General features: G+C 41.0%; 5 protein-coding genes across 10 annotated transcripts; 1 reads left to right on the plus strand and 4 right to left on the minus strand.

Moving 5' to 3' along the window:
• Positions 1-3,186: 3,186 nt before the first annotated feature.
• On the minus strand, positions 3,187-47,112 carry exoc6 (exocyst complex component 6). Of its 4 annotated transcripts, none has more exons than XM_069517342.1 (24): positions 46,886-47,097; positions 39,363-39,534; positions 37,813-37,860; positions 37,559-37,649; positions 36,785-36,830; positions 32,687-32,740; positions 31,320-31,470; positions 31,063-31,218; positions 29,980-30,048; positions 29,422-29,505; positions 29,218-29,264; positions 28,569-28,689; positions 25,502-25,573; positions 25,309-25,406; positions 24,598-24,703; positions 24,173-24,282; positions 23,197-23,308; positions 22,975-23,109; positions 22,021-22,200; positions 21,279-21,308; positions 16,499-16,640; positions 15,155-15,228; positions 9,305-9,417; positions 3,187-7,819 (listed from the first exon to the last, which is right to left on the minus strand). In XM_069517342.1, exons 1-24 carry the CDS (start codon positions 47,023-47,025, stop codon positions 7,693-7,695), a joined length of 2,478 nt encoding a protein of 825 aa, XP_069373443.1. In that variant the 5' UTR covers positions 47,026-47,097; the 3' UTR covers positions 3,187-7,692. The 4 variants fall into 4 exon arrangements, with proteins under 4 accessions (XP_069373443.1, XP_019938989.2, XP_019938993.2 ...); XM_020083430.2 differs by lacking the exon at positions 46,886-47,097 and adding an exon at positions 45,789-45,944; XM_020083434.2 differs by lacking the exon at positions 21,279-21,308 and having other exon boundaries at positions 46,886-47,112.
• Positions 47,113-57,000: 9,888 nt separating this feature from the next.
• Positions 57,001-59,624, plus strand: LOC109626679 (lymphocyte antigen 75-like). Its single transcript, XM_069517491.1, has 5 exons — positions 57,001-57,217; positions 57,320-57,700; positions 57,813-58,166; positions 58,406-58,497; positions 59,386-59,624. The coding sequence occupies exons 1-5, from the start codon at positions 57,142-57,144 to the stop codon at positions 59,509-59,511; spliced, it is 1,029 nt and encodes a 342-aa protein (XP_069373592.1). The 5' UTR covers positions 57,001-57,141; the 3' UTR covers positions 59,512-59,624.
• A 4,618-nt stretch (positions 59,625-64,242) lies between these two features.
• dcxr (dicarbonyl/L-xylulose reductase) lies at positions 64,243-73,817 on the minus strand. Its single transcript, XM_069517339.1, has 9 exons — positions 73,678-73,817; positions 73,416-73,503; positions 70,494-70,591; positions 69,710-69,864; positions 69,532-69,574; positions 68,561-68,660; positions 68,379-68,443; positions 65,714-65,831; positions 64,243-64,415 (listed from the first exon to the last, which is right to left on the minus strand). The coding sequence occupies exons 2-9, from the start codon at positions 73,465-73,467 to the stop codon at positions 64,312-64,314; spliced, it is 735 nt and encodes a 244-aa protein (XP_069373440.1). The 5' UTR covers positions 73,468-73,503; positions 73,678-73,817; the 3' UTR covers positions 64,243-64,311.
• An 853-nt stretch (positions 73,818-74,670) lies between these two features.
• Positions 74,671-109,936, minus strand: rfng (RFNG O-fucosylpeptide 3-beta-N-acetylglucosaminyltransferase). Of its 3 annotated transcripts, none has more exons than XM_069517338.1 (9): positions 109,723-109,931; positions 107,762-108,334; positions 103,729-103,777; positions 103,129-103,234; positions 79,998-80,148; positions 79,762-79,847; positions 78,817-78,982; positions 77,905-77,990; positions 74,671-77,501 (listed from the first exon to the last, which is right to left on the minus strand). In XM_069517338.1, the coding sequence occupies exons 2-9, from the start codon at positions 108,266-108,268 to the stop codon at positions 77,426-77,428; spliced, it is 1,227 nt and encodes a 408-aa protein (XP_069373439.1). In that variant the 5' UTR covers positions 108,269-108,334; positions 109,723-109,931; the 3' UTR covers positions 74,671-77,425. The 3 variants fall into 3 exon arrangements, with proteins under 3 accessions (XP_069373439.1, XP_019938936.2, XP_069373438.1); XM_020083377.2 differs by lacking the exons at positions 74,671-77,501; positions 77,905-77,990; positions 78,817-78,982; positions 79,762-79,847; positions 79,998-80,148 and adding exons at positions 96,233-99,070; positions 99,477-99,562; positions 100,389-100,554; positions 101,328-101,413; positions 101,564-101,717 and having other exon boundaries at positions 103,132-103,234; positions 109,723-109,936; XM_069517337.1 differs by lacking the exons at positions 74,671-77,501; positions 77,905-77,990; positions 78,817-78,982; ... (1 more) ...; positions 79,998-80,148; positions 109,723-109,931 and adding exons at positions 96,233-99,070; positions 99,477-99,562; positions 100,389-100,554; ... (1 more) ...; positions 101,564-101,717; positions 109,526-109,664 and having other exon boundaries at positions 103,132-103,234.
• LOC138406023 (L-xylulose reductase-like) lies at positions 82,388-95,887 on the minus strand. Its single transcript, XM_069517340.1, has 9 exons — positions 95,756-95,887; positions 95,501-95,588; positions 88,396-88,493; positions 87,607-87,761; positions 87,429-87,471; positions 86,580-86,679; positions 86,400-86,464; positions 83,226-83,343; positions 82,388-82,560 (listed from the first exon to the last, which is right to left on the minus strand). The coding sequence occupies exons 2-9, from the start codon at positions 95,550-95,552 to the stop codon at positions 82,457-82,459; spliced, it is 735 nt and encodes a 244-aa protein (XP_069373441.1). The 5' UTR covers positions 95,553-95,588; positions 95,756-95,887; the 3' UTR covers positions 82,388-82,456.
• Positions 109,937-110,296: the final 360 nt, after the last annotated feature.

Consider the following 110,296-nt stretch of genomic DNA (forward strand, 5'->3'; position numbering starts at 1 on the left):
ATATACATTTAAGGTACAACATTTCAGGAAGCAGTAAAGTAAAACATACTCCACGACATATCAGAATGAATGTAAAAAGTAATATCAGTGAAAGTAGCTTGAAAGTAAAAGTTCTCATACAAAAATGTCAGTTGTATAATAATTATATCAATATTAGTGAGTCTTGTTTTATTCATTTTATTTTTACAATGAATCTCATAATCAAACCATGTCCATGGTATTTGATCACATACAGTTATATAGAAATGGTATATTTAATAAATAATACATATTCTAAACATGAGCCAATACAGGATCCATTTATATCTGAGAATTTGTATAATTTAGAACTTATGTCCGACTGTGAGGAGCTTTGTCAGTACTAGTCTTGATGTTTTTTCCCCAAGTGTCCAAGTATATAAAATCTCTACCCAGGCACGACCCCTCTCCTGAACCAAAGGGAATACGTCCGGGAGGTGAGAGCATGTGTGAAAGGGCAACTCCAGACAACAATCCAGACAAAAGGGCCGGAGTTCATATGTGAAATCAGCTTAGGTGTGTGATAAGTGATGATCCAGTCACTTTGTAGATGGAGATGAAGGTCATAATGTTGCAGGGTTAAGACAGTAGAGAAAGAGAGTGCACGGTAACCCTGAGGAAAACAAACACATTTCTGTGTGTGTGTGTGTGTGTGTGTGTGTGTTGGCAGGGTGGCTGCTGTCCAGTGATAATAGAGGTTTCTAAATGTCTCTCGCTTCATTACATCTGTGGCGACAGGGATCCTCGCATTCAAATGCTGACCCGGGCCAAAGTTCACTCGCTGTTTGTTAGCGTGTGTGCGGTGGAATACAGCGAGGGTGAAGACACAAGACAGAAAACCTTCACACAACAAGTGACGCCGCTGTCTTTGTCTCTGTGCGAGCGTGTGTGAGTGAGAGAGTGAGACAGAGAGAGAGTGATAGCGAGAGAGACAGCACCCTTATTGCAATCTAAGGCTTTAAAGGGCCACTTCACCTAAATTAACACAAAACTCAACCAAACAAAAAGTATACTGAAGTACTATTATTGGGTTCTCTCTATGCAGATAGCTTTGGTTTTATTTGTCCAGGCTTGTCTCTGAGATTTCTGCCTTCACCTGTGATGTGCTGTCAGGACAAGAAAGAAAGTTAAAAACAGACATCAACTAAAAGAAGACTGAAGCAGGGATTTCTCTGCTTTCTTCTGACCTCAGAACAGCATTCTATACCATACAGGAACTGATGGTGCCCGTTTGCATTCATTTTGTAATTTACTGCCCTCTTGTGGCTGCAGCAGGCAGGTGTCTCTAGAAGCTAGCTCCACTTCCAGCCGATACCCTGTGTTTCTGTCATTGTTGTGATGGTCTTAGTCAATCAACATGGTCATCTGTGTTGACAAGCAGTCAGGGTGAATTGCGGAGCAGCTTTTACTAACTCCATCTACAAGGGAGGGGCCCAGGTGGCCGTAGAGGAAAGTTGTGAAGTGCATCAATACATATGAAACAGCTTCTGTTGTCCCATGTGATTCAGGAACAAAACTATTACTGTCTAGATCGTATTATATTGAGCATTATCCCCAAAACTTTGGCAGCAGTAAAGTTGATATCTGCTATCTAAACTCTAAGCTGGTTGAATTAGCTCCTGGATGTTTAGCTCACATGATCAGAGCTAATTGAATATCAGTGCTGGGCTGGCAGAGCCTGCAACATGAATCAGATCCAGTGTTCAGGAGCACTGGGATTTCCCACTGACCCAAAGCAGCTCTGCACAAAGAGAGGGTTGGACAGAACTTGTGCTCCAATGTCGTTCAGCTGAAGTTGGATGAGCATCATTAAAAAATACACTCTAAATAATAATGGTGGCATTGATAAAAGTGTTATAATAAGCATCCCATTGAAAACCCTTGCAAAAGACCGTGAGGACAGCAGAGCAGGAGCATTTCGCCAGACTATGGGGGTTCCAGGTAAAAGGGACTTAGGGGCCCCTGCATCGAAAACCAATAATACACTAATAGACTATAGTGTGCTTTGTCAAACTTAACACCCGAGACGTCACCTGCCCTCTGCAACGTCTTCCACCAGGTTTTGAGACAGGTGTATACTCATCTCCAAGAAGTAAGATAAACATAAGCATCTCTCAGACATGCACTGAACCCCGGAGAACCTCTGGACATTCTCCAAAGGGGCAGTATGTGAGAAGCCAAATGTCCAAGTGTCCCATGACTTGTGCTGACTATCTCTGGCCAGTCCCCCAGTAAAACCTCTGCAGAATGTTTGAAGGAGCTGATGTGAGGGGATCCACCGCAGGGTTCACCACCACCACCAGGCCTCTGCCTGAAGCATCACCCCACACCGGAACACTCCTGAGATTTCTGTGTGGAACGTGTCCGAGCGGAGAATCTCCTGCCGCACTGTTCTTGTTGTCAATCAATCAAATTTATTTTAAAGGCAAATTTGTGTAAAAGGCAAACTCATCAGAATGTCCGCTCTCAAATCTGCAGACATTCTGCTTGTCTGAAAACAGCTTTAAATACACGGCTCACAACTGGACACTCTTTTTATAGAAGCTGCATCTTCCCAAGTTTGAATTCTTAAACTTAATCTCGATGTATTTAATCTAAATATTTTGATTTTACATTTAAAAAGTTTAGTTTGAATGCTTTTGTCGTCTACTGGTACTCATGAGAAACGTGTTTTAATTCAGCTGCATCCTCAATGCTACATATGTAACTGACAAATAAATCAGATAAATCATTTGAAACAGCATCAATAAAATGAATCTATCATTATAGATATGCAATTACGAGGTTGATAAATATAAAACTTATCTTCATGGACATCTTTGTTGCTACCTATCTGCAAACATTTTCAGAAACTGCTTTAAACATTGAGAAATACTTAAAATTCTGAAAACAAATGACAGAGATGATTCTCTCATTGTTTCTTGTTTTTTCCAGTGACAGAGCTGAACAGTGACCCCAAACATTTGCATGATTACACCTCTCATGTCATATGAAATTACCAAAACCACATCAGAGCCAACTGGTAATCAGCTCGAATTAACCTTAATTATTCATCACAAAGTTCACGACCCCTCCTCATGGCAGCGCTACAGGAGTACTCGCTACAGGGCTCCATGAACAATGATAACAAATGTTATTTCATGCGGCCAAACAGAATGATGTCAGACATTCCTGTTGAATATGATTTTATTACAGCACATAAAATAAAAACGACAAATGTAGGAAAACAACATCTCAGTCAGGGTGTCTCACTGAGAACAACAAAGGTAAAGCTGTTAACATGTACCCTCTCTCCACCCACTCTCCATCTCTGTCAAGGTAAGAACAACTGTCCCACCTTTTCTCTGAATTCTAAGAATCACAATATACAAGCAAATATTTCCTTCAGGTACAGAGAGCAGTGAACCAGTCCAGTTTCAATAGTTACCCAGTACTTTATCATTTTAACAACCATGTCTCCTACTGAAATTTCATTTGTATTCAAATTATTTGCAGCAACAATTTGTGGTAAAACTCTGATGAATGGTTTGGACCATAACTGAAGGGAAATGCGTCAGAACCCACAGTCAAGAGTCCTGGCCTCTGGTAATTAGTAGCACATAGTGTCAATGAGATTTCTTGGAGACAGGGTTGTATTTTATAGGAGGTGTCTCCAGAGTACAGCTATTACACCTGTCCTCAATGTTCTTTAGCTAGCTTGTATTTGTTTAGACTAGTCCTGCTTCCATTTCAGACTTGACTGTTATTTAAGTATTGGCTTTTATAAGATAAGTTATGGGAAACTGGACTTGAATACCTGCAGGAGAAGGAGAACTGAATGACACAGGCCTTTAACAAGGAGAACCAGAGAGGAGGTGTTTGCACAGAACCCCTGCCACTAAAACTGATCTTGGAACCATCCTTAAGTTGTCTGCCTGTGTTGAATGGAGAGAAGGTACCAACATGAGTCACTGAGCTCTTCATACTGCACTCAACTGTGTTCACCAATTAAGCAAACAAAGCAAATTCAGAATTGTATTAATTACATATTTACTGTAGGTGTTGACGGAGGGGCACAGCACAGTGTCAACCTCCAGTTCAGATTGTTGCAGACAACCTGCTGTAATAGTTTCTTTACAAAATATGCAGTATATACAGTGGGATTTACAAGCAACTATTAAAAAGGCAAAAGAAAAATCAAAAAAAAAAAATCAAAATCATCAGCTTCAGTGCAAAAATGCTAAAAGTAGAGCACAGACCCAAAACATAAACAGAATAGAAACAATCTCATTACAAAATGATTTTATCAGGAGTCCTGTGCAAGTTTTAATTAATTACTCAACGTGCCTGTGAGGCTGTAAAGAAACCAATTATTATTGCTGTGCTTTGTAGATGTCTATGGGTTATTTTATTCTAAAGCTTATTTTCACCCTGAGAAACAAAAAGAAATTATTTAGAATGCAAATGGAACTGTTTAATATATAAAGTGTGAATCAAATCATTTGGGTGGACGGCTGTTAACTTCGCATAAATAATGTCCTTCACTGTACAACTGAAGGGATTTACAGAGGGAGGAAGAGTGCATGCACTGTCACCTTCCACAGGAAACCACTCGCACAACTACTGAGTCGCTCTGGCTGCAATCAGTGAGTACAGCCACAGGTCGTCAGATTTGACCAGGATGTGTTTGACTGTCCAGTTGGTCTGTGAACACTGAAGTGTACCACCCCGTACTCACATGTCACCTGACTCTGAAAAACAACCTATGATTACAGGCCTGTGACCTTACACCTTTACACCTGGAAAACGATTTTCTCACCTTAACTCTTTATTCTGAGCCGGACCCTTGAAGACGTGGTTATATTTGAGCTAAAGAATGTAATCGCAGCCAGTAGAGACGCTCCTTAGTATTATTTTCTGGTTTGGCTAATAAGACTGTCACATTGTTCCTCCAGTGTCCTGAAGAAATACTGTGAGGCCTTTCTCTTTCTCAAATGAAATGCATACTAGGGACATTTCAACAGTCTGATGAAATGAATGAAAACATAGGTTAACTAGAATGGCATACTTCCACCGAGAGCCAACAGTTCCCTTAAATTCAATCAAGCTGCAGCAAATTGCACAGTCATAGAAATCAAGGTCCCTAAATATGCCAGTTTTTTTCCCACCAAGATCCACGAACTATTCTCTGGGAAATGCCCTATCACGCCAAGTTATAGAAAGTTCAAAATCCTAGATCCACCCCCTGATCCGGATCGACAACAAAATTGAATGTCTTCTTCCCTGACTCATAACACATCCTTCAAATAAGTTTTGTGGTAATCTATCCTGTAGTTTTTGCGTACAAAGAAAGGGTGAAAACTTCTCGGCAGTGCTGTCTCTGGCAGTGCTGTCAGATTAACTACACAACAGATTACAATGAACAGAGGATGAGATGTCTATTTGTTTACATCTTATACAGTGGGACCAGAGACTGCATTTTAATATCAGGTGTTAGTATCCTGTGGCCGAGGCATACTTCTCATGTGAGGACATCACATGCCTTTGTTAGGATGGCTGCATGCTGTCCACACTTTGACACTTTAACCCCAAACCATTGTAGGCTCCATGGACCCTTTCCTGTATAAACCTAGATGTGTTCATGTGTACAATCTGATATAATCCATTAGAACAATTTGCAATGTTCTGACCTATGTCTGCATGAATTGCATTAGTTAGTTCAAGTGTTATGTTATCCAACTTGTGCACACATATTGGGGCAAATCATTAAACAGCCATATTTTTGACATTCTTCCATGCAGAAAACATATGTCGTCTCAAACTTCAATCTGGGAGTCAAAGACTCACAATCACAAATTCGTCCATGTTCAATCACTGCGAGGCTCTGTCTGCAAAGTTTAAATGTACAATATGAGGAAGAACATGAGACAGACAGAAAACAAAGCTACAAAGGAGTAAAGACAAAACTTCACCCTTTTCATGAACATCAGTCTTTCAAGACGTCATCATCCACTCCTCTATTCTTCCCCAAATCCATGACCTCAGCATCTTCACACACACACACAAACAAACACACAACACACACACACAACACACACACCCACACACAAACACACAGGAACAAGAGTTTGGGTATTGGGACAATGAGCCTAACTTGGTCAGAGCCATCTAAGGCTACAGTCCCATACCCATAATTCTATGGGCATGGACAGAAGGTGAAAACCATGTGGAAGCAGTGAGATTTTTCAGCAGAATCTGCAGCACATGTGGTCACAGCGTGCTTCTTAATGATGTCGATCGTGCAGGGAGTTTATGTGACTATTCAGAATAAAATGATCCATGTAAATGTGTCTGCGCGTTTACAGAGAGAATGGTGTTATGGGTAAGAATACGTCAGGGTGGGGCCGATAAGTCTTAACATCTAGCAAGACGATTGCTTGACCCAATTGTTGTCGAGAGGTGTTTTTGAAATTAAACATTTATATGTTACACTCAAAATCTGTACAGGTCTTAAAGCATCTGAATTTTGTTCAGACATTAAATTAAATAATTTAAGACGAGGGAATGTGTCACAGGACACACATGTGGAGAGACATGTTTGAACAGAACCATATAATCTAGATTACAGCCATCTGTTAAAGTTAAGGAGGATAAGAAAGACCCGATATATTTATCCTGCTAAATTCCTCCCGTAAATGACTTTCTTTGTTTTGTTTACAGAACACTGGGTTACAGTAATTCCTTTTTCTAAATTATTTTAAATGAAGATAAGCAGCATCTTGTATCACCAATAAGAGGGGCCAAGGATTCAAAGTGAAGCTATGGGTAGTAAAGAAAACTGGTTACTGATCTGACGCATGGACACAAAGTCGACAGTAAAAGGTTACGTGGTGGGTTCTTAGCTTTTAACATGAGAGCCATGTTAAACTGGTGCACAACCGGGTTTCAGAAGAGACTTATGCTGAATTGTTTACTGAGATAAAGCTTGTAGTTTCATTACATCTACTTTATAAGACCATCTGGCAAGACTAGTAATAGTGGGTTATTTTAACAGTTTATCAGTCGATTACCAATAACTTGATCTCTCTAGATTAACAATTATGTTATTCATCCAAATAAAAAGCAAAACAATGTGTTCCAGACACCATCCATTTAGAAGAGAGGGACTGTTATTTTGTTTATAACACAAGCGTTGATAAATGTATCTCATCCAATTCACGTGAGGGGCAGAAAGTGTTGTTGACCTTTAACCTCATTGTGCCAGTACTTAAGAGTGTCACTTCCTGTGCTATACTAGTCCCTCTGCAGCTACACTGTACAATCATATTACTCTCACAAATGTACAAACATAGCTTGTCTTATCATCATCATGAAAATACTACAAACATTTTAATGCTCAGTCCAATAAAACTGTTAAGTATGTGTGTGTGTGTGTGTGTGTGTGTGTGTGTTATTTACATTGGATATTAAGTGTAGTTAAACAGTACGGGGAGGACATGACTTCATACACATCGTGTGTCTGCTTAATTTCCCTGCATGCCTTGTACAGTGTGTATTGCTGTGCCGTTGTGTGTGTGTGTGTGTGTGTGTGTGTGTGCGTGTGTGTGTGCCAGGCGTCCGTCTCTTCCTGTTGTGTGTTTGCATGCATGTTTCATTCACTCTATCTCTTTGTGACAACACTCAGTGTGAGTGTGTTCATGAGGACATTCCGTTGACCAGGCTCCTCAGCTGTTTGACCACAGTCTCTATCAGCTTCTGTTTATCTCGGTCGTTCTTCCTGAACTGAGAGAAAATGTTGTTCTTCTTACTGGTGTCCTTCATCCTAGAAACAGAGAGGAAGAGGCTGTCAGATATACATTCTCTCAGCTGTTTGCCTTGTTTATAGTTTATAGTTTAAATTTTGTAATCACAGAAACAATATGTATATAACTTGAGATCACACCGGATATATCCCTCTGTAATGTTAAGCTACAGTTGCATTTTTTTTATCTGTTATTCACTATTTATTATAAACCATATCCAGTTCCCGGTTCTACTCCCAGTTTTGTTTGGAGGTCTTCCTGTGTGGAGTTTAAATGTTTCTCCAGAAACTCTGGCTTCCTCCCACAGTCCAAAGGCATGTATTTGGGGTTAGAACAATTGGGAAACTAAATTGGCCGTAGGTTTGAGTGTGAATGGTTGTTTGTCTGTTGTATTGTATTGGCCCTGTCATGAGCTGGTGACCTGTCCAGGGTGTACCCCACCTCTCAGCCAATGTTAGCTGGAATTGACTCCAGCTCCTCCAGCTCCTCTCAAAGGATAAGCATTATATATAATGGATGGATGAACGCATAGACTAAGACCATATTCTCAATTATCTGCAAACTGGGGTATCAATTGTCAATATGTATATACTGTATACACAAAACCAATCACTACAAACTGATATCCGAGTCAGACGATTTTATAATAGGTTTTAAGTAAAAAAAAATTTAGACATAGAAAACACATTAAAAAAGAGTCGAACACCTGCAGCTAATGTATTCGACCATGAGCCACTAGATCACTTTGTGTAAATGTATGATGGTTAAATAGGGAAGTCAGAACACTTGAAAAGATGAACATTTCACCTCCATATATAAGAATTGATTTTAACAAAATGTATTACCCATAGTCAAACAATAAAGCAGCATTTGTGCTGAGCTAAAGAGCAGGAAGTAGAACCATGCCTATGAGAGTGTGCATGTAGAAGACAAAAGAAAAGCAGTGAGGAAGCTGCACCTACCCCCTGTAGACTCTGAGCAGCAGCAGGAAAAACAGCAGACAAAACAAGATTTAGAGGAGCAGGACGAAAAATAAAACCAGAAAACAGAGGGAGAAGAAACAAGTCAGCCACACACATATCTAAGCTTTTTAAGCTAGCTTTTACCCTTTTAAATTATATGCTATGTCATACAGTTGGGGTTACAGACTCAGATTCCCCCTAAAACAGTGTAGGCAATTGAAAGAACAAGATTGAGACCATATTTTAAGTAAAGCATGCAAACTAGTACATGTGAAGTCACACGTCCACCTTAGGGTTTGCTGGGACCCTCACATGAACCTTAAAGCCCTTTCAAGATCTACAGATACCCAGATTAATCTGAGAGCAACTTTGGAACCAATCACAAACTCTTGACTCATTAGTGTCTCATTGGAATGGTTATTACTGCGCACCTTTGCACTGACATACCCTAGCACTGAAAAGGTTCAAAAGACATTTGAGCTGATTTGTTTCTTGCTTCGCAGATCACGTCCCGAGTAGTGTTACAATATGGAATGCACTCACTTCTCAAGTAGAGCCAGGGCAGTGGCTGGATTCACTCTCAGGTATTTGGAAGTTGGCTGGCCATAATCTGCCAGATAGGTTGACCAGTCCCACACCATGAACAGGTCCAGGAGCTATGAAACACACAGAGAGATAACTCTATTAAAGACAAAAACCTAACAGTGGTAAAAACAAAGTACTACAAGTGAGAGTTTGATGGGGGAGTGTGAACAGAAGAGGTCCACATGATCGTTTGCGTCTCTTTAGCTGTTTTCGCACATGCACTGCAACCCTGAACTTTTGTAGACATTAACCAGAGGAGCTGGGTGTGTGAACGCAACTGTCTGAATCAGTTGAATCAGACATTTAACTGACTCTCAACTGACAGCTCCCGAGTGTAACGTCTATGTAATGTCTGATCCAATTTGACAATAGAACAGGTCATATCTGGAGCTTTCACAGCGAGCGAGTGGGCTATTGATGTCGTTTCGTTTCAAGCATCTACCCAGACACCACCCCTTTCCTAAAACCAATGGAGTATTTCCAGTATTACCAAGTCTCACACACATAGTCTCTGGTTGTGTACTGCATGTATGAAGGGGCAACAATTTCATATATGATCTTTGGATGCTGAAGTAAGGTTATTGGAACTGTAGTGATACCACTAACTTTTCTCAGGTCTGATATACACCTCATCTCTTTGTGATATTCATGTGCCATTCATTTTTACAGGTAATAGTGGTATTTTGTAGTCTGCCACACATTAAAGTCATGAAATTAGCAGTAAATAACATCTGATAAATGAGAAGCACTGATAATCAGATAATTGATTCTGTCCTTGATTCTATGGACATTTGGGAGAGTTTCACCCTCCTGAGATGTTTTATTGTTATTGAGCCAAACCCTGGAAGTACATGGTCAACCCATGTTTGGTGTCATAGATTAACAACTTGTTTGTAAGTGTTCAATCATGAGATAGGACTACAACTACAGCATCAAACACAAAACTTTGCTATAAATTAAACAACAAACTTCAGCGTTTCCCTCAAAATGAATTAAATCTATTATAGTAACTGGGATGCACATGCACGAAGGTCACTCTCAAGCGCAACAGATTCATAGTGACAAAAACAGACTAAAGTGTGAAAGATAAGTTCTCTCTAAGAGAAAGAACTGCATTGCATGTGACCACAACTGCAGCTGGAAACTATGAGGTCTGAATCACTTATGCTCTGTGTATGCTAGTGTAAAATCATTTGGACAAATTAGAAGTGGTGGGCTGCCACAGTCTCGATAATTAAGGAAAAACACTGGACTTCCATCGGATCTTGTTTTTTTCCTAAACAGAGATGTAAACTTTCAGGCTGAAAAGAGAGGTTTGGGGTTACAAATTCAATATGATTATTTGGGACTTTCCAATTTTACCTTGTGGAGGCTGAGGTGACCGGTAACAAGGTCACCTCAGCCTCAGCCACAGTCGCCCCTGTGTGTGTGTTTAGTGTGTGTTGTTGCAAGAGAGAGATAGAGAGAAGGCGAGCTGTGACAGGATGGGCTGTGTGAATCATTGATCTACTCTGACGAAAGATTTTTACTATTTGAAAAGAAAAAAAAATAGAAATCCTTATGTGCAGTATTGATATTGTGGCGGTGCCCACAAACAAATCGACATATGGAAATACACAAGTGGAACAAATTATGTTTGATTCATTGTGAAACTGTCAGCTGAGTAGGTGGACCTTCACATATGGCCCATGATGCATTTTGCACACAGCAAAAAGCATGTGGCCACTTACATCCCTTACCACCTCTGAATGAGTGGATCTCAGGATTGATTGAGTTCGCATTTGGGTGCGTCCAGACCTGAACTTAGTGCTGACCACTTGTGATCCGATCACTTGGGACAGATGCTAATACCAGGTCTGAACTGGGGGGGGGGGGGTCTATATCAGTTTCTGTACGTCCAGACTAAAGCACAATCTGCCAAGTTTTCAAAATAAAACAGGGCCTGCAGCAGTTCCAACATTTTAGGGGCTCAAAAACTTAGAAGTGTGGATGGCTGACAACTGCAGCAGAAGTTAAGTGTTTGAAATGTCTAAATTAGTGTGGATGTAGCCAGAGACAAAGAGACAAGGCAGAAGAGTGAGGGTTGAAGAGAGAAGAAGATAATGGGGGTGCCTCTTCGGCTACATGATTAGTGTTAAGTGTGAACAGGAACATTTAAAATGACCACCCCACGACCCCTGGATAACCTGATGGAGATGACCTCCCTACCCCACCCACACACACAAAGTATGCTAATGTCACAGGGTGAAACAGCTGGGTGTTTGGGTCATGTTGAAAGAGCAGTGAAAGAACAGCTTAGTGATAATAGCATTATTCAGCTGACTGAGAGACTCTGACACACAGAGAGGGGCTTAGCAACAATGCCACGATTCTCACCTGGAGCTAAGTGATGAGCAGGCACGTAGAGGAAGCCACTCACTGAACTCACCACAGTTCACAGGATCCTGTGACTATCATTAATTCCATCAGTTATGGACATATTGTATCCACCAAATGAATTATTGAGACCTGGGAACACAAGCATATCACTTGATGGTTCAGCCTTGGCCTGAAGTTCTTGCCATAGTTGTGTACGCAGTTTTCTTGTGCAATGATTCTATATTCGACAAAAACAGATCCTGCTGGGCAAGCTGAGTCATGTCATCATACAAGTGAAATAGTAAACACCTCTGTGTTTTGTGAGTGGTAGTCAAATGTCACTGTGCAAGGGTTCAGAGGTAAGAATACAGAACAAGATCTACCGGGAGTCATTATGTTCACAGCTTGCTCCAATCTCTCATCATTTACTTTTACAATGAGCTTGAATGCTGCTTGAAAGAATAGAGCTGGGACGTGAGGTGACAGTGAAGAACTTGAGTGGCATAGTGCCACTGCTCTTCTAGAGAATTGGAGTCTCGCCTTTTTCCTCCCTGTGCTGCATGTGGTTCGCAGCAAAATAAAAGGTAAAAAAGATATTTCACCAGTTTCAATGTCACAAAAAATGAATATTTGCAACACTTTCTTTTCACAATATGCACTTGCTGTTGGAATTGGAATAAGAAGAGAAGATGAAACTATTCTTTTTGTCACTAAGGACTTGTCAAGAGTTAGGAAAGGAGTTCCTCTAGTTCTGTCTCAGATTTTAAACCTTAGGAAACCTGTATGATGGATGATGGTTCTGAGTGATTGAGGATGCTGCATACAAGGCCTCTGTCACACATGTTGGCTTCATGTGTGAGACAGCACCAGCCATTTCTCTCATCATCCATCTACCCAGACCTTGGCGACAGTTGTGTAATTATTCACACGTTAGTCAAAGGTGAACAAAAGTAGCACAGAAGCGTGAAAAATACTTGATGTGTATATTATGCCATGTTATTCCTCACAGACCAGCAGTACAATAATCAATGAAAGGTTAAAAATATTTCTTGCACATAAAGAAATCAAAATGGTAATTAAAAAAAAAAAACAACCGATAAATGAGCTAGGGTCGTAGGGTATCTCTGGATGTTATTGTTCTGCCGTCTAAGACGGTCTGTTACCGGTTGGTGGTGAAGTTATAATATGTCCTCTGAGCGTCACTACTTCTTCAGGGTCAGGCTGCAATGATGAGACAGACTGGGGCTAGCTCTTTAGCAGGCTAACATTAGTAGAAGCAATAAAGTAATAGAAGCAATATGAGAATAAACGTTGACGTTACATTCCACCACTTGAGATTCCTCTTGCTGAGTAGAAATTAAGTTTCATGCTGTACTCACATTTCTGATTGGTTGGTAAAGCTAATCTTAACTATACAGTAAAAGCAAAACCTACAGGTTCTTTTAAGACCATGTTTGTTAAATGGCGCATTTAATGACTGAGGTGTAGAATGGTTTTAATTGATACATTAACATCAACTCTACAGCAACAACTACAAAAATCCATTCACAAATCAGCAATTTAAAGGAAATTCCCTCTATCACACACATTTTTTTTTACTTTCAGTCACTAAAGGCTTACAGGATAACAATCTAAAATGCAGTTACAGCTTAGAAATGTAAAGCCATAAGATAAAGGGAGAGTAAAAGGATGACCTGTGTGTAACCTCAGCCTGTGGATGCCTCCAAACCCCTTTACCTAAGGCTGGGATTAATAGGTCAACCAAGCAGCATGTATGAAAGAAGCACGGACACATCTTGTCTAATGAGGTGCATCACAGGAAATTTAAGGTCTCCTCAGAATAATCTGATTTTGTCTGGGAATTTGGGCATTTTAGCAATTTGTACAGATTAAAAAATAAATCTTATTTGGAACAAGACACGTTTTTTAAATCAAAATATATTCAAATATAATACAAAAGACTATGCAAAGTTTAACATTTTATATTAGTCGATAAGTCAGTTTACATAAAACAAATCAACTGTTTAAATTATCAATCAAGTCTGACAATTTTTTTATTTCTTATTTTCTATTCTATTGTATTTTCTTTTAAGAATCTTAATTTTGAATAATGGCTGTTTTTAGGTCACATTTACAGACGCATTATATCTTTGGTCATGTTGAGTTGACTGTTGTCTGGACAAGACAAAGCATCAGAATACCTCAACTTGCAATAAGTTTTTTCCACAGTTTTCTGATATAATCAAGAAAATGATCAACAATTGATAATAAAATAAATAAAGCAGTGGCTGATTTCTCGTAGACTTTCCTGAAAATAACTAAAATATTAATTCTTTATCTATTTATATTTGGAACTTTGGCCTTAAATATATGTTGAATTGCTTGTTGAAAGATTTCGCATGTTGTGACTTGACTGAAACTAAGACATAGTTATCATTTTCATGACATGACAGGGATTTATAAGGAAATGACAGCCCATAAATCTTACTCAGGTCGACTAAATAAATAAATAAAAGACTCAGTGTCTTTTAAACCTGAATTTAACTCACGTCATGTCATGTCAAGATTTTAATTTAATAAATGCAGAAGGGAATGTGATTTATCCAGATTACTTTACAAGTAACAATCTTACTTTTTTCAGTGTGCTTGCAGTGATTTCAACAAACTCCCTCAGTATAGTGCTGTGACCTGGACTGGATGAAGCGCTAAGCCTCCACCTCAGGCTCAGATTAACAGGTCAACGCAGACTCAAGTTAATGAGACGGAGCAGCACTTTACATACCACTGGTGTTTACAACAAAAAAGGGCAGGGGGGCAACGTGCGCGTATGTGTGGTTGGTGGGGGGCTGTGTTCAAGAGCAGGTGAACTACAGTACAGGTGAAAGTTGAAAAGGCCAGTGAAACATAATATTGCTGGTTGTGATACAGAGAGGTGAAACGTGGGACAGCTGAGAAGTACAAAGAAAAGTGTACAAAGGTTGAAAAGATCGAAGCTACAAAGATTATTTAGGCCCTCACTGTGACACTCTGCCATCAGCTTCTAAAACACATAAATACTAATTGGTCCCATGTTTTTTCTTAGCATCCTTTATCATAATTATTCTGTGCTGTAAATGCTCAGCTCTTTGCATCAGATCTTTAGTGTCACGCCTGAACATGCAGTGCTTCAACCAGAGCTTTTCCTCAGACATTCTCTGCGATGTGTGATTGACTGCTAATTAATTAGTTAGCCTTTTGAGCATCATGGCATGCACAACACAGCTGTGTAGCATTTAATAATGGAAGAACCAGTGCAGGAGAAACAGAGAAAAGACATTACACATACCTTTTTGACTGAAAGATGATATGGATTAATCGGGATGAAAATGTGAGCTTTAAATGAAATAACTACCAACTTGTGCTGAATAAATCTGTTTAAACAAGTAACTTCAGCTCAGGCAGAAACTTTACCTGTCGTAGGTCGATGAAGGCCAGCTGGAGTGTGTCTCCTTGGAAACCAGGGACGGGTTCAGAGCTGGCAAACACTGAGAAGAAACAAATATTATAACTTAAAACTTGCAGCATACAGTTCACAAAGCTAGTGTCAAAAATTGTTGCTCCAAATCATCTTTTTACAACTGGGAAAATGTTAAAACTCAGTGTTGATGTACCATAATTCAACTCGAAGCTAAGTCATCAATCTTACAAATGCACTCTGATAACAAAGAGGTACAGGTTCATGCCAATAAACACTTCCTCTTAAGCTGACAACTTCAATCAATCAATTCGAATGAGTTCAGAATGTTTCCAATTTTTAATGATACTGTGATGATGCAAGAAAAATTGTTTGTACAGATGAAAATGAAAATTTTGATGAAAGATGTAAAACTTGTTTGCCTCTGGAGATTAAGTAGTGGAAATTCATAGGCCAGAACCAATATCGATTCATTAGGAATTATAAAACTTGAAAAACATTTTTGATAAGGATCCCTTTAATTTGCTTATTAAAGAATTGTGACCAAATATGTACTGAGCAGAACATTTTACACAAAAATAAACTTCTCAGTACTCTGACAAGCATTTCTTTTGGTTTTCTAAACATATCTGTAGCCGTTTTCCGACATGTCTTGTGGAGAAACTTGCAGAATTGGGTCAGGACTTTATCCTCGTTTTTATCGAATCAATCGAAACAATCTTCAGAGCCAAGTTCACAAATAAAAGCTGTAATTCACCTTGATATTTAAACTTAATCTTGTACGACTTCAGAAAAGAAGTCGTACCAGATTGCATTACAGCAAAAAAACAACAACAAACATTGTGCTTTTACTTTGTAGAGAAATTGCTTTTATTAATGTTGTTGCCATGACAGAGATCAGCATCCACAACCCCTGTGAATGTCTGTTTCAGTCCAATTTGGTTAAATAAAATTGAGGTTATCAAAAGGATATTGTGGGACAGATATTATTACTGATGGGCCGGTTTTTACACTGATTATAAACATAGACTCATGGACAGGGATTGATAGGAAAACAAGTTTTGCCACTCTTCTGTCACTCAGAAGACAAATACAGTACATTTCACAAAAATGTCTTTATTGATTACGCCAATTATATTTCTGTATGCACCTCAATGCAAATTTTAACTTTAGCTTTAACACATTTAAAACATACCTTGGAAAATATGTTTTTCATTTCAGTCAGAGATATAAAAATCAATTAGTAAATCGATTAGTATTAAATATGTCGCCCCTTGTGTCTTTCGAGCTCTGTAGATGCAAAATAAATAAAAATAACTATTCCACATATTTATACTCACATTCACACTGAATTACATCTAGGTTGAATTGCTGAATGGCTCCCATACTGATTTGTTTGAGTTCCGTGTCCAGCAGCATTTGCATCAGTGATGTGGACAGATGCTTACAGGCTGACATACAAGCTGTCTGGGCCACTTTACCCTGCAGAGAGAGAGACAGTGGGAGGGGTGAAGACAGAGGGAAGAGATGGAAACGTGTGGGAAAGATTAGGATGGGGATGAGGAAAGAGAATGAGGAAACAAAGGAAGGAAAAGAGGTGGAATGAGGTCATTGACAGGGGTGAACATTAATAAAAAAAAAGTGAGGGGGCATTGTGCATGGAAATGATTTGGCCAGAAGAAAGGGAAGAGAGTGCAGAGATATAAAAGAGATAGTTTGAAGCAATTGGCAAGGGAGTAAAAGGTTAAATGGCAAAGGACCAGGAGAAAGGTTTGTGAGAAGTATATACAGGAGAAAAAATAGATATAGGGGATAAAGAGCAAGAAGGAAAAAATATAATTCAGCGTTAGGTCTTAGCTTCGTCCTGAATTCTGCATTTAAAGAATCATAGCAATCAGCACTTCATACCATCTACTAATTAGCCCAGGGGTCAGGAAGATATGGGCTGTAAATTGCATCTAAAGAATGGATGAAACCGAGCGTAATGATGACTTTGGTTTAAATGAATCCAAAGATTCTAGCATCAGCATTTCAGGGTGAACACTGCCATGTCACAAATTCTTGTCTTGGATTTGACTGCTGCTTTGAATGCCTGTTTATATAAAGAGAATATTATCTGTAACAATAGAACATTGGGAAAGTGGACAGCCAATTGCCAACAGTCTGTTAACAGGCACACACAAACCAAAAAAATAAACCTCTGCTGCAAACATGCTGAGAGAACTTTCCTCAGCGAGGGAAGCACAAGACTGGAGTCTAGAGAGGCAGCACTCACTGCATGCACAGTCTATCTACTCTACACCATATATGTTGACATCAGAGCAAACACTTTACTGGTGCACTGATTTGTATCAACATCATGCATAATGTTGATATAAATCACAATATGCAAACAATAGACAACATGGCATATGTATGTGTGTGAGGTTTTATTGGTACTGTCAATAGACTGTATCCACTTTCCCCCCACTGTTTAAAAAATGAAGCCAAATATCTTGGACATGGGCGCTGACATTTAGTCCTGGTGACATTTAGAGCCAGAGTCTAGTGATCGGGAAGTGGAGCTACAGTATCGAGGATGCATCAGCCCGACCAATTACCAGTCAGACTGTTAATCATGATGTCTAAGCCCCATTTTTTTAATTATCACATCACTAATGAAAACCAAACGTAAAAGAAAAGGAACACCTAAACATACATCAGTGCAATAAGAACTAAGTAAAATGTAATTTGATGTAATTTAGTCCATGTCCCATCTGCTAACATGGAGGGGGCAGGGTTTATGACCTATGCTGCAGCCAGCCACCAGGAAGTGAGTTTTGGCTTCACTTTTAGAGACATGTCATGCTGTCCATTGTTATATGCAGTCATCACTACAAACACGGCATTTGAATGTCATTGTGAACCAATGCAATGTGCATTTCACAGAGAGGTGATGTAAAGAATTCCATTTGAATTTTTTTGTTTTCATTTTGCTTTGTTAGCCCAAAGCCCAAATATATCCTTTGTCCCTGGTGGTATCTACCCCTACAAAAATGTGATATCCATGGATACATGAGCTGTTCAGTCACACATTTTTTTTCCTTTTTACGTTTCATACTGATGCTGACATTTCCTTCAGTGGTAAACACAACAGGAAATAACATCAATGACAACTGACCATTGATTAATTTAGTTACAAGTCAGATGTCTGAAAGTCATAGAATGTTCACAATTAATGACAAAATACATCTCTGAGTCATTTACATGAATGTATATGTACATATGTTTTGACTTAAAAAAAGAAAAGCTTCAGCGAACAGCTTTGTATAATGTGCTAAGGGCTGGGCGATAAAATGACAAAGATAATTAGCTTTATTGTTATTATCTATTAATAACTTTTCCTTGATAGAAATATAAGACATGGTCGATTCAATGTCAATAGAACTCATTCAAGCCATGTTTTGACAGGCAACACGGAAAGCCAATCATAATAACGAATATCTCTGTCAATCGTTTGGCTGAAATAGAGCAGCAGCACACGTGCTAATGTCTGGGCTACTGCAGTCGTGGACACCAGTAAGTCAGTAGTGGGAGCGAGATAAAAGAGAAAATGACGATAGAAATGTTAAGGAAAACTCGAGCAACAGCGTTACCGAGCCAATACCGAGCCAATGGACACAGTTCAAGGCTCAAAAGACGAGGACGTTGTTGAAAAGTAGGGTCAGAGGAATTTGGTAGTGTGGAGTGATTTTGGCTACTTAGGTGATACCACTAATCTTTTTTACCATCTGAAGCAGAAATGACCCAAACAGCGATTTGATTTATATCATGATAAATATCGATATCAACCAATATGACATATCGCCCAGCCCTAAATCTGCTATTAAGCTACTAAATAGCATTAACTTAATGAAGGACAAGTCATACATTTTAAAAGATGAAAAGGTTCCCAACCCCTTGACTATCCTAATAAAGAGCATGTGCAATGGCAATCCTTGCACGTTAAACAATTCTTATCTATACCGGACATTTTTAAGACCGTGTCATGAATATATGATAAAGCATGCTTTGATTACTGAAATCACAAAACCTCTCAGTGTAAGATATAAAACGGTTTACGGTGCCATTAATTAAACAATTCAAACCAGATTCCAACACATGCAGATGAGGCACAACACAATATCAATCAATAACTATACACATATAATACATCACAAACTTATAACTTCAAATTCAATTGTGTGTTTCCATTATGTGACATTTTCTTGACTTTGCTCCTTTTACGAGCAGTCATGTTTTAACTTGAATGGATGAGTTAAGTGTTTGAGGTGAACAGGGACAGCAGATCAACACAAGTCATTCTCACAGATACTCATGCAGAACGTCTCACAGGGATTATGTCGGACCCCATTGGCAAGGACAATGCAACCACAACGAAAGTCTTATTGAAATAATGCTTCATAAGGAAACATCCATATTAAAATGATAGAGTCATTTGTGTAATCAAAGGGATATGAGTGTGTAACTTCCTTTGTTTCAGCCCTACAACATCTCTGTTAATATCCTTCATGCTGATAATTGACTGGCAGAAAGACAGCAGTGATAAATGATGTGACAGCAGTAAAACCTGCCTCTTCACTCTAACTGAGTAGATATCACATCTCAGTCTTTTGACTAAAAAATATTTAGGTCATACTCATACAGTCTATGGTCATACTAGCATATTGAATTTAGCTTGCCTGTTAGCCAACACAGGGGCTATTAACACAGACATGTGCCAGTAAGAAAAGGGCTTTGGACTCTATGCTTGTCAACAGAAGGAAACGCCTGCTTACACAGTAAGAATACAGAGGTAACGTATTCACTCTGTTACAGAGTTTGTTTAAAGCACACTGACATCGGCCCTCATCACCAAAAACTCTCTTCACATCTTTATCTGTGTCTTCTACTGTATGTGAGTGGCAATGCTTTTGCTTTTTGTGATATTTGTATTCTTTTTTCATTTTTGCATCTGTTGCATGTTCGAAACGTCATCAAAATGCCCATTCGTGAATCCTGCCAAAGAGTTTGTACTAGGAGGCTGGCTAGAGAAATTCCGGGGAAAGTCCATATAGGCTCTCATTCGCTCATATGCATTCTCACATAGAGGCCCTCCGGAGAATGTCTATAAATCAGTGCATGTCTGAAAGCTGCTCAACAGAAAGGTTGAGGAAGACCAGAGAGGACATGCTTTCCTACTATTGTCTTCACTATAATCTAGACAGAAAGTTTTACAAAAACAACCAGCACTTTGTTGGTGTGTTGTTTTGGCCTGTAAACACCTTTTCTAAAAAATAGCTAGTGTTAGTGTGGTGCAGTCCTGGTGACTTGGCAGCAAGATGCAATGAAGACAAATGCAAATTACAGCAACGTTTGCACCTTTTCCAGCTCATTGTTGTACATGTGTCTCCTTCTTCTCTGAAGGAGACACATGAACCACTGAGGGCTGAGCATTTCTCAAAGCATTTCTTTGAAGTATGCTTTGACTTGTACTTAGAGTAACACAAAGTGTACAATGATGTCATATGGGTTAGGGTTAGGGCAAAGGATGCCAGTAGATAAAATATGACCCAAATGCATTAACTCAATCCTTATTTAACACCTTTCATATCTCACCAATATCTAAATAGACAAAAAACACAGGAATTAAGAAAGGATTTTAAAAATGTATGTATAAGTTAAAAAATAAATAGCTGGTATTAGAATGTAAATGCTGAAATTAAAGGATTTATAAAAATAACACAAAATAGTACACCATTTAAAAACATTAATAATATGCTCAATTAATGATGGAATTGTGTTATTCTTTTAAAAATGTACCTTTCAATATAATGGAATTCACTGCTAAGTTTCTTGGGAAGTATTTAGCAGCCATTAGAGAAGCAACTGCTTACCTTCGCTTATTTTTTTTACTTTGCAAAAATGTAGATGTTAACACTTTTCTCCAAGGGTTTTCACTAAGTGTTACAAAAGGAGCCAGGCGAACCAACAAGCCTGGAGTAGTGGAACTTCCACAGTCAAACATGAGCATGCTTTTCATCTCCCCACTGCCTGTCAGATGGCAGCATAGTGTTGTAACAGTCAGGCAGGAATACTCACCGACATCGAGGCATGGTCATTGTTGTTATTCTGAGCAGACAACCCCAAACCAAGCAAAAATGGAAGAGGGGGAGGGAAGGAAGGAAAGGACAGGAAAAGAAAGGTGGCAACAATAAATGGACTGGAGGAGGTAAATTCAACTAGCGATATTTTGCATGCTTAACAAGTCAACATAATAAAGGAGTAAAGCAAATCAGTTCAAGCACAGTTCTACTGCAGAAGGTGTGGATGGGAGCCAAAAGGTATTCTTGAAAATCAAAAAACTGAGTTAAAATCAGACATGATGGAGAGAAAGGCAGGCAGGTGGTCCATAGTGGTCCAACCAACAGGTTGCAGCTGTCAGCCAAAACACACATTTACTGACCAAGTCCTTCAAACTTTACTATCTCCAAATGTGCCTCATCCAGTTGTAGATAATGTCATGGCACCCTATGAGTCAGTAACAGCACAGTTACCATGCATAACCACAGACCACCAATGCAACACACTCAGTTCAACTTACAAATCCACAAAGAAAATCAATTCACTTTCAGATAGTAGACACACTTTAATAGGGATGTGATGTGCATAGCAAGACAGGGATTGATGGAACACGGAAAGAAGGCAGAAAACAAGGAATTATCACATCCCTATTATTCATAGCTTAATGGAATCTCAAAACCAAAACGACAATGTCCCACAGTTCCCAGAGAGAGAAGTGGTGGGTTCAGTGGGTCAAAGTTAGTAGGGGGATTAGACTCACTGGAAGGTGTGTGAAGACCTGGAAGGTGGAACGCAGGAAGTTGATCAGATCCATGAGGTATCCAGATGCACGACCATCTGACTCAGTCATGCCCCATTCATAGTCTGCAAGCTGGATAAACTCGTCAATTTTCTGGTTGAGTTTGGTATAAATCTCTCCCTCTGCAGCATGACGAGCATCCTGAAAAACATTCGCAATTTGTCAGGAAAAATCTTCAGTATTAAATCCAAGTATTCTTTATCTTTGTCATAAAACCAATCCCCAAGCATAAGCAATTTAGGCAGAATTAATTTAGGTATTGTTGCAACACTGATTATTGCAATTATTATTGGAGGAGAAGTTAGTGAAAAAATACATTTTAAGCTGCTAAAAGAACTAATTTTATTTAACTTGATCAAATGAGTCCATTGTAATTTGACCTAGTAGAGCATATCAATAAATGATTGTATCTATTTCATCTGAGTGCACCAACAGGAGGTCCTGCCCAAAGCAGTCTGACCATTGTCCTCCGACCTATCTCATCAACCATGGATCCATTCTGAGTAAAAACACCCAAACCAAAAATGTCACTCACTGAGATCATATGTTTTAATCACGGATGTGCACATTAACTGAAGCTTACTTGAATCTACAAAGGTTTATACACTGCACTTCTAAAACAGATTGGCTGATTACATGAATAGGTAGGTGCATAGATAAATAAATAAATATAAATAAATGAATAAATAAATCACTGATCCATGTATTATTAAAAGTTTATACTCTCTGCTTATGTTGCTCTTATTTAACATACGGTCTCCAACTATACTTGCAGTATACTGTAAACTGTGTTATGGCTAAGATCGTGGTGCTTTCAATATGAATAGGACAGCTTGTCAAGAGTTCACTTCCATGCACCAAAAACAAAAGAAATAATGTTTGGATGAAAACAAAATGAAGACACATTCAATTTACCTTAAATGTGGATAAGCCATAGAGTCTCGTGGTGTGTACTGTTTCAGGGGAGACATTGGTGATGTTTGTTATAAACTCCTCCAAATACCTGCAGGCCTGCTCCAGGTGGGTGGTATTTATGATGATCTGCACCAGCTACGGACAGAATGATTTATTTTAGACGTACTAGTAAAACCTTTGTGGCTGTGTGCAACTGATTAGCAACAGCAGTGTGGTTCCAACCTCAGTCAGCCCTATGTGAGGTTTCTTGATGAGGTTTTGCAGACAGCTGCTGAGTGTCCTTGTCAGCAGCAGGTTGGTTGATTTCCGCAGCATGTCATCAATCTCTGTTGAACTGGATACACAAACTAAATGTCAGATGGAATTCACAATTTCTCAAGCTGCACAACAAAGAACCACAAAATCAGGGAAGACTCAAAGTATATGGAAGTGTTCTAGTTTCTATCATGATTAACTGACAGTTCAATTCAATTCAATTTTATTTGTATAGCACCATATCATAATATACATTATCTCAAGGCACTTTACATAGAAGGTCAAGAGCTTAAAATCGTATTTAATATAGCGAAACCCAACAGTTCCCACAATGATAAAGCAAAAAATAAGGACAAAACCTCATCAACGGACAAGTTTTCTTTTTTTTCAAGAAAACTCGTCTGTTGATGAGGTTTTGTCCTTATTTTCAATAAATGTTAGACAGTAATGTTATGAAAAGAACGCCTCAACCATGATTTTCTCTTAAAGGTCCAGTGTGTAAGATTTAGGTGAAAGGGAACTATTGGCAGAAATTTAATGTAGAATAATCCTCATGATGTTTTCACTAGTTCATTTCATCTAAATTGTATGAATTGTAGTTTTCTTTACCCCAGAAAAGGCTCTTTATATTTAAATACTTTATATTTACATCGAGGGTGTCCTTTTACATTAGTCCAGACTGGACAAACTAAACACCTTTTTGAGTTTTTGAGAATTGAAGGCTACCACAGTTTCTTTTTCATGTTTGGAATGAGAGAGTGAGGTGAGGGGTGTTCAGCTGCAACATGCAATTTCAACACTAGATATCACTAAATTCTACACACTGCAACTTTAAGATGTGCTAAATGTTTCACAAATGACACTATGCGCTGAGTGGGGGGGCGAACTCTCCAGCCTTTGGAGAGTTCGACACTGAGCATAATGTAATTATACACTGACATACCTGCGGTGTAGTGACTCTGAGAATTTGAGGCTGGCGTAAATGAACTCTTTGACCTGTGTGTAGATCTGAGGGACAGACTGGGACATCGGCAGCTTCTTCGGAAAGTCCTGCTGTATACGGACATAGACAAACGTTCACAAAATCATTTTTAACTATGCTTCTAGAAATATTATATTTTTTCATCATTAGGTGGAATAATTAAATGGCAACCCCTGGTTCCATTCTTCAAAATTCTAAAACTCAAATAGTTTTCTGTGAATTATCAAGACTCCCACGATCATAAAGTGAACCAAAATATTTTTTCACTTGAATATTTGATCTGAACTAACCATGCATTTCTCTCTTATGTGTGTGTGTAGAATGAAGTAATAAAAACTTGCATTCCATGTAAAGCTTAGTGAGTCTATGGTACTTGAAGTTGTTACCTTCTCGATCTCGGCATCATGGAAAGGAAAGCGACTGACAACCAGTTTATACTCATCCTCTGTCTCCACTGGGATGGGACTGTAGTTATCCAACTCAAAGATCTCCCTGTGGAAAAGAACACTGTTCAGTGTTTGTGTGCACTCCATTTTTGGTAGTAGAACTTTCATTCTTTCTTCTACACAATATGATGTTCTAAAAGCAGTGTGTTGTATAAATTTCATCCAAAGATGACAACATGATGTGGGTGTATTATATTGTAGTTATCAGTAACAACAATCACTGTCAATATTTAAACAAAGACACAACCATATGAAAGAAACACACCTTTATCTGATAGCTTTTGTTATTAAGGAGGGACCTCAGCTAAGAGGGTTAAGTAACAATCTTGTAAACAAACAGATTAAACTAATTTAATTTATCAAATTAAAGAACAAAGAAAGTATCGAGAGCAAACGTTTTGTGAGACTGACAAGTGTCATTGGTGGCCAGATAAAGCTGTTCTTAATGTGTTGATGGAGATCTGATCTTTTAAGAGGGCTTTCTCTTTTCTATACACTGTGCAAATGACTAAAGTTCTGCTAGACACCACCACTACCAACACTCACTCCTGACAGAGAAACACAAAATTTTAACACAAAATTATGCAAATATCTCTCACATAAAATGATAGATAGAAATAAAATCAGAAACAGTGACATAGCAAAGCCCACCTGAAAACCAGCGCCCACTTCTTCAGCAAAGTTTCATTGTACTGGTCTCTGACCTCGAAAAGCAGGTCAAACAGGCGGTTCACTGGGAATCCATAATCCTGTTCATACACACACAGAAAACAAAGTGTGTTCATGTTTTTCCGAACACTTGAGATTCACAAGCTGTTCAAATAAAGTCTGGCTCTGGACCAACCTGTAGTGTGTCAGCGAAGATTACTATGAGGTTCTTCAGCTCCAGGACCAGGTCTGGGTCATCACAGTAAGACTGGAGATAGGGACCAAATATTCAGTGTGAGAAAAATAATCTGTGACAACGATAGCAACAATAAGATGATTCATTTTTGAAGAAATGTTAATGAGATTTGTAAACAGCTAATTTACAAATAAGTGTCCAGTGAGGTCTCAATGACCATTGAGATATTGTGTTCATAAGAATAAGACAGAGAGACAGGCTTATGCAAGTACTGACAGAGGGACGGACAATCCCTCATGATGCCTCCAGCTCAAGCTTTGTGAAAAACTGGAACATTTTATTTATTCAACATCAGTCATTGTGAATTAAGTCACAAAAAGAAGATGAACATAACTACTCAGATTACCTTACTTTCTTCCAGTTCCCTAAAACAATAATCAAAATTCAATTTACATAACTTTACTAGAATTAATTATAAACTTGTAGTTTGACTACTGTATTTGACAGTCATGGACACACATTTTCATTGAAACACTGAATAATAATATGTGTAACCATCGGAGTAATCAGTAAAGCTGTGCGCAGTTTGTCATCAAGATCGTCAACCACTAGGTGCTTCTTTATTAAAAGTCAATAAATTACCCTTCTTGAAGTCAAAGCTACACTTTTTGCCTTCCATGTTATGCTCTATCAATATAAATGACAAATCTGGGATCGCAAAATCTGCCAGCAATGGTTAAAAGCTCAGCCAACGACGCTCATGGTCACAAAAATTGACTTTGCAATGCACTACATGTAACACCTGCCATTTTATAAGCATACTAATCCTGAGCTCTAGATATTCAACCAAAAGGAACGGAAAATGGCATGGCTAAAATGCAAATTATTTAAATCAAAGTATTTATTATGTAGACAACAGTGTCTGCGTCAAAGTCATGATTTTGAACTCAGCTTCATTGCAATGAAAATTACTATTACTTTAAGTAAGTCAAATCTGCCCCCGTTGTCCTTGTAGGTCACGCTGGTTTAAAACATGGTGAACTCCAGAGAGCCTCCAGACATTCTCCAGAGGGGCTGCATAGCTGTTTTCAGACATGACCAGCAGGTAAAATCTGGAGAATTGGCTACAGAGTTTACCCAGAGTTTCCTTTTCACGTAGTAGGTTCTCTGCACAGACACGTTCAAAACGGAACACACAAATCCTCCACATTATTCAGGCGAGAGGTGGAGCCGTTGGGAGCAGCAACCGGAGGCAGGAAGCGACGTATAAACGCTCACCAGACTGGTGTTGGCTCTTCTCAGCACAAACTCACTTGACATCTTCGTCGGTGTCTTCTACGTGTAAGTCTGCACTCTTTCACCAGGAGATAATTGTTATCTTTTAGATTTTTTCATTTTTGCGTCTGTCACTTGCGAGAAGCATCATCAACCCCCACCCCCACTGGCTCACGGTGATTCCAGCGGGGATCCACTGACTTTATACTAGAAGGCCAGATGGGAGAAAGTCTGTAGAGACTGCAGACTTTCTCTGGCTGTCCCCTGATATAAAGTCCACAGAAAGTCCAGAGGAGCCGATGTGACAACACAGCACAGTTCCCCCACTTGACAGGACCACTGACGAAGATGGGAAGAGAGCTTTTGGTGATAAGGGCCGACACGCGGGTATACGTATACATCCTGCCTCTGCCTGCTGCACCACCCCTCGCCTGAATGCTCTGTAGAGTTGTGTGTTCTTGTGAACTTGTCTGAGCAGAGAAGCTCCTGCTGCATATGTGTGAAAAGACACATCCACAGAAAGTCTGGACCCAATTCTCCGGACAGTCTCTGGAGGTCATGTCTGAAAGCGGCTATAGTAAAAGCCTGACGGACATAACAACAGTCCCAGAGGAAGGAGGGGCTCTATTTTTCAGGAAGACAGAGTGATTTATGACCCCTAAGAGTTGAGTCTCTTTACAGTGACACAAAGATCCTGACAAATGCAAGAGTGTGTAAATCAACAGAGTTAATTAACACAACCTGAGGTCTGATGTAAAGCAGAGGCTGCCAGCCTCTCTGTTTACTCAAACACAAACAATCACGTCAACAATCAGCGGGAGACTCCACTAAACAGCAGCACATCACAGCAGTGGCATGGATGTATCCTCCCTTTATTAGTCCACAGCTTCCATATCCTAATCAATACTGTCGATGAATATGGAATGTTTCAGGCCTGAAGGGTGCAGTATGTAAGTGTATTCTCTTTATTTGATGTTATTACGGATGTTGTACAGAACTGGTTACAGTGCATTCAGAGTTTTTACTGATCAAATCCTCTGAGAACTTTTAACATTAATTATAGGATTCAACACAAAATTCTATATACGTTTACGGTGAATTAGTGGCAGGCTGGCTTACTTTTTCTCTGTGGCCTGACAATGCAGCGGCTCTGAGTGCAGGAACCTGTGTGGCACTGCCTGAACTGTGGCCCAGCAGAGGGGCTGCAGGCCAGGGGGGACATAGGTCCTTTGTTAATCTTCTCATCCCATGCTGTGCAGCCCATTCTGTGACCTGTTAGCATAATCCTCTGAGTCATTTACAACTGACTGGAACCCAGTGGTCAGGAATATGCCTTCTTAATCTGCTGTTATTGTTGCAATCTGTCTCTCATTAAGGCCCCAATGACCTCCTCTTTGGCTGCATGCGTATGTGTGTTTTGACCTCTTCTCTTGAGAGTGACATCAGTGGTGTGTATGTGGGTGCACTGACCTCCAGAGTGTTCTGTGTGTGTGTGTGTGTGTGTGTGTGTGTGTGTGTGTGTGTGTGTGTGTGTGTGTGTGTGTGTGTGTGTGTGTGCGTGCGTGCGTGCGTGCGTGCGTGCGTGCGTGTCAGGCTGTGAATGAAGTCTCTTCCAGGATAAATAGATCCACAGCAGGCTCTATTATCTCTCTTAACTCTCAACAGTCTCCTTCTCATTTAAAATCAACTCCCTGCTGGCGTTGTGTGTGTGTGTGTGTGTGTGTGAGTGTGTGTGAGTGTGTGTGTGTGTGTGTGTGTGTGTGTGTGTGTGTGTGTGTGTGTGAGCACCTACAGAGTGTGTGCGGAGCACAGCGATGATCTTAGACAGGGCCATGTTCCACAGTTCATCAGTGAAAGCTCTAGTCACCAGCCCATGTGTGGCATGGAGGATATGATCCTCCACAACAAAGAACCTGTTGGCACACACACGCACACACACACACACACACACACACACACACACACACACACACACACACACACTTCAATACTTTTTCACAGTCCATTGAAATTGAAACAGACAGAACTGACTGTCTAAAGACTTGATATGACTGCCTAATGACACTGAGCTTTTAAAGGTTCAGTGTGTAGAATTCAGTGACCTCTCGTGGTGAAGTTGCATGTTACAGCTGAATACCTCTCCAAAAAGACAACCCGTGGTAGCTTCAGTTGTCATAAAAACTCAAAAGCTGTTTAGTTTGTTCAGTTTCGGCTCCTGTAAAAAAAGAGAGGACCCGCTCCCTGTAAATATAAAGTATTCAAATTTAAAGGGCCCATTCTAGAGTAAAGTAAAACCACTATTGCGTACAATTTTGATGAAACACGCAAATGAAAACATCACTTTATATTCAATTTCTGCCAATAGATCCCTTCCACCTAAATCTTACACACTGGCTATGTTCAGGGTCAAATTCTGTACAGAAATAGGAAGAACATCTTACCCTACAATCTGATTGAAGTATCTTCTGTAGCCTTCCACTGTCTCATGCTGAATACACAAAGACATGCACAAGATGCCATGTTTACACAGAGTGGATAGATGCACAGAAGTTATAATTGTTGTGGGTTAAGTTAAGCAAATTTGATTTGGCTATTTGAACTTCATAAATATGCATTTTACATGTGTCATGATCTGTGGTACTTACCATGTTAGCCTGTGGCTGCAGGACTAGCCTGGCCTGTTTTTTCCTCTGTTTCCTGTAGTAGTTTTCAAATGTTTCTCGATCACCCTGTGGACACAAAGAAATTAAACACATTTCAATATCCATCCTGAAAATACTGTATTTTGTCACAAGAAACACTAAATTGATTTATAATGGACAAACTGACTGAATCAGTCACCCAAACCATCCACATTTTAAACATAATAATGTAACTTTTTCCATGAAGGATAAATCTACAATAGTTTTAATTTTTTAAATAAAGCTTTACCAAATGATAAGATCTGCCTGTAGCCTCCACTGCATTAGGTCATAGCTCATAGGTGCTGGATATTAGCAGATTTTAGCAGAGATACTGACAGTTTATCAAATTCAACTAACCAGAGAAATGTAGTAATCAGCATACTTAGTATACATATCATTGAACCTTCACAGAACATGTGGTATTGTTATCACTAAAGAGTGTGTGTGTGTGTGTGTGTGTGTGTGTGTGAGTGTGTGTGAGTGTGTGTGTGTGTGTGAGTGTTTGTGAACAACACCTACCAGTACAGTGTATATATGTAAACATCTGTAGACAGGTGAGAAGTCCACAAGGTCCTGAGCTGTAAGAACCTGTCAAACACATAAGGATATGTGATTACTGTCAAACATTTATTCTACCATGATGCAAGAATGTTTCTGGTGTGGCCGTCCCTTCCCTAATCTGAAGGGCTTCCTATGTTAGGGCACTGATGTTCTGTTTGTATGGGGCTCCTGGTAATTTTGCCGCTGAGGCCCCCTTGTGGCTGCATATGGAGGCTAACTTTTTTCAACCGGTCCCTGGCAGCCATGCTGTTCTATTAAAAAAAAGAAAGTAAGGCACCTCAGAAGCCACTTCAGATCTCTAAGAATAATGAATGAGGCTAATCGTCCTTCTACATACATGTCCTACAAATAATACACTGCATCCAATAAAAGATTTGCAATGTTGAAACTGTCCCAGGGAAGCATTTATTTTTCCAGTTTTTGTAACAATGCCACATGACTGGCACGTTTTGAACGGGCAGAAAACATAAACCCCATCCTGAGTGATCCAAAACAGAGCAGGGTTTCCAATCCATACAATTTACATCGGAAAAATAGTACTGTGACATCTTGAGGATCAGGGGAGACGCACATTAGGTCTTGTTGCCTTGTACCGTACCAGAGTATTACTTTCTGTTTGTTTTAGTGGACAACTCGAGACACTTGATGGTGACAAACACCTGAGAGACCGAGGAGCGTAAAGGCAGCTGACAGCAAATGGCAACCCAATTAAATGTTACCTGGTGAACATAATGGAGCTAGAGATGAGAACAGGGCCAGCATTTATCAACAGTGAGCCAGTTTAGTTAGTCTCGCAGCAGTGCTGTAAACAAAAACACGTGAATTTATACATCACGTCCTGCCTCTGCCTGCTGCGCTCCTCTCCTGAACAGCACAGCGTTTGTCTGTTTTTGTGAACACGTCTGATTGGAGAATCTCATGCTGTGTTGTTCATATGCGAGAGGCAAACTCCAGAGAACCGGAACCAATTGTATGGACATTTAGAGGTGGTGTGGGACACGTGGCCACATTCTTTTTACTGTATACACAATTATTCCTTACCTCTTCATCTGCTTCATCCTCATCTCCTGTGTCGTCATCCATCATCAGGCCATTGTGAGTGTGTGTTCGTCCATTGAAGGAGTACACAGGCTTGGTGTAGTGACCCACACTGGCCTGCTTTGTCACGGCTCTGTTAAAGGTCCGGTGGTGCTGTGCCTGGTGGGACAGCACGCACGCATGCACACAGACCAGTTAGGTGATAAACACCTATTAACAGCCAATGAGGAAATGTTAAAAACACTTTAAAAGACTCATACCTGTCTCATGGCAGTCTCTCCAACCTTGTCAGAGTGTTTTCGGATGCTCTCCAGGAAGTCCTTGAGGTCTGACATTGAGATCTCCTTGATCTCCTCTCTCAGTCTGGGGAGGTTTTCAGCCATGATTTGACAGAACCTGTACTGGCTGACCCTGTAGAACCAATTCACTTTTGTCAATGTACAATCAAATTCAACTGGTATTTATTTATGGAATCGAATGAATGCAACTGAACTGGAAATGTATCTAAATGAGACCATTCAGCCATTAAGGCAACATTACAGTAAGCTGGAGTTCCAAACTGATTTGATATTTATTCAATTTGTTTCTGTACTTTCTCTTCAATACTATTTGAATTTTTTTTTTTTAAATGATGCTCTAATACTGAAGATAATTAAAATTTCACATGGAATGTCATTATTTCTTCCTTAAGGAAATATAATTCCTGTTGAAACAAAGTATTAGAACATATCAATATGCTAAGCAGAATAAGTCTTACAGCTGCACTAATAAATATCACTAACTCTACTTTAGCTTCTATAGGCTCATTGGGTATCATGTTCAGAACATTCTTTTTCATTCAGTTTCTCATTTAATTAAGCTTCAGCTTCAGCCTGTTTGTGGTGAAAAAGCTCTGTTAAAGCAAATGTACATGACCTGCACAGCACCAAACAACAGCGTCAGAGACTAAATGTTTAACATTGTAATGAAGGCTGTCATGGTATCAGATTGTCATGGCCAATAGAATTGGTTGATTCTTTGCATCTAAATAGCACTTTTCTAGTTTTAAGAAGCACAAAAAGAACATTAACTTAACCAAATTCACAATAATATAAATATAAAAATATCTGCAGTACGTTTTCAAAAGAATAATAATAATCATATCAGTCAATTTCATGTTTAACTTTATTTAACCAACAGTTGTGACAACAGTATAGTAAATAGTTATTGTGGTGAAGACAGGTTTTGAGAGAGAGAGACGGGGAAATAATTATAACTAATAACTAATACCTATCATGTTGGTGAGTAAACCAAATAGTTACTCTGCATCACGATGGAAAGAAGGCCATGAAGAAGAGATGCTTGATTTTTACACAACACTATCATGTGTGTACTATCAACATATAAATCATTAATTTTTTATATTACAAGTATTGTCAATACCAAGTTATCAAGAAAGCCCCCAATTTAAATAGTAATGTTGCTCTGTGCGTGCTGGATCATGTTTGCCCTCACAACTTTGTGGCCAAACATGCAATTAATGCATCTTTTAGATTAGGTAAATGTAATTAAGATTAAGATTAAGATTCCTATTTTGGAAGGCGCCCGGGGAGCAATTGGGGGGTTTATATAATTTTTACAATCCTACCTGGGGATGAAGACCTTCTCCAGCTGCTCCATGGTTTTCAGTGCAGCATAGTATCTGCAGAGACAAATGTTATAGCATCAGTAATTTGACACAGTAATTTTGTCCTTTAATTATTACAGGACAGTTTTTAAAAGGAGTCCTAAAAGAAAGGTCAGGTTCCAATATTAAGTTTTTGAAGTTTGTATAGGTTTAAGTTTATGATCCTTTTCATATGCTCTTCAATGTAACATCTATAGTCTGTTTTTCAGAGGCTTGAAAATCATGTAACTATCATTCTAAAAGTTCCACTGTAAGATGTAGGTGAGAGGGATCTATTGGCAGAGATGTACCAGAGTCACTAGCAAGTAAGAAAAACAAGATTTATGTCTAATTTATTTAAATAGTAATCAGTGTATTAAAACAAGGTTAACTTGTATTGTCACCAGTAGAAGAAAAACATATTGTATGAAGGGCAAAGCGGCAAACCTCCATCCAAGACAAGACTTTTCCTAACCCAGAGCACGGATTCTTTTCAAGACACATATTCACTTTGCACGGGGACACTCCCCATCACTTATGAACCATAACGATTCAGCAGCATCTAAGCTGGCCAAGCTCAGAGCCTGGTGTGGCCACAGAGAACGCCCAACAGAAGCCTGCTGGTGGAAGACATTGGTAAGTCCGGCTGAAGAGCGCAAGTTCTCCATGACCTCCCCAGTCAGTTTGTACTTTTAATTTCATACAAAACTGAGGTCTTTGTAAATGGCCCTAAACATCTCGGAGAAACACTGTCTGACCTTGGATGGTGTCAGTTAGGCCCCCAGCTCCACTGTGAGGAACCTTGGAGTTATGTTCGACCAGGACATGTCTATCATGTCTATCATTTGACCCGCATATAAAACAAGTCTCCAGGACAGCTTTCTTCCACCTGTGCAATACTGTGAAAATTAGAAACATCCTGTCTCAGAAGGATGCTGAGAAACTAGTCCATGCATTTGTTCCCTCTAGACTAGATTACTGTAATTCTTTATTATCAGGATGTCCCAGGAAGTCTGTAAAAAGTCTCCAGTTGGTCCAAAATGCTGCAGCACGAGTGCTGACAGGAACTAGAAGGAGAGATCACACATTTTTCTCTGCTCACCCCAACCAGTCGAGGCAGATGACGCCCACATTGAGTCTGGTTCTAGAGGTTTCTCTCTGTTAATGAGGGAGTTTTTCCTCCACAGTCGCCAAAGTGCTGCTCATTGTGGGAACTGTTGGGTTTCTCTATATTAATACCATTTTAAGGTCTTGACCTTCTATGTAAAGTGCCTCAAGATAATGTACATTATGATTTGGCGCTATACAAATAAAAATGAATTGAATTGAATTAGTCTGCCTACACAAAGGTAAGTGAGGCAGACAATACAAATAAATGGCGTACACCGCAGAGAATGAATTAAGTGTTACAGGGCGAATGTGAAGGAGCCAGCTCTGAGCGTAGGACTAGCAGGTAATACTAACAATGAGCCAGTTCGCGTCGACTTGTAACACACACACCAAAACCTCTTAGTCTGTTCGCCGGACACTCTAGATGTAGAGCAGTGTGAGATTTAATTCTCAGAATGAAATGTGTGTTTCTTTCTGTGCAAGGGTTCAGCTTTGGGTCAGTGTGCTGGGCTCCCATCGTTAGGCTGACAGGCAGGCTGTGAAGGGATCTAATTGGTCGGTGAGTGTGTGTTAAATGTGTTGCATACACATGAACAGAAGACAGACTCATAAACTGTACAGTGAAAAGGTTTGTCAAAGTGCATGGCACTGGGACAGAGGACACAAAGGCTGCAAGTGGCAGATAATTGAATAGAATGTGACCTGGGCATCAGCACATACAGTTCTAAAAATGTGCATTTGAGCAATACAAACTCACTCCAATACTTGGTAACAGTGTATAAGCCATGTCATTACTGCTTAAAGTACCCTCCATGCACACAGATCCAGGGTGGCCAGCATGGTCTAACTGGCTGTGACAGAGCTGAAGTGAGGGGGCCTTGTTCTAAACAAGGGCACACTGAGGGTCAATTGTCCTGCCAGTGAATGGCCTTTTCCTTTGGTACACACTAATGAACAAGAAAAGGTAATTAATTTCCTGTCTAAAGTGAACTCTCCTTCCCTCTTTATACAGACAGGCATGTAAATGTGGCCAAACATGAAGTTCATGGGGTAAAAATAAAGTTCAATCAAACCCACAGAGCAGCGGATGAGTTAGAAAGCGAGTGTGGAAACCTGCATCATGAATACTGGTTTAATAGGATGTTGGATAAAATTCTATTTAATTATATTCATTTGTTTAGTGCCAAATCATAACATACATTATCTTAAGGCACTTTGAATAGTAGTAATAGAGTAATCCAACAATAATGAGAAAAGATTTTGGTGACTTTTTAAAAAAAAACTTCTAGCAGAAGCTGAACTGGTTGGGTGAATGCTCTTTGTTGGACAGTTGGTAAATTTTATTTATATTATTGTTTTTATATAGAGCTTTTCTAGTCTTGATGAACAGTCACACAAACATTCATACAGTCCATCTATGGCAGCACTTTTTTTCTATGAGGGGTTCATCATCTTGCCCAAGGACACTTAAGCATGAAGATGGGAAAGACTGGGATTGAACCGCAAACCTTCTGGTGAGAGGTCGACACAGCGGGAGGAGAGCTGGGTGCAGCAGACAGAGGCAGGGAGTTACGTGATTTCACGCGATTTTATTGACAGCACACAGACACCAGCATCAGCCCTTATTACCAAAAACTGTCTTGACATCTCAGTCTGTGTCTTCTACATGTATGACGCCGCTTTTTTACCCGGAGATACTGTATTTGTTTTCTTAATTTGTGTTAATTTGCTCGTGGTAAATCCAGCGTCCACACATCAAATTCTCCTGATTTTCTACGGGCTTTATACTAGGAGGCGAGGCGGAGAAAGTCCACAGATAATCTGAAGCTGGATTCAAATTCGACTTGAAACGGCATAATTCAGACCTGAAGGTTATGGTCAGGCTATTCATGATGTAATTGTCTGACTTCATTGTGATTTCTTCATGATGTTGCTTATGAAGTTTAATCATCTGATGTGGAATCACATTCTAACAATAGCTTAAGATTGTCTATCATCATCTCATCCTTTAAATTGAATCATCTGCCAATTCACTCTCACATATTACGCTCACCAAGTTTGGTAAATAATTTTCCCACGAGTTACTGAATTATTTTGTCCACGCATACATACACACACACACACACACCCCTATTGCGCAGCTATGTCGGTCTGCAGGGTACTAAACAAATTGTTATTTTTAACATTCACATCAGCCCAGAATCAATCAATTGTCATTGCACCAGCATATAAGCAGGTCATTGTTTCCACCCGTCAGTGTGTGTGTGTGTGTGTGTGTGTGTGTGTGTGTGTGTGTGTGTGTGCGTGTGTGCGTGCGTGCGTGCGTGCGTGCGTGCGTGCGTGCGTGCGTGCGTGCGTGCGTGCGTGCGTGCGTGCGTGGAAAAATTACTAAACACATGGTAGATTACTTATTTTCAGTAGTTATTTGCTTTATAAGCCAGAGTGGCTCTGTGCTTGCTGACTCTCGTCTCTAGTGAATTCACTGCCAAGTGAATTCACAGCTAATTACTGCCACCTATTGACACAACAAGGACATAACATGACATGAGACAACTTGGGCAACAAATCACGTCGAAGACGTAGATTATGTGCTAGGACGATGGCTCAGGGTTTCAGCGCTTTGCGTTCACCATTGGCATTCACTCTCTTCATTCAGCCTATGGGTCGACCACTTCTTCTTTCTCTTTCCTCATTAAGCTGGGGAAGCAACACCTGATTTTCCAGGGCACAGCAGCACATCACTGCGATATGAACCTTAATGCTGTTTATGATCCGCCAGTAAAACCAAAGAAGAATGGCTCCAAAATGTTTCACTGATATTGCACTGCTGTGCCATGTGAAATCAGCGTTGTACATTTTGCAGCTAGCAGTCTTCGTTGAAGGCTTGACCAAGCAATTATAAAATTAGTTGCCAAATATTCTTATAATTGATGAAATTGATTAGTTGTTGCAGCCCTAATTTGTTGTTACCTTTTGGTTTCCAGCTGCTCCTTCAGTTTGCTGTACATTTCTAGCACTGCAAAAGAAGAAAACATGTGAAAGTGGATCAGTAGAAGGCTTTTTTGGTTTAAGCTTTACTTTACTCAGTTTTGCTCCTGAACAACAAATCTGTAACCAAAGTAAATCCATCAATACTATATATAATAATACTATAATACTATACTATACTACTATCTATACCCTTATCCTGTCATGGTAGCAGGAGAGCCAGAGCCAATCCCAGCTGAGATTGGGCGAGAGGCGGAGTACACCATAGACAGGTTGCCAGCGCATCGCAGAGCCAATATACAGAGACAAACAACCATTCACACTCACATTGCTGCACTATTGCTCCCGTTGTTCCACTATGGTCCATTACATTGTTACTGTCCACAAAGACAGTAAGACCTCATAATTTCCGCTGCAGTTGCGGCATGCATGCGGCTTTTTTCCCTCACGTGAGAACTTATCTTACCCTTCAGTCTGTGTGCCTTTCAACTGGAATCTGTTGCATGCAAGAGTGACCTTCGTGCACATGCACCCTGTTACTGCCATAGACTGAATCAATTCTGTGGGAAATGCTGATGTTTGTTTGTCTCTATATGTCAGCCCGGTGATGGGTAGATAGATTGGATATCGTGGCTCGCATCTAAATTCATGTTGGAATATTTGCTGAGTTGAACAAATCAAATTTGAGGCACCACATTACCACTAGATATATGTGCATTAGTGACCATCATATTGACACACAGGCAGCAGCGGTACCTGGTATACAAAGCTGCAGCTTCTCAACAGTCGTGGCCATGTTCCTCTGCTGGATCCGACAGCAGATCACCTCCTCTGTCTGAGATGTCACCTGAGAGAAGGAACACACAGTGGAAGGAGACAATAGGAAAGAGGCCACCACTGTTAATTACTGGGTCAAAGAAGGTCATGTTTGACGCATGACTGTCTTTTCATTTAACAAGCATGCATGTGTCTTCTGCAGATTCATGCATTCAGGAGGAACACAGACTTACCTCCCTCCCAGCTTCTTGTAGTCTTCGATTAGTGTCTGTCACTTGACCCTTTGAAAACAAAAACAATCATCAGTTCAACAATTTTCCTTTCACTCTTTTTTCTCTATGAATGCCTCCTGTATTTTAAATTTCACACTACTTACTTATTTAAACAGGATTCAAAAAATGCTTGATTGAAAAATGTATATATATGTATATACAGTATACACACAGTATAAGTTTGTTTGAATGTGAATGTTTACTGTAACATATGTGTATTGTGTATTGAAGTGTATCAAAAGTAATTAATTCAAAGACTAATTCTGATACAGAGCTAAAACTAAAATGAAAGTGTGAAAATAGCCTCCAGTGGAGTTGATGCAGATCTTCTCACATTCGTATGGTTGGTAAGTCATGTTTTCTTATGATAGTCAAATCTTTTTTTTAGAATGTATGAATACCTTGGTTTTGCTTTATCCATACATGCTGTCACATGTCTATCTGTTCTTCCTCACTCTGTCTGCCCCCCTTCTCCGTGCCCTCTCTTTTCCCTCTCTACTTCCCTCTGTGCAACTGCTCAGCCTTGTAATCAGCTCATTGTCCATGAAGGGTCAAGAACAAAGGCAGGAAAATTCGGATTAACCAGGCGATGAGGACCTGAACCCATTGCTAGTGCACTGGGCCTTTCATGGGGTTTAATGGCTTGTGACAGGCTCTTTCTCACAGATTCAGTGACAAACTTGTCGATTCTGGACGGGGATTTTTGAACTCTCGGCTCTTGACGCACGGCTGAGAGCCATGACCCAATTGACCAGTCAGCTTTTTGATGACAATTCTTTCAACAGTGAAGCTTTCAAATGAAATGGACTAACTATATAATCACTATGTCTTACTTCCCCCTGCGAGGTTACGGCACCAGAGCAAGAGTGAAGTGACATGGCTAAAAACTTAACTAAGACTTTTACCTAACAAGATAATGCTGGTTAAGACCAAGGACCTTTGGGAAATATGATATGGTTATGGTGCAGTGGACATTAACAGGTTTTTTTTTGGTAGTTTTTCCTCAATATAGTTGAGGGTTGAGGATGTTGCACCTTGTTAAGCCCTATGAAGCCAATTGTGATTCGTGAATATGGGTTATACATCAAAAATTTGATTAAGGTTGAGTTGAAGAGCACTTCTGCAAAAACGTTAGCAACAAATCAGGCCAAGGGCAGCTACAGAGATAGCTTGTGTTTCTGATACCAGTGGAGATAATCAAAAGCAGGTTGAGAAAAGATAGCTCCACTGCAAAATTTCTGCTAACTGTGGCCACTGCTCTGTGTGAATGAATGATCTGATCTGATATGTTGATTTGTTTGCAGCCCAAGAGAAGAGAGAGACTAGTGACATTTGTTTAACTGTCATATTTAAGCTCTGTCATCACATAACCCCTGATATTTTCTTAAATTGATCGAATCTTTCTTCTGCATTTATAAAGATTTAGCAGATAATGTGAGTCACAGATCAAACGGTCCTGTTATCAGCTGTAATGGAGATATTGTAAACGTCACTACAGTAATCTATTTTACCATCAATTTCTCTGCATCAGTGCGGACTTTGAGGAGCTCTGTTATGGCGTCCACAAAGCCTTGGTGGTGGAAGTTACACATTTTCTCAATTTCTCTGTCATGGTTCCTTATCCTGGCATCCAACTTTTCCATGAAGCGCTTATGGGCATTGGGCTGGTCATCGTAAATAGACCTGAAAGACACAAAAGAGGTGAGGAAAAGGGATATAAGAAAAATGTATTATAGACAACTTTCAGAATAACTGTAAGAATGAAAAGGAGTCGCTCCACTTTTTTAAAATCTTATCTTATGTCACTTTGCATGATGGAGGTCCTCACCACAGCTGCAATAAACAGCCTTCATAGGCTTACACATTGTTGCATGAGTTACTGCTCTGGGTTTTTAATTAAAATAAAATAAACTCTAGCTGACAATTATAAAAGCCGCCAAAAAACTGATATATATATTATAATGCAAAGGTTGATAAATGCCCCTTTTTCCAATTGGAGGAGCTCATTTCAACGGTTTACATCATAGCTGCTTTCAGACAGATATGCAGTGAACTCCGGAATCGACATTCTCCAGGCTGTATATGAGAACACAAATGTCAGAGTGAGAGCCTCTGGACTTTGCCCGGAGTTTCTCAAGCCAGCCCCCTGGTAAGAAACTGCAGAGGGTCTGAATGAGCCAATGTGAGAACACAGCAAGTGATCCTCTACAGGATTCACCTCGAGCAAACTGCGTGGATGTCGTTTCTACCACAACACAGACACGGAAATGAAAAAAACCCAAATATCTCAGGATGAAAAGTGGTGTCATACATGTAATGAGACACCGACAAAGATGTCAAGAGAGCATTTTGGTGATGAGTCGTGATGTCTGTGTCGATGTGCTGCACACAAAAACACTCTTTTCTCCACAGCAGAATTAATACATTACGTCCTGCCTCTGCCCCACCACCCCTCACCAAAACGCTCCATGGACTCCTGTGTTGTTGTGAACGCGTCTGAGTGGAGTCTCCTGCTGCATTGTTCATGTGAGAAAGACAAACTCCAGGAGAAGTTCAACTGATGAATTCTATGAGCCCATGGCCTACACTACTGACATCCCCATTCATTTCTCCTGGAGTAACAGCTCCATCTAGTGAGTGAGTAAGTGCTAAATCGATAATACTAAATAGTAAAAGTGTAATTGTGTGATTCTGAACATCTCTGACACTGATATTTGGCTTTATGACCTCATACCCACCTCACTAAAACAGGATAACACATAGGCCCTTATAATTAATAGTGGCTATACAGCTTTACTTAATAAAACAAAACCAAAAGCGTTTTTATAACAAGGGATTCTTTTTAGGCAGCATCAACAATAGAAAGGATTCAGACATCATTGCACACCTACTGTAGTAAGGCAGCCTCCATAGTCTAATTTATCCTGCCATGGTCCAAATAAATCTCAAAAACAATCCCTAACTAGTTGTTTTGCACTGCAAATAGATAAATGCTATTATGATTATTTTACTTTTGACTGAAAATACTTGTTATACTTTACTATGGACATTCTATTCTTAATATAAACTGTGCATTTCATCCAAGGTATTTAAAAAGATCAAGGTTGGATTGAAGCTGCAAGCAGTATTGACAAACGCTCACACATGTTGGAGGCCTCAACGGACACATTGCTCATTCACTTCAAATGGGGCAATGTCTTGAGTTGCCAAACTGCATTGTAATTCCGTTGCTTTGCTTTACTTGTGCTGAATGAAGAAGACGTTGAGAAAAGCTCAACTTTTAAAGCAGTAGCACGGGTACTAGCCAAACGATTCAAGTTTATGTAAATGTTCACGCGCAGGCAACAGCCATTCAAATCACATGGATTCAAATACACAAAGAAATCAGACGTCAGAATGACCTAAAGAAATGAAGCAGAGACAGCTGGTGAACCTGACATTTGTTCATCTGGTGGTAGAGTTCATTTTCTGTGCAATTCCCTTAAACAGGAACTTCACTAACCTTCAACCTACTTTGTATTGTTACAATAAATAGTATATCTTCTGTTGACAAAAGTCCGCCAGATGACCAATTTTAAAGTATGGCGGACTTCTGCAAGCTCCTTGGCCATGTGCTCGAACTTGTACAGTTCTTTTGCATTTTTTTATGATCAAGGAAGGGTCAGTGGAATCAAAACATCCTGATTGAAATCAACCTGTAAGAACAACTATAAGGCACGGGAGATATGAAGGACAACTATATTGAAAGTGAATTAAATGAGCCTGAAAAAACTGTGAAGGAACTACAGCATATGGAGGAGGTAGAGGCCGCCACTGCCGAGAGTGAAGATGTGCAGAGCTGCATCGTACTGGGAGACAATTGGTGGTGCCACTGTGGAAAACGTACAACTGTGCAAACAAAAGAAGAGTCACTGTGTTGCAGGGAATTTCCAGCTCCTGCATGTGTAACGTGACACAAAATCTTCAGGCCACATATAAACAAAGGAGTGGGTGACGTAGTTCAAGGGTGACGTAGTTCAAGGTCCCGAAAAGAAACGGGAGAAAACAATCAATGCCAGCACAGAGTAATTTCTTTGTTCCTGACAAGGCAACATATACATAGTAAAAATGTATATTCCCATTTATCTAGCTTAGCATATACACTGCTTGTCTTGTATTGTATGTTTATTTGTTACCAGGTGGTGGTATAAGAGTTTAACCAGAATGTAGTAGATCTGACTGGTTTTGTTGTAGTACCAGCAGAAAAAGTAGGCCAGTACTGTCCCATACTCCCTATAACAACATGCTTTAGCACCAATACACAGTACCAGCAAAAGGGGACATCAGCTGGCTGCTTACACCCACAAACAACAACCTCATCATACACCACAGTTAGCATCTACTAAATAGCTTCTTAATAGCTCCAGTGTAATTGTTCCCTGTTCGTAACATAATAGATAAGATCAAATGTCCATCTTAAAAGAGCTTGTGAATGTGTTGTGAATTTAAATGTAAAATAGTAAAATAAAATATGGATTCAGTGCCGACCTGATTACATTAGTACTACTGAGTACCAACTCACATGAAACCAAACCGTGCCAAAGTTTGGTACCTGAGAGCAAGTGTGGGTGACAGTGAGCGGAGCATAGTGGGTGGAAATAATGCACTCACAAGCTGAAGAAGAGCCCAAAGCGGTCAGACACAGGGCTCATTGGACACTGGCCAGGAGAACACATCAAATCAAAATAGAAGGTTGGCCGTTTGATCCACGGTCTTCACCATCTGCATGCTGAAGTGTCCTCGGACAAGATGCTGAACCCCGAATTGCCCCTCTTAGAAGAAAAAAGTAATGCTGATAGATGCACTGTATGAATGTGTGTGGATGGGTGAATGGAAAACCGTACTGTAAAGAGCTTTGAGTGGTCATCAAGACTATAAAAGCTCTATATAAATACAAACCATTTACCATCAAGGAAATGCAAGCTCATATTAGCACACATACATAGCACCAAAAAAGCTGAACCTTCCAGGACATGAAACAGCTAATTCATTAGGTTGTTGTTGGAGACAACTGGGCTTTTATCACTATCATGGCTGAAATTAATACTCAGTCCCTGGTTACATCCAATATTCCTCACCAAAATGATTTTAGTGTGCTAAAATAAAATGTAAGATTTTTTAGTAATCCCTTTAAGGGCTAAAACATTTTCATTTTCACTTTCATTAATGATAGATCTTTTTATTTAATCTACAAAATGTAAAAATAATATTTAAAATTGCTTTAGTTTCCTAAACCTGTCAAAAAAATCGATCCCCCAATATATTCAGTTTAGTATATGGCATAAAGAAAAGCAGCAAATCATCACAATAGTAAAGTTGGACTTAACTATTTTTGGTGTTCCATAACTAATTACTATAAGAGCTCCTCACAGAACTCAACCTTTGCATTAGACCTGATATAATGGCCAGGCACATGCAAACTGGACAGAAGCCATCTGTGTATAGTCCAGTCATCATTAGTTTCCATGCTGCCTTATGAGCTTCCTCTTTCCTGCTATTAATATTTGAGAGCAGGTGCTTGTTGAAACAAATAGATCCCTGTGTTCCTGCTTCCTGCCAGGACAAGAAGAAACTTCGGCCAGTTTAGGTGACCTGTGGGTTACAATGCTTTAACATGGCATTTACCAATATGTGAAAAGTCCGTCATACCACCATACCAGACCCATTTTTATCAGACAATATATTTTTATAGCTTTTACTACTTCTTCTTTTAACCATCTGTCATGCTGCATTGAAGACTATAAAAAAATAACATGGCTGAAGTGTTGTACTGCTGAACTGTTTCACCTAAATATGAGACTAAAAATAGATGTATTTAATATGTGTGAATAACATGACTCATGTTACAAATATGTAACCCAAGCAGTGTCTATTTTTTTATAAGGGTTGAAAACCCAATGATACTGAAACCATAACTGTAACTATGCTGTAGCTTACGGAGCCCAACGTGAGCAAGATGAGCAGACTGTTTTGGCATCTAGAACTAAGAACAGCTACTTAATTATAGCCATAGCATAAGCCAGCAGAAAAAAAGGGAATGTGAAAGTGAATTTACAATCAAGTTCAGACACTGGGGTTGTAAAGATACACATGTTCACTGAGGTCCAACAACAATAATCATTAACAAATCAGTGCAGAAACATTTAGCAGCAGTGTCTCATTTTTATCTGAATGAGTGTTACCCTGCAGCTGATATAACTTCATCAGTAATTTAAAATTGAAATTTCTGAACCACGACCTTCGGATCAGGATGCAAAAAAACTAAAGTTCATGAGATCAACTAGTCGACAGCTGAATATGTCAGTTTATTTTCTAATAGCAGATACCTGTAGGTAAAAGACTCATCTCTGAATCAGGGCCAAACATCTTGATACAGAAAAAGTCAAAAACCTAACTTCAGTTCAAATATAAACCTCTTGATGTATATGTCTTGTATTGTCTTATTAGGAAAGATATATTATTTGAACAAGGTACATTTACGTACAAAAGTTTCTAAATTTAAGGAGCTTAAGAGCATATGTGCTCCTTGGGAAAAAAGTAAGCATCGCAATTTGACAATTGAAGTGAGCACTGAAGCCTCCTTGCACAGCTTGCATAAAATAAAGTAGAGATTTTAACTGAATATTAATGACAAATTTGGAAATCAATTAACATGAACATGTTTACTACATAATAGTCTATTATTTTCATTGAATACAGGCAAATACTCTTACATTTTCCATTAAATTTAATTCAGGGTAGGAACCTAAGCTGAGTGATGGCCCTTGTTCTTTTCTAGCAGGAGGTAAATAAAATCTTGACTTCTAAGTTGTCTGGAAAGCAGTGTTAGTCACCACCCAGGAGATGGGTGGTGACTAACACTGCCAGGTCCCAGGGCCTGACACAGCCGAATGAACACAGAAGAATGAAGTCTTTGGTAGTGAAATCTATGCAAAAATCACACCGCTTTGAGAAACTTTGTTAAACTGGTTTCTTGGTTCTGTTCTCAAACTTTCCCAAGTATGTTAAGGAGCCAATGACAAGGCAAAAGGCAGAAATCACAACCACGAGAACATGCTGTTTAAAGGTGACTGGGTCGATAATATCATAGAGGAATTACGGAAATGAAAACAGGCAGCCAGAGGTGAGTCCCTTCAGAGCAGATAGCCACAGATTAGCCCCAGGTATGCTGACGGCCCACTACAGCCTGTCTCACAGTGTGTGTGTGTGTGTGTGTGTGTGTGTGTGTGTGTGTGTGTGTGTGTGTGTGTGTGTGTGTGTGTGTGTGGCAGAGCTGCAGACATTAACCTGAAGTCTTCCTTATCATTTGTTGACTGAATGTCGTTCACCATGGCCTTGGAAGCTAGCTTCACACCTGCCTACAATGCAGCACTGATCGTGGAGGCTAGCCTGAGTAGTTCCTCATCCAGTCTCACCGCCATCAAGCTCTTTGACAGACAGACAACACTGGGAGTCACAGTGACTCATCCACCATGGCACACAGGGATGTCAGTGGCGTTACTTTCTATTTTCTGATGAACGACAACCCGGGATGGTTGACAGTCAACACAAAGTCCCACCGCCACACCCACAAATGATGTTTACATTTTTTGACAGGTCACCAGTCTTCATTACGATCCCAGCAGCTGCGATCCCCCCCCACCTCAGATTTACAAGAGCTGCTCTCAACTGGCACAAATGTTGCTCGGTGTTAGCCGTTAGCCTGTTAGCTAGCATGCCAGCTAGGCTGACGGCTCATCGCAAACCCCATACAGCCTGACAGCAAGAACCGTTAGCCTGCCGGTGGCTAGGTTGGCTAAGCTAGCTCATGGACAAAAGGTCTGATAATGTCAGCGACGCCAGCACGCACACAGACATTACAGTGGCGAGGAGCTCTCCGGGGAGCCGCGGGTTCTCACCGAAGAGTCGGACCAACACAAGCCGTGTCGGTGCTCTCAATTTCCTGTAGAATCCGCTCGTGCTCCGTTATACACTCCAGGGTTTCATTCTCCGCCATGATTGTTATGTGTGTATTGTGGCTGCATCTGCAGCGGAGCACAGGCCAGTGCGGCATCTGGTCTGTAGGGGGCGCGCTACAAGCGTCAGCTGTGTGACAGCGGCTTGGTGTCCACACGTCAGACTTCACCTGAACTCAACTGTGGTCAACAGAAAGCAGAACATGCTGCATGTTGTTGACTGTTGAAATGCAGAATTTAAATTATTAATATTTATCTTGATCGTATTTCAATTATTATTATTATTTTGATATACATGGGAGCATGTTAATGTACATAGTTCTTTGTATGATGTGTATGTGCCTTTTCTGTCTTTTACTTTTTCCATTGTAACAAAATAATAAAGTACTAATCCTAAAATATATATTATATATAATTGATATTATTGAAATTGTAAATGGTTTGTATTTATATAGAGCTTTTCTAGTCTTGATGACCCCTCAAAGCACTTTACAGTATAGTTTGCCATTCACATTCATACAGTGCATCTATTAGCAGCACTTTTTTTGTTTTTTTGAGGGATAAGCATTTTGCCCAAGCAAGCAGATGGGGAAGACTGGGATTGAACTGCTGACCTTCTGGTTAGAGGATGACCATGCTACCCCTCAGCCACAGCCGCCTAAATGAGACCTACTAACAAACAATGCACATTCACATTGGATTCAAAACAAGTACATTTACACCATGTTTTTAGCCTACATGTCGTTTGTGATCCAATGCGTGAACGTGGCTCCGGAGGAAGATGCCAGCGAACATTTAGACTGAAAACATGTAAATGATGCTGTTTGGTGAGTAGATATTGAGTGAATTTAAATTTTTGGGTGAAGTATCCCTTTAAATGCATTGTGTGCAAATATCTGTCGATGCTCATGAAGACATCTGAATTCTTGATGTTAAGATCAATCCACATTTTACATTACTCACTTTGTAAATCAGATCAGTGACTCCATCATCGATCTTGGTCACCAGTTAAAAAATGTCCTGAATGAGTTTGAGTTTACCTTAAGCTGGTTCCTAGGGGCAAGTCCACAGATTCTAACTCTGCAAAAATATTTCCAAACACTTTCTCCTCTTCTCTGTTGTCCTCTTCATTCTGACTGGGAGGGTCAGGTAAAGCAGCATGGACCCTGTCAGCGGCCATTTCTCTCTTCACACTCCTGAGTATGAGAACTAGATTTCTGCATGTATGAGAGAGGACACCCAGAGCTGTGTGTTTGTGTGCACTGTGTGTGTGTGTGTGTGTGTGTGTGTGTGTGTGCAGGGCCGCTGACAGGTTTGGCTGGGCCCGGGACAAAATTCTCTCAATGGGCCCCCCCCCCAAAAAAAACCCACACACACCTCTACTTTCTCAGTCCCTACCCTACCCTTAAATGACGGAAATTCAAAAAAATACTCATTACTCAACAAACAATTTATTTGAACATTTTAACATTAACTTTGTGTGCCATGCGCCGGACTTTTGTGGTGTCCAGCTTCTTTGCAAGCTTGTGTTCTATGGAAAGCATTGCCAGCCCGTTGAGCCTCTCCTGTGACATCTTTGAGCACAAGTAGTTTTTTATAAGCTTCAATTTGCTGAAAGCTCGCTCACCTCCAGCCACAGTCACAGGCATGGACAGGAAGATCCTGAGCAAAATGCAGAGGTCCCCATAAATGCTCCTGAATCACTGTGTCTTTCTCTCTCTCTCCCTTCACTCTCCTCCCCTTCTCTCTCACTGGTAGCCTGTTCTTCCTCTATCTCACTGGTAGCCTGTTCTTCCTCTCTCTCATACTGTTTGGTAGCCTGTTCTTCTTCTCTCTCATCCTCTCTAGCCTCTCCTATAAAGGTGAACATATTTCGATAAAAAGGGCTATATCTAAATTAACAGGTGTCAAAATGAACCATTTAAAAAATAACAAATTGAAAACCCCTTAATTTGATGATTTAACACAGAAAAGAATAGACTGATCAACTTGGCTAACTCTATCCCAAAGACTACAAAAGTTTAAAAATCTAAGGTTTTTTTTTTTGTTCCCAAAATTGCCAAACGCCGAAACACAACCACAGAATTCGCTTGTGCAGCTCCCAAACACATGACATCGGGATGACAAGCCCATTTATTACGGATAAACCAAAAGGATTATTTACAAATTTAATTGGATAGGCTATGGATATGGACTGAGTGAAGTTATGGCTTTCAGAATCATACCACAATAAAACTCACGCTATTGTATTCACTTAGAGCTCATTAACTGCACATTTCATCAACCATTTTTCACTTGACCAAGGGGAATCATGTCAAGGGTACTTTTATTTATCACCAGACCCGCGTGTATGTCCGCTGAACTTCCAGAGAATGTTTGGGGAACAAGGCGGAGCCCATTCATCTGGCGAGTTTCAAGTTAACGGCAATCAGAAACGAAGTTACAGGCTACCCCAAAACGTCACGTTTATAACCCATTCGTTAAATCTAACTCTATCTAAATGGCAATTCCACATGTTGCCATGCCACTGGCTTATTTTAAACCATGAGCCGCGTTACACTGGCTGTAATTCAGCTGACTGGGAATTATTCTCAAATCAATTCAGCCTGATTGGAGTGCGCAGCGCGTGCCTGCCTGAAACATTTGCGGGGTAATGTGCATATTCTAAGATTCAATTATATATAGGCGTATGAAACACAGTGTAATAAAGCCGTTGTGGTTATCAAATTATTCAATGCCCCCTGTCTGTCTGATATTGATCTCCGTGTGACTTTCTCATGTGGTGCTGCGCTAATATGTTTGACACACCGCCTGTGTTACTTGACGACGGGGCTGGAAAAAGTTGGCCGTGTCTTACCTGGCTGTGCTGCACAGCTGCCTTTACTGGTACCTGCAGCATCACCTGAGTCTTTTCTGAAATATTTATACAGAGATCCCCTCAGGCTTTCGGCTTCTTCCTCTCTTTTTCGCCTTTCTTTTTTTTTTTGGGCTCCTGACTTGTGCATGTTGAATCGACTTGCGCAGCCCGCACTGACCACTAATGGAATGATGTCGTCTTTTTTCTTCTCCAAAGACCAAACCATTTTGGCATTTGATAGGTGGGTTATTGGCCGTTTTTTCAAGGGCAATGAAGGCAAACAATCTAGGAGTCATTAATTGAATGCAAATAAAGCACTTTTCTTCTCTAAATCAACACATTTTGAAGTATACATACAATAATTAATCCCAACTTCATGGGGGTCCAGTTATGGGCCCCCCCCATTCCAGGGCCAGTCCAGGGCCCGGGACAACGTACCCGTTTGTCCCCCCCTGTCGGCGGGCCTGCGTGTGTGTGTGTGTGTGTGTGTGTGTGTGTGTGTGTGTGTGTGTGTGGAGAATTCCAGGGCACTGGCTGCAGTCAGCAGAAAAAGAGGGTGCAACAGGAAAAAGAGACCTTGTGATTCACTGGACTTTGAAACCAACAACAGTAACTTCTGTTAATCTCTGTTTTAACATTTCTCACACACTGTGAACCCTGAGAAAATGTATGAAGAGGCCTGACCTGTTGGTTTTATCCAACAGATACACACACACATACAGTCAGCATTTAGACTTGCAGATGAGATGCTGATTTTTGGTTGTGGCCACTGAATGAATGAATGAATGATGACGGCGTGGGAATGGTGGTTGTTGAGATTCTACTACAATAAATCTTTTTATTTATTTAATACCAGACACATAGTGACACAGAGCCAATCTGAGAAAATGTTTGGGTGTCAGTAAAGAATGAGTGCAATTGCACAAACTCTGACTTCTCTCAGCTAACTTTAACACAAAATATTATTATCTTAATGCATTTAAAATTAAAATAAATACTTCAGTGAATATTTTACGTCCATAACTTTTGGGGACTTTTGACAGACAAATTAAAAGAGAGCAAGGGAATGGTCAAACCTGGAGCTTTATGGACAAAGCACTAAACAGGTGATTCATTCATTCACAGCATGAAGTAAGAGCAAATGCCATCTAGGTACGCAATGAGTTTCAGATGGTGGCAGAAATGGCACTCAGTAAAATCGTTGAAAATGCAATCTCAAATCTCGAAATGTTAAAGTGGCCGCTGATCCAGATCCGCACCAAACTGTAATAGCAGAACATGACCAGCTCACACGACCACTTTCTATTTCTTTGCAATTCTTTTCAAAATTGATTGGGCCATTAGGATTGTGGATGTAATAGTTGATAATAAGCACTTTACAAAAGACCTGACTATGAGTATCTGTATTACCCCACAAAAAAACAAGAAGAGAGTATCAATCTATGATTGGTGGTCATGGCACTACATGAGTGAAATGTGTTTGTTTTCCAGGTCTGCTCCTTTGCACCACCATATAACAGCCTCCATACCCCTTGTTAACCTGTCTCAGTCTGGCAGCATAAATCAGCACTGAGGGTTTGCAGGTTGCAAAGGTACAGGAAGTGCAGATTCAGAATCATTTCTCTAACTCTCTAACTCTACTAAGAGACAGTGTGACCATGAGTTCGGCTGTCAGTGGGTAACGGTCCGCTCATGAGTTCAGAGGTCTTAATAAGATGGAAAGTAAACTGTTGGCCGTATGACTATAGAACACAATAAGGCTGGGATTCCATACTGTCATTGAAAATTGATTATTCATTCAATCTATTTTAGAATCGATTCAAATGTTTTCTATTTTCCAATTATATCATAGTGCTATAATCAAGAATGCAGCATTTCATACAGTTGAAAATGAATAGGCCAGTTTTTTGTGCCCCTCCCTGTCATTGACAGAAGCTACAGGTAATAGAGGAACAAGTCTCTGAAAACAAAACCAACAAATGATATAGCAGGGCTATATTTACAGTATAATAGTTTCTCTCAAATACTAATTAGGTGCCTTATTCAGATTTTACTTGATTTAATCAGTGTCTCTGTTTGTTTTTGAGAAGAGGAGACACCTCCTGGTGAATACCTGTTAACGCTAAAGGAATCCTAACCACGAGGACCTGACTGCAATGACAGCAAGGGTGGTGAAGACAGCATTTCCCAGACATGAATAAGAATGAGTCGCTTAACTGATCTTAACTTGTTTTCTCATTACTGATTGTGGAACTTGTCACACTGAATACCTTGGACACAGGTTTTGTCTGCACTGTCAACAGCAGTTGTGTTGCAACAGAGAGAAAAGGAAGAAGAGAGAAAACAGGAAGAGAGGAGAGCGGATGTCGGTTTGTGTGTGTGTGTGTGTGTGTGTGTGTGTGTGTATGTGTGTGTGCATGTGTGCGTGTGTGAGAGTGTGTGTGTGTAAGCAGTGGCATCATACTCTGCTGTTGGCCTCTGGATGTCCAGTTATACATCCTGTCCTTCAACTCATTAGCACTGCAGGTTTTCCCTTCCCAGTGATTGGCTTATACTTTTAAATCATCCTCTTTGTAATGTTTGATTCTTCTGTGTCCAAGACAGACATCTTTTCATATAAAGTGGTAGAGAACTCTCTTTTTTTTCATTGGGTTTAGTCGCTGCACTTATGGGTACAGTGTGTAGACTTTTGTGATATGAAATGTTGAAGTTCCATGTAACAGCTGAACACCCCTCACCACACCCTCTCCTTCCAAACATGGAAAAGAACCTGTGGTAGCTTCAGTTGTCATAAAAACTCAAAAGGTGTTTAGTTTGTCCAGACTGGACTAATGTAAAAAACATGGCGGCCTCTGTAGAGAGGGTCCCCTCCATGTAAATATAAAGTATTTAAATATAAAGTATTTAAATATAAAGGGCCTTTTCTGGGGTAAAGAAAACTATAATTCATACAATCTAGATTAACCGAACTAGTGAAAACATCATGAGGATTATTCTACATTCAATTTCTGCCAATAGATCCCTTTCACCTAAATCTTACACACTGGACCTTTAAGGTTGGGTTATGGTTGTTTTTAATCCATATGAGAAATTCAAATATCTAATATCTGGTTGTGTCAATTTGACAGACCACAGCAATACTTCCCTTTCATTGTGCTGATTCAAAACTCTGACCTCAACAGATCACCCTTGTATGTTCTCAGCAAACTCAGCAAAGAAAAGGACGATGTGCAAATCATACTGAGCAATAATCTGTGTAAGTGCTCCATTTGAAAGAGGAGGATATATGGATCACAGCAGCAAGGGTCAATGTGAACTATCCCCTATTCTTCCATGTGCTTTTCCTTTCCATGGTCTACCAGCTTCCTGTCAGCTTCCTGAGTCTGTCTAGGATACAGGCTGCCAAACAACTGTTGACCTCCACTGTAAGTTACACTCTAAGCAAAAAGAAGCGAAGGACATCCGGGAATGGAATGGGGACAGTTCACTGTGACAGCCAAGGAGGTTGTCCAGATGTTTCAGGCAAGGCCAGAGGTCTACTGGATCACATTTTAAATCTTCACGGAAATACAGTTTAAAAAAAAACAAAACTAACACCCTGGGTGTGTAAAACCTAGCTGAAGAACTGGAAGCAGACAAAAGGTTTTAGCCTAGCATGTTTTATCAGTGATAAAACAACATCATTTAATAAGACTATAGTTAACTGTATTTTGACCAATGCTGTTATAAGCTAAATTTATGTTTTAAGCTTTAAAACAGGTTTGTTGGAAGAAAATCATCTGGTGTTATGGATCTGTCCTCAGAAGCTGCAACTTGTATAATATAAAACAGTCCAAATTCACCATAACCTGCAGCTTCTGTAATATTTGAAAGAAAACCTAACACCACTGTCTCAGCAAAAACTGAACACTGCAACATTCATGGAGGATTTATTGCAGGACTGTTGGATTACACCTTTCCATATGGTGTCATCATATTACAGTCCATATTACCCTGTACCATTTGCAGGGTACAAGTGTTTGTTGATGGTAAGCATGGAGAATGACAGACGAGCTGCATATACTGTACACTAGTTTCAATGTAATGGCTGACTGGTGAATCATTTACATTGTGATCATTGTGCACCACTTTGATGAAACACAGCTCAACTCAACTGACTGATGCTGAACTGCAGAGGGAGCCAAAGAGAGAGATAGAGCCTGTAGGCATGGTAATCACCAAACATTTCAATGATCTGCATCTGTACAGTGCTTTTAGTAAATAGAGTTCCGTGTGTGCTAGCCTTTGGAACCTAAACATTTTTTCCTCCATCCCTCCACTGACTCTAATTTCTTTTTTTATTGGGTATAAGGGGTACTATAAGGTGTCAGGGTACAAAATACCCTAACATTAATGATCACAATGCATTTTTTTTTCTAAAGACAAAGAGGAAGGCAAGAACCATCAGCACAGCACAAATATAATTGATTGAGTACAATAACCAATCAGAGGAAAGGGTCACTGAGTGTGGACCACCCACAGAGGAAAAGACGAGAAGTTGGGCTGAATGTGTGTTTCATGTTCTATAACCAAAATTTTAAAAATGTAAAACAAGGCCTGTGTACGTGTCATCTGTACCAAAAACAAATGTTAGAATATAACTTTGTCAGTCCGGATCCTTTAACCTGTATCTAAGCACGATGACATTCAGCCTCTTGCAGCAGAGTTTTTAAACGTCCACTGTCAGCAGGACTGGGTTGAACAGCCTGGTAAGCAACAGAAAAGGTTGTTCTGCCATTGATTATGTGAGGCAAGATGTTACATTTGATTGATAAAGAATATTTAACATCAACATCTAGAAAAGTCAACTTCTCTCTCTGAACATTAAACAATGTGTGTTCACAGTGTTTTTTGCAACAGTTTTCCTTTTCCATGCCCAATGCAATAAGTTGTTCAGAAACATGTATGTGGGGTTGTCCATGACACATTGAGTTGAATAAATTGAGTCAAGATGGAAAAACATAAAGTTTATAAATAAAGAAGTGCGTGCAAGGATGTCAATAACAGGGCTGCTTGGAATTATTATGGTAATAGTCTGTAAAGTTGTGTGCTTTTCTTGCAATTCTAGAGTATGAACTAGAATTGTGATTATCTAAACATCTAGAATCACTGGTGTGTGGTAGTTTATATTAAGATGAGATGGAGGCTGCTTTTCTGGGGCCCTACAGTGACATCTATTGGACAATTGAAGCAATCTCATCTGTGAAGTGACTTGTAAATATAGTTGACCTGATAATTGATTAAGGTGATGACCTCTACCAAATCATCTATTAATACTGTTTAAATAGAAAGAATTACGCATGTTTACTCCATACAAGAAGTGGTGTAATCAAACTCACATTTCTTTCCTTCTCTTTCTTACAGATATTCTCTGCTTGAAGAAGTACTGCAGAGGGACATTTTGGACTAAATGCAGAAGCACTGGATGTTATGTTGCACTGAGAGCTAGTTTTGTTTATAAAGACTAAAGACATAAATAAAGACATGTTTGTTGCGTCATTATCATCGATGCTCTATGAGCAACTATACAATGAGAGCTATTCCTTGATTTGTATTCCTTTCATGTATTAACACCCTATAGAACATGTTAATGTTTTGTAATATGCCTTTTCTGCAAAATAATGTTTGTTGCCTCACCGTCATCTGTGATATTGTCAATTCCTCAACCTTTCCTATTGTGAACTTTTAATAGTAAGCATTTACTAAATCACACATGGTAAACAATTTATGCTGCACTGCTCTCTTGAGCATTATTCTAAATGACTAAAATCTTATCTTTTTACTTCTGCAACATCCAAAACCTGATTGTTCGGGTTTTGCCTTTGCACATTCTGCTTTTCTCAGATTTATCGGCATGTATGAATCCATGAAACCAAGCAGCGGCGTAGACAGAAACCTCCGCATGACTCTGAGGTGTCATTTACAGAGTTCTGCTTTTATTAATATTGAAATACTTTATATTCACATTGGGAGCAGGTCCTCTCAATGGAGGCCGTCATGTTGTTTTTTAAATGAGCCCAGACTGGACCCGATAAACACTTTTAAATTTGAGTCTGATAAAGTAGCTCTGACGTCACATTGTTCATTTGAAATCTGGTCACATGGTGTCATCACCTTGACAACCGCAGGCGTTTCTTTACGCATCTTTCGTCTGCTGCAGATTAGAGCAAGACGTGTTTTCACGAGCTCTGTCTGTGCTTTCTGAAAGTTTGGAGAAATCTCGGATCTGCTTAGTTCATATTATTCTCTGACTGAGAGGAAGTGGACCATGCAGCATCAGTGGCTTTGAAATCATGGATTTCATTTGTAGAAAACGTGTAGGCTATGCGTTATGCATGGATGCTCTTCGTATGGTGTGATTCTTATTTTTTAAATATTGATGAATGAAGAAAAAAGTTGGGCTCCAGCAGAAAGGGCACTTTTCTCATCCAGGGCCAAAGGGCAGGTGCTTGAGCCCCACTAGGAGTCTATCTGTGCATGTGCCTGATACACATGATCTGAGAAAAGTTTGTGTCCATGTATCGTTCACTCAAACACTCCCTTTTCCAGGTATGAGTTCCTCATAATAATGGTTAATATTTACCAGTGTGTTAGGTGAATGTGTATATGTAGCGTGAAGTAATGACATTTATTACCTGATGACAATTAAGCTAACATTAGCTACATTAATCTCCTGCAATGCTAACTGTGCGTCGTCTGTGGAATAGTAGTACACCGTGGCTATGTAACTATGTGACTAGTGTTGTTGCAAGTAGGCTATTCTATATTTATGTTTGCTGAAATATTTGCGTTACTGACTATGTACTAGTCAGTACGAGTGTACTGTTCTAAATTGTGAGTTGCAATATATTATCAGTATATTAGAAGTAAGTCGAGTTAAAGAATATTTTGTGAAATTCTGTATTTGTTTATCTTACATGCTTATGTTTACTTTATTACTGGTATCCAAAGTTGTTTAATGAATGCAAGTGCTAGGTGACAGAATATACATGTTAAATGTCTGTTTGGATGTACATTGTCTATAGTAATATTTCAGTATAGTCTATTGACGTATGTTATATTTCAGTTCTGTAGATATTCAGCAGTAATTGTACACATTGTGGCATTTGTATTTACAGTAGGTGGTTTCCTTGATAATGAGTCATATTACACACAATCTGAGAAAACTTTGTGTCCATTCATCGTTCACTCAAATACTCCCTTTTTCAGGTATTTTACACTTGTACTGTACATGTAGTTCTGATAGTTTGGAACATTGTTCAGTCTGTGTGCCTTTCTACAACATCTAATAAATGGTGAACGCACCATGTAGTGCACTATATAGTGATTAGTGAGGGATTTGGAGTTGGTGGTGGTGAACTTCTAAAACATGTTTTGGCCTCTTGAACATATTTCAAGTCTGTCTTTGGATCATTTCCTCACATTCTGAGCAGTTGTCACTTGAAGAAGTTGAAGATGAACAGATTAGACTTCAGTGGTCAAAGTTCAGGGTGACCTCACGTGAGTCTAGAAAAAAAATGTTTTTTGACTTAAAAGATGTGTTTCCAAAGTTTCCAAAATCCACCCTGAAACACACTCATAGATCCAGGACAGATGTAACACACAGTTTGATGACATCAAATAACCATTAGGGACATGAGTGAATACAAAAAAGGTTTTACAATGCAAAGCAGCCAGGCTTAAATATGCAGTATGGTTACAGCCTGAGGAAAGTGAGTTCATTCAGTTTTATTTGTTTAGCACCAAATCATAAAATAGATTATCTCAAGGCACTTTACATGGTAAAGCGGAGACCTTGTAAAATTATAGCGAAACCCAACAGTTCCCACAACGAGCAGCACTGACGACTGTGTAGAGAAAAAAAAACTCTCTTCTACTAGAACTAAAAAACCTCAAGAACCAGATTCAATGTGAGCGTCCAAAGAGAAAGAGGAGAGAGAGAGAGAGACCAGGAGCTATTGTCAGACTGGTTGTTGTAATGAAAATAATTTATTGATGATAGCAGTATAATAATAATAATAATAATACTCATCATCATTATTTCTTTCTCTTTTCTTTTCATCCTTATTTTCATGTGATCTACATATTGGATGGAATTAGAAGGGATCACAACATTTCAAACATCCCTGTCACAGAGGTATCATTGGATCCACGGTGTGAGCAACACAAACAGACATTCATTCACTCACCACCTGCACAGGGGTGGAGGCAGAGACCAGTATTGGTCCGATATGATCAGAACTATCTGCACAGTGACATGCCTACAGAAAATTTGTTTTCTGCATCTTTGCCATTTTGCATAAAGAATGCAACAGAACAATGTTGTACTGTCAGTAGAGGAGGAGCTGGTGTTACATTTCCCTAAATCTGCATGAGAACTGGTTAAGTTTACTGTTTGTGATGAACACTGGCACAAACAGTCCACAGAGCAGCAGCATGATGGAAGGGATCTTCTTTGGTGTCTTGTGTCTCTCAGGTCAGTGAATTTCACTGTTTGTATGATGTCTAACAGGAAATCTGAATATAGAGATTCATTTGAGTCTTCATACATAACACAATTAACTGGTTTCATCCTCAGGGTGCCTCACCTTCTCCACATGCCTCCTCCATCAGTACCACTTTGTGTCTGATGCAATGAATTGGACTGAAGCTCAGAGCTACTGCAGAGGGAGGTACACAGACCTGGCCACCATTGAAAACACTGAAGAATTGAAGAAACTTAACGACACAGTTTCTGCTGCTGGTAACAGCTCTCAGGTTTGGATTGGTCTGTACAGTCAGATTGACTGGAAGTGGTCAGATGGGTTCACAGGGAGTGGAGCTGAATATAGGAACTGGGATGAGTCTGATCAGGATCCAGACTATATTCAAGCCAATCAGCTCTGTGTGGTCAAGTGGGGAAATGGAAGATGGATTGATTATTACTGCCATGAAGAGATTGCATTTGTCTGCTACAATGGTAATGATGTGTTTTATATGGATTTTTACAATACAACATAATGTGTAAAATATAATTTGAAAACATTGTGTGATCTCAACAATCCCTTTTTTGTTCTCTCACTGAACTGCAGGAACATTAGAGGATTCTGACTTTGTGCTAGTGAACACAACAAAGAATTGGACTGAGGCTCAGAGGCACTGCAGAGAACACTACACAGATCTGGCCACTGTGAGGAACGAAGCTGACAACGACAAGATACATAACTTGACGCAACATAATCAATGGGCATGGATCGGTTTGCACAGAGATCCTCAGATCTACTGGTCTGACGGGAGTGGCTACTCATTCAGCTCCTGGTATCAGGGTCAGCACAGACTTGGCTCGAAGAAAGTCGTATGTGCTGTTGCAGATTTGAAGAAAGGCGGAAACTGGAGGTTATTGTTCTGTGAACAAAGATTTCCATTTGTCTGCTACAGCGTCCCAAGTGAGAACCTTTTTTTTAATTTCTAAGTTGCTTGTTTTTGTATTTGTAAGTTTTCTGACAGGCCTGATCAAGCTGTCTTGTAGGCAACATGCAGCCCAGAGACCAGACGCTCCGCCCTCTGTGTTTTACATCAAATGTCTGAGTTGTTCTATCACCAGAGGAAGAACTGTAGGCTTCACTAAACCATACAACACATTACACCTGTGTTTTGTTTCTCTCCTCATTCTTGGTCTGAGCAGATGTTGAGACGTTGGTGAAGGTGAGGGTGAAGCTGCAGGACTCCTCTGTGAACCTGAATGACCGTGCTGTGAGAGAACAGATTCTGAAGAAGGCAAGTCTCCAAAATCCACCCTGAGACATTAACTCATTCATGGTCCCTGGACACATGTATTACAGAGTTTGACATCATCAAATAACCATGAAGTAGATGAGTGAATGTAAACAACTCAGCCACAGATGTCCCACAATTCAAAGCAGCCACAACAATGGAAAGAAATAGAATCAAATGTTTGACTGGTAGTGTAAGTGTAACTTTGTGACCTGATGCTGGTTATGTCTCCGGTAGAGCTGCAGGATTCATACAAACCACAATTCTTCTTCTTCTTCTTCAATTATTGTTAATATTATTCATATTATTGGTATTGTTATTATTATTATATGAATTGTTGCTGCTATCACTAATAACATATTTACATTCATAATTATCACTCTTATTGTTTTCATTATAACAACTAGTCTGTCACAGCTGAAACCTGACGGTGCACGACCTGGTCTCTCTTTCCTCCTATCTGTCTCTGTTCTCTTCCCATCTCTTCCACCCTCCTCTCCTCCTCCTATCTCTCTCTTCTATCCCCTCTTTTCCACCTTCCTCCTAACTCTCTCTCTTCTCTTCCCATCCCTCCTCTCTTTCACATGTTTCTCTGCTCAGCCCAACAGTTGCAGGATGCAGTTGTTGCCCACATTGAGTCTGGTTCTAGAGTTTCCTTCCAGTTAATGAGGGAGTTTTTTCTCTCCGCATGCTGCTCACAGTGGGAACTGTTGGGTTTCTCTACAATGTTTCAGGTCTTAATCTTCTATGTAAAGTGCCTTGGGATAATGCATGTAATCATAAATACTCTATATGAATCTAATTGAACTGACTAAATAAAAACAACCCTTTGTCTTAGGGAGCAAAGGAATCTGTTTCAAGTATTTCAAATAGCTGCCATTTGTTTTCCAGCTCCAGGAAAAATTCAACGAGGAAGGACTGAGTGGCGTCACCTTGAAGTGGAAAGAACAGTCTGATGGGAAAGTTTTCCACAAGGAGGAAAACAGTTCCGACAAGAAAAAAAAGACTGAGCTCTGAAATTTGAATTCAACTTTGAATGCATGCGCCAATGTTTCATGTCTGCACATATACACACCACTATCACTGTACGCAGTTAAATCATAGCAATAAATGCTGTTGTAGAAAAACTAGCCTTTGTGTGCTTATATGCTTAAACTGTGCGTCTGTGTATAAAGAGCATCAGGAACTGTATGCAGCCCGGGACAAATGTCTAATGAACAACAGACACAGGGAGAGTCTCCATCGGAAGGAAAATGTAATTAGTTGCTAGGCAGGTTAATAATGTTACAGCTGATTAAGTCTTATACTAAGGGAATGACAAAGACCCACAGCACAGGTCAAGCCCATGTCAAACAGATTTCTGGTTGCAACTGTAAGCTTTCACAAGACAGCACCATATATCCAGCATAAAGAAATGTAATCATGTATGCACCCTTACTGGAATGATTGTTTGTTGCACATATATTTAACGTGTGGAAATGTAAGAATTAAAAAAAAAAAAATGCAGATAAACATCGCCCGAATCTAATGGAGTCTGGAGACAGGACCTTCAAAACCTTCAAAAGCAGCAGAGACGAGGATGAGCGTATAAGCAGAGGGTTTGAATTCCAGTCTTCAGTTGGGTTCTGGAGCCAGCTCTGGTTTAAATCTTGTAAAAGAATAAACTCTAATGCATTGAACTCTGACCATCTCCAGTGAATTCTTTTGACCGATACTGAGACTCCAGTAAAAGCAAAGTATACGTGTTGAAAAGAAGTCTAGACTTAGTATCTGGCCCAGTGTTTGACTTTTTATCTCCAACAATGCTTCCTGTAGAAGAGTCTGACCCTCATCATTAAAACTGTTATTTATACTACTACACTATTAAAAACAAATCCTTTGTTTTCTCACTCACAGGTTTGCAAAGGGGCAACAAATAACCACAGGTTTGTGAATGATTTCTGAATAATGTCGAAAGGATTAGACTCGCATTCAAACCCAGACATCCCATAAATTGACACTGATAAAGTTCAATGCTTTAAGAGACAGTCCTGAATTGTTGCAGTGTGTGCAGTTGCCACACACACACACACACACGCGCACACACACGCAGCCCTTATGTGGATTTACAGTGATCAGTGGGAGTAAAAAGCAAACTCACTCTCTGGATGTGATGTGGGCATTACGTCAAAGCTTCCATGGACTAAAACAATGCATGCATAGGGTTATTGACATATAAAGATATGCAAAGCCGAAGTGTTCAACACAAGCCTGTTGTTCTTCCCTCTGTGTGTGTGTGTGTGTGTGTTCAGAGAGCGATGTCAGACTTTTGAGGACACTGACAGGAACTAAGTGTTTGAGGCAGCTATGTCAAGTTTTGCCAAAATCCTTGTTGTTTCTATTTGGGTAATTGTACAGTGTGAGCAGTACGGAGACGTATTGAGGCGAGAGCGGTGTTACTCCAGTTGATACATTCTATCAGTGTTATAAAGATAGCATTGTCATGGGAGCAGAGTGATGGGTGATATTTGTGCATTTTTCCTTTTCACATTTTCAGTGTTCTACTCTTTTTCCCAGAATTTCTGTAAAAACAGACGTACGTGGGTGACTGTGCGTGGTCCAATTTTGTAACAGTTGTACAAAGCCTTGTTAACGTAACCTGTGCATATAAATATTATACTGAATGTGACAAACTGGGTTGAGGTTCGTTGCAACAACGCCACCTGGGGGAGTTTCACCCAGAGAGAATTAGAGAGGAAACAGTTTTAAATCATTTAAATAAAGATCACACAATTTCAATTATCAACTGGGGCAGAGAGCATTTCATTTAGAATACATTTTATTGACAACAAATGAAATGAAAAACAAAAACGAGCAATACACTGGCTATCAGGATACCGGGCAGGATACAATAGAATGGTAATCAGGCATACGGATCAAAAGCACCTGTTGAACCCAGAAAGAAAAGTTACAACCATGCCATGAGCGCATTCAATTGAAACTGATAGCCAAAAGAAAAAACAATGGTCACTTATTAAAACACTCACATTCAGGTTACACCACCAGATCCCAACAGAACCCGCAGAGCCAACATCAGCAGAACTACTCGAGAGACAGGCCACACACTTGACTGCAGCCTTTAAAAGCACAGGGCAAATAGTTCATATTTCTGAGCCACATTCAGAAAATATTTAGCCACATTGCGCGCCACGAGTGGAAGGAGAAAGCGAGGTGTGGCCGCTCACCTGGCTATAAGCAATCAGGGTGCCATAACTCTTGCATAGTGCCACACAGTGGCAGGGAGGAAGACAACCTCCAGCTACACTGGGTTCATTCAAATGTCCTTGTGAAAGGTGGTGCTGGGAAGCTTGGTGCTGTAGTGACTGCTTGTGCTGTGTTGTTGAGTCAATAGTAGGTGAACACAGTTACTTCAAGGGAACAAACTACATTTGCAGCATTGCATCATGTGTCACATGACTGACTGCAGACCGTGCTCAATCTTGTTTGTGGAGCAGCATTCTGTAAAGTATTGGTGATGGTGCTGCACATCATCCCCAGGACTTTTACTGATGATGGTTTGCTCAATAGAACACATTTGTGAGTCACAGTTCTGACATCTGATAAATTAATGGATTGTGGAGATCATTTAATTGCAATCATACATTTTGGTGGGGACCAGTCAGGGATTTCTCCTGGTAAAAGATTGTGTAGTGTCGTTTTGCTCCATGTGTGGCTTTATTTCCTGCCTTTATCATGTTTCTCGCACTTGATATCGTTGGGTGTGTCTGTGTGTCCCTTTGTATTCGTCAGTGTGTCTTGTCCCACATCGGTTGACACTTGCATGTCCTCTTGTTTCAGTTTTGTTTGCATTCAAAATGTATCTTTTGTTTCTTTGCCTATGACCTAACTATCTCTCACTGACCAAGCTGTTGTGCCTGCATTTGAGTCCTATCTTGAAAATCTTAACAGTTACTGTGGATGGAGCCTTGGTTACACAACATTTAGTGTCTCTTAATGTAAATAGTAGTTTTGCATTTTGATGTAAGAACTGTCTCAAGGTTATTTTTTTAGTTTTTGTTATGCTCTCATATTTATTTTTTGTAAAACGACTAAAACAATTATCACAGTAAGTTCAGTCAAACACCTGTTGATTTCATTAGTTATCAGCTTTATGCAGCCTGCTCCTTAATGATTTGGGAGGATAATTGTGTAACTTTGACTTAAAACCAGCATATCACATTAGTGTGACCTGACTGAAACACTGAATATATTTAGGTGTATGCCCCTGAGAGGGGAAACAACCTTTGTACTAACCCCTACACCCTAAGCTTTGTTCAGTCCCCACGGAACAGAACGGCAGCACAAGGGAACACCTGGGAGCTGAACTGACCAAGAAGGAGACAAGTGAGGCAGGGATGGTTGCACTCAGGTGAAACACTTCAGGAAGGGTCAGACAGACGACAACAGGAAAATTAAACAATGATAGAAAACAGCCAACAGACACATGTGGCAAGTGATATCAATATATAACAGAGAATAATAAGACTCTCATTTCCTATGATACTGAACCCTTAATTGCCCTTTATAGAAAAGGTGCTGCCCATAGATGCACTGTATGTGAATGGCAATAAAATATACTGTGAAGTGCTTTGAGTGGTCATCACGATTGGAACATCTCTACATAAATACAGACCATTTACCATTTGCAGGGTGCAAGTGTTTGTTGATGGTAAGCATGGAGAATGACAGACGAGTTGCATACACTGTACACTAGTTTCAATGTAATGGCTGACTGGTGTATCATTTACATTCTGATCATTGTGCACCACTTTGATGAAGTAAAGCTCAACTCAACTGACTGATGCTGAACTGCAGAGGGAGCCAAAGAGAGAGATAGAGCCTGTAGGCATGGTAATCACCAAACATTTCAATGATCTGCATCTGTACAGTGCTTTTAGTAAATAGAGTTCCGTGTGTGCTAGCCTTTGGAATTAAACTATCTTTTCCTCCATTTCTCCACTGACTCTAATTTCTTTTTTTATTGGGTATAAGGGGTACTATAAGGTGTCAGGGTGTCAGGGTACAAAATACCCTAACATTAATAATCACAATGCATTTTTTTTCTAAAGACAAAGAGGAAGGCAAGAACCAACAGCACAGCACAAATATAATTGATTATGTACAATAACCAATCAGAGGAAAGGGTCACTGAGTGTGGACCACCCACAGAGGAAAACTAAACTCTGAGTGACAAATTTGTTTGGTCAGTGAGAACAGACGACAAGAAATTGGGCTGAATGTGTGTGTCATGTTCTATAACCAACATTTTAAAAATGTAAAACAATGCCTGTATACGTGTCATCTGTTGTAGTAGGCTGGCATCCTGAGACCAGAGCAGCGGACGGACATGTGTGGATGTGTGTGTGTGTGGGTTGAGAGACCTGTGGATATATATATGTGTGTGGTTGCCAGGAGAGGCAACCAGAATAAAGACATTGAAAACGCCATTCTCTCCTCCCGTACTTTCCCGGAGTGGGCCGAGTAATCTCACAGTCATCTTTTAGGGACTACCAGTCATAACAATCTCACACATCAGCAGCCAGTAGTGGCCAAGTGGAGGACTTGGTCACTACATCCTATTAAGCCCTGTGTAATCTTCATTATCATATCCTACTTAATACTCAGTCGCTGGAATAAATAGCAACAAACAGTGGAGGATGGATTGGAACCTGATGTACTTACATAAGTGTAATCAACACAGGAAATCTGTTGGTTGTGCAGTGGATGCATTTTATTTAGTAGATAAAACTGAGACAAGTAGGAGTGTCCTCGTGTTGGTCAGCACGCCAGAAAGCCTCCGTCCACGGGCAGAGTGACTCCATTAGTCATGTTGCTCTTATCACTCAGCAGGAATAAGATACTGTTCACTACGTCCTCCACCTCTGCACACAAACACACAGGGAGCAGGTTTACACATTAGATAACATCTGTAGAAAGTGCGTGTGTCCACTTCATGATTGTAGCACTGGGGAGGAAACAGTGCAAGCTTCCATTGATTGTGACAGTGCACTGAATAAATCTTCCATTCAGTTTATACACATTCTGACAAAAGTTAGTTTTATGTTATTATTCTTTGATTGCACCTGAACATCCTCACTGTGAACAGCAACCAACAGAATAAATGAGTCAGCACAGTCTTGGTAGAGTCCAACACTAACCAACAACTTCCTAGACTCACTCACTCCTCTTATAAGAGGACACTATAAGCAGGCAAAGGTTGGACAGCTGCTCCATTGTTGCACATCCAGGATGGAATCCACATTCCTGAATCTGAATCAACCTTCAGGCTTCTTTTCAGCACCCTGGTATAAACACACATTCTCCAGGTCCCTTCTCTAAGGGGGGGCCAACCTAAACGTCAAGTTCAACATTAGAGGAAACTCTTGCTTGATTTAATTTTATAATATCTGGTGTCATATCTGTGTTTTGAAACGTCAGTGTATTTTCCAAAAATGATGATCTGTTCCTTAAAGATGTGCAGAATACACCTCACCTCCCCCTCCCCCCATTGATTCATTTATTTATTTTAATACATGTCAATGACTATTTCACTTTGTACTCCCATAGTCTCTCTCTCTCTCTTTTTCTCTCTCATTTCAGATATCTCTGACTCCCGAACCTCAGGACAACCACTTTACCATTATTACTATTATTAACAACAACACTTAATTAATAGTAATTCATTATTCTATGAATTGTGCCTGTTATCAATAATAATTACTAGTCTTTCACAGTTTTTTACATTTTAACTAGTCAGATCTGATACCTGATGGCACTCAGGTGTTCCCTGTCTTTCTCGCCCCCCTCTCCCCCTTCTCCCCCTCTCCACTATCTCTCTCTCTTCTCTCCCCTCTTTTCCACCCATCTCTTCTCTCCTCCCCATTTTTCTCTGCTCCGCCCAACCAGTCGAGGCACATTGAGTCTGGTTCTAGAGGTTTCTCTCTGTTAATGAGGGAGTTTTTCCCTCCACAGTCTCCAAAGTGCTGCTCATTGTGGGAACTGTTGGGTTTCTCTATATTTAATACGATCTTAAGGTCCTGACCTTCTATGTAAAGTGCCTTGAGATAATGTATATTATGATTTGGTTCTATACAAATAAAATTGAATTGAATTGAATTGAATCTGCAGCGCCCTGCCATACTGAAGTCAAAATATGTGTTTACAGTCTGCTGGGTCTTACCAGCAAAGCGGCCGAGGGGGATGCGTGCTGTCATGGTCTTGGCTTTGTCGGGGTCACTCCAGCCCAGACGACCCATCTCAGTCATCACCACAGTGGGGTTAACGCTGTTCACACGGATCTGATCACAACACAACACTGGCACTTTAGTTAAAACTCCACCATTCACTCAGTGAGAGCTCCATGACGATCCATTCATTGGGATTTAACATGTCTTGCAATTGATTTGTGTTCACAATTCTGTAATTGTATTGTAGATTATTGAAAAATTATAAATGGAGTGTTTTAACTGCATGGTCTAATTTAAAATAAAGTTTCCATGTGGACAAATGAGCAGTTTATTAGAACAATGGTCAATGAGGTGGAGCAGTTCATCCTTTTTATGAACTTAGTTTAGTGAGTGTTTGATATGCACACACACACACACACACACACACACACACACACACACACACACACACACACACACACACACACACACACACACACACACACACACACACACAGCGGGGTAGACAGGTCCCCAATTAACTCTCAACACCAGCTCAACATATTAACTAAACCATTGTATTTGTTTGTGATCAAAAAACATTTAGATCATCACAGAGAGAACCTATTGACACACACAAAATGTCCAGTTGCATTATGGGAAACATCAGCTGTAGAATTCTCTGAGCTTCTCCCTCAGTCTCAGACGCCTCGCATCACATCAGTCTTTTACTTTTCCCTCTTATGAGACCCAGAATTACTGAACTGCATTTCTGGAAAATTGTTTTTAAAAAATAAAGATCTTCTGACCATCTCATATCAGATGAATTATACTTTGTAAAACAAATGGTAAATGCTCTGTATTTATATAGAGCTTTTCTACTTTTATGACCACTCAATACAGAACACTCATCCACATTCATACATCTATGAGCAGCACTTTTCTCTATGAGAACAGCACAGCAGTTAGGAGCAGTTTGGGGTTCAGTCACTTGCCCAAGGACACTTCAGCATGTGGATTGAGTAAGACTGGGATCAAACCGTTGAGTCTCTGTTTAGGGGCAACCTGCTCTACCCCTGAACCACGGCCGCTGCCAACAAAAAAACAAGCCCAGGAACTTACAGTAAACAGATGTCTGGTTTATTCTCTTTATCTGCTGTAGATTCAGAAAGTGTTCAGACCCAGTTACTTTATCGTGTTGCATTATAGTTTACATTAAAAAGAAATGCGTTTTTTCCCATCAATCTACACTTAATAGCCCATAATTGTAAATAGAATGAAAGTAGAAGAGAACATTTATTAAAAATTTTAAAAAATATAATCTCTTTGCTCCCAGTTTGATTGAATTATCTTTGAGATGAGTCTGTACTTTAATTGACTGAACTGAGTTAGACAGTTTTTAATTTACTCTGCATGTCGTGATAAAAACAAAACACTTTCTGTGGACTTGTTGGAGTGTTCCCAGGACAACAGTGGCCATGATAACTTTGAAACAGGTTTGGAAGCAGCAGGACTTTTCCTAGAGTTGACAATCTAGACAAGCTGAGTAGGGGGACAACAAGGGCCCTGTCAGTGAGGCGATCAAGAACCCAACCGTCTCTGTCACTGAGCTTCAGTGTCCTGCAGAGGTGGAGACCCTGCTGGAAGTATACAACCATCTCAGCGGCTTTCTATCGATCAGACACTAAATAACAATCATGTGACAGATTTTCCTCCCATAGTCTCTCTCTCTCTTTCTCTCTCTGATTTTAGGTATCTCTGACTCCAGAACTGCAGGACTTATAATAATAATAATTAATATTATTATTATTAACAACAATACTTCAGTAATTATATGAATTGTGACTGTTATCATAAATAATCAATAACTTCTTTACACTGTTATTGTTTACATTTTAACTAGTCAGATCTGATACCTGGTGGTGCTCAAGTGTTCCAGGTCTCTCCCTCCTCTCTCTCTCTCCTCCTCCTCACTATCTCTCTCTCTTCTCTCCCCTCTTTTCCACCCATCTCTCTTCTCCTCCACATTTTTCTCTGCTCACCCCAACCAGTCGAGGCAGATGACCGCCCACATTGAGTCTGGTTTTAGAGGTTTCTCCCTGTTCATTTTCATTACAACAACCACAACAACCTGCTCCGTGGCTCAAAAGATTGAACTGAATTACCTTTTTATTATGATTTATTCTTCATCTAGCCATGGATTTTATTATTTTTCCTGTGAGGCACTTTGTAACTTTGTTTATATAAGTGCTATACAAATGCAGTTATTATTATTATTAATTTCTCCTCTCCAGTCACCAAAGTGCTGCTCATTGTGGGAACTGTTGGGTTTCTCAATATTAAATAAGATTTTAAGCTCTTGACCTTCTAAGTAAAGTGCCTTGAGATAATGTATATTATGAATTGGTGCTATACAAATAAAATAAAATTGAACTGAACTGAATTGAATAGAAGCCTCATCAACCCCGTACACTCGTTTACGGTGAATCCTGCAGAGGATCTCTGTGTTCTCACATCAGCTCCTCAGGACTCGATACAAGGGGGCCATGTTGGCAATCTCCCTATTTTAAGTTTGAGTAACATCAAAATCATTAAAGTCATACATTTAAATTCCAACTCTAAGATGGATTTCAGTTCCTGGGATTTGTTGTTCAAAAATGGGCTTAAGAGTGATGGTACCTGGTGAGGTCCGAGCTCTAGAGCCATCACTTTGGTCAGCATGTCCAGGGCTCCTTTCGTGGCACCTGGGACACAGACACACACAATGAACGGAACAGGCTGTTCAAAAAGTTAAATGTTTTTCTATTGCTGAGGTGAACTTGAGCTGAAGGGTGTCACGTGGCTTTTCCTCTCTTACTCACAGTACACAGCATGGTCTCTGAGGGCACACTGTGAGGCCTGGCTGGACACATTGACAATGGAGCCTCCAGATCCTCTGGCCTTCATCCCACGAGCCACAATCTACCCACAGAGACAGAGGCTGTGTTTGAATCTAATGGTGTTATTCCTATTTGACATGTTCAGGCATTACACGAGAGCCAGGTGAACCTTTGCTGTCCTTTCCACCAACTGAAACATGAAATGAATGGCCATCCAATCACGGATTTCTGAAAGGTCATTTTCAAGATTTGCAACAGGGATAAGACCCTGAGTTAAAGTGGAGATGTGAGGCTGTGTGTCATCTCACAGGAGTGGACACAGTTTCTACATTTGTAGATAAAAATGATTATGGCAACATGGCCTGAAGAATGAACTTGTAGCCACACCTCTGGCATCTATTGCACTTCTGTCCATCCTGGGAGAGAAATCCCTCACATGTGGCTCTCTGAGGTTTCTACATACTTTTTCCCTGTGTTCCGTAATTTTTTGGTAGTTTTTTCCTTTCCTTCCTGAGGGTTAAGGGCAGAGGGTGTCACACCTTGTTAAAGTCCTATGAGACAAATTGTGATTTGTGGGCTATACAAATAAAATGTGATCGATTGACCTCAACAAATGAGACACTCTTTAAGATCAGAGAGATCAAGTGGTCAGGAAGTACAGAATAATCTATCTTGAACGTGGCCTGGTGAAACCCCATGATTTACTATGGATGTGTTAGAGAAGTGTAGATGTAGTATGTTAAAAAATTGCCCTTGACCCTGTTTTAGGAACGTATGACAGAGAAAGTGCTGCACATAGATGCACTGTATGAATGTGTGGGTGAATATAAATACATATATAATATATAAATTAACAGTTCTCGCTGTGTATGAGTCTGAGACCAGATGGATGGATTTTACAGTTATATATACAAAAAATATATAATTTTCTTTTTTAATAGCCACTGTTTTACCTGCGACACATGCAGCACTGCTTTCACATTCACATTGAATGACCTGGAAATAAAAGACACTTTAGAACACAGCAAACACATGCCACATGACTGTCACATCATTATGCATTGTACCAGGACTATCTGCTAGTGTAACCTCTTATTTGGGGAGCATAGAAGTATCTCATATTCATCTTACTGGTCAAACTGGTCGGGTGTGACTTCCAGAAATGGCTGCAGGCTGGCAAAGGCGGCGTTATTCACCAGCAGATCGATGGGGCCGACGTCCTGCAGGGCTGCCTCCGTGGCCCCCCAGTCTGCCAGGTCCACGCACACCGGAGAGATGGACGGACACTGTGAGAGAAGCAGACATGCTGGTGTCGATAAAGATGGAGAAGGAAACCAATGTCTAAATGTGAGTCATTTCTAACTTGGGTTTTGGTCAGCAACCACATCAGAGTTAGACAATGAACTATGAATCGAGTCAAACTGAATTTCTGTTATGTGCACAATGGAACATTTTTGGTTTTCTTGATTAAAAAACAGCACTGTACTGTAACATACTGTAGCACATGCTGTAGTATTTAGTATGTAGTGATATGCTCCAGTATTCTCTTCATCGTACAAGATTTCTCTTTCAAACTGCCAATGCTTTTTACTTTTGAAAAATGTATGTAATATATTTTTCTTTTGGTATATTTATAGATTACCTTAGTTTTTACGAGCAAAAACTGCACAAAGTTACTTCCTTTAAAAAGCAGCTTCCATTGCCAAGTCTTATTTGAAAAATAAAAAGAATAAAAGAAGATAAGCAGAGCTGTGTGTTGGAGAGGAAAGTAAACACCTCAGATGAGAGGAGAGCTGAAGTGGGGGCGCAGTGGGACAGATGAATCAGAGAAAGGTGGGGGATGAGAGGTCAGAGGTGGGGGACCGAGCCCCTCACTTGGGTGACAGGGTATGTGTGTGTGTGTTTGGGTGGGCACCTCCTGCATTAGCGTGTCCAGGTCAGCCTGTGTGCGCGTAAGCGCCGTGACCTCCGCTCCGCAGCGTGCCAGAGCCAGAGCAGCGGCCCTGCCAATCCCTGAGACACAAAACATCCATAAACACAAAGACTTATTACCGAGTGGATCTGCGGCTGTGACACCAGAGCTGACACACACACATTCCACACATGTCTCAGACTCAGCCAGACTGCACTCCGTGAACAAAGCGGTTTTTATTCCAGTTTCTCACAGTGTGAACTGACGAGGGCACATTGGAATTCACATTCATTATCATCACTTCGGCTTTCATCACTTAACATTTGTTTACACATTCATAATAATAATAATAATCATCTCTAAGCTAATATTTAACAAATGGTGTTTGACGTTTTACATTGTGTTTATTAATTTAAAGTAATTGTCAGCAATCACCTCTTACCAGATTCGTTCTCATATCGTTTACTACTTTTAGCAGGGCTGTCTCTTTGCTGTGACGTGTCCTGAAACCTGATTGAAACATTTCTAATGTTTTTTTTCTAGTTTCTGATTTGAAATCTCTCTAAAGGTGTTAAAATATCAAGATTCTCTTTCTTTAAAAGAGTTTTTGTCAAAGCAGTTTTAAAATCAGTGGGGGAGACACCACGAGTAGGGATTTGCTATGTCTAGGTTTTAAAAAGGGAGGTTGGAGTTGGGTCTAGGGAAAACGAGGAGGGCTTCAGTTCTGCTAACACTTACCTGAGAGTTTCAGCATTACCAGGCTAAATGTTCCAACCTGACATCATTTATTCAAACAGGGTATGGATAAAGGTGCAGTGTGCTCATTCTGTTGACAGATACCAGCTCTAATGTTGATTATTTTATCCCTGAAGTAAACTCTTCTCATTTTTGGTTTGGGGTTTACCAGAGAATCTATACTAACAAGGAGTCTGTGAATATTAGTATTCATCACATGTGAACGGTATTGTCTCTTTTTAATTCCATGGTTTGTTTTTTTTTCTCTTGGGATGAACTTTGAGTTATTTCCCTGACTTTGATAGGAGCAGCTGCATCAACCATTGTTTTCTTTTTCTGGTTGAAATGACTAACTCAGTCTTCACATGATGACGGTAAGATGTTATTTTTGTAGGTTGTAATTTGTGTCATGACAGATGTGGCTACTTCAGGGGGTCATATGGCGTTTTTCGACGACATGCTCTGTGGTACTTAGTGGAGAGTGATCAGAACTGGTAAATACACAGTGGTCAGACAAGGCCAGATCAGTGAAAGAAGACATATTCATTTTAAGAACCACACACTATTAAGTCCAGGGTGTGTTTAAAATCCATGCATTCCAACCATTCTAAAAACTCTTTGGCTCTAGTATCTGCCAGATTGTCAACTGTATGTTAAGTATTGACTGCATCTTAGTTATAAACACCTGGATGTCACAGAATCTTTTACAGCTGAACCAGAATAAAACTGACGTACTGTTCATTGGTTCAAAGGCACAGAGAGAGAGAAACTGGCCTCCAAATGCAACACAGAACCAGCTGGCTACACCTTTGCATTGCTCACGTTTCTGGTCGGCCAAAACAAAAGCACAACAAATCAGCTACAGTTAATTCAAATTCCGCTGCACAGTTGCTGACTAAGAACAAAAAGAGAGCACGAATGACACCTATTTTAGAGTCTCTACACTGGCTGCCTGTTCATTTTAGTATTAATTATTGAAATCTTTTTATTCGTTTATAAAGCACTACATGGGTTTGCACCTGTAGGATTTGGTTAATGAACAAGGGAGGCCCCTCAGATCCTCTGGTTCTTCACTTTTAGCTGCTCCACAAAGCAGAACAAAACATTTGGTGATGCCTTTTAAATGAAAACTAAAAACCCAAATTTTCAGCCTGGCTTTCATGTAGTATTTTATCATTTGTATGGCTTTTTTAAAATTTACACTGGTTTTATCTATCATGATATATATACGTTATTATACTCCGGCTGTATTTTATGATTCATTCTTCTTATATATCATATATTCTGTCTTGTTTTATTAAAAATGTTCTATTATATTATCATTTACTTTGTAATCTTTTACAATGTACGTATGAGGTGATTTTGATGATAAATACATATTTTAGGGAATTGATTTATAAGTTTGTGTCCTCTGGTGTTAGTTTGTTTTAATGTAGGGGAGTGTTGGGCCTTGACAGAGGTATGCACTGTACTAAGTACTATCATTAACACTGTTCCATAATCTAAACTTTGACAGTTCTTCTTCTTAATGAGGTTTCAGCTTATAGCTATCAGATCACTCGCCACAGAACCTGCCTGTATAACATTGTGTCTGTCAGAAATGGTCCAACAAGTTGCTAGTTGAACCCGAACTTGCCTGACGAGAGTTAACTTTACCTAAGAACGTTTGAACTAGCTTCATGTTTCCATCTATGACCATCAATGACCCTCAGGTTTGGCCTTTACAATCTAGAAACCCTGACTTGTCTTCATTGTTCGTCGTGGACTGCAGTCCTGCTCACTTCTCTGTGCTCCCTTCAGATTAGTCACCCAGCCAAACTCCATAAAGACTGAGTCTGCCCCCTGCCCAATTAAACTGTTTAATTAAAAAATAATCAGAGGAGGAATTTCAAATAAAAACCTAATACAATTAACATAAAAATAAATGTGACTGATGATAATGTGTCAGGTTAAGCACCATAAGAGGACTCTGGTCAGGATTAGAGATGAGCTTAGCTTCAGGTTCTCCAGACTCTAACACCCACCATTGCTGCAGTCTGATACCATTGCATTAGAAAATGAAGATCATTAAAAAGAACACAAAACATGTGGTATTTTGTGAGGGCTGTAGTTCTCCCAGCAGCCTGCAGGTGTCAGTGCACTCTCTGAAAACATCTAGCATGGGTGTTTGCGTGAGTTTAATTCTTTTACCTTTTCCAGCTCCGGTGACCAGAGCTCGTTTACCCGCAAAACAGATCTCCATGGTGGCTCCTGTGCGCAGAGATCAGGATAGATCGACCTGGAACACACGCAGCTAAAGGCTGAAGAGACGCGAGCAGTCACGTGACTCCTGCAAGTCTGACTTCAGCACCGATCGAGCTAAACTTAGCTGATCTTTTCTAAATCTTCACAAACACGAGCCTGCATCCAAACACAGTTTCCTGTGGTGTGTTCGAGGCAGTGGGATACTCACCAGCAGCAGCAGCAGCAGCAGAAGTGGCTCAGCTCCGGGCTGCAGGAAGCTCAACATGAAACCTCCACACTGTTAATGTTTGTCTTCCAGGTCAGACCTGCACAGTCACCGTGAACACGCACAAACCACTCAGAAGCTCATCCACATTCAAATAAAACCTCTCCTGACATGTCCATAGACTGCATGTGGGTAGATATCCAAGAGTGATTCCATATATCAGTAAATCCTGTGTGCTCTGGTGAATCCACTCACCTCACCGAATTGTATTTCACTCTACTCTTCAGTACATAATGTTTAATTATCATGATTCACACAGTCACTGAGTTTACTCTTTATCATCATTATGGTGTTTGAACATTAATAATAATAGTCATCATCATTATTAACTAATAGAATAATATAATGGATGTCTTTGCTACAATGTTGTCACTGTAACAGCTCAACCAAAAATAATATATTTGAGATTAATGAACAAATAAACTTTGAAAAAAAAAAGATTTGGTTGATTTTTACTACTTATTATAATATTAGACTTATTCAAACCTATAATATATTAAGGTTCTCTTAAAGTCACATCTGCAATCAGCTGCTGTGATAAGTGAATATTGTTGACTATTGTAGTAATGAGAGCACTTTCTATACTCAGGAGGATATCCATTGACATAATGCATTCCCTTTACAGATATGAATGTTCTCACTCCCACTTTGTTACATAGGAGTGGAAAGTCCCACAGCAGTAAATCATGGTTAACCTCCACCAGCTTTATTCAATCACACACGTCCCAGTGAGCTCATCATCCTTTCTAACAGCTTTGTTATTCTTGAAAGACACTTCCCAGTAAGAGGTATCTGAAAAAAAACTCCTATAAATATGATTTGGGTCATTTTATTCAAATTGTACAAGTTGACCACATAACGGCCAAAGCACAGTCTTCAAGCTCTGACCCAATAAACATAGATATTGCAGCAGCTCAGTAACAGTCAAACACTTGAGAATGTAGAAAGATTTTATTCTTAAAACAAAATAACCCATTTTACATGGTAAACAGTTGACCCACCTCTGTCCTTCAGCTCACTCACTGACCTGCAGTGAGACACAAGCTCTGCATTTTGGATTGTTGTCTTGTGTGCAAAAAGGAGGACAGCTGTTTAAAACAAATACTTTTACAGGCACAAATACTGCAGCTGGATTGTGTAACATGCGTGGGTGCTGCCATAGAACCAGTTTATCGAAGTCAAGGCCACAAACCTGTATTCCAAAGAAGGAACAAGGGTCTAGCTCTGATATACTGGTTCCAGAGGTTTTCATTTTTCCCCATTTCTAAAACTAAAGCATGGCTGTGGCAGTAAAGACATTTTCCTCAGGTAGGTCAACAGCAGGGTTTCAATGCAGCTCATCTGACACCTAATCGACCAGGACCCTTCATGTTAGGACTAAACAAGCTGTCGATTATCAGCAACCATCCTCGTGGGACCCTTCATACCAAACAGTGAGATGTTCCACTCATTTATGTCACATGGTTCAGTCAGTCCCCCCCCCCCCCCCAAAAAAATCCCTCTCTATTCATGTCTATGTGAAACAGTGAGGGACACATTACTTTCCAGCCACAAAGTGCAATGCTCATTTGTTTTAAGGGGATTGACTGCACCATGACTCTAAAAATCAGCTCTGGCTCAAAGAGGTGACCACAGAGCTACAATTACAACCTACGAAAAAAATGAATATACAAAAGCCAACAACGAAATGAACTAATTTAGACAATTAGCTACAGTCAGTAACTTATAGGAAGTGATACAGTCAATATAGTGCAAAACCATAGATGTAAGAAATAGGCTGAAGCCAGGAGAGGGTGTTAGGTTGAGAACATGAGGGACAGAACAGTTAGACTGAAAGAAATGTGCACACACAGCAGACCAAACAGCACAGTCTCATTTCTGATCAATTTAAACTGCAGTTCATGTTTGAAAGAAAAAGAAACTTAAAAACATGATGCTCAGGCCCATTTAAAGTACCTCAACCATTTTTCATTGCAGGAAACCATCGTGATGCTATTTTGACTTTGGGCTGTCACGTCACATTAACGGTAACAGAAGGAGATGACATGAACTTGGTGAGTACGCCCTAATAACACTGTAGCCCCCCTTCACATACAGGAGCCTCTACCTGATTGAATCATAGATCGATTACTACCTCAGAGCCATCACACTTCAGAGCACAAGACAAGCTGGAGATCATGCAGTGACTTCTTTTACAGTCATCTAAAACAGCATGGGGGTTTTTACTTGGCTCTGAAGTAACACAGCCCAGCTTGCTGCTCTGCTGTTAAAGTTAAACCACAGTGGACAGAGCCAGAGGATCAGAGTAATCTTTCCCAGTGCCTGAAGCAAAGACGATAAGCCTTCTTAGGGGGCTAGCACCACATTCTTTTAATTAGCAAATTAGCAGTCATGCAATACTGGTAGACTAGCTCAGTAAACTGTTAAGCTGAAAGGATAGGTTTTACACTTTCCATTTTCTCCTTCACCCTCACAGATTAAAACACAGATTGCAGTCAAATCTTTGTGGTATGAAAAGTCATCTTTGTGTGGACACAGTGTGATTTTGAGTGAGCTGAGGCGTTCCTCAGGGTTGTCTCATGTAGGGTTGCTGTCATGCAAAACATCCAACATGGGACTGCCAGAACTAAAACACCCACTTGATTTGTGGAAGCTGGCCCGCAGAGTCCTGGTATTAACTTGCTCTGTGAGAGTATTGCATCACAGTGAGCCATAAATAAACTGCTGATGTAGATAAGTGAGAGTGCATGTCTATGGTTAGGAAGAGAGGGAGGGTTGAGTCTTTGTCACTGAGCCTCAGAAAACCACTTGGATCCTTCCACTGTGGTTTCACTTAACCTGTCAAATAGCACAATTTACTGTGTATGAACAGTTCAGGGTTACAGGAATCTCTAGGTAAGGGTTAGCTACATTACATGACTGGCCAACTGAAAGCTTGCACTTGGATGGGCATGAAAATCCATCAGTGCAAACCAATCTGCTTCACTGAACATAATTGAAACATCCAGAACATTACATCAGAGGGGAAGTTCAGTGCGAGTCCCACAGAGTAACCTCAACGTTCTCGGCAAACAGGACCTGGAGGTTGAGCTTTGAAAAACATGGATTCAATTCAGCCGCTTTAATTCCCTTTTCTATTTTGGGTCAATTTAGAAACCGTGTTGCAGAGTTGGTTCCTGACTGCAACAGCAAAGTGAATGTTGTCTTATGCTTCATTGATACCATGTCAACATGAATGGGAAAATGTACCACTATTAAACACACATCACATGACTGGGAGAAAACACTTGGTAAATAAAATGTAATTTAACAGCACGTCTCAAATGAAAAACGTTCTACACAGTGGCATGAACTCATAAATTGGCAAAATTAACAAGGGCACTGTTATGTCAATAGTCAACTCTCGAAAGCTAATTTAGAAATGTAGCTCCAGACACTAATGGCTTCATCCACTTTCATGCTCTGTCAGCCAGAAAAGGTCCTTCTTTGGTTCCACTTGTTCTATTCAGCTCTCCCTATTTAAAAGCTTCTGTCCTCCTTCATGAAGCATGAGGCGAGGCAGCTTTGGGTGAAGGCATCCACTCCATGACACGTGAGGTATTCCCTGCTACACTTGCCTTTACCCAAACATGGCAGAGTGAGGCAAAGCTCCAGCAAGTGTCAGTGCTGCACGATTAGAACGCCGTGGCGTTCAGTTTTTGCGGCGAGGTTTGATCTTTGGACACCAGTCAGTATATGGATACAGAAGGCAGTGGACTGTCTTAAACCTGCAGGATTAAAAGAGACCAGAGTCAGGGAAAGGGACAAATTTCAAGTGGTCAGTGTTTCCACCTTTGTAACATCAGAGCAATGCACAGTTCTAGAGTCAAGCACCAACACTAGGTAGAGATCTTTTGTCATCATCATTTTGCATCATTATGTGTCGTTGTCAGGAAGAAATAAGGCTATGACCACCAGAGTCTAGGTTATTGATGTGAAACAGAAAACGCTAACATCAAAACGCTCACACAAAGAGCTAACGTTTAAGACCAACATGAGTACTCAAATAAATACCAACTTAGCAACACATTACCATTAAAATAAGCTTTGATGATATATTATAGTAATAAGACAGCTTAGGACAGTGTGGATATGCATGGTACCAAAGGTTGCCCGCTTGAATTTGTTTACCTTGTGGGATCTTCAGTCAGTGAAAATCCTCCAACAATGCTGACCACGTTTCTCCTGTTCTCAAAACCTCCATAGCTGAGAGTCACCTGGTGCAGAACAGAAGTAAAAACAACACAAAGTTTGAATGCCAATACAATCCTGGCATATTCAAGTGAAAGTGCCTAAAGTAGGACTGGGAAATTAACCAGAAATTCATTGAAACTGACTCTCTCACCGACTTAATCTTGCTCAATACTTTCCTTCCTCCACCCTAACCCCCACTGACCTGCGCTCACTTTACAGTTAACAATAACACCATCCCGAATCAGAAGTTACAGGACCTCAACAAATATAATTTTAAACTTCAAATTTAAACTTTGTGTTTGATTTATTCACTCTAGAGTTTACGAGACACGTATTTGAACACATCGCTTCACACAAGATGAGAAGTTAACCTCAGCCAGGACATCAGGGTTAAAGTGACAGCCACGATGCAGATTCATGATCCGACATCATCGATTATAACTAAATAAATGTGATCATAGGTTTGTGTGAAAAGCAACAGAGACGAGCAGACACACATCACAGAAGAAGCAACACCCTGTTTATCCAGGAACACAAACAGGAATTCAGCAGGTTATTATATAGATCAGTTCTACATGTGAGTGAGTAGAAAAGAGCAAAGGGGCAGAGTCGCTTGTTGACCAGTGCCGATCAATGCACCTCAATGCTGTGTTTATATTTCAGCATATTACCATCTAAGATCGTGTCAGAGAACTTTGAGAGCAAAAATCAAAAAATTGAGGTAAACATTTAAAATAATGGGGATATTGATTTGAAGTCATCAATGGGCACCTTTTAAGGATTTAAGGTTTTTAAATGGCAAAGGTTTTCTTAGTCTCAAGTCTCACTGAACGCGCCACACACACTCACCTGCTCCAGAACAGAGTCAGTGGGCAGCTTCTGCAAGTTCTCCAGGTGAGAATGGAAGAGGTGTGTGTGTGTTAGGGAGACCTCCAGCAGCGCCTCAATGATGTAGCCGATGGTGCAGTCGTCTGGGAGTCGGATCTTCTCTGCCGTGCTGATGAAATTCCCTAGACTGAAACCACAAGACATTTCTGCCAACAAGCCTAACAGTGCAAATTCAATGTCTTCCTATGGGTCGTTATGTTTTGAAAAAAGAAATTAGCTTGTAGCACATGTGCAATTTGACATTTTATGAGCATTTTCTCGAGAAATGTTTCATAATGTTGCACTGAGTTGTTTATATGAACAGTGACAGGAATAGTAGCGTAATAAAAAAGGTCACCCAGCATCTACAAAACTGGAGAGAGCAGATCATCATTTCAGAGTTACCTGTGAACATTTTCTCCCCTCCAAAAAAAAAAAAAAAGGTGCTGAGGACCTAATGACCACAACTTTGAACTTTCATTAAAAAAGAAACAGGTTTTCTAGATCTGCTCTGGCCAGAAAATGACAGAATGATCACTACAACACCCTCTGGATTATGTGTCAGGGGAATAAAATCTATCAGAGATGTCAAAGGGAGTGGGTACATTTTAAAAGCAGTAGGGATGAAACGTTCTACCCCTGAAACACAGTGGAAGGAGCAGAGAAATATCTGCTAAACTGAAAGCTACAACAGGCTTTATTTGAAGATAAGCAGGTGTAAACTGTCTCAGCTTTTTGTTTTGATGGTGAATTAAGTGGAGGAACCTACAAATGTATTTCTGTGTTTGTCATAATGCAGTGAAGCCAGAGAAATCTTCAAAATAAGGGCATCAGTGCTATTATCTGTTATGAGCTAAGTGAGTCCACCAGCTTTAAAGGGTTCAATAACTTGAATTAGTTAAAAGAGCAGGAGGATCCATCACCTACCTGGCCCAGGGGCTCATTTTCAGTGCCAGACCTCTGCTGATACAGAAACCTGCTCCACCTGTGGCGAACCAGAACTTAACCGACACCTGAAATGAAACAGAAACCGATCAGCAAGGTAACTAGGTGTCTGCAGGAACACACTGAAGATTTAGAAAGACAACATGATCAGTCTCCAGCAGGTTAGCTTAAAAAGATAGTGGAGTCAGGAACTTCTAATAGGTTGTAAGTTGACTGACTGATCGATCACTCTTGACTCTCTCTGAAGCCTCTATAGGGTGATCCAGAGTGGGCCGGCCCAGGTACACATCCTGGCTGTGGTGGTAGGAGGAGAGCACCCGCAACAAGCTGGGCAGAATCACATAGTTATCATCATCCACGTGGCAGAACCACCCAAGAAAAATACACATACGCACAAAAACACACACACGACAGTATTGTACATTAGTTTGTACACTACATGGTCAAAAGTGTTTAGTTTCTGAAAATACAGACCTCTGGTTCTGTCATTTTGCTGACTGAAGAAATCTTGCTTGTCATCCTCACATCCGGGCATTCTTGTATTTTTATATCCAAGTGAATCAGAGTTTTGCAGCAGACATGTGTGACATTTCATTTGCCATTGCAGGAAAAAACATATTAATGTGGCACATTAACCATAGCACTTAATAACAGCCCTGTTTGAAATGTCAAAATGTCGACTGAAATACAAGTGTAATGCAACTTTTCACCCCCTAGTCCTGTGTGAAATAGCACAACACCCTCAAACCGGACAAATCAAATTCATACAAGCACTCATTCCATAAAATCTATATTTTTACTATTCATCTCATAAGCTTCAAAATGAAAGGTAGAATTATTTTTGCTGTAATTAAGTTTCAGAGCTGTAAAGTCCATTCACTAGGCCTTTAGGGCTTGATAAAAATGCATCTATTTCATAAACTGGACTCGGGTCATATTTCATGTCTGAACCTGAACAGTGTTTACTGAACCAGACTTATCCTAACCCCTAACTAACGAGCGGTGCAACTGGAAACACAATTTAACTAAGAAACTAAAATGTACACTTTACAATTTACCCAAAATAATCACTCCTGCAAGAGGACATGGAAACCAGATAATCTACATAAGAATACCAAATACTTTGCTGACATATTACATTACAGAAGCTTATTGGACAAGAGCTTTTATTTGTATAGCGCATCTCATAGGGTTTAACAAGGTGTGACATCCTCTGTCCTTAACCCTCAACAAGAGTAAGGGGAAAAACTACCCAATAACAGAAAAGAAAATCCCTCGGACTGCAGAGGGAGCCAAAGACAGAGATAGAGCCTGTAGGCATGGTAATCACCAAACATTTCAATGATCTGCATCTGTACAGTGCTTTTAGTAAATAGAGTTCCGTGTGTGCTAGCCTTTGGAACTTAACAATCTTTTCCTCCATCCCTCCACTGACTCTAATTAATTTTTTTATTGGGTATGAGGGGTACTTCAGGTGTCAGGGTATCAGGGTACAAAATACCCTAACATTAATGATCACAATGCATTTTTTCTTCTAAATTCAAAGAGGAAGGAGCCAACAGCACAGCACAAATATAATTGATTATGTACAATAACCAATCAGAGGAAAGGGTCACTGAGTGTGGACCACCCACAGAGGAAAACTAAACTCTGAGTGACAAATGTGTTGGTTTAGGGTCTGGCTATAGGAAGGTGTGTGAGACAATTACATTCAGCCTCTTGCAGCAGAGTTTTTGAGCGTCCACTGTCAGCAGGACTGAGTTGAACAGCCTGGTAAGCAACAGAAAAGGTTGTTCTGCCATTGATTATATGAGGCAAGTGAAGAAGATGTTACATTTGATTGATAAAGATTATTTAACATCAACATCTAGAAAAGTCAACTTTTCATTCTCTGAACATTAAACAATGTTTTCCTTTTCCATGCCCAATGCAATAAGTTGTTCAGAAACGTGGAAGGGTGTCAATGAGCCGATTGTTTTTCTTATGGAAATCTACCTCCACACTGCCTCACTTAATCCCTAAAACTCACTATGGAAATAATTTTTCTCATTGTCATGACATTTCACACATTGAGCTGAATAAACTGAAGTGAGTCAAGATGGAAAAACATACGTTTTTCTATAAATGAAGAAGTGCGTGCAAGGGTGTCAATAACAGGGCTGCTTGGAATTATTATGGTAATAGTCTGTAAAGTTGTGTGCTTTTCTTGCAATTCTAGAGTATGAACTAGAATTGTGATTATCTAAACATCTAGAATCACTGGTGTGTGGTAATTTACATTAAGATGACATGGCCCTACAGTGACATCTAATGGACAATTGAAGCAATCTCATCTGCGAGTGACTTGTAAAAATAGCTGACCTGATAATTGATTGAGGTGAACTAGTACTGTTTAAATATAAAGAATTACGCATCTTTACTCTATACAAGAAGTGGTGTAATCAAACTCACATTTCTCTTCTTCTCTTTCCTTACAGATATTCTCTGCTTGAAGAAGTACTGCAGAGGGTCTTGTTGGACTAAATGCAGAAGCACTGAATGTTATGTTGCGCTGGGATTTGAACCTGATGTACTTACATACGTAAGTGTAATCAACACAGGAAATCTGTTGGTTGTGCAGTGGATGCATTTTATTTAGTAGATAAAACTGAGACAAGTAGGAGTGTCCTCGTGTTGGTCAGCACGCCAGAAAGCCTCCGTCCACGGGCAGAGTGACTCCATTAGTCATGTTGCTCTTATCACTCAGCAGGAATAAGATACTGTTCACTACGTCCTCCACCTCTGCACACAAACACACAGGGAGCAGGTTTACACATTAGATAACATCTGTAGAAAGTGCGTGTGTCCACTTCATGATTGTAGCACTGGGGAGGAAACAGTGCAAGCTTCCATTGATTGTGACAGTGCACTGACTAAATCTTCCATTCAGTTTATACACATTCTGACAAAAGTTAGTTTTATGTTGGATTATTCTTTGATTGCACCTGAACATCCTCACTGTGAACAGCAACCAACAGAATAAATGAGTCAGCACAGTCTTGGTAGAGTCCAACACTAACCAACAACTTCCTAGACTCACTCACTCCTCTTATAAGAGGACACTTTAAGCAGGCAAAGGTTGGACAGCTGCTCCATTGTTGCACATCCAGGATGGAATCCACATTCCTGAATCTGAATCAACCTTCAGGCTTCTTTTCAGCACCCTGGTATAAACACACATTCTCCAGGTCCCTTCTCTAAGGGGGGCAACCTAAACGTCAAGTTCAACATTAGAGAAAACTCTTGCTTGATTTAATTTTATAATATCTGGTGTCATATCTGTTTTGAAACGTGTATTTTCCAAAAATGATGATCTATTCCTTAAAGATGTGCAGAATACACCTCACCCCCCCTGCCATACTGAAGTCAGCAGTATGATTACAATATTACAGTCTGCTGGGTCTTACCAGCAAAGCGGCCGAGGGGGATGCGTGCAGTCATGGTCTTGGCTTTGTCGGGGTCACTCCAGCCCAGACGACCCCTCTCCGTCATCACCACAGTGGGGTTAACGCTGTTCACACGGATCTGATCACAACAAAACACTGGCACTTTAGTTAAAACTCCACCATTCACTCAGTGAGAGCTCCATGATGATCCATTCATTGGGATTTAACATGTCATCACTTTAAAGGTATAAAACGAAGTAAGTGTTCTATTGTCCTCAATTCAATCAAACTTTTTAATTGTCATTATTAACAGTTGCATTTCTATGTGTGTACATCACTCAAACATTTAGCCCATTTAGAGAAAATCATGGTCGATGCGTTCTTCTCATAACATTACAGTCTAACATTTTATAGAAAATAAGGACAAAACCTCATCAACGGACAAGTTTTCTTTGTGTTCAAGTGTAGCTCCATGTTCAGGATCAGTGAGAGGCCTGAGGTACAACATTTATGTTTTATGTAGGTTCACTTAGCAGCAGAAAACCAAACAATGAATTCAATTGTACTTAAATTTAGTTGAGGGTCCTAGTTTTCTACCTTCTGAGGTTGGTTTACTTTACAGACAATCAGACACTAGACTTCTGGAGAGTTCTGAGGAATCTGGGTGGGCTTACAGAGCTGAATACTGCAGATTGGTCAATCACACATATAGGCACCATTTTTAGCAACATCAAACATTTTAGACTGATAGAACATCTGGAGCATCCTGTTGCACACATTGAAGGACCTGAGACTCCTCAGGAAGTAAAGCCGGCTCTGGTCCTTCTTGAAGACGGCCTCTGTGTGTGTGGACCACCCCAGATTGTTGTCCAGATGGACACCCAGAAACCTGTAAGATTTCACCATTTCCACATCTGTCCCATTGATGCAGACTGGAGATGGCGGGGACTTGCTCCTCCTGAAATCCACCACCATCTCTTTGGTTTTTGCCACGTTCAGCTGCAGGTGATTCTCCCCATACCACCTCACGAATTGGTCAACCAGGTCCCTGTCCTCTGCCTCCCGGCCATTCTCCACACATCCTACTATGGTCGTGTCATCAGAACATTTCTGGAGTTGACACAACTCTGTGCAGTATTTGAAGTCTGCAGTGTAGGTGGTGAAGAGGAAGGGAGATAGCACAGTTCCCTGGGGGGCCCAGATGTCGCTGACCAGACGTTCAGACACGCAGCTCTGGAGTCTCACAAACTGTGGTCTGCCCGTCAGATAGTCCATGATCCATGTGGCCAGGGGAGCCTCCACCTGCATATCCTCCAGTTTAACTTTCAGCAGTCCAGGCTGGATGCTATTGAAGGCACTGGAGAAGTCAAAGAACATGACTCCAAACGTGGTGTTGGGTCTGTCCAGGGAGGAGTAAACCCTCTGCAGCAGATAGATGATGGCATCATCTACACCCAAAAGGGGCTGGTACGTAAACTGCAGAGGGTCTTGTGAAGAGCACACCAGTGGTCTGAGGTGTGCCAGGACCAGTCTCTCCATCACCTTCATTATGTGAGAGGTCAGTGCTATGGGCCTGTAGTCGTTCGGTGTCACAGGGTGCCCTTTTTTGGCACCGGAACCAGGCGGGATGTTTTCCACAGCACTGGGACCCTCTGGAGGTGCAGGCTCAGGTTGAAGAGGTGTTGGAGTACTCTGCAAAGCTGTCTCTCCAGCTCTCTCATCACCTGGCTGGCTGTAGTGTCCTCCTCAGCAGCACCCCCACCTTTCCTCTGGAGGCCGGTGATCTGTCTCATCCCAATATAGATCAGACATGTCAGGCTCAAGGGCCACTTCCGACCCATGGTACAGTCATCCGGCCCACGATCAAATATCATATGTCTATCTTAAGTGGCCCGCCGGTAAATAGGAGGCACACTTTGTTTGTGGAAGATAAAGCTCCATAGGCCGAGCCACGGTGCGCAATGCCCGGCTGGACGCTCACAGAGCGAGCACCCTCACTGATTGTTACTTATCTAACAACATCTTCTTGTATTCTTGTCAAATTACAGACTTCACCCATCATTGGGAAGAAGGTCTGGATCATTGGATCCAGCTACATCCACCGTGGAGAGAAAGCGGTCTCTGGCTGTTTTGGCCAGAACTTTGGACTGAAGGCCAAAGTGGAGTGGTTTGGCAAAGGAGGCCTGCGGTGGAGTGGAGTCCTTCCTCGCTTTTACAGCGAACTGTCCAAGCAGAGTGCCCCAGACATTTTGGTCATTCACGCTGGAGGCAACGATCTGGGACTCACACCACCCAAGAAACTTGCCGTTGAGATGACGAAGGGCTTGATGCAGCTCCACAGAGAGTTCCCCTCCATGAGGATTCTATTCTCCTGCATCAACGAGCGGCAAGCGTGGCACTACAGTGAACCGAGGGTCATCAACGGTGACAGGAGGACTGTAAACAATCTCATGATCAAGGCTGTTCATCAGTTTGGTGGTGAAGTGGTTCCACATCCACTCCTCAGGTTTTTCAGGAGGAAACTCTATCTACCTGATGGAGTGCACTTCAGCCAGGAGGGAAACCACATCTTTCTCTCGGCGATCCACAGAGTCCTGAGGAAGATGCTCCTCTAAAGACACTCACGTGACTCCTCCCTGTGAGAAAGTTGTGTATGGAAATAGATTTCAATCAAACAAACTTCCTAATCAGTCAGGACTGAAAACACTTTCTCTGAGTCTTAATGTTCATATGACTCGTTACCTGGATCACTGAAAACGAGTTCACTGAGACAGAGAACGTCTCTCAACAAGACCTCAATCATTGGATCCAGCCACATCCACCATGACTGTGAGATCCCTGAGGACACTGAGTATATTTAATATAGAGAAAAAAAAGGTCCCGACCTTCTATGTAAAGTGCCTTGAGATAATGTATATTATGATCTGGTGCTATACAAATAAAATCGAATTTAATTGAATTGAATAGAAGCCTCATCAACCCCGTACACTCGTTTACGGTGAATCCTGCAGAGGATCTCTGTGTTCTCACGTCAGCTCCTCAGGACTCGACACTAGGGGGCCATGTTGGCAATCTCCCTATTTTAAGTTTGAGTACCATCAAAATGATTAAAGTCATACATTTAAATTCCAACTCTAAGATGGATTTCAGTTCCTGGGATTTGTTGTTCAAAAATGGGCTTAAGAGTGATGGTACCTGGTGAGGTCCGAGCTCTAGAGCCATCACTTTGGTCAGCATGTCCAGGGCTCCTTTCGTGGCACCTGGGACGCAGACACACAATGAACAGAACAGGCTGTTCAAAAAGTGAAATGTTTTTCTATTGCTGAGGTGAACTTGAGCTGAAGGTTGTCACATGGCTTTTCCTCTCTTACTCACAGTACACAGCATGGTCTCTGAGGGCACACTGTGAGGCCTGGCTGGACACATTGACAATGGAGCCTCCAGATCCTCTGGCCTTCATCCCACGAGCCACAATCTACCCAAAGAGACAGAGACAGAGGCTGTGTTTGAATCTAATGGTGTTATTCCTATTTGACATGTTCAGGCATTACACGAGAGCCAGGTGAACCTTTGCTGTCCTTTCCACCAACTGAAACATGAAATGAACGGCCATCCAATCACGGATTTCTGAAAGGTCATTTTCAAGATTTGCAACAGGGATAAGTTAAAGTTAAAGTGGAGATGTGAGGCTGTGTGTCAGCTCACAGGAGTGGACACAGTTTCTACATTTGTAGATAAAAATGATTATGGCAACATGCCCTGAAGAATGAACTTGTAGCCACAACTCTGGCATCTATTGCACTTCTGTCCATCCTGGGAGAAAAATCCCTCACATGTGGCTCTCTGAGGTTTCTACGTTCTTTTTCCCTGTTAAAAGGTTTTTTTTGGTAGTTTTTTCCTTTCCCTTGTTGAGGGTTAAGGGCAGAGGGTGTCACACCTTGTTAAAGTCCTATGAGACAAACTGTGATTTGTGGGCTATTCAAATAAAATGTGATTGATTGACCTCTACAAATGAGACACTCCTCACTTATTTGGTAAGAAAATAAAAACGATTCAAAAACTGTGCCACAATTTCTGTTTCATTTTAAGATCAGAGAGATCAAGAGGTAATAATATATAAATTAACAGTTCTCGCTGTGCATGAGTCAGAGACCAGATGGATGGATTTTACAGTTATATATACAAAAAATATATAATTTTTTTTTTTAATAGCCACTGTTTTACCTGGGACACATGCAGCACTGCTTTCACATTCACATTGAATGATCTGAAAATAAAAGACACTTTAGAACACAGCAAACACATGCCACATGACTGTCACATCATTATGCATTGTACTGGGACTATCTGCTAGTGTAACCTCTTATTTGGGGAGCATAGAAGTATCTCATATTCATCTTACTGGTCAAACTGGTGGGGTGTGACTTCCAGAAATGGCTGCAGGCTGGCAAAGGCGGCGTTATTCACCAGCAGATCGATGGGGCCGACGTCCTGCAGGGCTGCCTCCGTGGCCCCCCAGTCTGCCAGGTCCACGCACACCGGAGAGATGGACGGACACTGTGAGAGAAGCAGACATGCTGGTGTCGATAAAGATGGAGAAGGAAACCAATGTCTAAATGTGATTCATTTCTAACTTGGGTTTTGGTCAGCAACCACATCAGATTAGACAATGAACTATGTATCTAGTCAAACAGAATTTCTATTATGTGCACAATGGTACATTTTTGGTTTTCTTGATTAAAAAACAGCACCGTACTGTAACATACTGTAGCACATGCTGTAGTATTTAGTATGTAGTGATATGCTCCAGTATTCTCTTCATTGTACAAGATTTCTCTTTCAAACTGCCAATCATTTTTACTTTTGAAATGACTTAAAGAATATATTTTCTTTTGGTATATTTATAGATTACCTTAGTTTTTACAAGCAAAAACTGCACAAAGTTACTTCCTTTAAAAAGTAGCTTCCAATGCCAAGTCTTATTTGAAAAATAAAAAGAATAAAAGAAGATAAGCAGAGCTGTGTGTTGGAGAGGAAAGTAAACACCTCAGATGATAATGAGAGGAGAGCTGAAGTGGGGGCGCAGTGGGACAGATGAATCAGAGAAAGGTGGGGGGTGAGAGGTCAGAGGTGGGGGACCGAGCCCCTCACTTGGGTGACAGGGTATGTGTGTGTGTGTTTGGGTGGGCACCTCCTGCATTAGCGTGTCCAGGTGAGCCTGTGTGCGCGTGAGCGCCATGACCTCTGCTCCCCAGTGTGCCAGAGCCAGAGCAGCGGCCCTGCCAATTCCTGAGACACAAAACATCCATAAACACAAAGACTTATTACTGAGTGGATCTGCGGCTGTGACACCAGAGCTGACACACACACATTCCACACATGTCTCAGACTCAGCCAGACTGCACTCCGTGAACAAAGCGGTTTTTATTCCAGTTTCTCACAGTGTGAACTGACGAGGGCACATTGGAATTCACATTCATTATCATAACTTTGGCTTTTAATGTTTGTTAACACATTTATAATAATAATAATAATTTCTAGGCAAATATTTAACAGTGCATGCCGTTTTACATTGTGTTTATTAATTTAAAGTCATTGTCAGCAATCACTCTTCTCCTATGAGGATTTATTTTATTTTATTACAGCAGTTTTATGACATTATCCATCATGATCTGAGTTACATTAATTATCACATAGCAGCTCACAAATATACTCTCTGCATCGGTCAGAGAAGAACACATTACACTAACTGTCCCCTGGGAGGACCGCATCGACGAGGCCAACGAGCAAAAGAGGGCCAAGTACGCCAAGCTCATCGCTGAGTGCCGGAGTAACGGCTGGAAAGCCCGCTGCGAGCAAGTCGAGGTTGGGTGCCGTGGCTTTGCTGGCCAGTCACTTGCGCGAACCCTCAAACTCCTTGGAGCGAACAGACTGCATACTAAGAGAGCCATCAAGAACACGCTAGAGGCCACGGAGAGAGCCTCAAGGTGGCTGTGGATCCGCAGGGGGGATCCGTGGAACAACGCGCCACTTGGACACAAGCCGGGGACTGATCACCCCCGGTCAGGTCGCCCAGGAGAGGGTGTATGAAGATTAAAGACCCGAAACACCCTATGACTCTATGACTGATGACGTGTCCAAGTATCACCGTAAGGTGTATTCAACTCCTATCCTCTCTGGCTTAGCCAGTGACCTCCAGGAAAGTCTGGATGACACCCACGAATAGTGTGGCGACTGCTGGAGAGACAGCGGACAGCTTGGAGAGACGGTAACCGGGGCAGGAAGGGCCAGCACCCCAACCTGCAGCTCCCGTGAGGGAGCACCCAATCACCCAGCTACGAAGAACCCCGAAGAAAGATACCCCCAGGGATGCCCGAGAGGGGGGGAGCATGAGCATCCCAATCGGACTGAACTACCGGTAATGACCCAAGCAAACGGACAATGGATTACGAATGCAGTTTGTATCTGCGGCAAGGTCTGCAAAAACCACAAAGGCCTGAAGATCCACCAGGCAATGATGGCCTGCCTCAGGAGGAATCAAGTGGAGCAACGCTCAGGGACGGCAGCCGGCGCAACACCTGTGCCGACCGCAGAACCTGGTGAGACGGAGGAGGTGCCAGTTCCGGAATCACCCCACAGTATCCGGAACCTTGAAGCAAAACTAGTTCCCAACCCGAGCAGGAAATCGGAACAGCGAAGGGTGATGTGGCATGCCGCAAACAACAAGGAGCGGCTAAAGCTGGACGAGGACGTTGACAAGTGCCTGGAGACTATCTCGAAGGGCAGCATCAACCAGAAACTCCAGACTATGAGCACCATCATAATGAACATGGGAGCAGAGCGATTTGGTGTGGAACAAAGGCGAGGAGGAAACAATCCGGCAAAGCTCAACCGTCGAGAAGCAAAGATTAGCCAGCTAAGACAAGAGCTAAAGTCCTTGAGACGTCAGTTTAAGGCAGCTAGGGACGAGGAGAAAACAGCCCTGTCAGAACTCACAAACATCATAAGGAAGAGGCTCATCTCACTGAGGATGGCGGAATGGCACCGAAGGAAAGGCAAGGAAAGAGCTCGGAAACGCAGTGCTTTCATCAGCAATCCCTTCGGCTTCATCAAGAAGCTTCTGGGCCAGAGACGAAGTGGCCACCTCACTTGCCCCGTCGAGGAGATCGACCATCATCTCTACACCACCTTCAGCGATACCCAGAAAGACCACGAGCTCGGGCCTTGTAGAGAACTGGTGGAGCTGCCGGAACCTGCGACCCAATTCAACTGCGCTGAACCCACCATGAAGGAGGTTAGAGAAGCTGTCAGAGAAGCAAGATCTAGCTCTGCTCCAGGCCCCAGCGGTATACCCTACAAAGTATACAAACAGTGCCCACGGCTCCTCAGACGTCTCTGGAAGATCCTGAAGGTGATCTGGCGGAGAGGAGTAGTCGCCGCTCAGTGGAGGTACGCCGAAGGGGTCTGGATACCGAAAGAAGAAGACTCTTGCTGCATTGAGCAGTTCCGGATCATCTCGCTGCTCAGCGTGGAGAGCAAGATTTTCTTCAAGATTGTGTCCCAACGGCTGACAGACTTCCTCTTGAAGAACAACTACCTTGACACCTCAGTCCAGAAGGGGGGAGTCCCAGGAGTACCGGGATGCCTGGAGCACACAGGAGTGGTGACACAGCTGATCCGGGAGGCAAGGGAGAATAAAGGGGACCTGGCAGCTCTCTGGCTTGATCTAACCAACGCCTACGGTTCTATTCCACAGAAGCTAGTCGAAACCGCACTGACAAGACACCATGTTCCAGACAAGATCCGCAGCCTCATCATGGACTACTACAGCAACTTCAGCGCTCGAGTCTCCTCAGGCCAAGTAACATCCGCCTGGCACCGCCTTGAGAAGGGCATAATCACAGGCTGCACGATCTCAGTGCATCAGCCAATTTCTCAGGAGATGGCTGGGGCTCCCTCGGTCCTTGAGCAGCATCGCCTTGTACGGCCATTCCACCAAACTGCAGCTCCCTTTCAGTGGACTAACGGAGGAGTTCAAAGTCACTCGCACCAGAGAGGTGATGATGTACAGGGATTCCACGGACGTCAGAGTCGCAACAGCAGGGATCCTCGTGAAGACCGGGAGAAAGTGGCAAGCTCAGGAGGCCATCACCAAAACTGAGGCGCGACTGAGGCACAAGATGCTGGTGGGCTCGGTTGCAAGGGGCGGGCAGAGCTGGGCAGCTTTCCAAAGCCGCGGTACGACCAAGCCCGGGTAAAGGAAAAGCGCCAGCTGGTTCAGGATGAGATTAGAGTGGAGGAGGAGGAAGACTGATACAGCAGGATGGTCGGCATGTCCAAGCAAGGGGCATGGACTCGGTGGGAGCATGCAGAACCCTGCAAGATCACTTGGACAGAGATGTGGAGAGCGGAGCCACTACACATGAAGTTCCTCATCCAATCAGTCTATGACGTCCTACCGAGCCCGGCCAACCTGCACACCTGGGGCTTAGCCGATACACCTGAATGCAAGCTGTGCCAGAGGAGGGGCACCCTGGAGCACATCCTGAGCTGCTACCCAAAGCGCTAGGAGAGGGGCGGTACCGCTGGCGCCACGACCAAGTTTTAAGATCTTTGGCAGACGCCACCTGCACGGCGATCCAGCACAGCAAGACCCAGGCTGCCCCCAAACAGTCAATCTCCTTCATAAGACCGGGCAAGAAGGCACACAAACACCAGCCCAGCTCTACAGGGGGGCTCCTCACCTCCTCTCGCGACTGGCAGCTCCAAGTTGACCTCGGTAGACAGCTCAAGTTCCCAGACAACATCACAACCATGCTACTCCGCCCAGACATGGTGTTAACATCAGAGTCCACCAAGCAAGTGGTTCTAATAGAACTAACTGTCCCCTGGGAGGACCACATCGACGAGACCAATGAGCGAAAGAGGGCCAAGTACGCCAAGCTCATCGCTGAGTGCCGGAGTAACGGCTGGAAAGCCCGCTGCGAGCCAGTCGAGGTTGGGTGCCGTGGCTTTGCTGGCCAGTCACTTGCGTGAACCCTCAAACTCCTTGGAGCGAACAGACTGCATACTAAGAGAGCCATCAAGAACACGCTAGAGGCCACGGAGAGAGCCTCAAGGTGGCTGTGGATCCGCAGGGGGATCCGTGAAACAACGCGCCACTTGGACACAAGCCGGGGACTGATCACCCCCGGTCAGGTCGCCCAGGAGAGGGTGTATGAAGATTAAAGTCCCGAAACACCCTATGACCCTGGGTTCTTCACTGATGACGTGTCCAAGTATCACCGTAAGGTGTATTCAACTCCTCATCACTTTCGTTAACATTGCTGAAGGAGATAAAAGGAGATGCCTTGCCTCCTGATGACACTGCCTGGGGGGGGGGCATGTACAAATTAAAAAGTCTGAAATTGATGCTTGTGGTGCCCACAAGTAACCTCATAGTGTTTGGAGGAGTGGTTATCTACAGATCTTTTATTGCAAAGGTATGAGGTGAACCAGTTAAAAATAATACCAGACAATATGCTCACTCAGTCTATGGAAAAGAATCTGGTGGTCCACAGTGTCAGCACTCAAGTCAGGTATTACCAGCACTGAAGGCTTGTTTCCATCCAGATTCGTTCTCATATCGTTTACTACTTTTAGAAGGGCTGTCAATTTGCTGTGACGTGTCCTGAAACCTGATTGAAACATTTCTAATGTTTTTTTCTAGTTTCTGATTTGAAATCTCTCTAAAGGTGTTAAAATATCAAGATTCTCTTTCTTTAAAAGAGTTTTTGTCAAAGCAGTTTTAAAATCAGTGGGGGAGACACAACAAATAAGTGATAGACACAGATTTGCTATATCTAGGTTTTAAAAAGGGAGGTTGGAGTTGGGTCTAGGGAAAACGAGGAGGGCTTCAGTTCTGCTAACACTTACCTGAGAGTTTCAGCATTAACAGGCTAAATGTTCCAGCTTGACATCATTTATTCAAACAGGGTATGGATAAAGGTGCAGTGTGCTCATTCTGTTGACAGATACCAGCTCTAATGTTGATTATTTTATCCCTGAAGCAAACTCTTCTCATTTTTGGTTTTGGGGTTTACCAGATATATTATTGTACTAACAAGAATGTTTGAAAGGTATTGTTGATATGATGTTCCAATCCTTCTCTTTTTAATTTCATGTTTTGTTTTTTTTTCTCATGGGATGAACTTTGAGTTATTTTCCTGATTTATTTTTGTAGGTTGTAATTTGTGTCATGACAGATGTGGCTACTTCAGGGGGTCATATGGCGTTTTTCGACGACATGCTCTGTGGTACTTAGTGGAGAGTGATCAGAACTGTTAAATACACAGTGGTCAGACAAGGCCAGATCAGTGAAAGAAGACGTATTCATTTTAAGACCACACACTATTAAGTCCAGGGTGTGTTTAAAATCCATGAATTCCAACCATTCTCAAAACTCTTTGGCTCTAGTATCTGCCAGATTGTCAACTGTGAGTTCAATTTTAATTTTTAGTTAAAAAGACCTGGATGTCACAGATTCTTTTGCATCTTAACCAGGATAAAACTGACGTACTGGTCATTGGTTCAAAGGCTCAGAGAGAAACTGGCCTCCAAACTAAACACATCAGCTCAGCAGAAGCCAAGAGGCTCGTGTGCAAACAGTATTTTATGATTTGAAGAACATGAGGCAATTTCTCTCTCTGACCAACACAGAGAGACTAATGCACGCTTTCAGAACCAGCTGGCTACACCTTTGCATTGCTCACCTTTCTGGTCGGCCAAAACAAAAACACAACAAATCAGCTAGTTAATCCAAAAAGAGAGCACGAATGACACCTATTTTAGAGTCTCTACACTGGCTGCCTGTTCATTTTCATATTAATTATTGAAATCTTTTTATTCGTTTATAAAGCACTACATGGCCTTGCACCTGTAGGATTTGGTTTATGAACCAGGGAGGCCCCTCAGATCCTCTGGTTCTTCACTTTTAGCTGCTCCACAAAGCAGAACAAAACATTTGGTGATGCCTTTTAAATCAAAAGTAAAAACCCAATTTTTCAGCCTGGCTTTCATGAAGTCATTTATCATTTGTATTGCTTTTTTAGAATTTACACTGGTTTCATCTATCATGATATATATACATTATTATACTCATACGGTATTTTATGATTTCATTCTTATCATTTATTCTCTCTTGTTTTATTCAAAATGTTATATTATATTATCATTTACTTTGTAATCTTTTACAATGTATGTATGAGTGCATTGGTTTCTGAACATATTCATCCTTTTTTTAACGTTTTCTCAAGCACTTTGAAATGCAATTGAATTTTTTTTTTAAATGTGCTATATAAATATATTTTGAACTGATGGATTGATTTCTTTAACATTGCGTGTTAGGGCTGTTTCTTTACTTTTTCATTGATTTCTCAGGGTATAATTCATGGATTTTGATGAAAAATACGTATTTTAGGGAATTGATTTATAAGTTTGTGTCATCTGGTGCACATTTTGGTTAGTTTGTTTTAATGTAGGGGAGTGTTGGGCCTTGACAGAGGTATGCACTGTACTAAGTGCCATTCTATTCTTAACACTGTTCCATAATCTAAATTTTGACAGTTCTTATAGAAAAATTGACCCAGAAACAATTTGGAGAAGAAAAAAGGCTCCTTCACTAATTCTTCTTCTTAATGAGGTTTTCAGCTTATAGCTATCAGATCACTCGCCACAGAACCTGCCTGTATAACATTGTGTCTGTCAGAAATGGTCCAACAAGTTGCTAGTTGAACCCGAACTTGCCTGAAGAGAGTTAACTTTACCTAAGAACGTTTGAACTAGCTACATGTTTCCATCTATGACCATCTACGACCCTGTTCGTCGTGGATTCCAGTCCTACTCACTTCTCTGTGCTCCCTTCAGATTAGTCACCCAGCCAAACTCCATAGAGACTGAGTCTGCCCCCTGCCCAATTAAACTGTTTAATTAAAAAATAATCAGAGGAGGAATTTCAAATAAAAACCTAATACAATTAACATCAAATAAATGTGACTGATGATAATGTGTCAGGTTAAGCACCATAAGAGGACTCTGGTCAGGGTTAGAGAGGAGCTGAGCTTCACCAGGTTCTCCAGACTCTAACACCCACCATTGCTGCAGTCTGATACTATTGCATTAGAAAATGAAGATCATTAAAAAGAACACAAAACATGTGGTATTTTGTGAGGGCTGTAGTTCTCCCAGCAGCCTGCAGGTGTCAGTGCACTCTCTGAAAACATCTAGCATGGGTGTATGTGTGAGTTTAATTATTTTACCTTTTCCAGCTCCGGTGACCAGAGCTCGTTTACCCGCAAAACAGATCTCCATGGTGGTTCCTGTGCGCAGAGATCAGGGTAGATCGACCTGGAACACACACAGCTAAAGGCTGAAGAGCAGTCATGTGATTCCTGCAGGTCTGACTTCAGCACCGATCGAGCTAAACTTAGCTGATCTTTTCTAAATCTTCACAAACACGAGCCTGCATCCAAACACAGTTTCCTGTGGTTTGTTTGAGGCAGTGAGATACTCACCAGCAGCAGAAGTGGCTCAGCTCCGGGCTGCAGGAAGCTCAACATGAAACCTCCACACTTTTAATGTTTGTCTTCCAGGTCAGACCTGCAGTCACAAACCACTCGTGAAGCTCATCCACATACAAATAAAACTTCTCCTGACATGTCCATAGACTGCATGTGGGTTGATATCCGTACTGTACTCACTCCCACTTTGTTACATAGGAGTGGAAAGTCCCACAGCAGTAAATCATGGTTAACCTCCACCAGCTTTATTCAATCACACACGTCCCAGTGAGCTCATCATCCTTTCTAACAGCTTTGTTATTCTTGAAAGACACTTCCCAGTAAGAGGTATCTGAAAAAAAACTCCTATAAATATGATTTGGGTCATTTTATTCAAATTGTACAAGTTGACCACATAACGGCCAAAGCACAGTCTTCAAGCTCTGACCCAATGAACACAGATATTGCAGCAGCTCAGTAACAATCAAACACTTGAGAATGTAGAAAGATTTTATTCTTAAAACAAAATAACCCATTTTACATGGTAAACAGTTGAACCACCTCTGTCCTTCAGCTCACTCACTGACCTGCAGTGAGACACAAGCTCTGCATTTTGGATTGTTGTCTTGTGTGCAAAAAGGAGGACAGCTGTTTAAAACAAACACTTTTACAGGCACAAATACTGCAGCTGGATTGTGTAACATGCGTGGGTGCTGCCATAGAACCAGTTTATCGAAGTCAAGGCCACAAACCTGTATTCCAAAGAAGGAACAAGGGTCTAGCTCTGATATACTGGTTCCAGAGGTTTTCATTTTTCCCCATTTCTAAAACTAAAGCATGGCTGTGGCAGTAAAGACATTTTCCTCAGGTAGGTCAGCAGCAGGGTTTCAATGCAGCTCATCTGACACCTAATCGACCAGGACCCTTCATGTTAGGACTAAACAAGCTGTCGATTATCAGCAACCATCCTCGTGGGACCCTTCATACCAAACAGTGAGATGTTCCACCCATTTATGTCACATGGTTCAGTCAGTCCCCCCCCCCCCCCAAAAAAAATCCCTCTCTATTCATGTCTATGTGAAACACTGAGGGACACATTACTTTCCAGCCACAAAGTGCAATGCTCATTTGTTTTAAGGGGATTGACTGCACCATGACTCTAAAAATCAGCTCTGGCTCAAAGAGGTGACCATAGAGCTACAATTACAACCTACGAAAAAAAATGAATATACAAAAGCCAACAACGAAATGAACTAATTTAGACATTTAGCTACAGTCAGTAACTTGTAGGAAGTGATACAGTCAATATAGTGCAAAACCATAGATGTAAGAAATAGGCTGAAGCCAGGAGAGGGTGTTAGGTTGAGAACATGAGGGACAGAACAGTTAGACTGAAAGAAACGTGTGCACACACAGCAGACCAAACAGCACAGTCTCATTTCTGATCAATTTAAACTGCAGTTCATGTTTGAAAGAAAAAGAAACTTAAAAACATGATGCTCAGGCCCATTTAAAGTACCTCAACCATTTTTCATTGCAGGAAACCATCGTGATGCTATTTTGACTTTGGGCTGTCACGTCACATTAACGGTAACAGAAGGAGATGACATGAACTTGGTGAGTACGCCCTAATAACACTGTAGCCCCCCTTCACATACAGGAGCCTCTACCTGATTGAATCATAGATCGATTACTACCTCAGAGCCATCACACTTCAGAGCACAAGACAAGCTGGAGATCATGCAGTGACTTCTTTTACAGTCATCTAAAACAGCATGGGGGTTTTTACTTGGCTCTGAAGTAACACAGCCCAGCTTGCTGCTCTGCTGTTAAAGTTAAACCACAGTGGACAGAGCCAGAGGATCAGAGTAATCTTTCCCAGTGCCTGAAGCAAAGACGATAAGCCTTCTTAGGGGGCTAGCACCACATTCTTTTAATTAGCAAATTAGCAGTCATGCAATACTGGTAGACTAGCTCAGTAAACTGTTAAGCTGAAAGGATAGGTTTTACACTTTCCATTTTCTCCTTCACCCTCACAGATTAAAACACAGATTGCAGTCAAATCTTTGTGGTATGAAAAGTCATCTTTGTGTGGACACAGTGTGATTTTGAGTGAGCTGAGGCGTTCCTCAGGGTTGTCTCATGTAGGGTTGCTGTCATGCAAAACATCCAACATGGGACTGCCAGAACTAAAACACCCACTTGATTTGTGGAAGCTGGCCCGCAGAGTCCTGGTATTAACTTGCTCTGTGAGAGTATTGCATCACAGTGAGCCATAAATAAACTGCTGATGTAGATAAGTGAGAGTGCATGTCTATGGTTAGGAAGAGAGGGAGGGTTGAGTCTTTGTCACTGAGCCTCAGAAAACCACTTGGATCCTTCCACTGTGGTTTCACTTAACCTGTCAAATAGCACAATTTACTGTGTATGAACAGTTCAGGGTTACAGGAATCTCTAGGTAAGGGTTAGCTACATTACATGACTGGCCAACTGAAAGCTTGCACTTGGATGGGCATGAAAATCCATCAGTGCAAACCAATCTGCTTCACTGAACATAATTGAAACATCCAGAACATTACATCAGAGGGGAAGTTCAGTGCGAGTCCCACAGAGTAACCTCAACGTTCTCGGCAAACAGGACCTGGAGGTTGAGCTTTGAAAAACATGGATTCAATTCAGCCGCTTTAATTCCCTTTTCTATTTTGGGTCAATTTAGAAACCGTGTTGCAGAGTTGGTTCCTGACTGCAACAGCAAAGTGAATGTTGTCTTACGCTTCATTGATACCATGTCAACATGAATGGGAAAATGTACCACTATTAAACACACATCACATGACTGGGAGAAAACACTTGGTAAATAAAATGTAATTTAACAGCACGTCTCAAATGAAAAACGTTCTACACAGTGGCATGAACTCATAAATTGGCTAAATTAACAAGGGCACTGTTATGTCAATAGTCAACTCTCGAAAGCTAATTTAGAAATGTAGCTCCAGACACTAATGGCTTCATCCACTTTCATGCTCTGTCAGCCAGAAAAGGTCCTTCTTTGGTTCCACCTGTTCTATTCAGTTCTGCCTACTTAAAAGCTTCTGTCCTCCTTCATGAAGCATGAGGCGAGGCAGCTTTGGGTGAAGGCATCCACTCCATGACACGTGAGGTATTCCCTGCTACACTTGCCTTTACCCAAACATGGCAGAGTGAGGCAAAGCTCCAGCAAGTGTCAGTGCTGCACGATTAGAACGCCGTGGCGTTCAGTTTTTGCGGCGAGGTTTGATCTTTGGACACCAGTCAGTATATGGATACAGAAGACAGTGGACTGTCTTAAACCTGCAGGATTAAAAGAGACCAGAGTCAGGGAAAGGGACAAATTTCAAGTGGTCAGTGTTTCCACCTTTGTAACATCAGAGCAATGCACAGTTCTAGAGTCAAGCACCAACACTAGGTAGAGATCTTTTGTCATCATCATTTTGCATCATTATGTGTGTCGTTGTCAGGAAGAAATAAGGCTATGACCACCAGAGTCTAGGTTATTGATGTGAAACAGAAAACGCTAACATCAGAACGCTCACACAAAGAGCTAACGTTTAAGATCAACATGAGTACTCAAATAAATACCAAATTAGCATCACATTACCATTAAAATAAGCTTTGTTGACATATGATAGCAATAAGACAGCTTCAGGACAGTGTGGATATGCATGGTACCAAAGGTTGCCCACTTGAATTTGTTTACCTTGTGGGATCTTCAGTCAGTGAAAATCCTCCAACAATGCTGACCACGTTTCTCCTGTTCTCAAAACCTCCATAGCTGAGAGTCACCTGGTGCAGAACAGAAGTAAAAACAACACAAAGTTTGAATGCCAATACAATCCTGGCATATTCAAGTGAAAGTGCCTAAAGTAGGACTGGGAAATTAACCAGAAATTCATTGAAACTGACACTCTCACCGACTTAATCTTGCTCAATACTTTCCTTCCTCCACCCTAACCCCCACTGACCTGCGCTCACTTTACAGTTAACAATAACACCATCCCGAATCAGAAGTTACAGGACCTAAACAAATATAATTTTAAACTTCAAATTTAAACTTTGTGTTTGATTTATTCACTCTACAGTTTACGAGACACGTATTTGAACACATCGCTTCACACAAGATGAGAAGTTAACCTCAGCCAGGACATCGGGGTTAAAGTGACAGCCACGATGCAGATTCATGATCCGACATCATCGATTATAACTAAATAAATGTGATCATAGGTTTGTGTGAAAAGCAACAGAGATGAGCAGACACACATCACAGAAGAAGCAACATCCTGTTTATCCAGGAACACAAACAGGAATTCAGCAGGTTATTATATAGATCAGTTCTACATGTGAGTTAGTAGAAAAGAGCAAAGGGGCAGAGTCGCTTGTTGACCAGTGCCGATCAATGCACCTCAATGCTGTGATAATATTTCAGCATATTACCATTTCAGATCGTGTCAGAGAACTTTGAGAGCAAAAATCAAAAGATTGAGGTAAACATTTAAAATAATGGGGATATTGATTTGAAGTCATCAACGGGCACCTTTTAAGGATTTAAGGTTTTTAAATGGCAAAGGTTTTCTTAGTCTCAAGTCTCACTGAACGCACCACACACACTCACCTGCTCCAGAACAGAGTCAGTGGGCAGCTTCTGCAAGTTCTCCAGGTGAGAATGGAAGAGGTGTGTGTGTGTTAGGGAGACCTCCAGCAGCGCCTCAATGATGTAGCCGATGGTGCAGTCGTCTGGGAGTCGGATCTTCTCTGCCGTGCTGATGAAATTCCCTAAACTGAAACCACAAGACATTTCTGCCAACAAGCCTAACAGTGCAAACTCAATGTCTTCCTATGGGTCGAGTTATGTTTTGAAAAAAGAAATTAGCTTGTAGCACATGTGCAATGTGACATTTTATGAGCATTTTCTCCAGAAATGTTTCATAATGTTGCACTGAGTTGTTTATACGAACAGTGAAAGGAATAGTAGCATAATAAAAAAAAGTCACCCAGCATCTACAAAACTGGAGAGAGCAGATCATCATTTCAGAGTTACATGTGAACATTTTCTCCCCTCCAAAAAAAACAAAAAAGGTGCTGAGGACCTAATGAACACAACTTTGAACTTTCATTAAAAAAGAAACAGGTTTTCTAGCTCTGCTCTGGCCAGAAAATGACAGAATGATCACTACAACACCCTCTGGATTATGTGTCAGGGGAATACAACCTATCAGAGATGTCAAAGGTAGTGGGTACATTTTAAAAGCAGCAGGGATGAAACGTTCTACCACTGAAACACAGTGGAAGGAGCAGAGAAATAACAAGGGCTTTATTTGAAGATAAGCAGGTGTGAACTGTCTCAGCTTTTTGTTTTGATGGTGAATTAAGTGGAGGAACCTACAAATGTATTTCTGTGTTTGTCATAATGCAGTGAAGCCAGAGAAATCTTCAAAATAAGGGCATCAGTGCTATTATCTGTTATATACAAAACTGAGCTAAGTGAGTCCACCAGCTTTAAAGGGTTCAATAACTTGAATTAGTTAAAAGAGCAGGAGGATCCATCACCTACCTGGCCCAGGGGCTCATTTTCAGTGCCAGACCTCTGCTGATACAGAAACCTGCTCCACCTGTGGCGAACCAGAACTTAACCGACACCTGAAATAAAACAGAAACAGATCAGCAAGGTAACTAGGTTTCTGCAGGAACACTCTGAAGATTTAGAAAGACAACATGATCAGTCTCCAGCGGGTTAGCTTAAAAAGATAGTGGAGTCAGGAACTTCTAATAGGTTGTAAGTTGACTGACTGATCCATCACTCTTGACTCTCTCTGAAGCCTCTATAGGGTGATCCAGACTGGGCCGGCCCAGGTACACATCCTGGCTGTGGTGGTAGGAGGAGAGCACCCGCAACAAGCTGGGCAGAATCACATAGTTATCATCATCCACATGGCAGAACCACCTACGAAAAATACACATACACACAAAAGCACACACACGACAGTATTGTACATTAGTTTGTACACTACATGGTCAAAAGTGTTTAGTTTCTGAAAATACAGCAAAGAGCAAACAAAACAAAGATTTAAAAAAACTAGGATTACTGCCTCCCTGTGTCTCAATTCAGATACTTCTCAATGTGTACACTGACGCAGTGTTTGACTTTTAACAGCGCTGTGCTGTGTCACATCAAACTATGCTGTCGCCCACGATTGTAAAAACTTGCTGCCACAAGTTTTTTACTTTCTTACATGTGCTTCCTGTTTCAGGTCGATGTGCAGGATATTCCACTGTCAGCAACGACGATGATCAATGCCAATGTCCTTCTTCCTTCACTTTTCACTTGCCAACACTTTTGTTTTCAAATCCACGAGTCCTTTCCCTTTGTGTCATCTCATTGTCAGAATTAGCACCTTCATTCTAGCGTTATGGCCAAAAGCATGGTTTCTGTTCAGAAAGTTGTTTCCAACACTGTTGCAGAGGTTCACACAAATGTGTGGCACTGTCAGGTTGTATTACTTTCACCTTGTGTCCAGTTCACATCAAAGCAGCTGCATGATGGTACAGTCTAGAGCAGGGCTCACCAACCTTTTTGAACCTGAGAGCTACTTCATGGGTACTGAGTCATACGAAGGGCTACCAGTTTGATACACTCTTCTGAAATAACACATTTGCTCAGTTTGCCTTTAGTTATATATTATTATTAATGATAATTGATACTCATCTATGTGAAGACACTGATCACGTTAATGATTTCTCACAATAATTATCAACAATGACTTAACAAGGTGGGAAACAGATAATATCAATATTCACAACTTTATTTCTATTAATCTCAGCAATTGTTTAAATTATCAGACAATCACTTCTACAGCATTTCAAGAAAAATGTCCCATTTTCTCTAGCCACTGACAAACCCTTTTAACAAATCATAGTCAATAGTCAACTTCAATATGAGAATACAAATTTTGACAGTATATAAAATAAATAATTAAATTTGATAAGAAACGCGTATTAAATTTTAGACGCAGGCACCGTGTTGGTGACCCCTGGTCTAGAGTCTGTGCTGCTCTTCATCATGCAAAGCCTTCATCTGCTTCTCTTCCTCTATTGTTGTGGTTTATTATATAGCTGCGGGATCAAGCTCTGACCAACCAGTCTGTCTTCAGCTATATGTCTCTCGACTCCAGGCAGTTAACTGCAAACCTTTGAAACATTTAAGATGATCAACAAACTGACAACGGGGCTGTTGTAAATCTTTTGACCCTTTAAAAGTATGCAGGTGTTAATTGTGTTAGTGGACTTGCAATCAGCTGCCAAGAATATCACTGTCCTTGCTGTTTGTTGGGACCAGGGACAGACCACGATTCACTCACTTTTTCTGCGACTCAATGAATTTGTCGTACTCCACAGACATCTTGCAGCACAAAGCCTGGCGGGTGTGAGCTGCTGAGCAGTTTGTGTTGATGATGTTGGCTCCTGTGAAAGACAAACAGTTCAGCTGCAGGCTGCTCTGTACAGGATATTACTGCACCTACACATGTGAAGTGTTCATGCTGAATCATTCATATAATTATAACTGATTTGTTCATACTGCTGTGACAAACTTCCTCGTAGCTGGTCTATGCTGGTGACCCATGAGCAGAGATAGAGAGTGGCCCTCAGTCAGCCAATTGGCTATAGAGTATATAAGCTTTCTAATCCAGAGTCATAATTTGTAAATCTATTTGCATGTGTTTTGTTGCTGTAGATACACACAACATGCACAATTACTCTAATCTAAATAGCCCATTTGGCGAAAATGTGGGAAAAGGAAATTAAGATAATTCTTATTTCCACTTAAATGACAAATGTGAATACTATTCTTCACTGTTGCAACAAAGGGTTATTCATGTTTATTGTGATTTGACTTTGTAATCACAAAATATGAGAGCACATTGTCCGTTTCCTATGAGAATTGTGGGGCATCTTACCTGTTCTGATCCGCAGCTCGTTGTCCTCACCATCAGTGAACATGAAGGTCTGAAACAGACAGACACAGTGTAAAAAGTACACGTATAAACATATAAATGCTCTCCTTTAAGGGCACAATCAAGTGCTGCTTAATCTTTTCTTGGCCGTGAGGATTTGTGCAGGGGCAGAGCTTCAGAGGACACACAAACACACAACAGAGTCAGATACATTTAAAATAATAGAAACGTAGAGGACTTTTCACAAAACATCTAATGTTTAAAGTGACCACAATTTGTATCAACACGTAACAATCCTGGGGAAACTAGTATCAAAATTAATTAAAGACCAGATCTGTATGCTTCTCGTTTCTCTTTCCTTCTCATTTCTCTTGTTGACAAAGAAAAAAACTACACTGAAGTCGAGATGCTTCTTCATGTGTTGGGTTTTCAGGTTTAAACCATGGGCATCATGTGTTCTTCTGTTCCTTTCTGAAGTCTGTCTATGTTGTACTTGTTCTGTAACTTTGCTGACTAAAGAAATCTTGCTAGTCGTCCTCACATCGGGGCATTCTAGATATCACAAAATTGTACAAACTGTAGCTTTAAAGCTGCTCTCAGACATGCACTTAACTCTGGAGATCCTCTGGACGTTCTCCAGAGCGGCTGCATGTGTGAATGCAAATGTCCGAACAAATCAACACAGATAGTAAACTTCAGTACAGTTCAGATCCTAATAACTTGGGATGAGCGTTGGTGTTTATTGGTAAAGTGTGAAACATTTCCATTAAACACAAATTAGTCGGAGCAGCTTTCAATTTTACAGCGAGTCGTTAACACAGGGGGGAGACTTTACTGACCTGAGAGCAGTAAAATAAGACAGTAACAGTATGTGAGAGAAAATGGTTGGTCAAACCTGACAGCTAATACAGAACAGGCTCACAGCGTAGCCCTTTCACAACAGACCTGGAAGCTGTTGATACTGGGCAAACAAACGGAACAGAAAATCCTTCAGGCATGAAAACAGGCTATATGACTCTGCCTGAATATTAAAGTCAATTTTTCTGTTAGTTTATGTAAAACGTTCTTTCCTGCAAGTGTGAAGAAAAATGGACGCACACGGTAATTTTGGTAAAATGCCTGACTATACGTACGCTGTTCAGTTCGACTGACAGATCACAATGTGCGTGCTGGGTTCATTCAAATGTCCTTGTGAAAGGTGGTGCTGGGAAGCTTGGTGCTGTAGTGACTGCTTGTGCTGTGATGTTAAGTCAATAGTAGGTGAACACAGTTACTTCAAGGGAACATACTACATTTGCAGCATTGCATCATGTGTCACATGACCGACTGCAGACCGTGCTCAATCTTGTTTGTGGAGCAACATTCTGTAAAGTACTGGTGATGGTGCTGCACATCATCCCCAGGACTTTTACTGATGATGGTTTGCAGTTGCTCAGTAGAACACATTTGTGAGTCACAGTTCTGAAGTCTGATAAATTAATGGATTGTTGAGATTTAATTGTAATAATACATTTTGGTGGGTTATATTTAGAATACCCTTTTCAAAACTTGGACCGTTGACACTACTTCATGACAAAGCTCAGCAAGAAAACTTTAGATTGGGGAAAATCTACTTCAGTCTAATGTAGTGCTATCAAACTGAACATGTCTGTGCGGGTGAGTAAGGTCATAAAAGTTAGTTTGTACATGCTGTTATTTTAAAATGACTTGCAGTTTCAGTATAGTCTAATTAACATCATTCCTAAGTTTAGATGATTTGCTAAAGCTCAGTTCGTATCAATATTATTTGAGGAGGCACATCTCAAGGCACATTACATAGTATGGTTGAGACCTTATTATAGAGAAACCCAACAGTTGCCACAACGTGCAGCACTGACGACTCCTTTAACTGGAAAAACCCTCTGGCACAACCAAACAGAGACAGGAGAGGTGGGTGAAAAAGAGGGGAGGGAGAGAGGTCGAGGAACAGTTGTGTTGTCATATTGAATCTCTGTCAGACTCCTTGTTGTAATGAAAATAAGAGTGATTTTTATAGATGTAATGGTGTCATTAATGATAGCAGCACCAATCAATGATGATAATAATAACTCAATCACTCGATCAGCTTTCATGGAATTGTAGTTAAAAGTCATAATGTGCACAATGGACTGAACTTCACCATGACCTTGATAAACAACTTGCTCTGACGGAGGGGCCTTGGACATGAGGGGTGAAATCAAGATTTATTTTCATACAAACATGCTGTGGTTTCACTAAATGTCAGAGAGGACAAACTAACAGCAACCAGCGCCAAACCTCTGGGAGTGATAAGGCGACGCCCTGAACATCTACTATCATCAGACAGAGTGTATGCTGACAAGAGCCCAATTCATGGCACCAACATCAACACTGTACCCACATGGACCCAGTGTCAGTGTGCAGCTGACAGCTTCACTGATCCCAACTCATGAATTATCATTATAAATGGCTTTTAGTTAATGTGCTACACCCCTCATAGCAACAGTGGAGGGTTCAGCTCTTGAGAAACAAGGTTAAAGGTTAAAAGGTGGTGCTTTATGGAGAGAGATATATTTCTAATTGTGTTGTCAGCTTGGATGCAAGGTAAATAGTAGTTCAGAGTAGGTCAGAGACTTTGTCTTGTGTGTCCACAAAACATGCAGCAGTATTATAAAGTATCATACACCTCAGTATATCAAATGTTTGCACTAATCTGAACAGGGAAATGCACTGATGGTTACTGAGGGGCAATTTGGGGTTCAGCATCTTGCCCAAGGAAACTTAGGAATGCAGATGGGGAATACTGGGGATCGAACCGGACGACCACTCTAGCCCTCAGCCACAGCTGCCCCAACAGACCATCACCATAACACTGTGATAACAAGTTAAGCGTGGCCATGTCCTCCTTGGTCAGTGTTAGACTTTAGGTTATGTCATGGTCAGGCCTCAGACAGCTGACCAGGGAGAAATCTATGATGAGGTTATTGGTTGTATAAGATGGCCAATTGGGGTCAGGCACCCATTCACCCATTCACACACACATTCATACAGTGCATCTATTAGCAGCACTTGTTATTCTATGAGGGGCAATTTGGGTTTCAGCATCTTGCCCAAGGAAACTTCGGCATGCAGATGGGGAAGACTGGGGATCGAACCGGATGACCACTCTACCCCTCAGCCACAGCCGCCCCACCAGACCATCACCATAACACAGTGATAACAATCAACCCAAAGCAATTATCGCACCATTAGCAGCTAACCCTGCTTCCATCTCACATGATCCCTGAAATCCTCCTTACTGCTCAAATGGCTTGCAAAGCTCCTACATCTATAAGCAAGTCACTTTCCATAAATACGTCAGCTTGATATACCAAGACAGTTTTGGTACAACTATGGTGAATGACTCTGACCCTGGAACAGAGTTAAAACCTTAGCTGGCAGCATTTGCATTTCAGTTTTCCTTGGACAGAACTAAAACATTATATAAACAATCACTCCCCATGTTTAGCTGAAATGCTACACCAACACTCACTGCAGCTGGGGCTACATTCCACATTGCAACATATTTTTAAAACACATCACTTCTATGTTTAACCCTGTCATCTACACTAATCCAGAGTTTTCGAGTTTGGAATCATTGCTGGCCTTAATATAATTTGAAAACTCTGGGGCTGTGTTTGAGTATAGCAGAAGTGGAGATCCCTCTGAAACTGACTCTTTGCCATCTCAGCCACAAATTCCATCTCTGTTCAAGCACAGCTCAAACATTGTGCAGTCGGCATTGAGTTCGAAGAGACTGAGGTAAAACGAGAAATAAAGTAACTGCCACAATTGTAAACAGAGAAGCTGGGGCAGAAAATATTGTGTTTGATAAATGACTTCATTCAGCAATAGATCCATTCTGCACACCAGGACTTGAGTCAGTGTGTGTAACTGTTACATGATAACAGTGATGGAGCCTTTGGGCGAGTCCAGACTTATAAACAGCACAGAGCTGTTGAAGCTACATCCACAACAAAAAATGAGCAGCTCTCCTCACCTGTTCCTTAGCTTGGGACACCCAGGTGTGAATTAGCAGCTCCAGTCTGGTCTTGTGGTACTTCTTGGTAGTCTTCACAGCAATAAAAATGTCCTTCAAATCTAATGGGTCATGGGATATAGATCCTGAAAGTCTACCAACTTTTCTTGAAGGAAAGGCCCCTCTTTCATGGCTTCTTGGGGAGTCCACCCCTCTCTTATCGCTCGCGGTAACTTCCATCTCCATGGTTTCCCCCTGGCCCAGTGAGCTTCCATTTAGCCCTGTGGCTGTGTCAGTTCCCCCAGCATGGACAGACACTGCTGGTACCCTGGTGCGGTGTGATGAGCCTGCCTGAGTGGATCTAATTTGGGGTCGGGGCTGAGGCAGGTCCACCTGGCGAGCTGGGGGCTGGAAGGCCGGGATTAACAGAAGCAAGAGGCCACAGAATGCGAGGGAAAACAGGAAGCAGAACTTGCTGACACCCACTGAAGCTATGTGCATCCTGACTGGCCGATGGAGCAGGTTCATCAGCCTCCAGGGCTGCGGTCACTCCCAACACCACCCTGTCCCATCCTCACACCATCACATGGAATCCTGCACAGAAGAGGAGAAGATTCAGCAGCATATACTTGTGCACGAGTTCATAATGTTCTCCTTGTGCAGTGGGGAGAGCTTTTCCAGCAGGTAGCTTTTGAAAGGGCCGACAGAAAGAATGACAAGAGTTTAAATCAACCCATTACCCCAACGACATGAAGGCATTTAAAGTTTTAATCTGAGGCTTTTTTAATCACGACAGAGGGTTCTTATGTGTACTCGACACGACTTTCCCATAATACAGAATTTAAAGTGTTCTTTTACCTCAGCTCTTCATCTAACAGTTCACAAAAGCAGAGCAGACAAAATAGCACTCCTCTTAGTGGCAAGATGGATGGGTTGGGCAGGTGCTAGATGGTTGCCATGCAAACTTCAGGACATGTGTTTGCAACTAAACACCACTAAAGTCTTCGGCTTGTCTTGGACAATCTCATCTTGATTTGACAAGTTTTTATGTTTTATTTCTTGCAAGTGCTTTTGTGATCAAACATAGTTTGGGGGACCAGTCAGGGATTTCTCCTGGTAAAAGATTGTGTAGTGTGACACCAGTCAGTCCCAATCACAAGACAGCAAGTCCTGTAGTGTGAACCGCACAGCGATCCACTGATCTAGAGAGTTGCTTTGTTAAATACTTTGAGCTAGCAAGCTAAATAGTCGGAATAGCAACTCGTCGGAATCCTGGGAAGGATCAACCCATTGGATATGTTGTTGATTGGGAACAGGACCAGTTCTAGGCCCTGTCTAAAGGAGATTTCAAATGTGACAACGTTTTTGTGCCACTGTGACGCGATCTGTCTTCAAATGAAGGAGGGTGAAGCCTTTTCCTTGGTGCACCGCTTACGCCTGTGTGTTGCTAATTTAGAATAAGTGTCTAACTAATTAGGAAGAACATTTCATATGTCATGTTTGCACATTTAAAGGTTTAGTCAGGGTTAGTCATACAATCATGCAATGAAAAGGAGAAAAGCTTTGATGAAGCACAGTCAACAAAGACAACCAAAGCTAAGAAAACAGTACAGGCTCCATTCACATACTTAGTTACATAAGCCAATTATTACCAACTGGGATCAAAGTAGTAACTTAACTTTGAATGAGCGTGTCCACGGGAAGCAGTTCTAAAAGAGATATCTTGGCACAAGTACACATGCTGATTGGAATGTGCACACAGAGGACGATCTTTAAAGCATTTACCAGTTTCCCTGTCAGATCTCCTTCCATGTTTTGCGACACACGGCGAAGTGAGTGCGCACGGAGCCACAACAGGCAGGTCCTCTGCGGGGCTGAGAGCACCAAACCCCGGGGACACGTACCTTCGTACGACACCGTTAAACGAGTGGAAATGACGACGACGCGAACCAGAGAGCTGGAAGAAAACAAAGCGAGCTTACTTGATCTGCCCTGTGCGGGCGATGACGAACGATCCTCGGCTCGACTCGCCGTGTTGCTTTGGTTCCAGCGCGACTTTAACTTCGGTCTTGTTCGCTCCTCGTCTTCGTTCTGCGGGCAACAACTTCTTCACGAGTCGCGTCCACTCTCGGTTTTCTTCCACCGCTGCAGTCCGCTTCTTTAACACACTAACACTCAGCCGCCGCAAGCCAACGTGGCTTCAATGACCGCATTCATGTTCCGGTCCAGGCTTTCAAAATAAAAGCTCCCGAACTGCTCACACCTCAGTCAATCAGTCAATCATCAATCAATCAATCATCAATCATCAAATCAATCATCAATCAATCAATCAATCAATCAATCAGTCAATCATCAATCAATCAATCAATCAATCAATCAAATGTATTTATATAGCACAGTATCACAACAAACAGTTGTCTCAGGTTGCTGCACAAAAGTCCAAGATCTTAAGAAACACAAAATCCAACTTGTTCCACACCGAGGGAGCATGAGCAACTCCCAGGTGGAAGAAACCTTCGGCAGAACCGGGCTCAGTGCAGACGGCCTTTGCCAGGA

This window comes from Paralichthys olivaceus, chromosome 21 (assembly GCF_024713975.1).
Source record: "Paralichthys olivaceus isolate ysfri-2021 chromosome 21, ASM2471397v2, whole genome shotgun sequence".
NCBI lineage: Eukaryota > Metazoa > Chordata > Actinopteri > Pleuronectiformes > Paralichthyidae > Paralichthys > Paralichthys olivaceus.

Excerpts from the sequence above, each read along its gene's own strand:
- rfng (XM_069517338.1), bottom strand. The coding sequence starts at position 108,268 with ATGAACCTGCTCCATCGGCCAGTCAGGATGCACATAGCTTCAGTGGGT. Across the intron at positions 103,235-103,728 it reads CGAGCTGCGGATCAGAACAG|GAGCCAACATCATCAACACA; the intron begins GTAAGATGCCCC and ends TGTCTTTCACAG. Across the intron at positions 79,848-79,997 it reads GAGTCAAGAGTGATCGATCA|GTGTCGGTTAAGTTCTGGTT; the intron begins GTCAGTCAACTT and ends GTTTCATTTCAG.
- LOC109626679 (XM_069517491.1), top strand. The coding sequence starts at position 57,142 with ATGAACACTGGCACAAACAGTCCACAGAGCAGCAGCATGATGGAAGGG. Across the intron at positions 57,218-57,319 it reads TGGTGTCTTGTGTCTCTCAG|GGTGCCTCACCTTCTCCACA; the intron begins GTCAGTGAATTT and ends TTTCATCCTCAG. Across the intron at positions 58,498-59,385 it reads GAGAACAGATTCTGAAGAAG|CTCCAGGAAAAATTCAACGA; the intron begins GCAAGTCTCCAA and ends TTTGTTTTCCAG.
- dcxr (XM_069517339.1), bottom strand. The coding sequence starts at position 73,467 with ATGGAGATCTGTTTTGCGGGTAAACGAGCTCTGGTCACCGGAGCTGGA. Across the intron at positions 70,592-73,415 it reads GGTCACCGGAGCTGGAAAAG|GGATTGGCAGGGCCGCTGCT; the intron begins GTAAAAGAATTA and ends TTTGTGTCTCAG. Across the intron at positions 64,416-65,713 it reads CCCCCTCGGCCGCTTTGCTG|AGGTGGAGGACGTAGTGAAC; the intron begins GTAAGACCCAGC and ends GTTTGTGTGCAG.
- exoc6 (XM_020083430.2), bottom strand. The coding sequence starts at position 45,943 with ATGCCGCACTGGCCTGTGCTCCGCTGCAGATGCAGCCACAATACACAC. Across the intron at positions 37,650-37,812 it reads TACAAGAAGCTGGGAGGGAG|GTGACATCTCAGACAGAGGA; the intron begins GTAAGTCTGTGT and ends TCCTTCTCTCAG. Across the intron at positions 15,229-16,498 it reads AGATGTAATTCAGTGTGAAT|TGTTTGCCAGCTCTGAACCC; the intron begins GTGAGTATAAAT and ends GTTTCTTCTCAG.
- LOC138406023 (XM_069517340.1), bottom strand. The coding sequence starts at position 95,552 with ATGGAGATCTGTTTTGCGGGTAAACGAGCTCTGGTCACCGGAGCTGGA. Across the intron at positions 83,344-86,399 it reads TAGAGCTCGGACCTCACCAG|ATCCGTGTGAACAGCGTTAA; the intron begins GTACCATCACTC and ends TGTTGTGATCAG. Across the intron at positions 82,561-83,225 it reads CCCCCTCGGCCGCTTTGCTG|AGGTGGAGGACGTAGTGAAC; the intron begins GTAAGACCCAGC and ends GTTTGTGTGCAG.